Here is a 122,593-nt window from a genome sequence, read left to right as displayed (position 1 = left end):
AGTAAGCATTTGCCCAGGAAATTTTGCATGTACCTCACTAGACCTAGGTAATTGTTCTACCTGTAGATTATTCACTGAGAAATATACTTGTGGCCTAACATTGTATCTGAATAGAAGCTGCATTTATTACCCTAACCCTGTCTGATCTAGAAATATGGGGGAGGAAATTCATGAACTGATTATAATGGTCAACAGTCTGATAATTTGTATGCACTTTATTGTTGACATTATATCTTTCAGTTTTTACTGAGTGAAAATAATGCAGCTGATCATGGCTCTTGTGAACATCCTTTCCTATTGTCCCCTTAAGATCATTATACATAGTATAGTGAGATGAAACAAACTTTGAGTTAACTGAGCACAAGAAGGATATTCCACAAGAAATTCACTGTCTTCTCACACAAAAATAGAATGTTAAAATTTATGACATTCACCTGAATATTTTTAGCTGACTTCTTATGGAAATAAGATTTAGGCAGCCACACGATGTGTAGATTTTGTAGGAGTGTATCGTCAGCTTTTGCTTCTCTGCCACTTTCAACCAAATTTGTTCAGGGAGTAGAGGAGAGGTAGGGACATTCCTATCAGTTTCATTAAAGTAAGTAGCTAGACGAAGAAAGACCAATTCAGTTTCCCAACTGAAGGACAAGTTTCTGTCTGAGCTTACACTTTTTTAGACTGCAGGGAATGAATGTGAATGAGAGTTTCACCTACAAGAAAAGCTTCCACTGGAGCTTGTAATGATTACATAAATTTGAAGCAAACTAAGTGTCATTAGTTCCAATAATCATGAAACTATTTCTTTAGGTTGAAGCTGAATACTAGTTCATGCAGCACAGTTTAGAAAAAATGAGCACAAGGTGGAGATTTAATCCTGTCATGGAAAATGAGTTCTGCAAGCTGAGTGCATTCATGTGTTGGGGTTCAGGGCTGCCCTGCCCTATGGGTTTTTCTCTAGGCAAGCCTGTTTTCTTTCCTGCAGACTTTCTTGAATCTCCTCTGTGCATTCTCTAGGCTAAACAGTCACAGCTATCTCAGCTTTTCCACATAAGAGATATACTCCCATTCCTTAATCATCTTATTGCCCCTTTGTTGGACTCTCTCCAGTATGCCAGTGTGTCTCTGTTGTACTAGGGAGCTCAGAACTGGACACAATACTCCAGATCCATCCTCACCAGCGCTGAGTAGAGGCAAAGATCACTTCGGCCTGCTGGCAGCACTCCTCCTAATGCTTCCCCGGAGACCATTAGCCTTCTTTGTAGCAAGGCCACATTGCTGGTGCATGTTCAACTTGCTCTCCACCAGGAGACACAGGGCCTTATTTGGAAAACTACTTTCAGGCTGTCAACACCCAGCATGGAGTGCATTCCTCATCAGGTACAGGGCTTTGCATTCCCCTTGTGTTGAACTCAGTGAGATTCCTGTCAGCCCATTTCTCCAGCCTGTCAAGTTCCCTTTGAATGGCCGTGCAGTCCTCTGGTGTATCACCTACTCCTTCCAGTTTTGTGTCATGATCAGAGTTGCTGAGGGTACATTCTGCCCCATCATCCAGATCATTAATGAAGATGTTGAAGAGAACTGCACCCAGTATTGATCCCTGGGGTACAAGGCTATTTACTGGCCTCAAATTGGACTTTGTACCATTGCTCACCACTTTCTGGGCCCATCTATTCATCCAGTTTTCAATCCACCTTACAGTCTGCCCATCCAGTCAATGCATCAGCTGTGAGGATCTTATGGGATCCTTACTAAGTCTAAGCAGATGTTATCTACTGCTGTCCCTTCATCTGTGAAGCCAGTCTTTTCACCTCAGGCTTGTCAAACATGACTTCCTTCTGATGAATCCATGCTGACTACTCCTGATAACTTTCTCTTTGTTCACATGCCCAGAATTTGTTTCCAGGATTAGTTGCTCCATCATCTTCCCAGGCACAGAAGTAGTAAGTTTCCAGGATCTTCTTTCCTGCCCTTTTTGAAGATAAGTGATTTTGATTTCCTACAGTCCTTAGCCACCTATCCTATTTGTCATGACCATTCACAGATTATTGAGAGTGACCTTAAAATGTCATCAGTCAGCTCCCTCAGCACATGGGTACTGTGTGGGACCTGTGAGATTCTGTGTGGGCCCTGTGAGTCCTGTGAGAGTCCATGGACTTATGTATGGCCCGTTTGTTTGTGTTCTCTAATATGATACTCAACCACCAAAACTAAGTTTTCCATGCCTCTGCACTACCAGTTGCTCTGCCTCCACTGCTGTAACCATCCTCACAGGGCATTTGCCACCACCCATGAGTCAATACAGAGACAGAGAGCTTGCCGCTTTTCTTATTCAGCAGTATCTAAAGCCATCTGGATGGCCTTCACTTCTGCCATCACTACTGCCTTCCTCCTCCTATGCTTTTCCACAATACGACAGGACTCATAAGTGAACAGGGCATATTGCTTCTCATTCTCTGGTAATTTATTATACAGTGTGCCCTCTTGAGCATGCATCACCTCCTCCTCTGGCAATATTCTGAAATCCTTGTCTTCTGGCCAGTCCATGATCCAAGTTCCAAGAGTCCTGGGTAACTGGGGTTTCCTATTCAAGCCCATTGTGTGACACTGTCACCTATTAACCTTTCTCAAACTAAATGGTTGGGTTTCTACAGTTCAGTCTAATGTAAAATCTTGAATTTACTGCATAAATTACAGTTAATTGTCATAATATAGCCTGCAAAACAATAATTCAACCTCCTTTACTCTAAGAAAAGTGAAACTTAACTTACACCATAATTCATACTGAGATTATAAACTTAAAGAATTCTTACATTTTGTATATTTCATTGTTATGTTGTTATTTTTTTTTAGTAGCACATATGGGTTTAATATATTGACAACTTTGAGCCTGAAAATTCAAAAGTGTTTTGCTGTTGCTCACATTTAGGTATATTGTAAAACAGCAAAGTCCTAAAAATAATAGAAAATGTCAAAAAAAAAAAAAAAAGGTGTGTGTGTGGGGGTGGTGGTGTTGGTGGTGATGGTGGATTTTTACTGTTGTGTTGATACTTGTTCAAATAAAAAGAAAGTATGTTAACTCTGTGAAGTAGTGTACCATATGCAAGAGTGCCAATGTTTTCCAAATGTTACATCATACCTATTCAGCATGACAGTAGCTGAATAGCTGAATGAAATAAAACTTTGATTGCGATTATTTTAGACTTATGAGGAAGGATGTTTATGGTACTCCTGGCAATGCTGCATTGAATAGCACATATATTCCAGATTTATATTGGTCTAAGAGAAGTCTTTAGCAATTTGCATTTTGAGAGCAGTGTTGGTACAATATGATGTTCTGAGTCACCAAAAGTTTAGTGACATAACAAGTTACAGCCTGAGGGAAAAAATATAGTTTGCCGAGACTACTGCATCTGAATTAGTATATTATGAACAGAGACTTGAATTGACTTTTTATGTTTTGTTTTTCAACATATAAATTTAGTGTGGGTATAAAAAGGTACTGACTGAGACTTTTGAAATGATTCCTCTCTATCCTTGAACAGACACCAATAATAGGAAAGGCTGCTATAAATCACTGCTGCTGGATGACCTTGTCTTCTAAAACTAACAAAATTGAAGCCCAGCATGGATTTTATAGATACGGTGGTATTAACATCATTGAGTCCATATATTTGTTGATGCTTTTGTATTGTATAATCATGCTATACAATGGTACTGCTTATAGTTTTGTTACTTCACGTTTTACGCCAATAATTGACTAGTGTGATATTTTTCATAAGCATAAAAAGTTTCATAAGCATTTAATGGAGAGAGAATGTACATTCGGATACCTTTATTTAATTTTATTTATTTATTTCTTTATTTCTGGAAAGATCACATGGCTGGAGGACAGATAGAAACACCTAACATTCAGGTATAGAAATGAGAACTTACAGGATCAACTGATCTAGCTGCCAAAAGGAGACAAGAAGATAACTTTGTATACTGCTGGGAGGTCCCAACACCTGGTCAAGCCAGCCTTAACATGAACAGTTTGAAAGACAAACACACAAACAGAACAGCAAAAACAAAACCACTTACTAGAATTTATATTATTCTAACATCTCGTACAACCTTTTGATGTGCTGGTTTCATTTAATAATATTTTTAATTGGTTAAAACATCAAAAACAAACAAAATCATAAAACCCTCAGAAATGCAATCCTTACTAAATCAACCTCAATCAGTGTACATTGGGAAGGCCAGAGCTGTTTAAACACAAATTTAGACTGGATCTAAATTGGGCTCCAAATCTGTGTGAGTGCCTAATTGTAGTACAAAAATATGTCTTTGGAACTTGATTATTAAACTCACAGCACTTGGAAGCATAAACTGTGTCTGGCTATTTTGTAGTTAGTAGAATAACCTTATTCTTTTCTTGGAATTTTCTGGATTTCTCTCTGAGTGTGATGCAAAAACACTGGAAAAGTTTGCAGGGGAGGGCTATAGAATTACCATCACTGACAACCTTTAAGTCAGTCATGGCTATATACATAAATGTATCTTATTTTTGCTTGCTATTACATTATTGAAATAAGTTTCTAAACCCATGATTTTAAATTGTTTTCAACCGGAGACGTAGCTGTCTCTTTTCTGGATGAATGCATAGTTTTGGCAATTCATTAATAAATAATATGCTTAGTAATATTTCATGCCCAAATAATCAAAATAACAGTTGTTAGAACATGCACCCAGCTACCAAATTTAGTTTCTTGCATTATTTCATTATTCTGATCCGTTACGTCCTTCTTTGTTTAATTTAAGAATACGTACCATAGAGGTCCAAATCTGTCCCATAATAAACTTTCCTAAGCACCTTTCCTAATCAATAAAAGTGTAAGAATCAGCTAAAGGAGTAAACAATTCCAGACATGGTAAGAGTGACTTATATAGAGAGAAAACATAGTTTGATTGAAATGTTGGTTTATTTATTTATTTATTTGTTTGTTAAAAATGTAGTAGAAAACTTGTGGTTGAAGGAAGTATTTTAGAAAATCTTCAAACAGCGCATCATAAGAGAAAACCTGCCTTTGACAGATTTTTCTTCTAGAGTTATTGTGTGGAACTTTGTCAGCAACCTGGGTAATTCTTTTTCTTTATTGCTGCTGAGAGTTACCTAGCTTCTGCTGGATGATCTGTTCTGGCTGGAGGCAGGGCGACTGTCATGGGGACAAGTGGAGGGCAGGCTCTTCACTCATAGTACATTTGAGAAAGAATCCCATGAAAAAGCTAATTAAATAACAGAAAGCAGGTAAATGGTTTAAAAATCTGGGTTCACCTTTTAACCAGCTATTTTACTTTTAGACTTTAGGAAGTAGTCCACTTCCTGGGCAGTGAACAAGGGCAGCCAGCAAGATGGATTTCATGCTTTGAAATCCTTCAGCTAGTGGTATGTGTAGATGCCAAGATAGAGTTTTCCTCAGTGCAGCAAAATTTCTTAAGGTCACTAAAGTTTTACTGCACTTCTTATGCCATGAGCAGATGGAAAAAAGGTTGTCAGGAAAAGTGGACCTTAAGGTCAAGTGAGTGCTTTCAAAGACTTTCTAGTGCAAACTGATGTCTGAGTACAGTCCTTACAGCTAAGAGGTGGAAGGAAGTTGTAAGACCTTAAATCTGCCTTAATCTGGTAAAATATGTATCACGGCTGGCAGTGCCTTTGGCCTTGGTGATAATGAATGGATACCTGCAGACCCAGCAAAACTGGTCTTATTTGGGAAGCTTACGTAATATCATCTTTCCAAAACCTGGCATATACAGCACAGAGAAGAGATATTTGTCTTAGTTAGAGAGTACAGTTGTTGTCTGGCATTTAAGCCCAAAAGGTCTCTGACATCTTTACCTGGTGGCAGACATAGTGGATTGAGAGTTAAGTGAAACTGCCCCAGCAGTGAGTTCAGGAAGATCAAAAAATTGAATCTTTCTTTTCTTTTTTTCTTTCTTTCTTTTTCTTTCTTTCTTTCTTTCTTTCTTTCTTTCTTTCTTTCTTTCTTTCTTTCTTTCTTTCTTTTTCTCTTTCTTTCTCTTTCTTTCTTTCTTTCTTTTTCTCTTTCTCTTTCTTTCTTTCTTTCTTTCTTTCTTTCTTTCTTTCTTTCTTTCTTTCTTTCTTTTTCTCTTTCTCTTTCTTTCTTTCTTTCTTTCTTTCTTTCTTTCTTTCTTTCTTTCTTTCTTTCTTTCTTTCTTTCTTTTTCTTCCTTCCTCCCTTCCTCCCTTCCTCCCTTCCTCCCTTCCTCCCTTCCTCCCTTCCCTTCCCTTCCCTTCCCTTCCCTTCCCTTCCCTTCCCTTCCCTTCCCTTCCCTTCCCTTCCCTTCCCTTCCCTTCCCTTCCCTTCCCTTCCCTTCCCTTCCCTTCCCTTCCCTTCCCTTCCCTTCCCTTCCCTTCCCTTCCCTTCCCTTCCCTTCCCTTCCCTTCCCTTCCCTTCCCTTCCCTTCCCTTCCCTTCCCTTCCCTTCCCTTCCCTTCCCTTCCCTTCTTTCTTTCCTTCTTTCCTTCTCTTTCTTTCTTTATTTTTCTTCTCTTTCTCTCTTTCTTTCTCTTTCTCTTTCTCTTTCTCTCTTTCTCTCTCTCTCTCTCTTTCTTTTTCTCTTTCTCTCTTTCTCTCTCTCTTTCTCTTTCTCTCTCTTTCTCTCTTTCTCTTTCTCTCTTTCTCTCTCTCTTTCTCTCTCTTTCTCTCTTTCTCTTTTTCACTCTTTCTCTCTCTCTTTCTCTCTTTCTCTTTTTCACTCTTTCTCTCTTTCTCTCTCTCTCTCTCTCTCTCTTTCTTTTTCTCTTTCTCTCTTTCTCTCTCTTTCTCTCTCTTTCTCTCTTTCTCTTTCTCTCTCTCTCTCTTTCTCTTTCTCTCTCTTTCTCTCTTTCTCTTTTTCACTCTTTCTCTCTCTCTCTTTCTCTCTTTCTCTTTTTCACTCTTTCTCTCTTTCTCTTTCTTCTTTCTCTCTCTCTCTTCCTTCCTTCCTTCCTTTTTTTATTTTTATTTTTTATTTTTTTTTGATTTGGCACTCAAGTATTAACTAGAATTGCATTTTGGATTTTAATAAGATTTAAAGACTATCTGTTTTCAGGATGTCAGTAATCTCAAAACTGCTATTTTTGACAGTGTTGGAAAATTGTTGCTTTTCCCCTTTAACCTGCTTGATTCTGCTTAAAAAAATGTATACCCAGTGATTATATTGTTCAGTCGTGCTGCCTTTCCCATCCGTTTTGAGTAATATTAACTATGTTAAATATATGTTCAGAAATGAAAAATTTTAATTTAACTATGTTTGGAAACGTTTCATCATTCCAAGTTTATATGTTCTAGATTTCTTCAAAGAATTGTCACATGAAACAGCTGCATAAATTCCTGTCTGCATGCTTATTATCATTGTACAAAGGAGAAGAATTTTGAGAGACTCCATGAAGGAGTTTATTTCAGTATAACTTACCTCCTTCTTAAAAGTTGTGTTACTATCAGTGTTAGTATTTTTATATAGATTAAATTTGACTCTGAGATTCAGTCCTGAAATAGCTTATTTCTCCTAAGATGTGTCAACATTCTCTATTTCCTCCAAGATTAGTAGATACTTATTCAGTGCCATGTCAAATTAAGTTCTTAGTCAAGACCAGCAAACACTCATGTAAGAATGCCTTTTTTTTTTTTTTTTTTTTTTCACTCCTCCAGTGGAAAAGTGAATTCTTGACTAATAATTGATTGGTATTTGTTTGGTGTTGATACTTTCTATGCAGCAGGAAATATCAGTTTTCAATCAAATATACATTTTAAGTAAAACTGACGATCCTGTTAGAAGTGAGGAAGTTAGCTTTATTGAAAAGTAAGACCTGTAGCTGTCACTGGAAGTTTGTCTCAAGCAGCAGAAGTTGAGGAAATAAAATTACTTTAGTAAATTAACTTAAATTTAAGAAATATGTACTTGGATGTTTTCTGATTGCAATTCCTATTTCCTTCTAGCTAACTGAAAGCTTTATGTAATTTCCAATAACATGAGATTCAGCTCATATTGTTTGGCCCTTAGCTGGATTTATTCTAATTTCTTTTCAGTATTAGTCAGAAACCCTGTAGGCTTTTTAAGAGATTTGCAATCTGTACTAGTTGTATTATACAGAACAAGAGGAAGAGTCTGTGCTTGGTCTTCTGTTTAACAGGAAGACTGTCTTCAACAGAAGTGCTCCACTGCTATCGCTTCTGCAACATATCATTACAATCAGTATCATTTGTTCCATGCTTTTTCAGCATCTGTGAAGCAGCAGCTGGTTAATGCTTTCTTCACCATCAAAGTGCTTTCAAGGACATTGGACTAGAAACTTCCAGGAGAATTTTATTAATTTGCAAAACACAGAAATATGAGTATTTCAATGTTGTTTTCAAAATGTAGGTCAAGTAAGATATTAAAAATATTGGGGAAGGCTCATCCCCTATTGGAATGTGTGTGTTGATCAAATATGAAATATCTTGGAAGTAGTGAAAATTTCTTCTTATAATTTTGGTGATTCTTCATTATATTGGTAATTTTAATTTTATTTATAATTTCCTTTTATTTTGCTAGGTATACTAGAAATACAACTGGTGCCTTTAAATCTTTATGTCTTATATAAAACATCTTCATTTAATACACTTAAGTCCTGGGATGTACACAGTTTTAACATAAATAAGTCTTTGAACTGAAATCTGGTCACATTCTAGCTGTCTCTAATCGTTCTGCAATATTAAGCATGGACAAATCAGACTTAACTGATAGCCAGCAGCCTACATTTTACTTATCTGAAGCTTGGCAACAAAGTAGAAGAATTTGGATGTTTCAGTTTAGAAGGTGTGATGCTGTAGGAGTGTTCTTTGCTTATTGTTTCTTATGCAGTATATGGGATTCCACTTTTAGAGTAAATTATCAATAAATTTCAATATATCATGAAGAGGTAGCTGCTCTCTTAGCTGCTCATCAACTTCTTTTTGGTAACAATTCAACATAACTTTGGGGAATAGAAGAACCCAAATGGTCAACAATTAAATGCTTCCAAATAGGTCAGAAATGATGGTACAGGCTCTATGGTACATAACAGTGTTAGATCATCTGAGTGCTTTGTCCCATTCTTCATTTACTTTAGGCCATCCCATTGCAGATGATGTAAAGAATAATGACAGTCTGCTAAAATGAAGTATACAGCTAAATAGCTTTAATAGTATTTTAAGATGGCCTCTGTTTGCTGTTTGTTACACCTAGAAATGCATGTGAATTCTTCCTTTCAAAGTTCTTTTTGAATGAGTTTTCTGAATTTTGATGATTTTGGAAAGTGACATAGCATACGTTTTCTGTTTAGATTTTTCCGATTAAAAACATAATGCTAAAATATCTGTAATTTCATTGCCCTTCCTTTGGTAAATATAAATTTAGGGAATTAGTTTAATTGGCAGTTGTAGTTTTCCCCAGAGAACTTCTTTTATTTTATTCTGTTGTTACAGGACCATAGAATCACTGAGGTAAGAAGGGACCAACACCCCTGCACAATAGCACTTTGCTCAGGATCGTGTCCAGCTGGATTTGGTTATCTCGAAGGATGATTGATTATGTCCAAGAATGATTTTGATTATCTCAAAGGATTATCTTCACTACCTCTCTGGGCAGTTTATTCCAGTGTTTGGCTACCCTTGTAGTAGGATGATGTTTGTTACATTTGAGCAGAATTTCCTTCGTTTCACACGCCTATTGCCTCTTTCCCTTTCACTAGATACGATTGAAAAGAGACTGCCTCTGTCTTCTTTACTGCTTTGCAGTCTGGTACACTTTGATAAGATCCCCCTCAAACCTTTCTTCCGGAGGCTGAAGAGTCCCAGCTCACTCAGCCTCTCCTCATATGTCAGAAATTGGATATATATATATATATTTGATAAATAAGGAAAACATTTTTTATATTTGTTAATACAATTTTAAAGTTTATTCCAACTGCTTTATTGATGTATTTGTGTTATTCTTGATTTTTTTTTTTTATAGTTATGGAAGAGCTGAACTTAACAAGTTCACATTCTTCTACTATCCCCACATATTGAAATATCTCCTGTGTCCTCAGAATATCTCTTTAATGTCTAAAGTGAAAGGAAATGTCTGCCCATCAAATATTTCTCATTATAGTTTGAAAAAAATTAAAAATTTATAGTAAATGCCTGTAGCTGTACTACATTTAAGATGCAGTGGTTGGAACTAACATTGTGGAATATTTATTTTAAAACTCTACTCTGCTTTTGATTTTTTCACCACTAGGAGGTGAAAGTGGCCTTTCAAATAATCAGCACTAGTAAAACCTTGTTTTGTTCATTGTGTTTTCTATCCTTCCACCATCTTTTTTTTTTTTTTTAATAGTAATGAGATATGTTTGGTTTTCCTTTTATAATACTTCTTTAGTGTTTATGGCTCACCCTGTTCACACAATCGTTTCCTCTTGGTTGATAATCTTTTCTTCCCTCCCTCAAAATGGCCTAAAAACATTTCCTCTTTTTACCTTTTCCATCAATTCTGCCTTACTTAGAAACAATAAAAATATATTAAAAAAAAATCTTCAAGTTAGCCTTTCCACATTGGAAGCCTCATCTCTTTACAGCTGAATGCTTTAAGGTCAGGTGAATGCAGGGAATTGAAAGTGTTCAGTAAATGTCAAGAGCTGGGCCTATTCAGAATTGCCCTAGGGAACTGGGCTCCCATTTCTTATTAGAAGACTTTGTGAGGACTTCATCTCTAGTTCTTGGACCTTTAAATTTGTTGCTGTTTGTTAATTTATAATATGAAAATGCTTTTTTATTTAAGTGTTTTAAAATTCCAGCAAAACCACTGACAGAAGCTATCTATGTTTTTCCCTAATTTTGGTTTTCAGTAACACTGTATCATATTTCTAAGTAGCCTCCCTTCTTCAAAATTGTTGGCCCTTGAACTATTTGTAACTTCTCAGGATAAATGTTCGCCTACCATATTAAATGCTGTGAGTTTGCATTCTTAACTGCTGTCCTCTCTGCACTTTCAACAGATAAAGTTCTGTGAGTGACAAGAAATATAACCTCAAGTGAAAAGGACCAGGCAAAAGGCATTACATGGGGCTTGCATATAGTAGCAAGTGCTAAATCTTAAGATTTTTACTCTGTCTTTAATTCAGCTGCTTCCTTAGGAGATGTCTCATTCTGGTCAAGCATCTTAGAATCCTGCAGAAATAGATAAGAAAATAGGTTTTCAGACTATTTCTTGCAAATTTATACATACACAAATTAAAACATTAAAAAAAGATGGATTTTTTTTCCATTGGAGTATGCCTTAAAAGTTTTATTATATTATGCAAATTGCAGTATATAAAAATAAAAATAAATACATTATTATGAAATAAATCAAGGCTTTGTGGTTTTCTAAGTATTCAGAATTAGGGATACTGCATCCTCACTTTTTTTCTTGTTGATTTGAAAATGCAGATACGTGAATTCTATCTCATTTTATTGTTGGTACATTCCCCTGCATTCTAAAAGTAACTGAAATGAGGCCAGTTAACTATATCCCTTACATGCCTTGTCATGGGACACAGCAAGGATAAAATAATGTAAAAATAACTTTTTGTTTTCTCATTCTTGATTCAAATGTAAAATATTTACCAGTTCATTAGAATTTATCTTTTTTTTTCTTCTTTTTCTTTTTTTCAGCAATTGCTTTTATTTTCTGAAGAGTTGGAAGTAAATGTCTCGAGCACACAAGAACAACTCTTTTTTGCCCAGTCTCTTAAAGTCCATAGTGTCTCTCCACCCTTTGGTGGACTCTCTTGTTGTTACTTTTTTTTTTTTTTTTTTAATTTATAGTTTTATAAGAATGATTACCAGGTTTTAATTAAGCAAATTTAGGTATGGCTATAGTGGTGGTTTTTACCTAAATTCTTGGATTCTGCTATTTGATGTTCCTCATACGAAATTTGAAATAGCACTTTTATTTAACAAACATAGTCTTATTTTCAAAAACACTTAAGTAAATGGTTAAATTCCCATTTTTTTTCCCTTTTCCTCTTGCCTATGTGTTTATGAGCTTTGCTAATGTGGGGAATGTGATGACAGGATTATTCATATATTTTTTTTTGTCAGCTACACAGTTCCCTAGATCTGTCTTGCATCAATGACGCTGAGCCAAAATCTGTGATTTCTAATAAGTTCTTGACTGTACAAGAAGTTTTGCTCAATTTAAGACCTGAAGCATTTGGCCTGTATTTTTTCCTGTATTAAAGAACCTCATCATGTTTACATGAAGTAAACCTAGTATTCTTTTCTTTTCTACTGGTTTTCCTTTCCAGGATCCCATTTCCTCTAAGACACCTGGCATGTAAAATTGGCTGACAGGAGTGCTGCAGAGTGCATGAGCCTTGGAATGAAACTCCAAAGCTCAGTGCCATATCATGAATGTTTTTTTCATAATGTCAGGAAGGATGAATTTCCAGTTTATTCTTGTGTACAGACTCAAGATTTTTCTTTTAACAGTGCCTTGACCAGTTGTCATGTGTAGGATATAAATCTTTAATTGATAATGTAGACAGAGCAATCACTTGTTCAATAAATCAGTCTCAAAACAAGACCCCAAAACTGAAATGGTTGGTTTTCTCTCTGAACTGCATGACACGAATGCATTCAGAATTATTGCAGTGGATTTTTTCCACAGTTATGTTTATACTTACCTGTTCTAAGGTTGGTGGACTGTAAAAATGCTTGCTTTGCAGAATAATACTTTCTATCTTTTTTGTAAAACTAACAAAACCAAACTCCAGTCAACCTAAGGACATTCTTTACTTTCATTAGTATCAAAAGTTCCCATTGATCATATTAGATTTTGCATAGGGTTCTTAGGCAGGCTTATAGCTGGGCTATTTTTAGTTTCCTATTAGAAAAAATGTACATATGAAATATTCAGAGCTGCTGTCACCTAATGCGCATTGCACATCCGAGTGGTATTATTCTGTTAGTCAGACTTGCATCACATTTGAGCTGTCATAGATTCAGCTGTACTGAAGTCAGGGAGCTGCAGCTCCTATCAAAACTCTCTTGAGGTTCTGTGTCTGTCATTTTAGACATTCAGGTGAGTGCCAAATTCACTGAAGCTAGCAGAGCTGAATATATTGAGGCTACAATTGCTGCAACAAGTTAAGTGAAGTAAAGCTCAGAGCAAGTGGGGGTAGAGGGTGGAGGGGACCAAAATAAGAAGGTAGAGCTGTAAGCAAGCAAGCAAAGAAGAATTTGTTCAAATCAGTGAGGAGAGGAACCAAATGTGCAGTGCTTAAGCTTCCTCCAATGTAGTCTGGTCAGTCATCCCTGGTATATACTTTCCCCATGCATCAGTTTCTCCTTTCTCCCTGATATCACTGTTCCTCTTTCTTGCTCGCAGCAAACTGACATTTTCTAGTATTTAGTTTCCCACTCCACTGGTTTATTTCACTTTCCTTTCCTGTCTGGTTTTCCTTTATTCTACATTATGCAAAAATTAAAAAGCTTTTGGCTGCTTCACATGCATTGGATTCCAAGAGGAGAAACAAGATGATTTTTTTCCAATCGACAACAAATGTAACAGTGAAGTACCCTTCTAGCTGTGAATATCTTTACTCTGGCACTGTAATAAGTGTGTTTAAACTTTTAGGATTTCCATTGTTGCGAAGGTGAAGATCTTGCATTGATTTCTATGTTATTGAAAGGCAGCAAGTTATCAAAACTAAGCACTTAAAAACAATATTTTAGAGACCAGAACATTTTGCATGCTGAGCATAGTCTTGAGTGCTTTCTGAGAATTTGTGCTGGAGACTGAACCCAAATTAATATTTGCCATAGAAAAAATACTGACTGAAGCTGCAATCTGTGCCTCTTTCATATTTCAGCTACAGCTTCAGCACAAAGAAAATTGTTCCTTGTTTGTCAGATATAAATTAAAGCTTACTATGTTACATTTAACTACAGTTCAGAGGAATATTTTTTAAAGATTTGAAGGAAGTTGATCTACAGCTCCTGGTATGTTGTTTATAATTATCAGCATATAACGTATCTTCATCAGGAAACTGTATAAATAGTTGAATAAATCTTGTTTGCTAAAGATTAATATTTTTTCTTGTATCATTAAATGTATGTGTAAAGTATTAGAAGATTTTTTTTCTTCAGTGTGGTCTTTTTGTATTAGTATGTGAGAAATTCCTTGGTTTTTGTAATTTTGGATCCATAGCATCATGTTACACAAGTGATGAGGCTTTCTAAATTGCTATATCAGAAGGCTTGTCATGATTTCTCCATCCTAGATTTTGTGCTAATAGGAAGGTGAAACAATAATATTTAAAATAGATGTCGTGTTTTTCTCAAACTTTGAGTAGATACTTACAAAGTAATTTCTCATTTCATTCTTTCTCCTGAGTACCAGAGAACACGTTCTCACATATCAAGTGAGTTTTTCATAAATTTGGAATCAGTACAACTGTAAAAACTAATGAGATGGCAGGCCATGATCCTGTGAGATTCACAGAGGATATAAGAATTTTAACAGGATATAGCCTATGGCTGGCTTGATGTATAAAGGAATTAGAAAACGTTTACCATCAACAGCTAAAAACAATGACAATCATCTTCCATACATATGTTGTAGATTTTAAAAGATTTGTCTCATATAATTGTAGACATTTAGATGTTCGTGCTGTTTCTGTTGACAGTAAAAAGAAGAATCTCAGTGGGAAAGTTCATCCTATGTACAGCAGGACAAAATGATGATACTTTCAGAGACTTTTTAGGCATCTTCTCCTACTGCCTATAGAGAAGGCCTGGAAAGTGAAATTATCAATGGTGATATGTAGGTGAAAGGTATAAGTTCAAATTCACAGAGGAGAAAGATGGAAATTTCTTGTAAATTCCTCTCTCCATTTTCTCTCTAGTGAGTCAAGTAGATGCTAATGTAAAGCTAAAAGTTATTGTTAGCAGAAATGGATCCTAATATAGAAATCAGAAATGACTTCAGTCTCCCATGGTATCTCAAATTCTAGAGTTGGAGGTGTACATTTTCTAATATGGATGACCAAAATTACTACTTTTAACCCAGAACTCTAACTTGGCATTTAGAGATTTCCCTGGATCAGCAGCATTCCTCTTTGAGTTCCCACTGTGAATTAGCTCCTCTGCATGATCTAGAACATCAAAATGAGATTTTTAAAACTTTTTTTTTTCACCTGAAAATGCTGATTTGTCAATACATAAACTGCACACATAATACTTCATGTCAAAACATTTTTTTGAATGACGAGTTAAATTCTTGATATATTCCACACTATATTTTCCATATGTAAGATTGGGGCAGTAGTCTGTTTTTTTTTTTTGTTTGTTTGTTTTGTTTTTTTTTAAAGAAAGAAAATGTGCACTATAATTTTTTACTTACGAATCTGATCTTCTTCAGATTTTGAACTTAATGTGAGACAAAGTTTTCCTTCAGTCAATAATGAGACACTTATGTGCTTTCATTGCTTTCTCCCTAACACAATATGTAAACAGACAAGTCACTATCAGGGCTTTAAAATGATCAAAATCTTATTCCTTTTCTGAGGAAAGTGCATGAGAAATAATTGACACATGAATTCTGTGTATCATCTTTTTCATGTTCAAAAACTGTCCAAGTCTCATTTGATTAAGCATAAAAAACCTTTGTGAATGTCAGTAAGAGTATTGATGAATATTCAGTTTTTTGTTATCTGTGTTTGTTTTTTGATACATTATTAAATTGTATGTTAGTCCTCTTATATGAATATAGTTTTATTCTCCAGAGACTTAAGGAGTTGTTTTCACACTGAGATTTTTTTAAGCATTTCCTTTTTCAATTAAAGTTGGAAACTTTAGTCACCTAGTAATTTAGTGCATACTTTTTAGAGCCTGTTTGTCTGCTGCAACCTTCTCTTTTCTTCCTCATAATTACATTGCAAAATTTACCAACCACATTGTGATTAGAAGAGGGTTCTCAGCAGTGATTCACAAAGTATTTGTTTGTTATCTTCTTGAATTAGCCTGTTTTTCTGGTTTTGACTGTTTTAGAGCTTTTGCCCTTTTGCTGAATGGTAATATCTATAGTGCAGCCCTACTGAAAGAAAAAATGTTGAGAAATATGGGGTAGGTGCCGGTTCCTCCCAATTCAATGTCACTTGTCTGCTTACACGATGTAAATTCTTATTTTAATCCCATCTAGCCATTGATTTCTCAAGAGGTTACTGAAGAGAGATACAAAGCCCCTTTACCACCTCTTGTGGTAGCTGAATTTGTGTGTTTGCTTTACCAGGAGACCAATGAGGCTACGTTTTTGCAGAAGAGTAATAAAAGTTAACCTGTTCAGGAATATCTACATAACCTATATTTCAGTCCAAAGAGCTGCATAAAAGTGTTTACAGTGTTCAAAAAAAAACAATGACTCTTTTTGTTTGGAGGACTTTTTAAGAAATCTGTGATAAATGAAAATTAACTCTATATAGTGCTTTCAATATGACTTCCAAGATAATGTCAGAACACTGGTTTTGGAGTCTCCACCAATTGGAGACTTCCAGGCCTAACTTTTAAATTGGTATGCTGAAAGTGGCATAAATATATTCTGTATATATATAGACATGATGTGCTTACATAACACTATGTTCAAATGAATGTAATGGCTCAATTTTTCTTTGAAGTTACTCTGAAAAGTCTGGGTTAACTTATCTAAGTATTTTAGTACACAGGTTAAACTCTTTATTGACAAAGTTGAATCAGCGGCTACGAACTACTGAAACACAATATAAACTTAAAGAAACAGATAGAAAATTTATGTGTATGAAGTAGCATTGTCCCATAATATATAATAGATAATCTGTATGTAACTAGAAAAGGATGTCATAAACATTTCAAAGGCCTTGACATTACTTCCTATTGATTTTAGTAAGTTTATCATCAGAGCTATCTTACATATGAGGCTTTATTTCCCAAGTCTAGAATAATAGAATACCTGTAACAAGATACTTGTTTTTAACAGATTTGGAATTCTCAAATGCTGCACTTGGTTCTGTTATATTTTTGAACAAATTCACTAGAATTTTGTCTTTCACTTTCCTCTGATGCAAAATGAAGATAATTCTGCTTCATTTTCTTCTGAAAAACAATCTGAGATGTTCCTTAAGTAGAAAGAATTATTCATTCATGATCTCATAACATAATTATCTGTACTAGTTGCTGTCATTTTTTTATGTTATGTTCAAATTATATGGCATACCACCTTGATAATAAGTTCAGTCTTCAGTAATCTGAGGCACCACATGACACATTTCTAAACTGAGAGTTTTAGAGGGGCTTTCATCGTAGGGTATTATGTAATTATTGTTATGTTTCAGCTTTTACAATTTTGCATGTGGTCTTTCAGTTTCCTGAAACTTTTGAGGTTAAAGATTTTTATTTTTTTTTCTCTTCCCATGTACTATCTCTAGTTATATGTACACTCAAACTGGACAAGTAATAGCCATTCCTGTGTTAGGGGACAAGCTGGATAGGAAAGAATCCACCCTATTATTAGAAATTCTTGAAGAATGTTTTTATCCAAATTTTGAACAGAATATTTTAGAGTGGGATAGACATTCCAAATGCAAGTTACATTTGATTTCATTGTTGAACTGATAGATTTATGAACCTTTCAAAGTTTTATCTTATATTACATTTTTACCAGCTTTTTGTGCAGTGCAATATCCCTCATCTACATAAGCTTGTGCTTATGTAAGTCCATGTATTTCTAAAAAACTGATAAATTTTACAGTTGCTTGAATTAATCTCCTCAAAATTCAGAATCTGTTAATCAATCAGAAGACAGGATCAGGTTAATGGGATTATGTTTTCATGTAATGTTCTTTTAAAATAGAATGAACACAGCACTGGCAATTTTCTTCTCATTGCTTTTATTGCCAGGCCTTAGCTCTCTACAGTCATGGTCCATGAAAGTTTGAAATGTTTTCATAATATGAAAATATTGTTACTTTCAATTTGTTAACTAGATACTCTTGGGTACAAGAACTTTAAGAGCTTGCCTGAAGTAATGAGAAATTTGTGGTGGAAAAAGAGCAGAACCCTTTATAACTTCATAAAGTGTTCATATCCAAAAACTCCAGCAATTTTCAGGAATACTGTTCCAGATCTTATTATCTGATTGCCTTCAAAGAAAAGTTATGTGTGCTTGCTTTTGCCACATAATGTAGAGAGAATGGGAAAAATCCTGTGTAATTGAAGATAGTAGGACCTGCAGACCACTTTTACTATGCAGGAAGTAAAGAAAAAGTGGAGAATATATTTGTGAACAGGATGGAAGGAAAACACTGTGCCTTCTTGCTCTGGTAATTTTCCTTTGCCAGCAGGGAAGTTGAAGTTACAGGTATCTGGAAGTAGTTCTAAGTGATGATAATGCTAGGAGTATCTAAATCAAAGTAAATTCTTAGATGCTCTTGATTGTCACCATTTCAGATGCTTGAGAGAATTTAAGGAACAACAATACCAAATCAGAAAGAAATCACAAGATCCTGGAGAAGCACCATAGTGGCATGGGTTAAACACTGAGTTGCTAATCAGGGTACCAGGGACAATCTGATACTTGTAGGCTGAATAATACTGGGGAAGTTGTTCTGTCCAACCAAAATAAAATGAAAACATTGCCATTCATTTCCCACATTTGAGGATTCTTTGGAAATTTTCAGCTTAAGTGAATAAATTACTGTTTTTATCTGCTGCTGGGAAGCTTGAAGGAGTAGTGAGCACCGCAAAGGGGAGGACAAAGTTTCTTCCTCATGGCCTAGACTTACTGTCTCACGCAGAAGCCAGATAGCATGGAAAATACTCTCTTGAGAGATTCTCTGTATGTATAATTACTAGAGCATGAGGGATGGGGAAAGAATGTTTGGCACTAACAATTTTTTGTACAAAGAAACATGCGCAGTCATGAATCAACATTTGAAAAAGAGAGAAATAAGGTGCTTACAGTACCAATGAATGCTTGAGATGTGCCCAAAGGGATGGTTTTTGAAGAAGATACATAATAAATTACATTCTCTGAAGTAATAAATTGCCAATACATTGGAAAAGTGCTTTCAGATGAAACATTAACTACACACTTACAGAATATTCTTATCTCAGATATATTCTATTAGCTAAATGGGATTATAAGGTATCTTCTAGGAGGCTAAATTTAATAAATGGCATTGGCAGCTGCTTCATTAAGACAGTTACCTGAAAATCATGTTTTGTCAAAAAATCCAGCTGTGTAAAAAAATAAAGAGTATGCCTGTTTTGAGGAGGCAGTGCAAAAACCTTCCCCTGTAAAAATCCTCTTTCAAAAAACAGAGGAAATACATGGACTAGATGGTTTTTGTGTTAGATAAGAGAATAGAAAGAAGGAAGAAGTAAAGGAGCAGAGAAAAGAAGTAGGGCAGCATATATAAAATGATAACTAGGAAAACAAAATCAAATCAAGGAATTTTTACCCTGACAGGGCAAAGAATCGGAAGTTATGTGAAATATAGGATGCATGAAGTTTATACTTTGTTATTTATTTGAAAGGCGTACAGCAATTTAAAGTCCTCAAATAAAATGAGGTTTAAATATGCCTCTTATTAAATATAGTTGAAAAACCTTAGTGAAGGAAGTAAAAAGAGAAGCTAGAGAGAGCAAAATCATAAAGAATAAAATACAATTGCATAGGTTTCTGTTGAAGTAGAAAAAGGCATATCATGCATTAATGAATAAATATATATCTGTATTATAATAGATTATATTATAGATATCTATTATATTATAATAGATCAAATATATTAGTAGACTTACAATACATGACATGAACAAATACTCATGCAGGTATAGTTATAATTTTAATAATATAGGTTTTATTAAGGAGAAACATTGATTTAAATGACAAAATTGCTTGTTTCACTGGAGTCCTTGGGTAGTGATAGGGTTAGTATACTGCAAGTTCAGCTATTAAGTTATCTTGTTTTTCTGGTTACAGACAGTATGGACACTGAAATAGAAAGAGCATAAAGTGAAACTTTATGGAGGAGGAAATGTTCTAATATTAACTGAAGCTGTTGGTGTTTTGGCTGGCATATCAATAAACACTCAGTATTTGACCTAAGTTAGAAAACTGCATAAAAAATTCATGCTATTTGGACTGAAAAAGAACAGCAGGAAATGTGTTTAATAGTAAGTTATATTTGCAGAAAAAGCTAATTCAAGTGTTTTGTCTGAAGTCAATTGCTTATTTATTGATTACTAAAACAATAATGGGGTGTGCTTAATAAAACAGTACAGGACTGTGTTCAGCATGCTAAATTAGCAAAAAATTTACTGACTGATTTGGCTTTAAGAGCCAGGAATGAGTTATGTCTACTAAAAAATATTTGAAGCTGGGAAGTACCAGCAATGATAATGATATACAGATGAAGATCTGCAGGAAAGGCAAAAATAATATATTTTCAGAAAACCAAGGATTGGAAGAACATGAAATGAAGAAATGTATCTCTGTTGCACAGTGTGAATAAAGATTCTGCAGTCAAGAGTATGCAAATACAGGTAACAGACCAATGTAATGTGAACTAGAATACAAATGTTGGATGTGATAGAAACATAAACTATTTGAAAGAATTAAATAAAATAGATATCTGAATTGACAACACCTAGGCCAAAATTGGACAAAAATCAAGAACTTTCTTAAGGCCTGTTAATGGAGGAAAAAATAAATTTCCCTGCTCTATATGCTTTTAACATAAAAGACCTGTAAGTGATTAACAGTATTGTGATGTGTTGTATGCCCAGAGCAGTTCCCCCCCAAGAATAACATACCTCCCTCACCTGTAATCCACAGTGGGATCTGGAAACCATCTTGTATAGTGTTTAAGTCTTCAAAGGCCTTGATCTTATTGAGAGACTCAGGAAATGCTTAACGGTGTAGTATCGGGAACCCCCAAAATGCTGACATTGTTTTTTTTTCCAAAATTGCAAGATAATTGCTATATGTGTAGAAGGGAAATCTGATTTGATTCCATTTTCAGCCTGAAGGGATTGACACACTTCTTGACATAGTGCCCAATTCAGTAGACTTACCAGCATTTTTTTTTTTTTTTTTTTTTTTTGGAAGGGACCCTGAAGTGCACCTAGTTCCAATCCCCCTGCCATGGGTAGGGATGCCACCCACTAGATCAGGTTGCCCAGGGCCTCCTCCATCATGGTCTTGAACACCCCCAGGGATGAGGCATCCACAGCTTCCCTGGGCAGCCTGTGCCAGTGCCTTTTCCTGCTTCTCCTATTGAAGCAGGTCACTATGTAGCAAGAATATGATATATGGAAGAGAAGGAAAAAATAATAATAAAAATAAAACCAAAAAGACTGAATAGATCTTAGAGGATAGAGTACATGCTGAGAAGGAGAGTCTTGGAGGGCCTGGTGGCTGGGCCAAAGACAGTGCATTTTAATTGAAATGGTTGTTGTATTAAAGGTTAAGACCAAATACTCCCCAAACAAAAATTAAGCCCGTGGTAATCTGGAAATCCTGCTTTCATCTTTGTTTTATCTCAGTTTGACTAATGCTTCTCTTCCTGTTCTAATCAGTTGCTTCTCTACATATTGGTTGTCAAAATATAGAGATGACATTTGACTTCTTTTCAGAAAGCCTGCAGAAAATCTGTGTACCACTGATATGTAGCACACCATGTGCAAGCTGTTACAAATGTTAATAACTCTGTCACCCTCTCAGTTGGTAAAACATACTTCTCAGAGGTAGCTCCTTTTCACTGAGATGAAAGGTATAGAATCATTACTAATCAACTTAATCTAAATATTTAACAGAGATATAGTAAGTAAAAACATAAATTCTTAAGCCACAATTAATGTAATTTATGTATAAAGATATTTTTAACCAAACAACACTGTGAAAGTAAAGGAAAAAAACTCATGTAGCTGAATAAACTTTCCCAAGGAAAAAAAAAAAAAATCAGCTTAAATTTACATACACAATATCGACTTTATACTAGTAAAATATGAATTTCTTCCATGACATTTTAAACAGCTGCTATTGATAGTCCTAATTCTTACTAAGCTTCCGGAAGTACTCTGGCCTCTAAGTAGCAATTGATTTGTAGATTGATTTTTATCCTTAGCTGTGATCCAAAACCAGTTCCAATTTCGGGAGATAAATAAGATAATTTCCCAGTAAGCCAATAACCAAACTTGGTTAATCTGCAAGAACTCTTTAATCAAATGTTCTATAAATTAAATTACCTGTATCTGAGGAAATACACAATTGAAGAAAAGAGCTGGCCACTAAGGCTTTGATTTGTGTGAACTATTAGTCATTTCTTCGACATTTTCTTAACCCCTGTGGAGTGTTTTTATTTTGGTTGTGTTAGAATTGCCATACAGTCATATTTATTAACAAGTACATGCTGTTCATGCAGGATTGGAAACTTGTGGTAATGTATGCAATACATACAATTAAAAATTATTTAATTTGTGATTAAATTTACAGACAGATGGATTTTTAAATTGTTTCTTAGCCATGTTGCCAAATCTACAAGTTGCTGTGGCCTCTGTTAACTGTATCTCATTATCAGACAGTAAGAATGAAAATATGTTTATCATTGTTGGGTGAATATTTTTTAACTGAAATCTCCATAAGTTTCTCAAGTACTATGAACCACAATGTGGGTTTAAAAATTATTGGCTGTGAATATTTAAATATAAAATAGAGAATTTTGTGTGTAAGATATTACTGTAGGGGTTGTGGACTTAGAGAATGTGTACTTAGATAATAGGACAGCTACTGTGCCAGTAGGGTAAAAATTTAAGAATATAAGAAATCAGAGTGAAGATAAGATAGGGAAAGCAGTCCAGGAAACTGTTTCAGACTGTAGCCAAAATGAATGTCCAGGGAAAAACACTAGAAGAAGGCAATACGTAGTGAAACTTTCCTACCCTTGATTTATTTATAATTCAGGGACTTCCTGAGCCAGAGGCTTTTTTTGTGTCTTATTTGCATTCGTAGTGGTTAGACTGTCCACAAGCCTCCCACAACCATCAGTCTACTAGCAGAATATCTGTGGGTGAAACATTGCCCACAACAAAGGAAGGAAGACAGAATTACGCAGTACTTAAGCCAAATGGAGATACCTAAGCACTTGTGCCAGATGGGATACATACAAGGGTGCTAAGTGAGCTGTGTAGTATTGTTGTGAGGTTGCTCTCCATCATATTAGAAAGGTCATGGCACTTGTGGGAGACATTTGGTGACTGAAAAAAAAATGCAAATATTGCACCCATCTGAGACAACCAAGACCTGGGGAGCTCAGGTTGGCCTCAGTCCCAGGGAAAGTTATAGAAAAAACCTTGGAAGCTGTTTTCAAGCACATGAAGGATATGAAGATGACTGGGAACAGGTAGCATTTATCAAGGCAACCTGATTGCTTTAATATTGCCATAAACTTTGTGTTCTTACAGTTTACCCCTTTTCTGTCTAGGCAAATTTGAACAGCATGGGCCCTGGAAACAGATAGCAGCAGGATTACACATATGGCGCCCCTCCACCACTGACTGGCCAGTGTTCCTACTTTCTTTCTCTCTCTGTCTCTCCCCCTACCCCTCCCTTTTTAAGTTAGTAGTGTGCATGTATGAACTTCCCTCTCATTCCATGACAGCTTATTGTTTATAAAATCTTTTGAGGCAGGACCTCATTTACAAGTATTTTTCAAATCCAAGATCACCCTGCATGCTTGTTCTTTCTTCTACAGAACTCCCAGCAGATTTGAGGCATAACTTCACAACAATCATCTTCATTTTTCTGCAAGATGCCATATAATATTTATTCACATACCTCCAGATTACATTCTTGAGAACAACTGAACTGACAGAGATATAAGGCATACTTTAGAAATCCCTTGGAAATCTTTGAAAGATTCAGTATATGTTACCTAGTTCTCATATATCAAGGAGCTTTTGAGTAAGTGGCTATGCACCAGAGTTCAGATACCAGTTTGTTCCTGTTCATTCATGACCTTTCATTTTGCCTATAGATTCCATAATTCCTTCTGGTGACACTTCATTTTTTCAAGGCTCTTGAGCCACTGTTTAACTTTCTCTGTCAGTTCTATCTTGGTAGTGAAGCCTGCTCATTCTGTTAGGTATGTCCTGGTTTTGGTGTATTTTGAGAATTGAAATGTCAGAAATGGCAGAGAAGAGAAAAGAAAACTAAATTACTGCAAAATCTATGTGGTGGAGGAATTTTCAACACATTTTTTATTAACCATAATCCTTTATTAGACCTCACAGAGGTGTAAGCTATACATACAAATACATTAGAAAGATACCCTCTTAACAGTAATGCTTCACATTTTGGACCTGATACCAAGAGGGCTGCAAACATTTCAGTACATTCTACAAACCAAAGGGTGCATTAGCCTTTATGTATACAGAGTGACAAAGCCCTTTACTGAAATTGAAGTAGATAAAAGTGAAAATCAGTCAACTACCTCTTCCAACCTTTACCTACCATAAAAGCATATAAAAGCCTTTAAAAGCGTGAATACACTATTATTTATGGAGCAGAGTTTAGTGTTGTAGACAGCTTGTAGAGAGAGGGGAAGAGAGTGGTCAAGATGGCATTACATGAACTGCAAACTAGCAAAAATTCTTGATAATTTTTTTATATTTGTACATATTAGGAGCTCTGTTTTTTTTTGATTTATTGGTCATTACTAGAAAAGCTTTTAAGTGCTAAATGGGGAGGATAGCGCAACAAAGACATTGTTGAGGTATTTGGGGGATTCTGCAACACAATGATGTTACATACACAGTATGAAATATTATTTGTCATCAAGTAGTGACATTGTATTATGAGTAAGCACAAGAAAATAAAAAAGAAAGAATAAATCCAGTTAGAACTTTAATAGAGAGTTTAAATTGTTTTTAGTTAATGAACACTTAACACTTGTCACTGTTTGGTGATAATGACTTGAAATGTTAATAGTAGCATTATTCAGTAGTGAAATCAGAAATTCATGTATCCACATTCATGCTTGCATCATGGAAACCCCAGTTTTAGTCAGGATACCAGCTGAAGTCCAACAGTGAAGAAAGTGAGGATAGTTAATATTTCTATTTGGAAGGGTGACCTCCAGAAAAATAAGTGCTATCGATCTCTTCATTTAGCACTTTTGGGTGTCTTATGCAAATAATTTGGTAGGAGAGAAAGCCCATGTATGATATGATTATCAGCAGCAGGTGGTGCTGCTTCTTCTAGTTTAATTTTGTTTCCTAAAATCCTGAGGATTGATAAACATGTTTAATATTCAACCCAAAGATTCCAAGCATTAAGAAACTAAAATGGCACAATCACATTCTGATAAAAGCAACATGAAATATCAGACTACAGATAAAGCTGTTCAGAATATTATGAAGTATCAGTATGCTTTCAGTGGAGCACTTTATAACTATTGTTTGGTGAGACAGTTTAATCAGGCAACTATTATGATTATACAACTTTAACAATATATATTTTTTTCATCTTGCATTGGATTTCTATAGAATTCATTCAAACTAATTCTGTAGAAATGGCTATAAATCAAAAGGTAAGATTTATCTACTGTATCATGCAGTGTAGCTTGCATGTGCTTTATTATATTCAAACTTGTCTCTAAGTGGAAACAGTGAAGAGTATTATATTTCTTATATAGTATTTATTTCAAGCTGATTTGAAATTCTAATCTAAAATTAAAAAAAAAAAAAAAAAGGAAAAAAAAGTGGAATTCATCCTGTGCATGAAATAAGGCCATTGTGCCTTACATTGATAGCACTTTAGTCTACTGGTCTTGGCTTCTTTGCCTTTAATCATTACTGAAGTGGACTTTTTCATACCACAAAAATGGTTAATGACAGTAAACCAGGAAAAATTGAACATTCATTTGATTTTAAAATGTACAAAGTTACATATTTCACTACAAAACATGAATTTCATGAAATCAGTTGTAATTATAGTTATCTGGTTAAACCTTTCTTTAACACAACAGTACATGAAGCATGATCCTATTTACCAAGATAGAGGGCAGTTGTTTTTGTTCATCAGGTATTTTGTTGTTGCTTCTCAAGCAATGAGATGGTAGTAACGAATGTAAAATACAGTAAGGTAGAATGTTTTGATTTAGTTAAAAAATGGTTCATACCTTTAAAATGTGAAAAAAATATCTTCCAACCATATTTATGCTGTTTCTTAAGAACATCTATCAAGTGTGAATGTAAATATTGTAAATGGGTGCATATAATATTTGTTTGTGGGAAAGAATGTTTAGCAGCAGAAGTGTGTTCATGATTTTATGACTATTGTGAGCCAAGGTGGCAAAATAAAAAGTTATTGAAGAGATATCAAAACAGTTACAAAAAAATTGGATATAGGAATTTACAGTACTGAGTCTTTTCCACTTCTGAAATATTTAAGGGTAATACAGGGAGACATGTTCTACTTATAAAGAGTATCTAATTGACACGAAATACTTGAAGTTATATTATTAAATGTCAGAAATCTTCATTCTTCTCTGTTTGTATTACCCATTATTCTTACTTTGAAGGGATGCTTACACTTCAATAATCTCACTTAACAGAAGTCATCTTGAGAAGAATGAAATAAAATTCCTAAGTCAATATTTTCAAAATAAAGTACTCAGAGTTTGTATTTTACATCCATACTCAAACAGATGAATAGATTTGCATGATGACAGCAGAGAAGTGTCTTAAAATCAGGTGATTTCTTCAGGTGTGAAAAACAAATATAGGATCTAACTTGTGACACCCATATTACACAATGTTCTTCTAAAATTAGATTTCAATTGGATTATTGAATATAATCCATAAGAAGTAATGTGTAAAAAGCAATAAATTCAACTTCTGCATGAGAGGAAAAAGAAGAAAAGCATAATACACATGCACACACACATGCACATACACATACATGCATTATAACAATTTATATATATATATACATATATATAAATATACATATATATATATACACACATACACACACCCTTTATGCAACTAATGTAAGACTTCCTAACGTAATATAAGCATCAGAGAGGTCCTTCTTGTTTTGGTCTCTGCTAGACTGGTATCTCTTTACTGTACTATATGTAATCAAGTTTCAGATATTCTTATAACACCCTTCATGTAAAAAACCAAAGAAGATTTATATATCAGATACTGTGCGTTTGGACAGTTTAAGTCCAGTAGAATATTACAATGCTGTGACAAGCAAAATGTATAGTGTAAGTTTAGAATGAGTAAAAGCTTTGTGTTAATGACTTTTTTCCTCTTTTAAAACTGAATCTTAATCCAGTTACTTTTTGTAATGCTACTTCCACACATGAATTGTAATTACATATTAATTACATAATTAGTAATCTCATGAAGGCAAATTCTTTATTTTTTGTGGATTGTACCCAAGAGGAAAAATCTTAATCACTTGAAGGCCTCGTCTCCTCCTCCCTACCCCTGCTCCCCAAAATCAAAACAAAGTGAAGCAAAGCAAAACACCCCCCCTAAACAAACAGACAAACAATAAAACTTATGTTGCAATAGTGTTTTAACAAGATTTGCTGGGGGAGAGGGAGGGAGGAATTAATGTTGGTTTTGAATAGAAGTTTGGCATTTGGAAGACTTGTTTTTACTGAACAGTATCCTTAAAAGAGGGACCAGTATAGGTTGAGTCCCCAAATAAATTATTACTATTCCTTTTCAGACTAAAAATAAAACATTTTAAATATATTGATTATACCTTCATCAGAACATCAGTATTCTATCTAGCCTATAGGTTCCAAGAATCTCTATTTGGGCTTAACTTACTATCATTAAAACAAAACAAAACAAACAAAACAAAACAATGAAATGTGTAATTTTGCACATTAGGATGTTCATAGTGACCACATAAACTTTAAAAAAAAAAAAAATTCACAGACTGTTAGCCATATATTTCAACTTTTTCTCACAATTTGAAACTGGTGAGAATTAAAAATAATATCAGTTTCACGTTAGGAACATTTTGTTCTTCATTCCTTGTCAACATCTGATGCATTTCTTTGTCCTATTTTTTTTAAGAATATTTACTTTTGGGGGCATGCCATGAATGAGAAGGTAATCAAGTATAAAGAAAAACTTGTGCTCAATGAAAATCTTGACTGTATCATGCCACTGACGTTAAGCCAAACTCAACCCTTATTTCAGTCTATAGTGTGGCTTAAAAATCTTTGGTACGATACAGGATATCCAGTAACCTGAACAGGCTTTCATTCATATCCATTGTTCCCTGACTTTAAATGCTTTTCTTCATCTGTATTTCAGACTTGGAGTAAAGATTCAGAACTGCATTTCAAGTCTATGAATTTTTGTGGCATTTTGACCCTTATTCCTGCCCCATCTCCATTACTTTAAGATCTCTTTGCCATTTTCAAGTGATAAAAAGTTGAAAAGTTATGGCTAGTTGTATTTCTATTTTAATAACCATATCTATATAATTGTAATTTTCATACATTAAAAAAATATTTATGCTTTCTTTTATATTTTAGTCAAGTACTTTCTTAAACAAAACAATAGCACCACTTTGGCATTTTTGGCCAAATCAGTAAAAGGTAAAGCAAATATGCATATGCTTTTCTGAACTTGTCTTATCATGAACTTGCTTGTTAAAACAGAGCCGAGAAGACACGGTGCTTGCTTGGCCTAGAGTCTTCCTTAATCAACATCCTTGATGCTAACTCAAAAAGCAGTTTATGGGGCAACTGGAAACTACTTATGAATGGAATTCACTTCTGTAAAGAAAGCTTACCACTAATTTACTCATTTATCTTAGAAAAGGTATTGGGAATGTAATCTGTCTCTGAAAAATGTAGCTACTTTACCGTATCTACAGGGACCGAATGCAGTATCCCATTATTTGATTTTCTTTTCTTTCATTAAATGGTACAAATAAGACTCATACAAGTTTTTCACACAGATGTACATGTACATTTGTTAAGTACATTTACAGAAGAATATAGAATTTATTGACTTGCCATTCAAACACTTAATGATTAATTATGGTTACTATGGAGACAAGGCTCAAATTTTGCTACCTTGATGAAAAAGATATATTAACTTCAGTGGGTTTAGATGTGAAGTCCTTTTTGAACTAACTGAAAATAATGAAGCTTAATTCACTTTTTTTTTTTTTTTTAACTTCTGCACTTTAGCAACATTCTGTGTAATAATTGGAGTTTTATGTCAATTCTAGAATGCAAAAATCTGTGACTTCTGTCATGCGTTTTACATGACATGGAAGGATGGCCAGTGAGATTTTCTTTATCACTTAAGTGATTTATGAGAATAAATTGTATCCATTGGGAGCCCCATTCCTAAATAACTGGAGTGCTTTTGAAAATCCAGCTGAACCCATCAATTTCTCTAATTAAGACATTTTTCAAGTCAGACTACTTGTACATTTGGGAGGGAGATGTTTTAGCTCATGTTTCAACTTCTTTAAGTAGCGGGTTTATTGAGATTATTAAGCTAATGCAGCCCCTTTCTTTCACACTGATTGGTATATCATGTGCTCACTGCCATATGACTGGAGAATTCTCATGCAAGTATGCATTCTCCATCTATGCATTCTCACCTCTACAGTGGTAGATTTAGTCTCCATTTTGTGATTTTTTATTTTTATTCTTTATCTTCTAGCAATGCCAAGTGTTGCTTTTGAAGTTTCATTCGAAGCTATTCCTTATTTGTTGTTTCCTCCAATAATTGTAATTTGTTTAGATGGTTGTCAAATTCTGATGTCAGGTATTGCTATGAAAGATACATGAGATACATGATGACATGAATGTGATTGCATGAATCTCAGGATGAGAACAAAATTTGGATTAATTTACATGAATTAAATGACAAAATGACCTATAGCTATTCAGAAAATCTTCTTAGCATTGCATCAGCAAAATGTTACCTATGAAGAAATTTTCCATCACAGAGATCTGAAAATTGCTTTTTGTGCTTATAGCTTTCCTCCCTCCTCCTCATAGAACTTCAGAACAGGTAGGGACAGAAGGAGTCGAGGTACACAAAATGGAAGTATGTATTATGTTTGTGACTTCAAAATAATGTCTTATTCTTAGAATGTGTTTAAGAATTCTTAACAGCTATTGAAATTAAAGCCACTTCCCTCTCCATCCCTCCCACCAAAAAAAAAGTCTGTTAAGAGCTGTGATAGATATCAGAATTGCTACCTTTTTGTATTGAATTGGTGGTAAATAACTTAGGTTACCGTTCCCACCTACTTTTCTGTACCTTCTTCCTTTTTTCAACATACCTATCTCAGTCAGTGACAGCTGTGGCAGATTCTTTTTATTCATTTACTGTTCTGCTTTTACAATGTGATAGCAGCCTATTGTGCATATAAACATGCATTTCACAGAAAGTGGAGGGCTTAAAGAATTACACAGGAATACATTGCACTTTTCTTGGAAAAAATATGAAACCCAAATTTCCTAAGGGAATAAAATGGGAACAAGCAAATAATTTGTTAGACTTTTAAGACCTACATTTCCTATATGTTTCACAAGAAACTATTAAGGAGCTGTAAAACATACAATCTACAGAAATTCTTCTCATTTGTATTTTAATCAATTCAGTCGTCTACTCCCTTGCATGTAGTAGAAGGTTAGGTAAGTTTGAGTCTTTGAAGAGAAATATTGCCTTTACAGATCTGATCTAACATCTCCCTAATTGCTTCCTTTATACAGTATTCTCTATGCCTTCTTTACAGGTGACCAAGGGATTCTTCTTCCCTTGTCTGAGCTTGCTTGCGTGCAGGGTGGTGAGGTGGAAGAAGTCATGTGGAACCATGCAAAGGATGGAGCCATGCATTCTCCCCTGCCTCCTCTTCCTTTCTCACATAAAGATTTTTGTTGTTCACCCTGGGACACTGTTGGCTATCTATCCACCTTATTGCATGGCTAATCTAGCACTGACTTGATTTACAAAAGTGGGGCATAGGAAACAGTATTATTCAAGTTAGAATCAGTGCATTCCATATCAAGGTTTTATGACTCAGATTATCTGGAAATATGTATGGGTCTCCTGTAAGAATGCATGAAATGCTAGCTTAAGTAGCAGTCTGAAGGACGTTATGGTTCATATCTTCTTGAACACTTTCAACACTGTAATTTTGTGATTAGATTAGCTTTTTCTGATTTACAGAGAGATGCAGTGGCCTAATTAACAGTCAATTCAGTCACATCAGATTTTGGGAAGAACTGAAATGGTAAAGAACATGATGAACCTTCTGTTACCTTTGAAGAGAATTCTGGTATTTGAGAAAGATTTAGGCCCTGATGCACTACACTTTGAAGTCATTTGAGAACTGTTTTATCATCTTCTCTGACCCTAGTCATCTATAATTCTGTTCATATAACTGTAAGAGAAAACACTACCATTTAAACATCTAAAAGGAAAAAAGCAAAATATCTCTTTTTTTTTTTTTTTTTTTAAGACGGGAAAGTTATTTTCATATTGGAATCTAAAGCCATTTTAGTTCATTTAACTGAATATTCTTAAAACTATTTTGTTATTTATTCTTTGGCTTCATATTTCCATATTTGCTTTTACCTATTACCATTTTGGCCAGACCCTTTCATATAACAAACTATAAAATAGCACCTTTGTACTATAAAACAGAGATTTTTACATACTGTTTGATATATGTGTATTATTGATATGCTAAATTTTACATACTGCATTATATGGAGGAAGAAAGAAGTTACCTATACTGTTGCAAACAATTACCTGGAAGAATCATTAATGGTTTGAGAGCCTATGTATGCTTTAACTGCTTTTAAAATCTTTTGTCTCACAAATTGCAATTAACTGCATCTTTGCAAGAGAAAGAAAAATAAAACTGTATTAAAACAAATGTATCTATAACCCATATTCTGTCAAAATGCCACAGATGGAATTAATGGATGTTTAAAACTGTATATGTTACCTTACTGCTGCTGTTACTGGGAATGTCAAACTGTGCAAATATGAAGGGGTAGACAAACAATGTTATCAGACACTGTAAAACAAACAGCCTGTTGCTTGTATAGAAGTGCAAATAAAAAAAAAAAACACCACTTAGACAAGGCTGACGAATGACTCCAGCAGCCAGTGTTCATAGGTTAATTTAGTGCAATTGGATCCATCAAAGGCCCATAAATTTGTAGGCTTTTGAGGGGCACAGGACTTTAAGAGATTTTGTGCAGGACATTTAAAACAAGTTAACAAACAGTAATATATCAACCACAGAATATGTTGCTCTGGGCTGGTTAAAATGTTCTGTTCTCTAAAAGACTTAATATTGGAATGTTTAGTTGCATTGTTCACTGGGAGAATGCCCATTGGTTGAGATTGCATCAAGCTTTTTAAACCATAGTTTTTTTTAAGTCTTCCGATGTTTAACAAATAATTTATTTACAGCAAAGTATCCTGCAGATGGCACATTCATTCTTCATTCTTGTGGATGGCATGTTCTTACATTCTGTAGTTTCTGTTTCCCGTGTTCCCTCTACTTGTATTCTTCAAATGCACTTCCTGAAGATGTAAAAGAAAAAAACAAAACAACAACAAAAATTTATTCCAGATGGGTTTAAATATTCTGTATTCTGAATGACCACACAACATAGATTAGTGAGAAAACAGTTATCCTGGTTATCCTGAATGCAATGCTGGAGTTATTAGAACCCTTTGGCCAGTTCACAGAGAACTTGACTATACAAAATTTCTGTACTCTCATTTCCCCATTCTTCCAGGCATAAACATCTTGATTGCTGTCATTGTTGATCTGAGTAGTTACAACATTAACCATATTTTGCATAGTAAGGGTACACAGAGAAACCCTACCATACCAAAACTATTACTTTGGAGCATTTTGGAAGAGGAAATCTCTTCATACTGGAACCTGGATGGGCTTAGATGTGCAGTAGGTACCAAAAATTTTCTTTCTTTTAGAACAATGATATTTGAAAAAGTGGGATGCATAAGGGCCATGGAAGTTTAAAATTGCAGCTGCAGGATTTATGGATCCTCCTGGGCTTTGGTACCTAGTGAGTAGAGGTTTTCAAAATTGCTGAGTGGGACTCTGTTACCTACATGTAGCATAAGCTGCACATTAGATGTGTAAGGTTTCTGTTGGATAAGGCCTTTAGTGGGATAAAAAGTGTGGGTTCACTGCAGGAGCTGCAGCCAAATCATTTGTATTTTCATAACCAGAGTGATGTGCCAGGCAAATCAAGAGGGCTTTGGAATGAACAATGCCCTCATTTCACTCTTTCCATACACAGGCCAGGTTCCAGAAGCACTGAAAGTTGCAATATCCATCTTTTGGTTTGATTTTCTCATTTACCATGCTGGTAAATATTAGCTGGACTCAAATCTTTTCCCATTCTGTACCAGACTAGAGGCAGAATTAGCAAGTGACAATTTTTGGTTAACAGGAATTGTTAAAAGTCTGTTATCCTAAAAAAAAAAAAAAAAAAAAAAAAAGGACATACATAAAAAATCTCCCTGAGAAAGGTGAGGCTTGTTTATGTTGCTCTACCACTGTATTGTCTTCTATTTTATCCGCAGAAAAAGAAATGTAATCTCCTCTAAACTTTTAAAAGTATTGAAAATATTATCTGCTTTTCCAATAGACAGAAGGAAAATGAGAGCTGATTTGGTGCATTATGGTAGTTTGTTTTGTTGTTTTTTAATGATTTCCTAATTGATTTAATTGATTGATTTTTTAATGATTTCCTAATTGATTTAATGATTTCCTAATGATTTCCTTGTATTCTATATACAAGCTTTCCATTGGCTTCTGGTGTCTATTAAACTTAAAATAAATCATAAACTGACAAAGGATCACAAAACTTAAGCTCACATACAGCTTCCTGATTGTCACTGGCTCTAAATAGTGTTCTGATGGGTATGAGTTAAATTACTATTTTTAGAATATACAGCCAAACCAAACTAAACCAACAAAACCAACAAGTACTATATTAATCATACCACCATCAAGTAATAACATTGAGCCAAACTAAAAATTATCATCACTGACAAGCCAAATTTGTTAATAATATTCACAATGAAGAAATTTCTTTGTTGGAAATCTGTTATTGTAGATGTTCTTATCCCAAAATCCAACACTAAATGAGAAAGAGATGAATCATCTAGTTACTATTTCTGTGATCAGTTCAATAGGATATGGGCTTGGGCTTGTCTTCATCAAATTTTACTGCTAGCATTATAGAATAATTTTCTTAGGATGGGTTGAATACAGAAACAAAAACTTCAACAGAATCCTGCTTATCCAGAAATTATCATTATTATCCCCCCCCCCCCCCCCCCCCCCACACACACACACATTGCTGTTTGGTCGCTTGTTTCTCTTCCAGCTTTTCTAAAACTACCCTTCTGTCTTTAGTTTTCCCTAATTTGTACCTTAGTTTTCACCTTGAAGCACTCATTCTGGATGAACCCCTCAGTTTTCACTGATTTTCACTTAAAGCACCATTGCAGCACTTCCGATGAGTCTTACACTGTTAAGGATCCTGCCTTATGCTACAAATGTTTTGTTTAACATTTTTTTCAATGATCTAGATGAGAGGATCAAGTGCAACCGCGGTAAGTTTGCTGACAACACCAAGTTGGGTAGGAATGTTGATCTGTTTGAGGGTAGGAAGTCTCTGCAGAGGGATCTGGATAGGCTGGATAAATTGGCCAAGCCTATTGGCATGACATTCAACAAGAGTAAGTGCTGAGTGCTGCATGAGTGACTGGAAAGCTGCCCAACAGAAAAGGACCTGGGGGTGCTGGTCGATGGCCACCTGAACATGAGGCAGCAGTGTGCTGAGGTGGCCAGGAAGGCCAGTGGTGTCCTGGCCTGCAACAGCAATAGCGTGGCCAGCAAGACTAGGGAGGTGATTGTCCCCCTGAACTTGCCACTGGTGAGACTGCACTTCACATATTGTCTTCAGTTTTGGGCCCCTCGCCACAAGAAGTATATTGGGTTGCTCAAGCATGTGCAGAGAAGAGCAACAAAGCTGGTGAAGAGACTAGAAAACAGGAGTTGTGAGGAGTGCCTGAGGGAGCTGGGGCTGTTTAGAGAAGTGGAGGATGATGGGAGACCCCATCATCCTCTACAGCTACCCGAAAGGAGGCTGCAGCAAGGAGGTATCTGTCTCTTTTCTCAGGTGACAAGTGAGAGGATGTGAGGAAATGGCTTGAAATTGTGCAAGGGGAGGTTTAGATTAGATATTAGAAAGAACTTCTTTATGGAGAGAGTGATCAAGCACTGGAAAGGGCTGTCCAGGAAGGTAGTGGAGTCCCTGTCCCTGGAGGTATACAAGAGATGTATGGGTGTGGTACCAAAGAGATGTATGGGTGTGGTACCAAGGGACATGGCTTAGTGGTGGGACTCAGTAGGTCAGACTGATGGTTCAACTTGTTGATCTGGGAGGTCTTTTCCAAACTAGATGATTCTATGATTCTAAGTGTTTATCTCGTAACAATGCATTAAGAAGATGGTAATTCCTTGACTCATCTGCCTTGTTTTTTCCTCATAGTAACAAAGCAAAATAGCCTTATTACTGCTGCTGCTAGGTTCTCCTTTTTGAGGAGAGCTCACCAGGATACAGGAAAAGAATTATAAACTACATGCTATTTGCAAAAAGTCATATATTCTTGAAGGCTGCACATTCATGATCTAGAAGAAGAAAATTGAGAGCCTTATTATAAAACAACAGCTATTTTGCATTTAAGTGATCAATTCTCTCTGCTAATGTTTTCTGACCTCAAAATGGCTTAACCATTGCAATAAAGTAAATACCATGACGCAGCTCTGGCATGTAGATGGCAAAAGAGCTGTCATAACACACAGGCTAGCTTTGAAATTGAGGGGCCATTGCAATTTACTTTTAGAACAGTTTATCTCCTGGAATCAGTGTTTTGATCCATAAATACATAGAAGTGGCACTGTTGGTTGTAGCATTAACATGCATGCAGGAAAGTCCTTTGACACGTATAACATATTTTTTCAAAGTATACCATGTTGAGACTATTGAAAACAAGTGTGAATGCCTGAATCAGGATTTTAAATCTGCATTTACTCTGTTATAGAAAATTGTGCCTTATTTCTCTAGTCTTTGAAAAACGTAATTAAAAATAAATTTCCCATTTGTGATACTTGTTTAATGATCATGTCCTCTGGTCTGATATTTAGATCTGGACAAAGACAATAAGCATGTTAAGATGTCAGTTGCAGAACATCAACTTTGCATAAGTCAGTCTGTGAACAGAGAAGTGCAGACTTCAAACCTACCACCTTAACCATGGATCTTTGGAGACAGTGCAGCATTAACATTAGGATAACGACTGCCCCACTGACAATGAAAGTCATTTAACTAAGTTGAAGATTACTGGGAAGCATGCAGTATCAATCTTATACTATTAGGATGGACTTTCAAACCTCATATTGGCATTAAAAGATCTCTTGCTTTATTGATAATAGATGGGAAGTATAATGTTTGTAGTTTTATGTAAGATATGATATCTTAGCAGTGAGTGAAGGTCCATCTGAAAGCTTTTTAGTTTTGTGGGCAGTGTGGTCAATAACAAAATAAAAAGACTGTAAAGTAAGCAATGGGTGGAAATAATTTTCTGATGTGAAAGAGGCCAAGTTCTGCTTTCAATTTTTTTTTGAAATTACTAAAGTGAAGAAGCCACATTCTGCTATCTGTTACACCTAAAGCTTCCCTTGCTGTCTTTGATAATGTAGCATGGATGTACAACAAATTAGGATTTGCCATTGTGCATATTTTGGTCTGTAAATGTACCTGTGAGTTGATAGCCAATTACAAAAGATCCTGCCAATCTTAGAAAGAATAATGTGAAATAATGCAATATGCTTTCTATTTTCTTAATGACATTTTCAAAAAGTAAAAATATTAACATATTTACCCCTCTCTCTCAGTTCTGCTTACTGTTTATTTAAATTTGAAGATTAGATAAAATCTGAAAGGATTTTGGCTAGCATCTGATCTTTTGAGAGAATCCAGTTCCTATTGCTACTTTGTTGATAATACATTTATGTGTATTTTCCACAAATAAGGATTAAAGAAGGATAAGGAATAAAAATTTGAGGAAGACCAAAATTATATCATGAGGTACACCTCTTTGGTCTTTTTGCTTAGGGTGCAAGGAAATGGCATGAAATTACGTTTTTTTGTTTTTTTGCTTTTTTTTTTTTTTTTTTTTTTTTTGCTTTCCCTCTTCTTTATTTACTGGATTTTATAATCAGCCTTTCCAGTATTGACTTCATGTGTTAATTCTCAAGGTATCTTGTAGTCTTAAATTGGTAAGAACTTTTTGCCACTGGTTTTATGACACTGCTTAATTCCAATTCACAGTCTTCCTTTATATACACAATTATTGTGGAAATAGCTTGATTTCCTTTTCTTGAACAGAGAACAGTTGTTTTTCAAAATTCTGTTCAACAGTTTTCCAAACTGCTGTTAAAAATCATTTCACTTAAGGATAAATACACTAAATTTTTTATTTATTTATTTATATTTTTTTTTTAGCATTTCTTGGAAAATAGAATAATGAAAGAAAGAAAAGCTAGATGAAACCATGTACACTGAAGATAGAAATTAATTCTCCTTCTTGTTCCTCTTTCACACAGTTTAAAATACTAGACATAAACTTAGTGTAAAAATTGATGAAACCATTACTCTGCCTTCCAGTTCAAAACCTGAAAGTTTCTCCCTCTTCCTTACTCCTGCCTCACTAGCTGATGTATTTGCTCATTAAATGAGATTCTAATCTGAAAACAAGGTCATCAATTGTTCTCATAGTTTTAGGAGAAAGAAAAAATCTTGATCTATAATGTGCTTTGGTTTTACACCTATTCTCTTTGTTAAAAGTTCAGGAACATCTCTCTTAGTTTTAGAAATGTGCTGACATGATTAACGTGTGTCCTCTTTATGAATGTTTGTTTATATATATAACTAACTGCAATTGAGGTAGATTTTTATAATGTATTTGTAATATGCAGTTGATTTCCTATTTTTAACCATTCTGGTGAGATGAATAGTTAGTATATATCTAAGTATCTTATTTTTAACACTAACAATTCTAACAAAGCTTTTAGCAGAGTATTCAAGTAATGAGCAAGTGAACAAAGCAAGCTTTGGATAAACAGAATTGATGAGTAATCATTTAATGACTGGAAAAGAGATCCTGGAAATTGTTTGGATTATTCAATCAAATCTTCATATTTCCCTTATTCTTTTAAAGAATAAGGAATTACTTGCTGGATTCTGATCCTGCAAAATTTTACTATTTGTTTAAATATGCAAATATTTTCATAAATCTTATTTCTATGGAATTTTAACTGTTTGGTTTACTGGGGTCTTGTCTTTGAATACTATCATAATTAACGTAAAAAGGTCAACTACTAAATTTCAGTAGCTTTGGTTAGAAGCAAAAGGGATTTTAAAGTGATAATAAATTCTCTGAAATTCAAGGTTTTGAGGAGGCTGAAAATAGTTTAATGAAGGTCAATTAAGCAAAAAATAAAATAAAATAAAATAAAATAAAATAAAATAAAATAAAATAAAATAAAATAAAAATAGAGCTGCAGTAAACCAAAAAGCTTTATTTTGAGATTAAAATGTTTTCCTTTGGAAAAACAAAATATTCAATTCCAGCAGTTCCATTGTGAAAAATCTGACTTTTGCTTTTCAAAAGATCTTTTTTTTTTTTTAATTCAATGTAATAATGAGATATAGAAAAGCTAATGAATATTAGTAATATAAAGTATACAAATCAAATTAAATAAACAAAAGAAAGGAAAACAGTCTTTATGGCCTTGGCCTTAGCATTGCAATGGAATGTAAGATAATTCTATTTCCCTTACCTAAACAGTCCAGAACAGTTGGCCTGAACATTTTTAATTTATTATTATTTTTTTCACTCTGAACACTAAACTGAAAATCAAGTTAAATCACTTAGCTTTCCTTAAGAAACTTATTGGAGAAACCAATTTCATTACTTCTAGTTCTTACATATTTTATGCCATTTCTATATTTCTGGACAGCTGCTGTTGTACTGAGGAATCTGAATGATCAGGGCAACATACTCTAGAACACAGAGTATGTTGAATGGAGATTATAGGGATAAAGCCTATTCTGTTTTTACCATTGCAGTTCACATTCAGAAGAGAACCAACAGATGTAAACAGCTTACTAAGTCTTAGCCAGCTATGTTGGTTTTGCATAATTGCTGTTGCAGATATGATTGTTACATCTACATATGATGGCTACTGAAAAAAAACTATTTTTACATTTTCTCATTGACCACCCATTGTCCAGTTGCCACCAAAAATTAGAAGATAACATCTCTTCTGTTTCAGCTTCTGAGCATTTAAAAGCAGAGCTGCTACTTCAGTATGGACTGTCATGTTCCCCAGCTTGGATCAGTTGTTCTACACTGGGGAAAACAATTTGAAGGCTCAAAATGCATTTCAAATTGCAATTTATTTATTTATTTTTTTGTCATTACACACAGCTGCTGACCCAGACAGGTTTGGTGACCCCTGTAGGCTATGACTCAAAGAGCATAAAATATTTCTGGGAGTAGTGGAGATACTTCTTTTGAAGTAGGGCACACATGCTCTAGTGAGAGTTTGGTATCCTTTAGATAGATGTCTGAGAAGGATGTTTGACTGCTGGGCACTAACAAAAACTACATATTTCTGTAGTTCACAACTTCCTTAAGGCCCATAGTGCTGAAATCCAGCTGGAAAGATAATCTGAGTTATCCCATCTGTTCACTAGAGACTTTGGAGGGGTGAGCCTGTAGCTACAGCATTGTGCTCTGAAGCATGCTTCATTTCTCTGTGCAAGCAATTATGCATGTCTGGTGCATTCATTGGCTGCCCCAGTTTAAGGTAATTTTGGTGTAGGCTGACTGTGAAAGAGCAAATAAAGAGATGGTGAAAGCTGGGTATCTAAATTAGGATAGAGTTAAGGTTGGATATGTGATCCATTGTATACAGCAGCTGTGGCAATAACAAAGTGCTTCTAAATACCTTCTTTTTATTTTTATTTTTGGTGAATCAGTGAAGTATGTTTTGTGTAATATGTATATTAATGAAGTATTTGGTTTTTAGTTTTCAATATACCTTTATATTTATTTGTGAATAAAGGTCTTATAACAGGAGAAATAACAGTCCTGTAGAGGAAGAAATATTTTGTTTGTTAGCTACAAACAAACAAAACTCTACACACACAGTCTCTGTAATTGGATTAAATCTGGTTTTTGATGCTGGCCTTACATCAGCAAATAGGCATTTGGGGATTCCCAGGCCACATTAATCATTCAGTAACTACCCCTCATCATTCAGATTCGTGTGTGTAGTGTAGTACATTTGTTCGTAATGAAATGACTAAAGATCAGCATCAATATGACTTGTAAACAGAAGAACAACCCTCCTCTACTGAAAGAAGTTTACCAAAGTTCTACCAAATTGTGCATAGGAGGAATGATCTGTTCAAGGACTTTAGAAACTAGACCATCTATAAAAACACTTAAACCAAAGCCAAAATCCATGATTTTTCTATTAAAATGGGTTATGAGGAGATGTCAAATAAAAACTACATTGGAAGCATGAAAGGCATGAAAACCTAATTGTGTACAAAATCTGAGATGTTCTGCTTGACAGAACATATTATATGGTTCACTTAATCCTGCCTTAAACGCTATACTGAAATAAGAAAATGCAGAGATCACATATATTATCTTACATATATAATTCTGTATATATGTATAAGATATATGTCTTATATATATAAGATAATATTCACAGAGAAAATATTCTAAAGCAGAAAACAAAATTGTTCAGCTTGGAAAAATAATTCGTCTTTGGTATTGTTTTTTGTTGTTGGTGTTAAAATCAGTAAATATCAATGCTATGAATTAGCTAAATATATTCATACTGGGGGAGCCTATCCAAAGAAAAAGCATGGCATTGTCTTTCTTTAATGGAGGCCTGTACACTGCAAAAAGAAAAAAGAAAGAAACAACAATTATATGAGAATATGTATTAGAGCTTTTTCACATAGTTTTTTCTTAATGCGTTGTTTCATTTAACTATATAATCCTTATTTACCATAAATCTGAATTATACTTCCTCCTACCCCTTCTGTATTTTTTATTTCCTCAATCTAATTTTACCCATGAACAGAGGTTAAGGAAAATTTCAGGTTTTTTTTTTTTTTCCCCCATCAGATTTCTATTATTTTATTGCCAATTTCCCATCAAGAAGCACTTATAATTTTTCTGCTTCTGTTCACCTCTCTCCTTTTCCTGTACATATTCTTCAATAGTTTTCTTTAATGTGAATTTTTCTCTAGTATTGTTTTCTCTCCCCTTACGTCAAAATTCTGTGTTTTATGTGTGATGCAACATGGTTCATTCAGTCCTTCAATATTTCTCATTTTCTAAGCCTTTGATCTAATTCCTTTTCTTTTATTTTCCTCTGCTCTTCATTGTCTTTTTGTTGTCCTTTTCACCTCTTGCCTTCTCTCCTTTTCATTTCCTGGATGCTTTTTTTCCTGCATCTAGGTTGTCTCAATTACTACATACTCCCTCTAATTTTTTCCCACTTACAGTTCCCTTTTGAACACCCGCTTCTCTGCTGCTGCTCAAAGATGCAAGGCCTTTCTTCTGACCCTTCTAGTTCATAACGAAAATATTTCCCTGTCTGTCCTTTTACCAGAGAAAAAGACATCTGTCTAAAGAATGGCATCATTCTTGGCCCTCCAAGGAAAGTGGTATGTTAGTGGTATCTATCAGAGGGCTAACAGGTATCTTCTCTCATTTCACTTGGCATTATAGAATGTTTTACCCATCACCCAAGTAACAAGTATGGGAGGAAGCACAGAGATTACTGGCCAAGCTTGTTTTCTTTCTTTTCGTCTTTCTTTTTCCACAAGCCTTAGATATCTGTGTGCCCAGATAGGAATAAACCACAGGCTTTTCTTGTCCATTGTTGAGCTCTACCTGAAGTAGACTTCACTTGTCATGTGAGTCTTTTGAGATGTTAATGTCTAAGGTGATACTTCCCAAGAAGAAGCATACAGCCATTCCTTTAAAAGGTTGAACACTCTTGAGGAAGAGGTGAAATGGATTCCCTTTTATGGATTAGTTTATAGAAAAGAAATGGATGCTGGAACTATTACAACTGTGAACAAAAATAAAATATGTCACTGGAGGTTTACAGAAGATGACAGATAACATGTAAAATAGATACTCAGAACTCAAATGGAAGAGACAGTTGGAAGAGAGCTTAATGGTAGCCTAGTCTAAGATCTGTTACCTAAACTACAGGCTCTGTTGAGGATAAATTAGATTTAACTACATATATGTACAGTATCTAATACAGCAGGGTGAAATATCTGGATACACTGAACTCCAGAACTATACAAATTATACCAATGAATATTTGAAGTGCTTGGAGAACATACATTTTAAACATTAAATAGTTAAAATTAAGTATGTAATGAATGTAGTGACTATCAAATTCATTTAGTACAGGTAAATAAAAAAATAAAAACCCAAAATAATGATGAAAGAAAAAAAAAAGATTGTTCATTTACACAATAAAATGAATAACAGAAGCACTCATGATCACTCATTCTACCTCTTCCTTACAAAGAAGGATGAGTGAGTAGTTTGTGGATAGATGAGTATATAAACACTCGGTTTGGTTTCTTTTTGAAGGAACTTTTAGGTGCTATTTATGATTGGATGATGTGAGTACTTGTCAGTTAATACCCAGAAACAGGATAAAATCTCATAATTACTAGCTTAGCAAATCCATTTTTTTATTCTAAGAGGTGAGATAGAACACTTCATCTCCTCCTTATTTCCTGCCGTGGACGCTGTTTTCCAAAAACACACTAAATGTCACTGTCCCTAGCAGGTAGAACACATCAGTTGTTTGCTATGTTACCAGCCTTGACACTATTTCCCTTCCCTAAAATAGATAGAGCATTTTATTTTTTTGGCCTGGCCTACCTTCTGTGCTTTTGGCATATCAGTGTGGCGCTGAGCACGTACAGAGCGTGCAGACTTAGGTGGCTTTATTGGAGCACAGTACATCTCCAGCCTCCTCAGGTCACAACTCTGGAAGCAGCATTCATCCACTATTCCCTTGTGGTGTAAGCGTCTACTGCTGGATCCATACCCTGTAGGCTTACCTATTCAAAACACAAATGGAAAGTTTTTATGTTAGAAAGAAAATGCAAAGATCTCAGCAGCATTCACATTAAGTTGCATTATTTTAACTGAATCACCAATGGCAGTTGTAGAGGCTGCCTGTGTGTATCTGTTCTAAGACAATGTCCTTAGATACAGCTTCCAAAGATATTCCTGGAAATGGCCAGCTTGGATCTTTGTCTATGGATAGCTGCTATTTAAGCATTTGAGCAAACTTACATCTTAGAAGAGTATTATTAAAACATTTTCTTGAACTGTCTTGGCATTGAAAATGGAGAGGAAGGAAGCTATAATCTGGCAGTTAGAAGCCTTGCAAAGGGAATTCACTTTTTAGCTTTTGGATGAAATCTAATTATTGAGCTGATTGAAGTAGCTGGTGTTTAAAGATCATGCCTGTGTAGTAGGCAAGTATTTTCTATTGAAAAAGGCTTCATTGAGCCACTATATGAAGAGAGAGTATGCTCCAAAGGGGAAATAAATACTGTATACAACTACATACGGTCTAAGATCTGCAAGCTCAAAAACTAATGGGAAGCAGGAAATGAGGTAACTCAGTAACTAATGATATGCAGCAAAAATAGGGTGATGGTTGATGGAACAGATACGGACAGTGTTTAATATTGTATAGCTTTACACAAGATGGAAGATTGGACTGACATAACATGATTGTTCCTTGTTTTGTGTTTTTACAGGGCATCTGTAGGAAATACTTGATTATTTTTTTTTAATTGCATTTTTCACTCAGCTACATTAAAGGGTGACATTTTCATTTACAGAGCTGTCAAACTGTCCTCTCTCTCTCTCTTTTTTTTTTTTTTTCTTTTTCCCTGGCATTTCTGATTTCTTTAGTAACTAGAGATTTCACTGCCATACTATGCAAAGATTACACACCCATTATTTCCTGGGCTTGTTTGAATAAAACCCAGTTGGATGTGTGGTTGTTCTATTATGATATTAGAAATGAATGAACAGTAAATTCACACACATGCAAAAAAAGCAGTTGCTGACTTACTACATCTATTTTTAAATTCTGGTAGAATTTGGTTTCAGACAGTAAAATTCTGAAAAGATTAAATGTTTTGTTTTGACATTTTCAGCATTAAATGTTTCCATTTAGACATGATACACATTGGATAAAACTCCAAAATATGGAAAAAAATGAAAGAATATTGCACCAAAAGCCAAAAAAAGATGTAACTTGATTCAGTCAGCTCAACCATTTTCTTTCCTTTCTCTTTCTTTCTTTTTCTTTCTTTCTTTCTTTCTTTCTTTCTTTCTTTTTCTTTCTTTCTTTCTTTCTTTCTTTCTTTCTTTCTTTCTTTCTTTCCTTCTTTCCTTCTTTCCTTCTTTCCTTCTTTCCTTCTTTCCTTCTTTCCTTCTTTCCTTCATTCTTTTTCCTTCTCTTTTTTCTTCCTTTCTTTCTCTTTCTTTCTTTCTTTCTTTCTTTCTTTCTTTCTTTCTTTCTTTCTTTCTTTCTTTCTTTTCTTTTTCTTCCTTCCTTCCTTCCTTTCTTTTCTTTTTCTTCCTTCCTTCCTTCCTTCCTTCCTTCCTTCCTCCCTCCCTCCCTTCCTTCCTCCCTCCCTTCCTTCCTCCCTCCCACCCTCCCTCTGTTCCTTCCTTCCTTCCTTCCATCCTTCCTTCCTTCCTTCCTTCCTCCCTCCCTCCCTCCCTCCCTCCCTTCCTTCCCTCCCTCCCTCCCTCCTTCCCCTTTCATTTCTTTCTTTCTTTCTTCCCTTCATTTTTATCACTGAGACCAAAAACCTGTTATTTACAGATTTTGGCAAGGAATTCAGTTTTAAGAAATTACTCAAGCTAAATAAAGGAAAAAGGTATATCAACAAAGATGAAAATTCAGTTTCTCTTTGAGAAATTCTTGCCTCCTATGCTTATACAGCAAATTCTAGATTAATATCCATATACCTGGTCTGCAGTTGTCAATTTGAAGACAACAACTGCATTTTGCAATTCTCTGTGATTAAAACATATGTCCACTGACAAAGAACCCTTGAGGCCTCAGTACATCCGTAAATGAAAAGACCTCTAGTGGTAAAGTATGTCTAACATTTTAGCCAGCAGTACAGTCAGCTAAGAACTAACTATCCCCATGAGCTTTGTAAACCCAGACAATAGGTTTTTAAATGTCTTTTTCCAGGGACTATAAATTAAACAAAAAGAAAAACATGCTTACTTGGTATATTGCAATCCACTGAGGACCTCTATACTGTACATTGTCTGCTAAATAATTTGTTTCATAAGACTAAAGAGAATAGCAAGCCAGGAGTAGATTACGGTAATATTTTGATTTGTGTGTGTGCATTGTTTTCTGTGTATCACTGGAAAGATACATAGTTGGTGGTTTCTGTTTTTGTTTTTGTTGTTGTTGTTTGTTTGTTTATTTGTTTATTTGTTTGTTTGTTTTGGTGTCTTTTTTGTTTGTTTTGTTTTGTTTTCCAGACTATTTTCACTCACTGAGTTATAAGTTACAAGCTTTTCCCTGGAAATATTTCCAAAGCCTATTAATCAGATTCTCATAGCCTAACACTTTTGAAATTCAGCAGTCATGATAAAATCTGGAGTGTCATTACTGTGTTGGATACCCGGAGCTCTTCAACATTTTGTCTTACTCCCATTTAAAACATGGAAGGGCAAATTCTGTTCCTGTATATGAAGGTGTAACTTCTCTTAATAGATCCAGCTAAACTGGCACAAACTGTTGATTAGTTAAGCTCACCTTTCTTTTCTCAGTCTACCAATTTATCATAAACAAACACATTCTACAAGCAGATCAAGGGAGGTGATTGTTTGCCTCTATTCTGCCCTCATGAGGCCCCACCTGAGTACTGCATCCAGGTCTGGGGCCCCCAGAACAAGATGCAGACCTGTTAAAGTGAGTCCAGGGGAGTGCCTCAAAGATGATTAGAGGGCTGGAGCACCACCTCTCCTATGAACAAAGGCTGAGAGAGCTGGGGATGTTCAGCCTGGTGAATAGAAGGCTCTGGCCACCTCACTGTGGCCTTTCAGTACTTAAAGGGGTCTTACAGAAAGGATGGAGAGGGACTCTTCTCAGGTAAATGATAGGACAAGGGGAAATGGTCTTAAACCTTTAAAGGAGAATAGATTTGTATTAGACATTAGAAATTCTTCACTGTAGGGGTAGTGAGGCACTGGAACAGGTTGCCAAAAGAAGTTGTGGATGTCCCATCCCTGGAGGTGTTCAAGGCCAGGTTGGATGAGGCCTTGGTCAACATGATCAAGTGGGTAGCAGGCATCCCTGTCTGTGGCAGGAGGCTTGAAACTATTTGATCTTTGAGGTCCGTTCCAACCCAAGCCATTCTATGATTCTATGATTTTTTTCTTTTGAATGGTATTTCACAGAAGCTAACAGGCATTTAGGTTTGGTTGATTCTTTGACATGCTGTGATCATGTGTTTACTATTATCATCCCATGACTGATAATAGTAAAAATAAGGAGGGACAGTTTATTTATTAGTTTCAACTGGCTTTCCATGATCTTTCTACCTAGAAAACTGTCAAGCCAATAGAATATTTTAGGATTAGTATTATTTTGCACTTTTAAGAATCATACAGATGTCAGATCCTCATGACATTCATAATAGATACACAGTGTTATCTCTCAGTGACAAAATTTAAAATCCATAAGATTAAATATCTGTGCTAAGAACTTCCACAGGTTAACAACAGAACTTGATAGTAGAAGTCTTTCTTCCATGAGTAGCAAGACTCTAACTTGCAAAGTCATTTTGTAAAACAAGTGATCTTGTTCTTTACTGAAACCAATTATTTACTCTATAGAGCACTTACTAGGGTAATTTTTCTTAGTGACATATTTTGGTCAGCATGTTCCTCTAGGAAGAAACAGTGGCTGATAGCAGCATATTTATGGGATCCATTTGTATAAGAATGGTTTATAATGGGAATAATGAAAGGAAATGTAAAGTTTCAAAGGTCTCAAAAAATTGTTAGCTCTTTTGTTATTTAACATTGTTAACATTTAGCATTTAAATAAGCCAAAGATGAACTGGTTGGTAGATGTGATTTTTTTGGAAAGTCTTTCATCCTTTTTAGTAATCAGTAGTTCTTTCCAATTTGTCCATGCCAAGCCTATACTTACACAACTTTACCTGTGTTTTGCCATTTTAAATTTTGCTCAATTATGTAATCTGATGCATTCTTTCCGTATTTATTTTTTTTATTTTTTTATTTTTTTACTGAAGGCATATAAAAAAAAGCAGTGATATGCAATGGGATATATAGCATTTTGTGAGTGTATCAGTATTGTTCGTATTGTGAAATCTATGACCTTCTGGTAAATATGGTCATTTTCACAGCAATATATTTGATTTGACTATACATGAAGTAGAGGAACCATGCCATGTACTGTAGCTTTAATAATATATCTCATTCATTTGTGTATCATGTCTTCCCATCCACATTTATTTGTCTTCGCAAACTTTAAAAAGTCCTAAGTTTTATTCACGTCTAGCTACTGACTTGTGCGATCGTATGCAATTCATTTTACCCTTCAGCATCTGAATGCAACTGTTTATAAAGTTGTTAAAATACCTTGAATAGCTCATGAAGCATTACCTGCCTTATTTAGTAATCAGTAGCAACATTCCTCCTGTATAATTGTATGTTTAAATAGTTAATGCAAATCCTGAATTTTCAAATCTTTCAGGTAAAATTTCAGTGTACTTCAAAATTATTTTTACTTTAGCCAGACCAAAGACATGTACAAGTTGTTTTTCTTTATGACAGAATGTTAATTTTATCAAGCAGGATATAGTGTCCTACAGCAGTTTTAAAAACCTCTATGGAAAATGTAATGAGTTTGGAATTAAATCACTAACACATCAGTGATGTGGTCAGCAATGAAACAGCATTTATTTATAGACTGAAATATTCATGTATTGCATGGCATACTAGCTACTCATCCTTCATTAAAAGAATAACATAAGTATTGTGAAGTTAAATGATATTATTTAACTTTCCCTTTAAAAAAGTTTTCCTAAGGTTTTTGAAAGACCTACCTAATCAAGTATCCTTAAATTCTGTAGGAAATAGAAACTGATATTATCTGAAGTGCTGTATAGCAGGTAAAGAAAGCAAATAGAAATTAATAAGAAAAAATGATTATTTTTCAGTAATCAGTATTCTGGGCTGTACTTTTGAGAAGTGTCTAGTGCCTACATTAATTTAAGATCAATAAATTTGAAATTACTGCTGTCCTCTTACATGCTGCTGTGTATATCATTACTACAGGCAAAGATGAGATAAAGAATTACAAGGAATTACTATCACTTCTGCAAGTATTATTGGTACTCCACTCATCTTCTCGAAGGACTACAGGATCAAAATGGTCCCAGCTGATCATTACCAAAGTATGTATGCAGATCTAAGGAAATGTTCAAGCTCCTGCACAGTCATTTGGGCTAAAGCACATATTCAACATTAAGAACATGCCTGAGTGCTCTCCAACACAGGGACTAATTTAACTAAGAACTTAAGTTAATCTGTAGACCAAAATCCATATGAGTAAATAAATGGCTGTGTGTTCTGCACATTTTATATCAGTATTCTATTCCTTAATTTTTGATGATATTGCCTCAAAATACTGACTGATCCGTCTGTGTCAATATACTGGGCACCCATATAGCTCATTGTCATCCTTCTGACACAGTTTCATTGCTGCCTTCCAGCTGTTATCAGAAGTTTCCTTATATTTACTCAACCTTCAAAGTGCTGCCTGTGGACGTATAACAGTCCTAGGCATTCCTTTTTGCTGATGTACACTGATTTCCTTGGAGGTTTCTTTCCTTTTTTGTCAGTTGCAGGCTCAAAAGAGGTCTCATATCATGTAGGTCAAAGTTTACTTAATAGAATTTTTGGCTCTCATTTAATCTACTGTACCAAATATGTGAATGTTTCTTTCCATGTGCTACAAGCAGATACAAAGTTTAGTCACACTGTTCTGAAGTTCACTGAAAGCAGGCCAAGTTCCAGAATTCCAATAGTTAAACAGCTGGCTTCTGTACTAACAGCACTTCCCTTTAAATAATGCAAAGCCAGTGGAGTAATTCAGTAGGGCTGGTTTATGCTTGATTTCTTTGTTTCCTTCCCACCCCCCAACCCCAAATGTTTCATTGATGCTACCATTGCTTCTGCTAGACTGACGGCCTCAATGTTAGAAGCACTGGTGTAGGTGGACTATAAAAGTTTCAATTGTCAAACTACCTAGACATTCTTTAGAGAATTAAAATCTACTGTTGTAACACTAGCATGAGGAAATGACATGAGAAACAGCCCAGAATAAACACAAAACTAATCTATTTTTAGAGGACTCTAGAAAGAACTGTGGTATTGTGTCCTCGAGGTTTTATGTGACTCTTTATATGTGCTGTACATAGTGTCTTTTTCAGCCCAGGAGCAGAACTCAAGAATGCTGTTTAGACTGTAATTCAGAAAAATATAATAGATCTGAAAAACAGTGAACCATATTCCTAACTTACTAATAGAGTCAACCTTCGGTTATAACTGCAGCTTTTAAAGTAACGTGAAAGGCTATTGACCTACTAGTGTACGGTGGTCTTGTGAGGATTTTCTTTTTGACTAGAGAAACTTGACATGTTTCTTATAAAATATCAGGGTAATATAATTTGTACAATTTTGAAGCACTGACAGCAGTTTTGGGGTATTTCTGTGCGTGATCCTCCAAAGTGGTGTGATGACAAACTCTTTTTCTCATTTACCAGTATGTCCAATTTGTAGCCTACAGTATCTGTATGTATGTAGGCATACTGAGGGGCAGTAGGTCAGCCAGAGAGAATTTGTCCATGCCTGCACAAGGATGAGGCTCTCTACTGCTATATTGCAATGTGGAACTACAACATCTTGTACACTGGATCCAGGCTGGGAGCTGGTGGCTTGAAGTATTTTTGAGTTCCATGTAGTGTCGGCCTTTTGGTGGCAAATAAGACTAGGGGTGCTGAGTTTGCCATTCATTTTACCCAGTTTCACTATCTCAAAATTAGGGGTCTAGTTTAAGATAGTCAACAGGCAGGTGTGTCTGAGTGGCTTAGTCTGTTTTGGATGCATTACTCAAAATTAATTGTCCTCTGAAAGACCGTGTTCTTTCTTTGACTACAGATAAAGCTACCTGATCTTCTCTTAGAGTATACACACAACCTCTATTGACTGAAGTCAAACAAGATGATTTCCATTGCAAGTGATTTGTCCTAAATCACAAAATATGCTGCTGGTGGAGTACGAATCCATTTCCATTTCCATTTTAGCAATTAAATATGATGACCCATATTTGTTCTGAAAAGCATTCCATCCAGTCTGCCATTTAATCATGTATCTCCATGCCCCCTTTGACTATGTTTTGTACAGTAAGGCTAGTATCCTTCCGTATTTGTGCATTATAAATAAATGTGTATGCAAAATATGTGTGTTGATATCACTTTTAATCTCCTCACGATCTTAGACAAATGATTTAATATTATATCAGGAATACTTCTTGAGAGTACTCTGGAATTTTGAATCAGTATTTGGAAAATTATGAGTCAATGTTCAATCAGTGGGAAATGCCTTTATTTTGATACTTCTATGAAGTATTGAAACAAACATACAAACAAGCAAAAACCAAATGTTATGACCTGCTGTAAAGTTCCTTAACCTTATGATTTCAACTTTGCAAAGTAGGCAATCTGATTTTCATGTAAATAAGTTGCATGTATTTTGAAGCTACAATATTTAATATTTAGCTTCCATTTTCCTTCAATGTTTTGTCAGTGCCAAAAAAATAATTATGCTTAGACTGATTTTTGTTTGTATTCATCAAAATAAGCATATATTAGCATTTATAAATGCTCAGTGAATGGATGATCTAGCTCTGAAGTCTAATTTAATCTGCATGAAAATAGAGGATAAGCTTTATCAGTATGCACAAGTAAAATCTTTATGAAAGCATATGCACTTGTTAATAGTGAGATATTGCAAGAGAGCTACTGCTTTGCAGAATACTGGATTGCACTAATTACTGAGTCAAGAAGGCAAGAAGATCTTTGCTTGCTGTCCGTGTCCTTTAAAATACTAGGCAAGTAAGACAGGCAAAGCATAGGCACTCAATTAATACTCTTCTATAAGAGAAATCTATTAAGTCTTGACTTAATTACTTGAGGAGAATTTTCCCTGAGTAATTAACATTTATAAGCTGCACCTTATGAAAAAATGAAAACTCTTTAACATTCCAAGTGGTGAATAAAACAACTATGTCACTTTAGTAAAATTTGTTAGCCAACAAATGTAGATTTATCCCAAAAAGTGTCTTAATTTTAAATTTGTGTGTCTTTGTTTACCAGGTAGTCTGTTACACAGTAGAAGAAGGTTGACTTTTCCTTTAGAAATACTCTTTCAGAAGCATTTTTTTTCTTCATTGTATGTTAAATTGAAAAATAAAAATAAAAATCCTCTTTCCCTAAACTTATTTCCAAAGCACAGCACTTGTAACAATTTACTCTCACATGCAGCTGCACTGTACTTTCCCCTCTTTATGGAACTGCTGCTTTGGAGGCCATTAAGCATACTAAGCATGTGATAGAGCCATTATGCTTCCTTCACACAGTAGTTCCTAAGCCAGTTGCAACGTGTGAAGAGAAAGACCTATAGTTTTTTTGAGTATTGCACTGGGATATGAAAAGGAAATTTTAGAGTTTTGAATTCTTTTGAGGAAAAAAAAGAGCAGAAAGAGTGGGAAACAATATAATGTATTATTTTACACCAATTCAGTGCTCTAGAGGGTGAAAACCTTGCCAACCTAGCACAATTTACAAGCCTACGTCAGATTCCAGGGCTGGAAAGTGCCAGATGCTGCCAAAAAATATATACTTTGGCATGGCAAATGCTTTGCTGGACAGAAATTCACTACTGCAAGAATGGGCAGGTTTATCGAGGTTTAGGACAAGATAATTAGAAACCAGTAGGTCATTGCTACATTTGGATATTTCCCACTATAGTGCATCCAGGAGGACAACAGTAATACAGTCATCCATCCATAATGAGAACACATTCTTTCTTTTTCTTGTATATGCTCTCACAATAAATAATTACTGCTTACCCTTGTGTGTGGTAGAAGGATGATCAATCATGTTATGACCTTCCATGCCTTTCTTATCTCATAGCCAATGTAAAATTCTGATTTATTTGGATTGTCAAATGAATAAAAATGCAAAAAGTGTAATTGGGTGAAATCCTAGCATCAATGAAGTCATTGGGAAATCTTTTAGTGCAGCCAGGATTATGAATCAGGTGTCAGAAGCTACTTATATAGAACCTGATCCAAAATATATTAAAATCTTTAAAAATTTAAATATTAAAATTTTTAAAAATACAAAATTAAAAAGGACTTCCACTGCCCCTAGTGGGCTTGGCATCAAGCTGATAATGAACAATTGCTTGCATTGTCTTCCAGCCTTACAGTTCAGTTCATCTTAGCAGCATCTGGAGAGACTTGCATGGAGTGGATGTGATGTGATTCCTTGAAGGAGATAAGAACAAAAGAATCCTGATGTACAATGTGAAACTGAATGACTGTTTCCCGGAGTTAATCCTACTGACTGCATAACAAACAATACAATGTTTTGCAGCGTGTAATCAGGATTTTATCAAGGTACTTGTTCTCAGCTGTATTCTGGGAAATGAAAGCAAATAACAAATGACAAACATGGCGCTCTTATTCCTGCATCACCTAGTTAGAGGGAGAAGGTTTGAATGGCTGTTGCATAATACTGAAATTAAATATCTCCTCTCTATCTTTCACTATATCCATGGGTGCAGCTATTGTCACACATTACAATTTCTATTTCTGCTTATATGACAGTAGTCCTTCCAGGGTGTAAGCGATTAGGAGGAGGCCACTGTTATCTAATCTATTATGGAGACAAATGTTGACATTTTTCTTTCCCTCATTAGAAACAATATGACACCAGAAAGGAGGGAGAAAGAAGACACTAGGAAGGGCATGGCTCACTTCTCACTCACACTAGGTTTGTATTTGTCTAATACAGTTAACTTCAGCAGATTTACTCCAATATGTGCTAAGTTCTGGAGCTATAGGCTCTGTTTACTGAGATCTGATATCATTGTGAAGGGCTTTGTCAGCAAGAAGCATCCAACCTTGTACACTACTCTATGCAGCAATCGAGAATAAGAAATAATCAAGATTCAGCTTTGTACTTGTGCAGTGATTTGAAAAGTATTGTCTGAGTCTTGTTTAGACTTTCAGTAATTGAACCTTTCTCTAGAAGCCAGAAGCATTAATTACTTAAAAAAAAAATTAAGCAAAGGTAAGATGACTGTGTTTTTTATCAAAGTTAAGCATGTAGTTTTCTTATGGCCAACATTGCAAATGTGAAAACTTATATCTAATTGTCTGCTACTTTTGGGCTATTGGGATACTTTTACTCATGAAGGTTGAATTTCAAGATTCCTGATTACCAAGGACAAATTAACCACTGCATTCTGAAGGGGAATTAAGACAGAAAGATTAAGAGTCAGATTCTTTTATCTTCACTGATGTTAAACAGTACTTTATCCTAAATAAAGAGAGCTCTTTGCAGGTAAAGATACTACTTAGTTTCAGGAATATTTATGGAATCTAGCTATCAATTATTTGCACAGGAGAAGGCTGTTACAGTGCCAGGAACTGAACCTACATCAACTTAAGCACTAGGCCAATGTCTTAACCATATACCTGTCTTCCATTAACCTTACTTTTGACTTGTTCGGTCATGTAAAAATCTAATCTTGAAAGAAAGCATTCCTTTGAGGTCATGATGCTCCTGTTAAACTTGTCTAATGAGATAAAAGAAAAAGTGAAACTTTCCAGTGAAGTACATAGTCATTAGGGAGTGAGGATGAAGTCAATGCGGTGAGAGAGGGACAGTGAGTTGTATCTGGAAACAACAGATAGCTAAATCTAGCTGAAATATACTGCTATGCTTGATTCACCTTTCACTCACACTGGTTTCTACCAGTTGTAGCTCCATTCATTAGTGATTTAATACTGCAATAGGAGTTACGAGGATAAGTTCCAGTGACAGGGACATAAAGAAAAAGAAGCCAGTGCTGAATAATAAATGAAACTACTCTTATTCTCCTTGACAACCAAGCACACCTTCTTATTACTGAAGACATGCAGAGAGATCGTTATCAAAGTAATGCTGATATAGTGCAGGCAGAAATTGGTTCCAGGATAGCATCTTATATACCAAAACTACAGTTTCTGTAGGATCATTGAAGATAGCAGGGCTTATAGGCAGTAAAGTTTTATATGAAGCAAACAGGCAGTAATCCTGTTTTTACAGGGCTGACAATGACTTCTCCAGACACAATTTTTAAAAGGGAATGTGGTTTTCTAGGTAGATTTTTTAAAGATCTCACTTGCTAAGTTTCTATGGCTTTTTAAGAGAAGTTCAAAGATTTTAAAAGTTCATTTCCATTGAAAGAGATTTTTTTCTAAGTAATGAAAATTATTCCCTTCTACTGTTATCTTTCCAACTAGTTTAGACTTGATTAATGATTGAAACCTCAGCATCAGTTTAAGATGTTTCTCAATGGCTTCTCTTATTTGGTAGTTTTGCTGTCCTTTTGTTTCTCTGTTTGTTCTCTGGGTTAAATAGAGGAATCAAGTTCAGCAGAAAATAAGTGGGGTGAATAAGTATGCTTACAACGGTGTAGTCTTTTTAATTTACCTTATTATTACACTAATATGTAAGCTTAGTAGTGACTCTGTAAATGTTAACGTTTTTAGGTGTGCTTCAGTCTACAGAATCATTCTTCCCAGTGTGGCCAGTGACTTTGCATGTCGTTATGTCCACTTCATCATGTTGAGCATATTTCTGTTCAGGAGCTATGGTTTTCTTGGAAAAAAATAACATACAAAAACCCACAAAAAACTTGTCTTATGCTTACTTGGCCAGTGGAGGGCCTATATGGTATCACAGAAAATGAAAAAGTACAATCCAGTGAATGTCATGAAGTGTATTTCTAAAGAATCTTTTATTCCTGTATTGTTCATTAGAAATTACAGCCATTTTTAATTCTCAGACATTTAACAGCTATAGTTCTTTAAAATGCTACTAAATCTCAAAGCATGAAGGATTTTGAAAAAAGTTGTTGATTCTCTGAAAGCATAGATTTTGAGTTGTGCCTGAAGATATTTCTTGGACATAGACATCAGTATTAAGGCCTTTTCAAATATTTTTGTTGAGTCTTTAGATATTTAATTTTACATTTGCAAGTTATTAGCTGTATTTGAAATTAATAATCTGGTATTCAAACATGACATTAAGAGTTAAGCAGTACACAGCAAACTGGATTTCAGGCATACTCTGTTGGTACCCAAAACTTGACTTAATAAGATCATAAATATTTTCAAACAACTCTTCTTAAGTAGTTAATTGTAGTTAGTTCTACAATTAAATCTGATATTGATACATAGAAACCAAATCAAATAGCTAGAAACAATAATTCCACACCAAAAACTGAAATCCCTGTAATATCTTGTTTGCTTCTTCTAATTTCTTACAACTAAAGGAATGGGGTAGTGTCCAGAGGAGGTTAACTCATTTTCAACTGTAACAGACACACAGTTAGAAAGCTTTTTTTATTTTTTAATAACATATTCAAATTAATTTTATCATTAGGCACTCAAATTTCATAACAAAATGGAATAATCTCTAATATATGTTTCCTCTGACGGTGCCTCCTGAAATCGCTATTGCGTAATTGTGATAATACTTGCAATCTCCTGCACATTTAGCATTTATACACTCAGAGTGTGGATGCAGAGGCCGACAGCATGGTGTTTCTCTCTCTTAAGTCATTTAGTATCAAAACTGCTTAGAGTTCTTTCCATTCAGAGTAATTTTTGGATAAAATATGACTGTTGCTCTCACAGAAACTTTGGTCAAAATGTATACTAAATGAAAGTTTTCTGTGGTTTGGGAAAGTTGGATTAATTTTTTCCCCTTGTTTTTCATTTTACATTCCTCTGAACTCCTTTTTCCTAGCCAGAAAAGGAGGTTCCGAAATAACCTAAAGAGGCTGTGCAGCCTGGCTGGAAGAGAGAAGAGAAGTTCAGCAAGTTCAGTGAGAGCGGCTGTTCCTGTGAGGTTTCCAGCTGAAGGGCCTTAACCAGGATGACACTAATTCTGCAGATCTCATTCTCCTCATTTGTGAAACTCAGAGAAGTTTCAGGTTAGCATCCAGGATAAAATCATAATTGGAAGTAAAATGAAGTCAATTTCACAGTTACATTTGTCTAAAATGAGTCTGTTTTCTCTCCTCAGCTTCTAAATGATTGTCTAAACTGCATCTCTTGTGATTTTGCTTAATTATTTGCAATCTCTCCTCATCTGTCATTTGCTTATGCTTCTCATACATTCTGTCTCGTCTTCTTTGTAATATCACTTAATAACTTTTCTAATGAATTTCCTAAATTCATTCCAGCATTCTAGGTATCTTTGTTTATGCCTCTAGCAGTTAGACAGCAGGCCATTAAATAAGTTGTTATCAATTTAAACTTCATAATTGTTTTAACTTTCCATCCAGCATCATAAAACTGCTATGCAGTCAACTGTGATCACTAAAGATTAAAACTACAAAAATAAACTACTGCATAAAGTTTTCTCTATACAACTTAAAAGCAAAATTTTTTGTAGAACAGATAAATTTAACATATATCACATTTAGAATTAGTGACAATGAAATACAATGAACATAAGCGTCATCCTTGCTGTTTTGTTTTTTTTTTTCCTAATCTTAGTGACGCAAAGTATAAACCTAATGTCTGGTGCGGGAAATAGCTGCATAGTATTGACCTGGACAAGACTGAATCTCTCTCTCTCTCTACTTTTCTGTCTTTTGTTGTGTGCATGACTCTGATCTTTTGCCAGCAGCTGCTATGCAGCTTTTACATAGAATACCACTGGTACTACTGTGGTGTGTGTTGCCCAAATAATGGCTTTTTGTGTTTTCAGCTGTATATAAAATGAGAATATTGCATGAATTACATGCTGTGGTGACATATATATAGGAATTGTTTCTATGTCATATGACATAGAGAGATGGAGCTGTTGTAATGGAGTAGTATCGCTAGCCAATAGATCTGATCACTGGAATTTCCTGGGTATTAATTATATTCTAGAGCGCACTGGTTAGCCCTCCAGAAGATTTGTGTGATTGGCACAGAAGAGATAAAATTTACTCTGGTATTGAGGGTCTACAAAAAGTCTTCCTATCCTTCAAATGCATTGTGAAAATTGTTCTTGATGTGAAGGTTTAATGAAAAATTGAAGCAAAATATTGAACAGACAGGGACCGTTGTTTACTTCTGCATTGTTCTCAAGGTTTTGTATAATTTCACTTAGACTAGCTTTGGCCATGTAAACCTCTGGTCCCTAAACGTTAAGGGCCAGGAGATTTCACACTCGTTGCACCTGCAGGCCCTCGTGTGGGGCTGGAAGGCCGGAGGCTGGCAGCGGCCTTGCGGCCACTCCCGGGCGGCATGCCGGGCGGCCGGGCGGCGCTAGGGGGCTCCGGCGCCATTCGGTAGCCGCCACCCGCGGCTGCAAAGGGAAGGGGACAGAGAAGGGGAAGGAGAAGGAGAAAGGAAAAGGGACGGTGAAGGCCCAGTATAAGGCTGTGCCCGCACTGCACAGACACTGCGGCCTTATGGGTAGTGTGAGAGTGGCCTGTTGAAACTCCCCCCTTATCCTCCTCACCACAGGGGTGTTAAGAAGAGAAACGCTAGGGAGATGCTGCTGAGCAAAGTGGAGTGAGGATTCACTCCCTGTTCCGTTTATAGGTACAGATGGGAATGGTAAATGCCATATTCAAGCCAGCTGGCAAACTGGAAATCTTGTCTTGAATGTTTCCTAGAATCATGTTCACTAAGATTTCTGGAGGCTATTGAAAATCACATCAACTTATCTTTCTATTGTTCGAGTGGCAAAGTTACTTTAATTCGAGTAGTGGGACCAGTACTTTTACACACTGAAGTAAATGCTTGTGCTACCACTGCACCTTACAATAGTTTTCCTGTCAGTATTTGGATCTTGTACTGCAGTCGCTCAAGTAACAGACAAGAAGTAGAAAATGAGAAGAAAGCTGAACTGTTAGAGGAAGGCATCCCCCTGTGATAAGTCCTCCTTTTTAGATTGGATTATTCAGATCATTTTGATTTGTAAATATAGTTCTGGAATTTGAAAAATGAGTTGGTAGGGTATATTTGCAAATCAGGAAGTAAAACACTTCTCAAATATCTGTCCTGCATGCTGTCCTTTGGCCTCCTTTCTACATTATTAATAGCTTCTTAATTGTCTATGCAGAAATCCCTTATTATTAATCAGGCTAGGTTTTCTTAATTTCTAGTTTAAATTAAATATTATGGTGGAAAATCATCAAATGTACAGACAAAATATATCAATGTGGTATAGTTTGATAACCTTTTATGAGCTTTTGAAATAACTGAACCATAGTCTGTGCAACTGCTTGTGTGGTAAACACTGTTGTCCATTCAAGTAATGATACCAGAAATTGTTCCCCAAACACGGAGTTATGTTGATATTTTAAAATACTGCTACTGATCTCCACAGCTTAAGCACTTAAGCTCTACCCTGCTCTTTGTCAGCTTTGTGCTTTGGAAATGTCACTGGAGTGACAGCTGGTGGAGTGAAGGCAAAGAGCAGAGAGGAAGCACTGAAAAATGCTTGGAACAAGTCACTGTTATTGTTGAGAGAAAAGATACTAGAAATACAGAAAACAGTATATGGTTTAAAATCCACCCTATGGATGTGTAAAAGAAAGGACTAGATGTAATGAAACATATGCATGATGAGTGGTATATTTAACAGAACTCCTTGCCATTCTTCAATTACAGCAGCAACAAGGAAGATTATCCTTTTCTCTACTCCAGGATGACGTCATTGTACCAATAAGTAGGACTTAGGAAAGGTTTATGTTCTTAGCACTAGAATTAAAAAATATAATGCTCCTTTTAATATCATAATTTCTAGATCTACCAACTTTCAATGTTTTATCTTGCAAGATCATTAGGAAATTCAGAAATCATTTTTCTTTGGTTTGATAGAAGCAGAGAGGGGTGATCTAAGGATAAATACGCTCTCTGTTAGTGTGCTACCATACCTCTGTATCACACCTGGCAAGGATCCACAATGTTTCAAACTAATATGCTGTAAAATTGTTAAGAAGAGAAGTATTTAAAAATTCATACATATTAACATTTCAATGTTGAACCTGGTAGTAATTACTGAGTCCTATATTTGTTTCCTAATAGAACAGACGTTCTTAATTTATTATTTCACATTGTAATTTTTCACATTAGACACCGTACTGGCTGAATGAATGATAAAATGAATAATAAAATATCAGTGATAGGACACTTGTTCTTTCCTTTTATTCCAAAGAAACTAGACATTATTGTACCATGTCTCATATCTTGCTTAGATTCATTTTGATTCATTTCCTAAGAAAAATTGCTGAAACCTTTCCAGATTTCTTCATGGACCATTCGTTCATTATTGTCTCAGTGGTCTGAGACAATTATATAAAATCATACTTAGTGGATGTAGAAGAAAAAAAAATTAAGGGTTAGCTCTTCTGGGTATGGCATCTGGTATAGCTCAAGCTGGAATCAGTGAGGGGCAGCCCAATCCCTAAAGAACCATTCATACTGTCTTATTGCACACAAAGCATGTAAGTGTTTGAAAATCAAATACTTCTGCAAAAGAAAACGAAATATCCCACAACACTATCAACAACTGAGCAGCAGAGCGCTGCTAAGGATAAAGTCTGGTAATCATACATATAAATTATGACTGTTTGGCACCGTAACATTGCTAGTGACACTAATAGTTGGAGCAGGTAGCAACACCTAAGCCTCAGATTTCCCGAAACTTTCTAATACTAATCTCTACAACTTTGAAGTTGTTATAATTTAACCAAACCTAGCTGTCTGGGTTTCAAAGTTTTTACATTGTGCATTTTTGATAGGATTTTGGGATTTTTGTTTTTCTTCTTGTACAGGATGGGAGAAGGAAAGGCATGGCTAAAACCATTGAGTAATTTCTGACAATAAGATTAGAAGAATGCTGATATTAAAAATTAACTTCTTATTTGAAGTGTATGGCTGTTTTATTGAATAACCCTTGTACTTCCAGGATGTTAAGGTGGAATTTGGGGAGGAAGCAATAAGAAAATTACTGTTTCATATATGTGCACTTAGGTTCTGCGTGTTTAAATTCACCTAAAAATTGCAGATTTCCAAGGTTCTGAGTTACTTATCAGTAGAGTTAGTTATATAGATATGGGTATAGGTATTTATCAATTCAGTGTAAGTATCTATCAGTTCAATTCTCTGAAGAGTTGGGCTAACGCAAGAAGTTTTGTTTTTATACCTCCCTCATGATAATTTCAAGGCATTATCATCTGGCAACTCTTCTGTTAGAACGGCTGCCATCATTCATTACTGCTACCATAATTATAGCAGCAGTCTGATACAGACTTTTCTCCATCTGGATGTTGAGGTGAGGTTTCTCTTAAAAACATTCTTTCTTGGTCTCGGTTGAGATTAAAGTTAAAAAAGATGTAGCTACTTTGTGGTTAGGTGGACTGATGTGGGCACTTCTAGAAAGATCCTTCACAGTCTGCTTCACAGTCTGCACTAATCAGGACTGCAAGACTGGTACTTATATAGCTATTCACTGACGTGCAATTGCTAGTACACAGTGCAATCACTGCCCAACCCAGATCCCGTAAGAAAAATTGGATGCAGTTGCATGTGCTGTGCGTTTGTTAGAGGAGAACCGTCCTTGAAACCTGGTTCAAACATGATTCACTCTCAAAGGAATCAAAGTCCTAGTTCAGGTAAGGTAGCTGCCAAATACAGAACTTTAATAGTAACTTTTAAAGGCCCCTCTGTCTTAATTTACGTTTTCTTCTGATCCATCATTGTTACCTCTTTTCAGATAAAATTTTTCTATCTTGCTTGATATGCTTATCTCTTACTGCTAATTCTTGCCTTCATTTCTTCTGCACGCAATTCTTATGTACAATGACTGCTTTTAAAAGAAATATACTGCAGTATTGACTCCTTTAATTGAATAATGGAGATATCAAAGGTCAGACTAAGTTGTTTTTTTTCTGTTTTTTTTTTTTCCCCCCCATCATTCTTGCCTTCAGAAATACTGAAACCTTTTGAGCAGAGTTTCTATAAAATTCAAAAGAGTAAAACTCTCAAATGATTTTTCTAAATCAAAATTATTTTGCAATTCTGAAAAAATAATACCTTTAAAAGTTAATTAACACAATATTGACCGAGATCTAACAAATAGCCTACTTACAGGGAAGTCGCTGACTTCAGGGAAGTTAACCTGTTGGGAATATTGATAGAAACAGGGGTAGGAAAAGAGCATGCAAGGCAAGTGGGCTCTACTCTGAGGCAACTCCTGGCTTATTGCCTCATCTCTGTGTTAGTATTGGCAGAATGTTGTGGAGAATGAAAAGAAATTGCTTAGTAGGCTGTACCACTTTATTGAGAGGATGCGAAGAAAGTTGTGTGAAAGTGGAATGTGTGGGGAATTAGAGTGACAGCACACTGTTTTGTCACTGGCAGATGTCTGCTGGGCTTTACCATTTTACTGGGGTGGTACAGTTCAATTGTTATGACACATCCAGGAAGAAAAACAGAAAATGCGAGCTGGAAGCCTGGAGAAAATTGAATGATGATGACTCAGAACTTACACCCCAAAGTAAAATGAAGATTGAAACACCACACCAATTTGCTTAGGAGAGTAATCTGAAGCACACATGAAGTAATGAGCTTCTGATTTATTGAAGCTTTGCACTAATCTTCAAATGAAAAGGGTAATATTAGAAAGCTAGAGTTAAGGTGAAAGGCAGGGATGATTGCAGATAAATTGCAATCTGAGCTTATGTTTTTGCTGCCATTCTCTTTTCAGTATGCTCTTTTTGTTCTGTGTGTAGTCAGCCCCGCATCTGCTTCTGCTGAAATCCAAGGAAAAGTCTTTCAGTGCCTAAAAGTGTTATGGTTTGACTTGTTTGGGTAGGAGAATCGGTCTCCTGTAGCCTATGAACCCTGTGCCATATACTTGCAGTAGGCAGTGGGGCCTGCTGGGGTGATCTACTTAATTTGCCACGAAGTTTTATGTAACTGTCATAGTATTGTTTAAAAAAGGTTTCAGGGATTCTCTGCAGTAGTATGGCATACATTAACTTCTAACCTAAAAGCAGTAGCCAATTTTTATCCCTTATGTAAACAGATATATTCTTACTGTATTTACTGAACTGTCTTTCTACGTGTGATAAACTATTACCTGAAATTTATTACCTTCGCTGTAATGTGGCATTTTGCTTAACATTTTAACTCTTCTAGTGGTTGAGTTATGTAAGGGTGAGTGTCTAAAAAAATAGTGCTTATTTTAGATCTGAATATAGATCTGAATGGTTACTTTAATCAGTGGATTTTAAAACATTTGAAAGGTGAATAAACATCATTGCCTCATTTTCACACATGGTGAAAGTAAGACAAATACAGATAAAACACTTTGGTCAAGGTTTTTTAAGTTAGCTAGTGCTAGAGCTAGAAATAGCTATGGCCCTCCCAGCTGCTTTATTCTTTATCTGCTGCCTATCTAGAGGAGTGCTTGATCTGTCCTCTGAAATATAAAAGGTGAGAGAAAGCTTACACCAACTAGGCGTTTAGTATTCAGAATTCCTACTTCTGGATTCATGGATTGCACAGAAAGGGACTATGTTCACCATAATAGCATACTCCTGGACATTTCAACATCTCACTGCTTGTTATGGGTGCAAAATTGATAAATAATTTTTCTGTACTTATGAGAAATTGGTTAGCAACAAAAAGATCATCTTACGTAGCATATGAAGAAATCAAGTGAATGCAGGTTTTATACTGGAAGTAATCTGAGTCCAGAAATCTTTTGAGCTTTACATAGCAGTTATTGCCAAGTGTTGAAAGACCATATGGTTATTTATTTATTTATTGTCACTAGAGAAATTCAGGTCCTTTTGTTCATGCTAAAGAAACTTTAATTCAGTCTCTCCCAGGTGATGGTGTTGTAAGAGGCACGTTGTCCCTTATCTTGTGAAAGCATAGCCTCAAAACTCATTGAATATTGTGCGGCATTAGAGGTACAGTAAGCCTTTATTTCATATATTTATGTGTCTTAGAGAAAGACAATGTTAGTGGTCTCCTATGTGGATCATCAAGAGGGCAGGGGCTACATAACACCTCCACTGATGACTGTGGTCACACAGGGTCAATGAGTCCAACAGAGTGTCTCTGAAAAACAGTCCCAATATATCGATGTTTGAGAAGGACAGGCTACGGGTAACACCAGATACTGCCTACCACATGTCACTGGAAGCAAAGAACATGTCGCTTCCTTTACTAATACCTGGCAGCACTGAAGTCTGTTTATCAGCAGCCACTTGGCAATGAAAACTGTGCCTGGTCAGTGCTTTGCTGCTGCCCTGCACAGCTTCTGCCCTGGAATTTCTGCAGCCTATGGGAATTAGGTGATTTCTGTTGCTGCAATGGCAGCAGAAAGAGGCTCTTGATGCTTTGGAAAGGTGCTTAGGTTTGAAGAAAAGGAGAGGAGGATGACATTCTCAGTGTCTGTTCTCCACTGTTTGTGGTGGGGGGGCCTAACGTATACTAGGTTAAGTTGGACATTTACTCATACCATTTGCTCAGCACTTTGGGAGCCTGATGCTGTTTACTTCTGTGTGCATTTAGGTACACTTTGGCCTACTTGCAGTGTAAAAGCCCAAGCTTATTGTTGTCCATTAAAATGATCAGTTATACTGGTGATTCCTGTCTGTTTGACTCCAAGATCCCAGTGTTAATGTTGGCTTAACAAGCTTTACATTCTCTTTCTCTCTTCTAAAAAATATAAAGAGCCCGTGTTTCAAATAAATCTCCCAAATCGTATGCTATTTAACATCTGACTGTTGAGGTTTTAAGCTGCTGAATGCTCATATAATGCATTTTAGAAAGTGACTTTGAGTTATGAGGTTATGAGTTACACAACAACATGATGTCAGCCTTCTGACTGGAGTCGTGGTATTTAGCAATGCTGCTTGGACAGGAAAGTTCACACACAGAAGCCTGTCCAACAGTTCTAAGAATTTTATATCTTTTGAAGTATTCAATATATTTCTTTACGTGTTAAAACACTGGCCTTCCAAACCCTTGTTTTTGTTTTCCAGTAATCTCAGTGAACTTGGGGTCATTGGATTGCTTGCTTTCTCACTGGCTGCACTGAAATCAAACAGCCATCAGCTAAATTACTAGAGTTCAAGCATGTCCAAAATAAATTCAAAGCAGTGCTTTAAAATAGCATTATGACTCCTCTTTCTGCATGGCATGAGGATATAATGTAAACTGAAGAGGTAGAGGTGGTTCACAGAAAAGGTGTATTTTCTCTACTGACTCAAAATAACAGCAATGTGACTTTCAGATTTCAACTGCCTGACTCAAAATAAGGACAATGTGACTTTCAGATTTCAACTGCCTCTTTCAGCTATAATATTTCTGTGATTGTAGTTGTTTCACTAAACAAACAAACAAACAAAAATTCTACTGTTGATACAGAATTAGATCTTAGTTTTCCTAGCCATCTCTTTCCATCTGTTGAAACTGTATAGAACCAGCAAAACGAATACTTTAACAAAATCTTATAAATCTTTTAAATCTATACTGGCAATATAGCAGTAATATACTATCAGTTCCTTTGTCTGAAAAAAAAGTCAAGTCAAGGACAGTTAGGATGGACTTAACCAACAAAATCATATTTATCTGTTTAGATTGTTCAGTTTTCCCAATGTTTTTTGGAGTGCTCATCATACAGTGTGGGGAAAGCAGGAAGAAAGAGCAAATTGTCACACAAAATAGATTTTTTTTTTTAATCAGATTACCATCCATTACCAGCAAAGCTTGGTATATGAAAAACATTTTATACCTACAGCTGCTGTTGAGAAATGCACTGGTGGTCTCTGCTAATATCCACACCATAAAATTACTTGAATGAATTCACATCTGATTGGTAGTTTCAGTAGACTTTCCATGAATGGATAAGCCTAATTGATGTTGTCACTATTGAAGATAGAAAGTTACTTATTCCAGCTAAAGGCTTAGTGTGTAACTTTGAGAGGAGTTTACACAATGACAGCACAGTATGAATTTTTGTGAACAACCATGGGGCTTTTCTCTACCAAATTGCATCAGCTCCTACATTAGCTGAAAAGGAAAATTAAAGTTTTTTATATTATTTCTTGTATTGTTTATAATGCATTCATCTAAAATCAGATCTCTAGACCAAGAGATTTCAATCAGTTAAAATTTTAAATGATTTTGCACTGAATTGTTTTTATCACCAGCCACTTGGCAATGAAAACTGTTCCTGGTCAGTGCTTTGCTGATGCCCTACACAGTGACTGGCATTTCTGCAACTCAAAAATGAGGTAATTTCTGTTGCTACAATGGCAGCAGAAAGAGGCTCATGATGCTTTGGAAGGGTGTTTAGGTTTGAATAAAAATAGAGGAAGATTTGGTTGCTTTTGATTCCAGCTCTCTTGTCAAAAGTGCTTTGTTAGCTCAGGTAGGATAGAGCATATTTCCCCTATATAAAGGGACAGTACTATGTGACTGTATCTCTAGGTTAAATTCACTGACATTTGTATTCTGTTTTCAACATACAAAGCATGAGCAGAAATTTTGTAATTACTTTGCAAAGTGGATCCTTGCCATTTCCAATTGGATGTGCAATTAATAGACCCAAAACCTTATAAATGCTCAGAGTAACGTGTAATTTCCTGAGAAATTGTGGGATATAATATATTTATCTGAGTGCAACAATCAAATACTTCTGCGATGAGCACTCTAGAAGAGTTTATGAGGAAAATATTAATTGTTTTATCTGTACTATTTGGATCCTGGAAATCACTAGGGCACAAGACCACCCATTACCTAATGAAAACAGAATAAATATTTGAATGGTTTGTTCCTTCTCCCAAGAATCATGCATCCTCTGTAACTATGAACACTTTTTTTTTTAAAAAAAAGAAGACTGTAGTCATTTAATGACAGGCTATAACGTAATGTTAAACTGATTTGCCTGTGGACATGTAAAACGACAAAATTAAGGCTAACATCTCCTGATTTTAAGGGATTCATAAGACCAGTTCCAGTCATTAGCTTTTTCATTAAGCACTTGTGTTTGAGTTACAGCACATATTTAAAAATGCATTTAATTTATTCACTCCTGCATTATTTATGGTTACACAAGCAAATACCTTTTCTTAAAAAAAAATGTGGATTCTCCTAGTCCTTATGCTACACTGTATTTAGAATTACTGTAATAAATTTAGATGCTGTCAGATGCTGTCACTGCAGTGGAAACTAAGTCTAAGTCAGAAGTATGTGGAATTCCAAAATAAGACCTCTTGTGAATATAACTCCTAAAGAATTTTGAGATTTAATTATAGTTTTCAGTTTAGAAGACAAAGCAAACAATAAAATATGAATTATCTCCAAGTTCATGTAATGATCATTGTTTTTCTCATGTTCATTCTTTGTCCCATACTGTTTGTGATCCACATTCAGTCTTTGGCATCTTGGAAATGAGGTTAGTAGATAGGTAGCATTTATAGTCCCTTTAACCACTGTCAGTTCCAGAATGCCTCTTAGAATATTTATTCAGATTCAGCCTTCATTATTTTTAGCTCACTTGGGAAATTATTAGCCTTCATCTGATGCTTCACGTACTTATGCTAGAAATAAGAAGATTTCATACTAAGCGTATTAGTATGTTTCACGTCAGAGAGGAAGCTAAGTCATTATGCCAATTCTTATTTTAAAGGGCTTTTAATAGTGATAGCTTTTTCACAAGCATTCAATAAGGTCCATAAGCAAAATTTAAAGAAGTGGCTAAGGACTCTGACTCCTATTTCCAAAGACACTGAAGAGATCAAAAACACAGGTATTTGCCTAGGAGGAGTCTAAAAAAATTGTCTAGGACCATCTATCACGGATTTTTGTGAAAGTTAGACACAGTTTCTTTCGAAAATCTCTCGAGTGTCCATCTGCATCTTGAGTGCCTAAAAACCATTGAAAATCTGCTTCATATGCCTTTGGGAACCTCCAAGGTCTCACTGGCTTTTCATGAGACTCACGCTCATTTTTGAAAATAGATCAACACTTCTAAAAAGTTAGGCCTTAATCTTTTAGATGTATGCACCTAGCTGCCACAAAACCCAGACCAATTTAGGCATCTCAACAAGCACTAATACATGAAGAACTGGTATTTTTTGATAGTTTATGCCCTGCATGAATGGTAGACGAACTTTAAATTTACACTACAAACCTCTCAGGCTGATTTGAAAGAATGTTAAAAATAAGTTTTTTTGTGTGTGTATTTACCCTTTTCCCATCAGGCACAAGTAGTGTCTATTAATCGCATAAGAGAAACCCTATTTGTTATATTATATACAGAGGGAAAAATATCAAAAGTTCAGCTGGTAGTTCCTAGGAAAAACATATGACTGGTTTGAATACAGTCAAGGGAAAATATCTGTGGTGCAATGGTGCTTATGGCCAAAAGACCTAAGAAAATCAATGATCAGTGTTTTCTTTAGTGAACATGGATAATTCCTCAAATTAACTCACACTATCCTCAATGCATTGAGCCAAAGCCAATTAAGTCAGCAGATAACCTTGAGTTAGTATCCATTGATTCTTGACTGTGGATTGTGAAGTGAAGAAAACCCTGGACAAGGCCAGCCTAGATTATTAGCATCACATTCTAAATAAAATAAATAAATAAAAATAATAAGGTTTCTTAAGTTTTTTTTTTAATTTATTTTATTTTTGAAGATCAATTTCCTCAAACCAACATCTGGACTTGGACATCAGAATTTTGGAAACAATGCATGAGTAAGTTTTCACTATTTTCTCCCTCTTTGGTAATGTATTTCTTCCTTTATTATACTATATAACAGCTTTCCCTGGACAAATTCTTTTCTCTGTGATACAGATCTGCAGATACACACTTTTTAAATACTATATCTTTGGGGGGAAAAAAAAAAAAATGGGGCATGCCCACCTATTTCATAATTCAAAGACGGTTCAGGTAATTCATTTGGTTATTTGATTCTTTTTGGTTTATTTAATTTATTTGATTCTTTTTTTGTTATTTGATTCTATTTGTCCAAAGAAGGGCTACTAAGACCTAAGGCTTACTAAGGACCTAGAGGGTCCCTTATGAGGAGTGGCTGAGGTCACTAGGCCTGTTCAGCCTGGAGAAGGGGAGGCTGAGGGGAGACCTCATCGCGGTCTACAGCTTCCTCACGAGGGGGAGTGGAGGGGCAGGCGCCGATCTATTTTCTTTAGTGACCAGTGATAGGACCTGCGGGAATGGTGTCAAGCTGAGGCAGGGGAGGGTCAGGGTGGATATCAGGAAGAGGTTCTTCACTGAGAGGGTTGTCGCGCACTGGAACAGACTCCCCAGGGAAGTAGTCACTGCACCAAGCCTGTTGGAGTTTAAGAAGGGTTTGGACTGTGCTCTTAGTCATATGGTCTGAATTTTTGGGTAGATCTGTGTGGTGCCAGGAGTTGGACTTGATGATCCATATGGGTCCCTTCCAACTCAGGATATTCTGTGATTCCATGATTCTTGATTGGGGCTTAATGTCTAATTTATTCAAAAAATATCAGAGTATAAGTTTATATTTTAAAGGAGCAGCAGACAATAATAATATCACCACTTATAATTTCTGCTCATTTTATTAGGCTTCATCTTGATGATAATAGGAAATAGTTGTCTCTTACAGTATCAACTATGACTGCTTTCAAAAACTAAAATACAGTGACTATGTAACAAAATTATAGTAGGTCACTTAAAGCCATTGGAAATACAGTTGTAGAATTTTATTCCATTGTTTGTAAAAAGAAAAATAAGAGTCAAATTACATGAAAATGTCTTCCTACTGTTTTTTGAATGATTATACTATTTAGACCCCTCCACTTTCTGAAATAGTTGTATCTTGGGATAGCTATATTGTCTACTGTATCTAATTCCTTGAATAAAGGCAGAATTTTAGAAGTGTATGGAAATCATTCATATGAGTATCTCATTACAAGATCAACCCTCGTGATTTTTAGATGTGGAAGTCAATGCATACTTGTGTAGTGAGAGAACAATGTGGAAACACTACCCTCATTTCTACTCACTTTCCCTCAAGCCAGACTAACTGGTACAATGCATAATATTAAGGCTAACCTGAAAGAAATTAAATTGTATACCTATTTTTTCATACCAAATATAAATCATCCTCTCTGTTGTTTATTTGTTTTTGTCCTGTTCTCTGAATGTTTTAAAAGAATACAAGTTGATAGTTTCTCAAGATCTAAACAACCTGAAGTACAACTCCTACCCTCATAGCTAGTTTGGAAATTTTAACTTTACAGAAGGTCATGGAATGCAATTATCTTTGGAGTGATTCTATACTGTTTTTCTGTTGCCTTGGATGAAGAGAGTAACTCAAGCAAGAAAAGTAGAAGAACTTTTGTGCTCTTAATTCAACTCAGTGGATGTCTAACTACCTCAGGCAAGGTTCTGTCTTATTTATTTCAGTCATATATTTTCTTTTATAGCTGAGCTCAATATGTCATCAGTAGCTATTGTTTAAATTTTCTTTTTTTTTAAATTGCTTTATCACTGAGAATCTCAAAACAGTACTTGAACACCATTCTGTGTTCTTTCTCCATCATGATACTTTATGGCACAGCACTCTAATGGAGAAATTGCATCATTAAAGACCTACGATTTTCATGTTTAGATGTCACTCTAGGTTTTAAATATTACTATTGTCTGAATGTCTTAGAAAACTGCTAGGCCACGTATATTAACAGGACTAGGAAAGAATTAGTGTGAACAGCAGTGTAAAAAATTGCTTCATTATCTATGCATGGATAGGTGTACCTTCTCTCATGATGCAGGAATAAAATAAGAAAGTGTGTTACTTAGTATGATGTGTAAGAGTATATTCCATCTATTATATCAAGAAAGAAAAGATAGGCTTTTCCTTTTTACTGTATCAGAGTAGAGTACAGTCTCCAGCAGAATTCACACTTAGTCAAATTAATGACCTGGTAGTTCTTAAAGGAGGCCAAAGGTGCAAGCCTAACTGGTGTAACCTGCATGAAGTACATTCTGTGTCATTGCTGAATTGCATTATATCATGGTAGCTAAAATGAGCTTGGGATTTGCTTTGATCTGAAATCTGGTCCATATGAGTGCACCCTTATCTCCACTTCAGAGTTGCTGACGTATGGCTGTAAATAGATTAATACCAACAAATGTAGGCTCTTAATGGAGGGTCCTTATTCAATTAACTTAACTAATTTAAGGATGCAGTTACTATAGCTTATTTACTTAATTTAGCAGAGAAGAACAGGCATGTTCTATGGCATATCTATAACTTACAGAAAGCTCTGAAAGTTTCAAACTCCTTTCACAGACTAGAATAAGCTTGAGTGGGTTCCTAACTCCAATATCTCATTTAAAAGCCTAAAAGTAGATGGAGTGAATGTTAACCAGGATCTCCTCATGTGTATCGGACCAAGCTCTTCTTAATCTTGATCCCTCAAAAAGGTTCAGTCTGTATGTTGATAAATGAAAATTAAATGTTTGTCACCGACTGTCTAGAAAGAACTGAATTTAAAAGAAACTTTTGTCTGAAAAGTGAAAGAAACAATACGATCATCAATATACAATGCAAATGAGCGGTTTTCTAATTCCTCTATCCTTCTCCATATGAATCACAGAGGAATAACATCACCTATTCTTCCTACTTTTTTATCCTCCCTTAAAAAGAAAAAAAAGTCAGTAAGGAATAACTTCATTTTTTTGAATTTAAAAATGTAAATAGGGTCATAATGCAAATGATTTCAGCAATATCTCTGTTTTCATTCAGTGCCCATAGATTTAGAGTATAATGCCAGAAGCAATTAGAAAAAAACATAAGTGTTCTAAAATCAAGTATAGATGGTGTTTTTGTGTTTAATCTTAGCTATATATTTCAGGAATAAACATGTCTTTTATTCAGGGCATGTATTTGCCAATAATACATCTGATTAAACTAGGAAAATTAGACATACTATCAGTAGCTTGCTCCCAAATTACACAAGAAGAAATTAGATACATTTTCAGTAGCTTGCTCTCAAATCTCTTCAGTCTATGAGTCACCAGATTCTTCCTGCCAAACTAAATATGTCTGTGAAAGGCTGGAAACTTTAATGGAAAGAAACATAAAACTTGAAATACGTAGGAAAAACTAAGTTTTTTCATGGAAGACCTGTTGACTAGTAATTCAGGAATTCAGGGGATGTAGAAACAAATTATAACATCTTACTTGACTACAGAAGTTTCAAGGTATGAAGTGTATTCATTTTAAACTTGCAATGTTAACCTAAAATAGATGTCCTTATTAGCTTTCACGTAACCTAAAGTAATCAATGAAGAGTTACAAAAAGAAGCTATAAAAATTTCATTGTAATAGTAGAAGCTTTTATCCAGTCATTTCTACGTGTCTGAGCTAAAAGAAATCTTCACTTTAGTTAATGCAAGTCTGAAAAAAATCTCTTTAAAAATATTGTTTTAAATACTGACTTGTGAAATACAGAGTTTGTGTGTGTAATTTAAGATTTTGTCCATTGCCTTAGTAGGAGGTAGCTGTTAATGAAAATTCAGCTGAAGTCAAAACAATTTTCAGTAGTATTTACTTTCCTTAGAAGCTGCTGTTTATGTGTTTATGCTGCTGGGGTGTTACTTTGGAGATAGAAATAGTTACTAGGTATTGTTAGAATATTTACTTTCTAAAAGAAAACCGTTTTGTTCACAGAGCTGAGCTGAATCAGAATGGTCTGAGCCAACCCCTTCTTTTTTCTGCTTACTCAGCCTTGTACAAATTTATGTTCATCACACAAAGACACAAACATTATAAACAAATATTTGTATACCAAAAAAGTCATATAGTTTCAGATTCGGGTCTGGGCCATAGGTTTCTAAAGGTAGTGCTTTAACAGGACACTCATTGCCAACTTCTACACCTTTACGGGAACATACGGAAATGAAAGGGTCTGCTGTTTGCAGACAGCAAACTCCACATCATTCTCTTACTCCGCAACAGTTGTATTTCATAAATGGGAAATCTGAGATCACAGCTGAATTTCAAAAGTAAGATTGTAAATAGATAAATGTGCTGTAGACTCAGAAATAAGAAAGATGAGCCCTAACAGGTATAACTTTGTATTGCTTCTATGGTATAGGTAAGCTGATCAGTTTTAACTAGTAAAGGATTTGGTATGAGGTAAGCAAACAGCTTACATGCTGTCTTTTAAGAGCAAGAACATTGAAAACACATTAAAGCTGACCGTACATTGGATTCCGTCAGAAAATACAGCAAGTGTCTAAGACTTGTGTCTGCTTCAGATTTTGTAGGAATTTAAGTTTACTAAAGGAATTCAAAGCAGTTCTCTAAGGAATTCCAAAACAATTTTCCAGGAATTGGCATTGGAGAGGCAATCAGAAATTTAACCTACAAATCACTTGGATAAAATTGACAAGATAAGCTCACCTGTGTAATTTGCTTAATTCTTAAAGATGCTGAGACAAAGATAGCATTTCAATTTTCTTACTTTTTGCTTACAGTAAGAAAAGCAATTTCTCCTATCATTCTGAAAGTTGTGTGTTAAACAGTGTTTAAGGTGCCTTTTGATTGAAGTAGGCAACTTTTACTGACAGTGACAATGTAGAATTTTCTATAACTTGAAGTTACATAAGGGTCAGCATACATTGTGCCTCTCCAAAGGCTATGGATGTGTTAAAATTCTTGCTTTCAGAACGTCATTTACTAAAGCAAACATGAAATGTGTCTGTCACTTAAACAATTGACCTAGTACTTGGGCTGTATCTTGTGCAGTAACTTTACATGAAACATAACACCAAAAAAAAAAAAAAAGTATGAATTGAAGGCCTTTTCTTCTTCTTGACATGGAAGATCCTGCAGTTATTAACAGGGATAAACTTAGCATAAAATTTTCAACTAGCATACATTTGTGGTATTGCTTTCTTTCGTCTAAAGTTTTAGAACGAGAAGTGAATTAACCATTGGTTACTGCTTTCGTGTGTTGTCATATTTTTCATCAAGTTAAGCTTGTAACATAAGGAAATGTTGACATTTGGGTATGGTTTTATAAATAAGTTCAGGGGCATCTTTTTTCAGCAAAGCTCTGAAATGAAAATGGCTTTAAGTCTCTACTTGATTTTCAGTGATGTGAGAGAGTTTGGAACAGATGTATAAAAGCTGAAGTGCTGAATAAGCTTTAGAGAAATGGCTGTATGAACTTCCTTCTTTGAATGAGTACTCTGTATAGATTGCCCTAGATGCTGAAGTAGTTAATGCAAAAGGTTTTAATTAAGAGGCTGTGGTTCTGGTAAAGTGAATAATTTGCTTCGTGACAGTTCCTGCTGTTGATCAAATATTGAAAATGTGTTATTAATACCAGGACAAATGAAGAGGTCCATATGAAAAGGTTTTGGCCAATTACATAAAGTATATGCCAGAATTGGAGTCAGTGAAGGGTTTTTCTTGGTATTTAAGATTCAGTGGAACAGTAAGAGGGGCAGCTATGCCAAGAATTAATGCTGATCTTGCCAAGTGCTTCTTTGAGTGACTCTATCCAACATGAGACTAAACATTGTATTAAATATGCATATAGCTAACAGCAGTTAAGGAATGAAATGTCATATAACAGCTTTCTGCTATTTGAGACCAAATGTGAAACTTGGTCTACTGCATAGATAAAGGCAAACATCATAAAGTGCATTAGCATCTCCTATGTCTAACAGCTAACAAGGATACATACATTCAACGTCTGGAGGACCTGTACTTACTTGGTTTGGTAGTAGGGACTTCTTGCAGAGATGTTTCAGTATGAAATTTTGATCAATGGTTTGCTTCCACTCAGCTCATTTAAAATTATAATTATTACTGCAGTCCCTCCTAATAAAATCCTTGGAGACCAGAGAAGAACCAGCTGTAGAGGAAAACTGTATGTAAAGACTAACTTTCGTCTGTTTTGGAGGCTAAATATTCCCAAACTCCCTTTCTGATGTGTGGAAAGAGTAGGTGGAACCTCTCTGTTGTTACAGAGGTTGCTTAAGATTAACACTTCCTAGCCTTTCTTAATGCGGTAAAAAAGGACAAAATTCTTTTAAAGACTGGCATGTTTTCCAAGAATTTCCTCAATGATTACTACAGGGGGGAACAGAGCAAACGTGTCAGTTATTTGACTATACAGTGATTATTACTCTGGATGCCACAGCCACAGACTTGTGTCAATAACCGTGCCTGTATTTCTGGTTCCCTGAGCAGTTACCATCTGGACCTGGCTAAAGCCAGCCTTAGCTCCTTTCCAGACTAAAGCTTTCCTGTAAGACATAAGGAACCTGGGGATAAAAACTGAGGAATACATTGAAGTCTTCCATGTTTACAAGATTTGGACATGGATGGGGCACATAGCCAGACTAAGGAACTTAAAAACATTCTCAGATCTTCCTTCATGAACATGGCCAGGATGATTAGCATTTCTTTGCAGAGTTTTGTAAGACTGTCACTGCACCTGTAGACTATGTCTACTGCAACTTTTCAGCACTCCACTCCTGGGCTGGTAATATTAACGTTCCTTTCAATCAGGGACACACAGAGGAGCTAATGACTCATAATTCCTACAGGTATGGAGTAGTTAAAGAACTGAGTGCCATGCCATCTCTTGTAATTACAATGATAGGTTTGACAAGCCTAAAAACTTTAATAGCATCTTAAAAGCAGACTTCCCAATGTAAACAAGAAGTAGTTAGTTAAAGGGAAATGGAAGAAGCAACAAGATTGCCTGTTGCTAGGCCCCTTATTTCCTCCTCTGTAAGGCAGCAGTTCCTCCATAGATACGTTAGTTCTACAAAGCAGTAAGATTCCAGAACGACTCTAATTGCTCAAAGTTATGTTCACTGTCTTTTCCTGATTTCTGATGATTATAACTGAGTATTTTTATGCTGCTCGCAGTTGGGGATATTCCCAAGGACGCTGCACAATTATGATTGTCTTAATGTTACTAATAAGTAGAAAAAATATGTCCAGGTTCATCCTCAAAGCAGTTGACACTGTGAGCCTTATTCTTGAAACCAGAAAAGTCTGTGTCTTTTATGAGATTCGTACTTGTATGTATGGAAGCATGTGCCAGGTTATTCTCCACAATCTGAAGAATATCAGAGGAACTAGATGGTGTCAGGTGTCTAAATTCAGCTCTTCCTTTTCTATGGAAGTAGTGCTTCAGAGGATGCTCTTTAAGCCCGAAGTGTTTTTTCATTTTTTAACAGTTTTTTTTTTAATTCATGAAATTGATACTCTGTGCCATTGCTTCAAATAACTATTGCCATCTAAGCTGGCCTTTAGAAATTAAAATGACCAAAAATATCCAAAGAAATAAGAAATCTATTTCTTTATTGGCATTCACATGTACTGTTAGCTAAAGTAATATCCATTTAGTGGGAAAGGAAAATGCATATTTTCAAAGGAGAAATAACTGGATAAAAAAGAATATAGCATATGCTCCTTAGAGCAAACTACACTTGCTGTCTTTTCTCAGGAAAAAACATGAGCTAGAATGAATGACTGTCTATCAAATTCAACTTGTATGAAGAAAAAAAATGTTTTAATCTCTTGTTTGATTAACATATAAATTCTTGTGATAAGACTAGACTATTCAAACAAAATTTGTCCCCTTCCTGAGCTGTCTTTTCTGTATGTTTTCTGTAATCTGTACGTTCAGTTTCTCCTACATTCTTTGCCTTCAGCATTTTTTATTTTATTTTTTGTTATAGCAGTGGAGTAGTAGACCTTTCTAGGCATTAACATTCAAATGAACATGGCAGGCATCCCACTTTGTTTCATGACTGTTAAATCCAGTTTTTGATATTGAAGGAGCATTAACTGAGAAGAGTTGTGTCTAAGTGTAGCCACTTGTTTTCTTTTGGAGGTTCAGCTACAAGGAACAGCAAGCTGTGGCCAGGCTCCCTGTTGGTTGACTTCTCCTAACATAAGCTAGTGTGTGGGAACTTTAATGACAGAAGTTCTACTAGAGAGATGTTGCTAGATAGGTGGCAACAAAACTTCTCTTCACTGCTGAATCCTGCGAGGGGGAAGAAGCTGTCCAAGAAATAGCCAGTGCTGGCTGGAGTTAATTGTGACCAAGAAAAAAAGCAGATGTTCTGTTTCGGGATTTCTGCAGTGTCCTCCCCTAAATAACTTAAAAATACTCCTTGCTAGTCCACCTCATGAAAAACAGGAGTGATAGAAACAGCTTTTGACTTCCACTTGAAGTCAATAATTGTCTTTGTGTTTGGGAGGCAGCCGGGGCATCTCTTCAAAATCTGTGAAGAATTTCCTTTTATAGCTAGGAAGTTAGTTTTCATGGGCAGAGTAGACTATATAAAGAAAAAAAATTATTCTAGTCCTAGCACTAGATGTAGTCTTGTGGTTGTGGAGTAAAGAGCTTCAACATAAAGTAACACAATTAATTCTATCTTTGTTTCCACCCACAACTCCCAAAGAATAGTCAGAAGCTTTGACCTTGAATCTGAACCAGGAGTTCCACCTCAGCCAAAAGGTTTTCTTTATATTTGGAGTCTCTAGTGAAGAAAACCTTCTCTCACAGCTATTTCCTGAGTGAGTTAAAGACAAACATAACCATTGATTATACTTTATATAAAGGAACAAGAGAATGAGAATAGAAGGCTTAAAATGCAATTTAAATTGACATCCACTTCACTGTAAAAGAAAAAGGTTCACTGGATTTTTACTTTTGCAAATGATGTAGTCTTTTTTAAAGTACCATGAAACAGAGCAACATTTATAGCTTCCAGTAATACCTTGTGTTCTGGAGTATATTTGGTAAAAAAACTTGCTATGCTCACAACAGTGTTACTGGACTTACTTTTCTATAGTTCTGTGTTTTAGATTAAGATTTAACAAATAAGATAAAGGCTAATACAGATTAAATGACTACTTCATGAATCAGAAGTAGAGTCAGGTGTGAGGCACACATTACTTAGCACCCAACAACCTTGCATTAACTTCATAAAATTCCCATGGAATCTTGTGATTGCATTCTGTTAAATACAAGACTTTCCTAAAACACGGTGGTCATTCATTTGTAAAATCTTCCATTGGTCTCCGTACCAAATAAGGTAAAACTTCCTGGTGTCAACAATTGCATTAATTTCAAGTGAAAACTCAGAAGGTAGGCACACACCAAAGAAAACTAGAGTGCCTTTACTGATGCCAAACAAAACTCAGCATTGGAGGGGTTTTGAACTCCTTTAAAACTTCAGAAACCCATCTTCGTATTTTCAAGTAAGGGTCATCTAGCTCAGGGAATGTAGAGATGTGAAACAAGTTGTGTAAGTTTAGAACAACTGAGATTGAAAACAAAGAGAGTTTTTGCTGATAATTAGCATTTCACAATTTTTTATCTTGAGGAACATGAAGAGTACACAGAATTGTTGTCAGATTGTTTGGCAGTACCGGCCATATTTTCAGTAAGCAAGTGTGATAGTTCTCTGAACAAGTGGCAAACATTTTGCCAGGAGACAAATGACTGGAAAAATGTCTAAGATACATGCACAGTTAAAAAAAAAATGCTCTTCTGTTCTAACAATATATTGTTTCATTGTTTTCTGGTGTAAGAACAAGAAGGGGAGAAGAAAGTCTTCCATTACATTCCTTCTAACTACAAAAAGAAAGTATATGTAGGCTACTCAAATAGCCCATTAAGAGTAACTCAGCTGCTGATAAATGCAACAGATTGTGGTGTTCAGATGAACAAATAAAGAAAAATGTAAATTGCTTTATGAGAGATTCTAGTATTTTTGATATTGTGTACAGTATCAGCATGCTAAGTTAAGCAGCACTGTAGAGCAGATGCTGATTTCTGATAGCTAACACATTGAATACAGAAAAGAAGGGTTCTTTAATGAATTATTGTGCATATACAAAACTAAGGCTCCCAGTTTCAAAGGGTAAACTTTAATAGAAAGTCTGAAGAAGAAAGTGAAAAAGTTAGCAACTTGTTTGTAGAGACTATCTGGATTTTCTGTAAATTGAAGGTCCAAGAATCTGGATTTCCTCAATTCTATTTTTATTGCAAGCAAGGAGAAAAATCCTGAAAGCAATAACTCCATGAGTAGAAATGAATAGGAATGGTGTGGGGGGAAACTGATCAGAAAAACAAAAGCGATATCTTGGAAGGCAAGAATTAATAGGATGAAATGAGGATTGAAAAAGGTGGTGGTTTTTTGTTTGTTTGTTTGTTTGTTTTGAAGGGGAACTGAGGTCCTGAAAGACAGATAACTTTAGACAAGAATAACCAGTTACACCATATTGTTAGGAGTAAACACAGAGAAAACACAGTAAAATCAGAGGCTCTAAGAGCACAAATTCGTACATGTTTTGAATAAGTATATTCATGAATGAGTTAAATGAATGAGCTACAGTTTTCATTAATTGTATGATATATGAATAACAAATAGCAGATAATTAGAAATAGATTTTCATTATTTATGAATTGTGTACTTCTTGGTTTTGATAACACTTGTAAGAAGCTACTAAGAGCTTTGCACAATCTAAAATGCAGAGAAGGAAAAGTATTGTGATGTTTACTTTCCAAGTATAGGTCTTGCTCCAAAAAGTTATTCAAATACTAATGTATCCACACTATTACAGACTTTATCTATCATTTGTAGTGGAATTATTCTTTATTATCTCATCATGAGTGCATTTTACTTCACCTGTACTTAACTGATATAGAATGTGGATACTTGGATGCAGTATCATTCCGCTTACTGCCTTCCAGCTTTTCTTTTTTCAAACCAGATGTTGAAGCTTTGTGTGTTTTAATATGATACAATGTGTACTTAAACTGTTTACGAGTCATCTGACATAACAGGTACATGCAGTTCTGCCTCATGAATATCTTGGGTCTAGTGTGTCCTTTTATTCCCTTAATTTCAGTGGCAGGTCAGCAGAAAGCAGTAACATAGCAGGTGGGATAGCAGCAGCTGGGAAGCAGTTAAAAACAATGACGTCTGAAAAGTAAAATGCATCAAAATCTCATTGAGACTGATCATGGGTACACCTCTGTTCTTTACTGAGTCTTCATTGTCATTGAAGACTTGGGCATCTCTGAGATAGAGGATACTAGTGACACTTGGCAGCTTGATTTGATAATTCCTAAGTTTGCTTAGAGCAGTTACAAACTCTAACGGATTAAATGGAAAAGCTTAGGAGTTGAATGAAAAGGTTGACTTACTGAAGTAAAAGCCTCTGTCTCCACATACGAACTGAAGAGCATCAACCAGCTCAGCACCACACAGCGTTTCTGGGCCAGCAGCAACAGAACTGGTTAAGGTAAGCAAACACAGGCCAAGGTAGAAGAAATGAATGTAGGACACAGTATGCATCTTCACCTGCCAAGGAAGCAAAAGTACTGTGTCAGTTTCCCAACAAAGTCCTAAAGAAAATTACTCCAGCACCCTTGGGAGTTGAGAATGCATATGCACTATAATTTGTTAGACAATAAACACAGTATCAGGGTAGGCCTCACCATGAGGTTGCAACTCTACATATTCTAGAATATACATTTTGCAAACTGATGACTTACGTTACTGAGTGGTCTTGGTTCACATTCACAGGCAGTTAGAAAATGTTGTAGGAACTATGATTTATGCTCTTGCCAAGGGAGGATATGGAATAGTACAATAGACAGGCAAAGGGATCTGGGAAGCCTAGAACAATTAGGGTAAGGAAGACTAGACAACCTTGAATTGTTTTGTTTGGGTCCAGATAGTCTAAGAGGGAATATGACAGCTGTCTGCCAATATACTAGGGGATGTGGAGGTGGTATATGACAGACAAGTTATCTAAACTTAGAAAACAGCACTGGCATAAGACTAAATGGCTGTAAATCACATGGAAGGAAATTTGGCCCAAGAGGAAGAGGTTTTTTAATTATTAGAATTCTGTGGTTCTCCAGACACCTTGAAAATGAAAATACGAGCACAAAACAAAAGACATTTTAAGGAGCTTGCTAAAGTTACAGATGAGGTCATGTGGGACCTTACAGAGGAGGGGACCACACTGAATGATTCTTCCTGTCCTCTGTTACTAGCAAGTAAACATTTGGAAGCATTCAAGAAATTAAATAGAGGAGAACTAGTTAAGGACTTTTATTTGTATTTGATAGAAACAGGTATACTTTCACTGTCTGCTTAGGTCAAGTTTGGCTATGAGGTGTGAACACAGGTGATGATTTTTTTTCTCACATTTGGTTACAAACTGTTCTTTTCCTGGACTTATGATTGAAGAAGGGTCAATCCTTAGTGAGTGTAAATTTACACCATTCCATTTGTCTACTTCCTTTTGTATCAATGTATATCAACATGTCAAATAAGATAGCATTTTTTAAATAGTAGGAAAATCTATTTCTATTCAGTATCGAGACAGTGAAGAATGTGCTTAATGCATATTCTGAACTGATTTAGGTCATTTGCCAAAAATGTTAGTTTTAAAGGGTGTAAATCTGCATTTAATTTCATTCTATTGCAAGGTTGATGTTAGTGTTGCAGTCAGGTAAGAAGTTACAAATCATGATTGCTTGGCTTAAAACTGGCTTGTATTAGTAGACAAGTGCAAAGAACTGGGATAAAGTGATCAATCTCCTGAAGTTTCTTTCAGGGTTTCAGGGACTCTCTCCCCAAATTTTTTTCACTAAACTTTTGAAAAACTGATGAAACTATCTATTGTCTGTTCATATGAAAGCTGATTCAGTGGGGTATTGAGCTTTCTCTAGTTTAAGTCAATAATTTTCAAGAATTCTTTTTTTCTTGGCAAGGGATCTTAGCATCTTGCTGGATGAGTCCCCTATTTCAACTTAAGTCAAAGCTGAATAAGAGAAAAATTAGAAAGTCAGAATGTATCCCCCTTTTTTCCTGATAATATTTCCACTGTGAAAATAATGAGCAAATCTAATCTCAGGATATATCATAAAAAGAAAGAATAATTATTTTCCCATTCACAACAGTCTTTAGCCAACTTTGCCATGGAAAAAAAAAAAAAAGTTTTAATGCATGGACATGGCTTCAATGGCAGATGGAGGAAGGTCAGATGAATGAATAATGATAACACACAACATTATTTCCTGTAATGATTCCATATCTTAACAACATCAATTTCTTTTTTCCCTTGCCATATTTTTTAATTTTTAAGATTAATGTGATGCACCTGCAGTTTAAGATGGTTCCCAGTTCCTAGTTCTGAAGAGGTAAAGCAGAAAACTGTTTAGCACACAGGCTCAGAAGGCTGAAAGACATTATAAATACAAGAACATTATGTATTTAACAGTTTGTTCTTGTATAACTTGGTCCAGAAATAAACATAAATCTTAGACATTTAACAATTTTGTATTTTTTTTTTTTTTTAAGTCTTTTCAGCTGGGTTACATTTTAAGATAAATATCAGCACTGAACTACAACAAAACAGATTATCAACTGTTTTTCCTTTAGTGGAGGCCAAAAAGGCTGCACAGTATAAACCACAGAGAATTTCTACACTTTATCCTCAAATTTAAAAGCAGTCAAGAACTTGCAAACAAGTAAAAACTTTTTATTGGGGGGGGTGGGGTGGATGCACATGTTTCTACAGCTCAACCTTTCTTTAAAAAATAATCAAGTGCTATTTAATCAAAACTAATTCCAAAACATAGTTTAAGACTTTAACTTTACCTCATCATTTTAATTAAACATAACATTAGTTGATTCAATATGTTTGTGGTAAAATCACAGTTCCCATTATGTCTGAGGGGAATATTCTAAAGAAAATACAAAGTTGTAATACAATATTGCTTCAGGTCCTTTGCAAACAGGCAGAGTACTTGCAGTGTCCCAAGTCTAACTAGAAAGTTGAGAGTTTAAAAAGAAATGCATTGGCATGTGGGTGGGGTTTATTGAAGAATCTAATTACATTTGGAAATTGAATACAGGTTCAGGATGAGCCTGGTTAAGCACTTCTTTTAGTTGCATAGAATGACTGACCATATTTTCACAGCTGGAATTTCCTCTTTTTTTAGTAAAATAACCAGCTTTTGCTGCATTCCTCTTTTAATAGTCCAGAAGAGTGGCACCACAGAGGAATGTCATATATGAACACTCTACATCTCTTTTACATCTTAATTCTTATACACAGGTCCACTTCTTAGTACAAACTATCATTTGGCACAAGTTGTGCATAAGGATTCTTCACATCCCTGGTCATTTTAATAGCATATAAGGACACACAATAATTATAAATATCTAGAGGTGGGCAAAATTTTTATGGATAGTATATGCTATAGAAAAAATCAAGTTATATTCATTTTGATATGAAGTTGTTGGATCTAATTATTGAGTCATAGTAAGAGAAGTAACTAGTATGTAGTAATAGTATTCACTAGCAATTATTATATATTTATAAAGCATATGTACTTCAGAATGGATCAAGGTTTAAATACTGTTAACTTTGATTTTAAAAAAATCAGGGCTACATCTTAACCTAAATCAATATGATCCCCTGCTTCCAAGGAAGCTTGGCAGGATGCATCAGCTGAGCAACCAGCATATTACTTTTATATCTCTTAATGCTTTGCTCATAACCTTAAAAAAGTCATCTTCACCTTTCAAGTACAAACAGGCATCCTTTCCAATGTACATTAAAAGAATGGTTTCATCCATTGCAATTACAGACCTGCTTTTCTAAATCACATTAAGGAATGGGGTAAGTGTCTTTAAGTGTATGACATTCTAAAAAAATAATTAGGCCCTAAACAATTAAAAAAGAACTCTGTTAACTGCATAAGGGTGCTTGCAAACCACTAAAGAAAAAAAAAGTTCTTGAAGGATATAAATTTGCTGATAATGGAAAGTTGAACTAGGGCCAATTGACAGAAACAGAGGTCAATGCACCATCTGAAGCCAAATTTACCTAACGACAGCTTATATTAATGAGTAGAAATTCTAGGGTCATAACATGAAACTTCATATGCAAACTTTCCTGAAGCAGCCCTCCCTACAAGGGAAAACTTGGAGAAGAACATGTAGAAGAATTTCCATTTTCTTTATATACAGTTGCTTAAGCTATGCAAATATGCAAGGTCAGCAAGAGTTGCAGCTGGGTTCTAATGTAGAAAACAAACAGAACTTCAAATTTACTTTTAATTTATGAAAGAAAAAAAAAAAATCCAAGTAAATGCAACAATACTGCCAGAAAATTGCTGCAATGACAACATCTCTTAAAAGTTTCAGTGTGAAAGCATGAAGATTTTATTTATAATTGTGTATATTAAAACTGCAGAAACTTAACATGTGTACAATGCCTATTTTCCTATAAAAGCCTGCACCTGCAGAAAATTGCTAAAAGTTCTTGTCCAAAAGCATTAATTAACAATATAGACAATGATGTAATTGGACCCTTTAATAATGACATAACTGAAATATTGTGAAGTTCTCTGAATAGAAGTGACATTTAAGACATATATCTGCAATAGTTTACCCTTACAGTTATCTATGTAATTGTAACTATTACATACAGCCATTTTCCAGATCACATAAAATTGCATGTTCAGCAATTTATAAATAATTCTCAGTACTAAAATAATGTTATTGAAAAGTGCAGAATACTCTTCAAACCAGAAGCAGACAATACACAGTAAAATAAAACTAAAAAATTATTTGAAATAGTAATAAAGATTTACCTTCAAGAAATCACAAAAGCAGCACTTAACTAATTGTGTTGAAAGACTGTTGATTTTTTCCATTGCTTCTTAAAAGTGCAAAGTCTGGAAATGAATTTGTTAGCAGTAATGATGAGAAAAAAGAAATCCAGAGAGATGTGAGATGTTGAGAGCAATGTCACATTTCAATATTGAGGACTTTATTCCATTGCGCAGGCTCTATCTGCTCTGATTTTAGCAGTGACAGTGAGATTTAGCAAACAGAAGAGGGATTTAGAGAAAATCCTCACATTTATCTACATTACACAGACACTGTAGACAGGAAACAGCTGGGGGAGCATTTGCCTTCTCTCTCTCTCCCTCTTCTGGCAAAGTTACCGAGTAAGGACTTTTTTGGGCATGGTGACAAATAACATCATACCTTTGCATTTTAAAACTAGAGCACAGAAGCATATTTTTTTCCCTTTAAAAGAATGTGAATTAGTGACTGAGGGGTTAGCAGACAAAAAAGCTTATGCTGCCACGAAAAATAAGAAAATGTATTCTGGTTAACTTTCCGATGGCTATGTGTATATTTGTGTTTTTGTTTGCGTGTCTGCATTTCAAATACACAAAAACTTACATAGGTAAGGGCATTGTTTGTATACCTTTGCATTCCTCCCTCCATCTGTACACATTTTATTTATGCACAGAGACACAGATATTTTATTTATTTTATTTATTTTAACATAGAGAGACGGGGAGTCAATCTACTATTTTTTTAATGCGTATTTACATTATTAAACTTGGCACGCCTATATGCTGAGTAACAATTAAACCCTCCAACTCTCTGTGCTATTAACCCTAAAATAACAGCTTGCAATTTGCTAAAAGTAAAATAATTGTTGAGCATTACTTGTAAATAGGGCAAAATAGCTTTGTGATTTTTTAGCAACCACACAGAAGTCATATAATTTCCTAGAATTTACAGTACTATGAATGTAGTAACACAAGAAGCCCAGCTTCAGGGGCTTCTATGACTTTTATTTTAAATGTTCTGTTGTAATTATAAAGTGATTTCCCCTCTTTTCAGTAGTCATCTTCATAGTTACTCTTGATAATTTAAGTGACACTGGAAAAGAGAGAATTCAAACTAACTTACTTTGTTAGTTCTGTAATACCTAACTTTTGCCTTTTTATTTTTCCTCAATTATGAGTATATTATAAATAACACCAGCTGGCCAGCAACATGCTCTCACAGGTTATGATGTCATTCAAATCCCTCAACTGTGTTAGTGGCTTGCAATGTGCTCCAAGCCAGCTGTTTTTCTATTTATAATGTATGCTTGCATTTCAATGCTTAGCTATTGAGAATAAAGTTGTGATGCTGTTTTATGGATACAATTTGTACTTGTTAGCCTTTGATTTTGGAAGATGGCATTTTAAAAGTAGAGGATTAAATAAGACTGCAGCCAAATACATGTCACAGACAGTTGCATGTTGAGGTGCTAGCTGTACTCTATTATTGAAAATAACAATTGAGATCATATTGGCGTAGGTCCACTCTCAGTTTTCAGATCCACCTTGAACTATATGGTACTTGCCAGGCAGAAAGGACATGCTTAGTTATTAGTATCCTCTACAAATGGCTAATACTCAGCTCTGTGTAGTTTTAAGCTGTGTATGGTTAGCTAAGCTGATTGCTCTTTGGAAGGGGTTTACTCTAATGTAGTATAATGGTAGAATCACTGGGGGCTTTGAGGTAAGTTTGTTTAGTTGAGGTAATACCAACTACAATTTCAAGTATTCTAATACACATTTGTACTGCAGGCACTCTGTTTTAATATCTTGTTATATTTTATTTTTTCCTCTGCATTTCAGAGTTCATTGAACTCTACACATGTTCTACACTTACCTTGAGGATACCCAATGTAACTCACAGCACATGTATCATTTATTTCACCAGCCTATAGGAGAATGTGGGAAGTACATACTGCAGAGGGGTGCATGTAATTCTTCTTGCTTTTTCTTCTGAAATAACAGAAGGAATCCACACATTTATCAGTTCCCCACTGCCTAATCTTCAAACCCTCATTTCACTGCTTTTTTTTTTTCTCCCAGGTTTTACTATGCCTGTCTTGGTCATGACAGCAGCACTCAGTAGAAGATGGAATTTTGGCTTTCATGGTAGCCAAAGAATCGTGGTGTCTCTACATAACTGCTGATCCTCTTTCTTTCCATGGAGCCACTCTGAACTCTATACCGTCATTCTAGCCATCCAATCTCACTTTCCAAAGCACTTCACTTTTGTCGATTAGTTGTTGTTTTAAAGTGATACTGTGAAAAGATGGGAAAAGAGAATACATTCAAGAGAGGCTTTTGGTAGTAATTTTTTACATAGTCAGCGCAGTGCTTTTCTTCACAGACCATTCCATTTTTATTTATTTATTTATTTATTTATTTTCTAGAGAATAAAACATTCCTCAGGACGTATTTATCTGAGGATCACTACTTTCCTAAAATATAGCTTCTCTTCTGATTGTAGTATCATAGTCAGTATAGAAGTCTACTAACTACTGGAAATTTTTTAATTTCTTCTTTTTTAAATATAATAGCTTTTGAATTATAAACAATTTAGAATAAGTAAAGTATGATTTACTACTTAGTGACTGAGTGCAGTTGTACCTGTAAGCAACAGAATGTGCAGTAATCATAAAAATGCTCACAAAATATAATCAGCTCACCAAAAAAAAAAAAAAATGGAACAGGTATAGTTATTTGATATCAAAAGACACTAGCATGGATATCTTTGTTTGGCTTCTTAACTATAGCCCGGAGCAATGTAATATCCATAAAGATTTATGAAATATGTGAGATAATCAGATGTTTAGGAGTTTATGTGTTCTGATCTTTTATGTTCTCAACTTTTGCACTTTAATACTCCTATGATTTCATTAACATGCTGTAACTCTGTAATGCTCATTTGTTAGTCTTTCCAGGGAGAACTCTGTTTTATACAAGACAGCTAACAAAACTGTAATTAATCAATTACCTGAATTAATACATTATGCCTTTTAAAATTCTTCCTTAAAAGGTAGGAACATTGCCACAATGCCTGAACAATCCGAACTATAGTAAGGCAACCAGCATGACATCCTCTTGCACTTTCCTGTATTGGATCAATGTTACCTATATCCAGTTATTTGTTATCTGTAACAGTTTTTTCTTTTATTATATTGGGATTATAAGTCTTCTGGAACTAAGATAGAATAGACACCACCTTTATAGGGCTAAGAGCATGGTGGAAGACAAGATGAAAGAAGACAATTAGCACAGTGGTTGGTGAACAGATGTTCTTTATTATATGAAAATAGCAGTGACAATATCATCTTTTATTATGTTGTTTTAAAAGCATTCATCCTTCACAGAACAGACACAAATGCAATCAGATACAGTGAAGAGGTTTTTGATCCATATTGAATGCCATGGTAATGTGTCCCCTGTTCCTCCCAAAAGGCAGAAGACCCTTGTGAAGGAATGATGTCTTATCAGTCTTCCCTTAGCCTACTGACTGGCTACTGAACTCAGTTCACCACGCTAATGGGAACTGTGTATGTTATATATTTATATATATATATATGTTTAACTTTTTGAGGTCCCAATCATGATGCTAGGCATTAAAGGCAGTATTTGCCTAAATCTAGGCATTTAGTGTCATTTTTAGTGCTGTGGGATATCCTGCATGTCTTCCAGCTTCCACTACAGAGGGATATGTATTTCCCTGAGGTCTCTGTGTCATATCTGCTGATCCCATGTAGATTTCTTGGATACTTTGGGTCATCTCAGATGGCCTTCAGCACCTGTGTTTAGGTAAATGAACCCCACAAGGCGGCCTTATTTTGGCATGCTGATCTGGGATTCCTGTAAGCACAGTCTTTGGCCTGAGTATTACCTTTGGCTTCTTCATACAGATACTATGTCTTCTGTCATTTACTATTTTTGTGATCCATTTCTGAAGAGGTTTTAAAGTGGAGAATGTAACATTTCACTGAATTTCGGCATGATCTGAATGTAGTTTCCTTATTCTTTGCTTAGCCTCCAGCTTAAGGCCTTTTGGTTTGGAGCTGTCTCTTTTTATTTGCTTCATAAATCATCTTGCTTGCTTTTGGATAAGATAAAATGTTATTTACAATGTTAGTATTATTTCCTGAAACACACAAATGATTGTTTAGCTCTTACAGTCTCTAGTGAGTTATTTGTAAAATATTATGTGTTTGCTATTGGAGTTTAGCTTTCTTTTCTAGGAAACAACTCTGGAGAAAGGGGTGAAAGTGAGTATTTTATGAGTATGTTGCATTGAAGTTAGTGATAAGCCAGGTATACGTTGGAAAATTCCTTTCATCCAGTTAAAAGAAAATAGGAAATCAAGAAATGAATTATTCTAGTAATTCATTTGAGCTAAATAATTGTATTAAAAAAACAAACAAAAAAAAAAATAGCTTTTTCTCCTGGTAGCCTAAGTAGCATCACCACTACATGAAAAGCAAGGTACAAATTGGATGGGCAGAATGAAGGTGTGCAATGTGAGCCATCATTACATTGGCAGTATTGAAGGCAGACTAAGGAGAAGAGCAGTGCCTTGAACAGCATTTTCTCTTTAGGGCAAAACAGGGAACGTGGAAGTTTCATGATTAAATGAGGATCAAGTAAATTGAAACCTTTTATATTCATAGATCAAGAAAAACGTGTTTTAAGAGGAGGATGGATGTGTGAGTCCAGAATTTCTGTTTATGAGTTACTACTTGTGAGTAATAGCAGAAACATTGGTGTAATGAACAGCCAAAATTAACACGTGGGTCATCTGTGAACTGAAGTATGGAGTACTATGATAATTTTAATTTATCATATAAATTATAATCGCAACTATTTTGAATATCCTTGTATTAGTATTTTTTTTTCCCCTAGGATTTAGTAACAGTTGCTTCTAAAATTAGTTCAAAGCCAAATATTGATCTTATTTTCCTACCTAAAGGAAATATACATCAACTATTACGTATATTGTTTGCACAATTTGAATACTTAAATTTAAAAAATAGTATACATTATGGAAGTAACATTTATTATTACTAAGTGGCATGAGATGATGTGTAGCTATGACTGGCAAAACAAAAATACAAAATATGAAAATTAATGTAAAATAAACAAAACTAGAAAGCCCAAACAAAATGTGTTTCAACATTTTTGAAAGCATTTTTTTTTTTTAATTTCTGTTTTGTGGGAAATTTTGAAATAGTTTGTTCTGATTCAGAATAACCAGAATACCAGAATTTTCCATTAAACTGGAAATTCCCAGTTTCAGCCGTCTGTATTCTGGCTCTCCCTTTCCCAATGTTAAGCACTGAATAGATCATCTTTGCTCCAAATAGTTGCTTTTTTTTTTTCTTTTTATTTCTAAAAGAAGCAAAAAGTCAGATTTAACAAAGAAAGAAAATTGAGAAATGTGACTGCATAAGCACTATGCTTGCATAGAGAGAAAGAAGGCAAAACAAGTGAGAATTACTATAGCCTGGGATGTGTGTGTGTGGCTTCCTGGTAGATGAAGGATGATTTGCACTGCCACTTATATGTCTCTGACACCCAGAGAAAAATGCATGGCCGTAGATATTTCTTTCATTTCCTAAACTTTTACCTCCACATTTAGATGAATTGTGAAGACATACTTGTTTTTCCTGAGTCATCACAAGGGTTCATCTGTTGATCATACATTTTTATAAAATATAGCCTAGCAGATATATTTAATGGTGTTAAATATGCACGTGACTTCTAATGTCTGTGTGTGATGTTTTTTGATTTTTCTTTTCCTGCTTCAGAAAGGACTGTAAAAGAGAGCAAATTGAATGTTGTAAATTTTATCACAGGTAGGTTGCATATTTCCCTACATATCAGGTGGTATGAGAACATGGCAAAAATACCCATACGTTTTATCTTGACCTGAAGAGATATTTCGTAAATAACAATAAGGAATACTTTACGTCTGTACCTTTCTTGCAAGCAAACACCACTTAGAGATGAAATAAGATGTCTCTAAACAAAAAGAAACAGTCACTTAGTCCATTTTTAATTTATTTAATTTACATTTATTCTGGCTTTTAGTGCATTGCTTAGGACTCTTCTGTGTTCAGTTCTCTTCACTCCCATGATTTACTACACACAAGTGGCTTATCTCATAAAATTTATACAGTGTTTTGTGGACTGAAGCCAGTACGTTCTGCATCTTCAAAGACTAAGCCCCCTTATTGACATTTTTTTTTTTTTCTTCAAATAGAAAATAAAGATCCATCGGTCACCTCTAATTTGACCTATTAGCTACAATGATACTCAGGTTTATTTTTATCAAAACACTAAGAGCTAATGAAAAATTAACAGAAACCCATAAATAACTTCACCTAATTATAACTTTCAGATTTTGATCAACTGTGCTTTCATTAAGAAACTACTGAATAATTTATTTAACTATTGAGCTACTAAAATTGCTGAAATTCTAATGACTGTAAGAAAGAACCCACATAATGTTAAAATTGCCACAAATAAAAGCTATGTTGATTCTTATTGATGTGTGCTTCACTGTAATAAAGAGCAAACCAGTGCCATTTAAAGCTTTGACTTCAATTTATATGGTAGCCATAGCATATACTGACTATCTCTGCAACTGTTACTGCATTGTAAGCAGTATTTTCTCATCAAACGACCAAATCACAATTCCTTTCCCTCTTTCCAAATAATTTCTAAAATATAGAGTATGTTGGACTGTAGCAGAATTAGGCTTTGCATTTAGCAAAATAGAAGGAGTGCATCTACCTTAACTCATGCATGGATTTTATGGTTCTGAACAATAACCATTTAGTAAGTGTAATGTATTTTTCACCCCTTTATTTTCATCAGCTTTGATTCACTGTTTTTTCATTGATTATGCTTTTAGGTTTTCTGAATAGTGATGGTTGCTTAGGCCATTGAGACCATTTTTGTCTGTGGTTTCAGATTTCAGTGCATCCTGCACAAGAATGCATTAAAACAAATGAAAATGCTTCTTTGATATCTAATAGATCTTAAATATGACTGTGTTGAACTTGGCTCATATTATCATTTGTACCCCTGCGTTACTGTATTACCTTAAGCCACTTGAGCCATCACTCCAATCGGTTCTCTATTTTCCCATCTGTAAAATAGGATCAGCAGTTCTGAAATGCTTTGTGATGTGCTTTTAAGCTTGTAGATGGAAAACAGAGCAAGCCATGCTATGAATTTTTTGAAAAACATCATGGTGGCCAGAACAACACCTCTGTATATTTATAGGAAGTGAAAGTTACTGCATAGCCCTGCGCGTACTATGTCTCTGTCATCTTCCAAAAGTGTTAAGCACAGCTGGAAGAATTCCCAACAGATGCTTCCTTTTACTTATTTTCTTATTTTTCATTTTACACTCTTCACAAGTGTTCTTGTCAAAGACCTTATTTGACAACATTTTTCTGAAGTAATTTGTTGTTCATTATATGATACTAACACTACGTTATTCCTTGTCAGGTATAGGCAACAATTTAGTAAATAAACTTTAGTCCACTCGTCTGATTTATAGAATAGTGTCCTCATTGGTATGAAACTTTGTTTTCAGTTCCTGAACCTGATTATGGGTTGAGCCATGCCCCTGTACAGGAGAAGAAAAAAAAAAAAAAAAAAAAAAAAGCAGCTGGCAAAGAGGCTACTGCCTCTTAGATTGCTTTCTAGTGATAATGAACACCTGCAGCATTGGTTGGCTTCTTTTGATGCTAATAGGTGGTTACCATTTAAGACTGGCAAGACTTATTTGAATCTTACTTAACCTTTCCAAAACTATTTAACCTATTTTCCTTCAGTGTTATGTGGAATATCTGATAGATCTTTTTAAAAAATAAAAAAGTCACAAATCCAAAATGTTTTGTCATATCCAAAAACACGCAAAAAAGTAAGAAAACAAGCGTTATCATTGTTAAAGACAGGCAAGCTCTGTAAGAAATATCATGGGATAGAAGTTTAGATGTTGGAGATAAACAAGACTCATAAGCGAACTGACTTCATTGTTAGTATTTTAGTTGTGGGGTTTTTTTTTTTTTTTCAGAAAAGATTGAGGGAGGGGATACACTTATCTATTTACTTATCTATATCTGTTATCTATTTAAACAGGGCTTTTATTTTTCTCTACTTTCATTTTGCAGCTATCACATCTTCAATCCTTATTTTTCTTGCATGCCATTTTGTTACATAGGACTTTTTGTAGATCAAAGATTATTATTGTTTCTATAAAGAAGTGTTGCTGTTTAAAATCTTTCTTTTTATGGGCAACAGCATCATTATAATAAAGTACTTAATATTGAGAGGCTTCCAAATATCAGTGTTTGGAATTAACTCCTTTAAGAGTTGAAAAGTGTAGCAGCAGTCTGAGTAGCAGATTTTATCATTGGAACGAAAATCTTTACTTGATGTTTAAATCAATATGTTTTCTCTTTATGTTTGTATTTCTATTTCTATTATTTTGTTTCTTGAGAGAAAGGAAAATATACCTATAAGCATTCTGTCTACCTATACTTTGTACTGTTTGTGTTTTTTTTTGTAGTTCTCTGTCATTTGGCGAATGCTTCAGATTTTTACCAAGCCCAATAAAGCAAACTCTGACGGTATAAGTAGACATTGCAACAGCATCGAGTCCTATCTAGGGGTAGTGACAAACACTGCTGATGATCTGTCAGTTCTAAATTTATGAATTCTTTAATATTATCTGCTTTTCTTTACATGTGAAGTGGTTAGGCTATGTTTCTATAACACCAGATCTATATGCTAGTGGGTCATTTAGAAATACAAGTCTGAGCCACACCAGCTGTGGACCTAAGATCACATTTTAGCTGAACAAGGCAGAGCAGATTCAGTGTTGATTTGGTTTGTGCTGAGTACGGAAGGAGACATGGTATTTTATTCTTCATAGCATTAGAGGGGTGCCAGCAATTGTTACGTAAGCTGGCATAAAGACTGCAGGTACAAAATTAACCTGTCAAAACTTAAGCAAATTTTAACAGGCACAGTGAAGTTTGTTTGAAGTTTTGTGTCGTGTAAGCTTTGAATATTTTTGTATAGTATTACAGCACTAACACTGAATATACTAATCAATGAACCATGGGCATTATAGCAAGATTGAAACATACTGTCTCAGAACGCGTTGCTTTTTTGTAGTTTAAAATTTATCTTTCAATCCTTTTTGCAGAAGATTACAGTGCTCTCATAGGCTTGTTAAGTTTCTGTTTCTTATATTCTAATCTTCACTGATCATTTTTATTTTCTGCTGTTCTTATTCTATAAACATATATTGTTTATATGGCAACAAAAGTGTGCTAGATGCTTTTGCTTTTCTGTCTACTTTTTGTTGTGATTGGTACATTTGAATCTATTCGTATTGTAATACATGTAAAACACTATGTTCAATGTAAAACATCATGTTCAATTTTTTCTGATACATGTGGAACAAGATTTGTTTGTTTTGCCAGTATTTCTTCCATTGAAAAAATTAATAACATTGCTACTATATAAAAATTACATCCTTTACCCTCTAAGTTAAAAAGAGGGATTTTACTGTTGAAAAATCAAGCGCATCATATAAAAAAAAAAAAATCTACTGTTGCACCTGAGCCCTTTAATCAGCCCCCACTGTACATTCAGTTTCTTCCCTGGAGAAGAGAGGATTTCTCTGGGGGAAATACTATGTGGTCATGTAATTACAGGTAAATAAGAGGCTGGAATCAAGGCAATATGAACAGCCACATGTTTGGCATTGCCCAGACCACTCTCCAGTCTTGCAAAACATCCATCTGAACAGCAAAGATGTCATTTCTTGGGCTTTGAGAATGAAACTCACTCCTTTTGCTCATGCTTCGTTCTCCCTGCCACAAAATTACCATTTAGTACAATTATTATTGCTTCTCCATCACTGCACATGGCATGTAGTGCCCAAAGATATGAAAAATAGCCTGTGGAAAACTGGCCTGTGGCCAGTGCCATACTTATCAGTGATGCTGGTTCTGGAGGCTATGACTACACTTCACAGAGCAGGCAACCTGGGCACTGCCTTTCTTTGGAAACCACAAGGAAGAGTACATACTCAGTTCTTGACTAAAGACTCAGGATGTGTACAAGATGTGCATCTGAACTTGGGAGCTTAGATGTGCTTCTCAGTTTCACTGTCCATGTGTAGTCACAGGAACCGCACTGACTAAACATTGTCTGGGAAACAGCTTCATGTATTTTCATGTGGCTCAGCCTTCCAATTGACTGAGGCACGCGTTACACGACCTTGTATGTTAAAAGATTTGAAGTGATCCAGATGCACTGTGTACTAACTATTTGTACTTGCCAACTACTACTGGATTTTTGTGGCTGTCGGGTGGGTTGAGAAGTCATCACTCCAAACACATAAAATCCTTTCGGAGTTCAGCAGCCACATGGCGTTTGGCTATAATATCACTATATATGATGAACTAACTGAGGTGTTTTCATGATTTACCTGGGATGTTCTGCTAAGAATATCTGTTTGCTGAAAGAAATGGTTTAGCTGATACAGTTATTCTCCATAAAGGTGCGTAGGGATACACTGGTGACAAAAAAGCAGGTTTGTAACAGATGTTAATGATAGATCCTAGGTCCCTGATTTTAGCCCTGCAGTTACAGATGGCTATGTTTTTCTTTCCTTCCTGTATTGTAGTGATACACCATGCTGTGCATAGTAAAAACAGCTGTCACTTTCCACTGGGGCTTTAGACAAGGAGACATTTTTAACATCCTTATAGAACCTTCAAGACACATACTGATTATGATTATTTATTAATTTATTTTAAAATTAATGTAGTCTGTTTTTAATTTTAATCATGTATGATACCCTTTTAAAGGCAGTGTTTGAATAATAGGAACTACAGAATGATTTAATTAAAAAAAAAAAAAAAAGAAAAAGAAAAGCTTTTGTCTTCTTCCAAGCTGATTCATGCCTTAGTACCTACGGACCTTTAAATATGTTTACATATATGCTTAAATACTGTTTGGTGTGATAAGGGGAACTAAATCTATCCTCAAATTAACTGCAGGAATTGGTAAATCATCTTAAATTTAATGAAAATATTCTCAAGATCATGTTTTAAAATACAGTGTCTTAAATATACACGATGTGAACATTTCTGGTATGAGTTGATTCATGTGTTATAAGAACCAGCTGAAGTTCATGATGTAACCATGTTAACACTTTTTAATAGCTTTTTGAGAACACAACACAATTGTGTTAATGATAATCAGTTAAAGACTCTATTTGTTCCAGATGCTACTTTCCTAAGGGGAAGAAAAAAAAAAAAAGATTAAAAAAGAACAAGAAAAAGAAAAAGAATTTCTTCTGTGTCCCTGTTTAATATCAGCTACTCAAAAATTCCTAATGTAAACCTAATCTCTTTCTTTAGATAACATACTAGTAAGCCGTAGATTGAGTTGAATAAGTGAATAGAATTGTGAAAGAAACAGAGATGCCTAGAAAAGCATTTTCTTTTTTTCTGGCACGGGTCTTTAGTTCCCAGTGGCCTACAGTCCCACACCACAAAATCACTATAATTGGCATGGCTGGCAACTTATTCTCTCATTGTCAAACAGATCCTTTACAGTAAATTTGTAGGAACTCTGAAATTGAATTAATACCAAAAGTATAAAAAGGAAAAAAGAAAGCAAGCCACACACAGATTCAAGTGTACCATCACATACTGATTTTTGATAAAGCATAAAATTGTGACCTATATTAACAACAACAACAAAAAATATTTATTAGTTGCTTATTTTTAAGAGGTTTCTCCAAGAGAAACTTAATATTCAGTGCCTCACTGCCAACATGGGTATGTTTTACTAGACTTATGTTAGATAGACATGTCCCAACTTGTTCAAAATGTTAAATAAATACACATTGGTTATAACTTCAGGAAAGAAATCAAGATATTGCAAGGTGGTGAAACTTGATTTATATTTGTATATATATATATATATATGCATGTGTTATAGTAGTAGCTGGGAAATATTTTCAATCAATACAATAGGCCAGTGGAAATACCTTTTTCTTGGACTTTACCTCCCTTCATGGTCTAGGAAAAGTTTTGATGGCCCAGAAGCTCTCCTGCACTAAAGCAAGCTCAAAAAATGAAGAAAGTTATTAATGTATCCTAGATTTCTACAGTTATGTAGCTCCTTTAAAATGTTCCAGAGAATCTCGCCAGTAAGGATAGCTCAGGGAGGGGACATGTGCAAGGCTGCAGTGGCTATCACATGATTCTCAGTCATTCAAGTTCACAGGATGTTCTTGGGATACAGTCTCTTGTAACATCTCTTGTAAGGATAATTGCTCTCTTCTTTGCTCTATATCCCTCTCCATGGTCCGTCATGCTGCCTTTCATTAGGGAGCCTTCTCAGTGCTTCCCTTCAACATTGTCATTGATTTTTTCTGTGACTGCATGATAGGAAAGGAGCGAGGGAGGAAGCAGGATGCTCCAAGGAAGGAGGTGAACCTACTGCCCAGAGACAAAGAAACACCATTCTGCCTTCTGTATGGATGGTCACTGGATCTTGAGTACTGTGTCCCTATGGCCAGTGCTCATTCTAGTCTCAGCTTCTCTTTGCTGCACCAAGATCATATCTGGGTAACTGGGTAACAGCATTTACTCAGTTCTGCCCAACTGTGTCTTGGTCATTCTGGGCATTCATTGTGAGCATCCTTTGTAATATTATACAATGAGACTGCAAGGAATTTAGCTGCATGGAATGGCTGCCCTCATTCTGTTGAGTTTTCCTCTGGTTCACTTAAAGCACAGAGGCACTGCCTATGAAGCAGGTGGATTGGCCATGTGGAGAGAGCTATAAGGATCATTCAGAACTATGGCGTTCTTGAAAAAGCCTGTCAGGAGAGCATGGACTGCCACTCTTTATTCCAACCCAGTGAAGACCTTGGTCTTGGTAGACACTGCTCTTGCAAAGTAAGGGAAGTTTAGCGTCTTTATCAACATATATTGGTCATTAGAACGAAATAATAGATTGTCTTCATAAACAGCAAAAACAGGTTTTGTAGTTAAGTGTAAAAGTTATTTCTGCTTTCCAATTTAAGCAGATCGTATTAGACTTACATGAAGAGAGGGAGGCTTAAAAAGTAGTGAACCCTGCATGATAGATCTAATGACAGGTCTTTTTTTTCTCTGTTGTAAAACTACAACACTACCAATAACCAGAAGATGTTTATGGCCAATACAGTCAGAATCTACATGAAAAGGTTATCCATATTAATTTCATTCAGATTAGATACTGAACTTTTTATGAAAACAGTGCCCTTTAAGGGCTACTTTGTTTGGATGCTTTCACAGTGTTAATGAGTTTTTGCCAGTTGATCAGGGAAAAACAGAAAATTTGAATATGGGTCAGATAATGATAAGGTTTTTCAAAGCATGTAAGAAAAAAAAAAAAAAAAGTTGTCCCCTAAGAGCAACATGTGCTTCTGGAAGAACAATGGATAAAGAGTGAGTGACTTCTCAATTGTACAGATTGTTGACTTCTCCACTGTGTATTCATTAAAAAATGCCCAACATTATGGTTTCTATATCCTACTGCAAATAATGTCCTGCCTTACAACAACAACAACAAAACAACAAATGAACAAACAAACAAGCAAAAAACAACAACAAACTCAGGAGTCAAGAAAGAGCTCCTTCTCCACGTCTGTCAGTCACCCTTTGGGAAACCTGTACCTAGCAGTCACTTTACTGTTCAGTGTTGAGGATGTTCTGGATGCCTCCTCTGTATGCTTTTCTTGGTCAGGTAGGTAAAATCACTTGCCTGGACTCACCATTTTTTTATATATAGAACTACAACAAACAGGTCAGCTGACTGGATGGGTGCAGCTGTGTGCTTAATCATATTAACAATCTGTGCTGATTATTTACTTTTTCTGAATGGTGATCTTATCTGCCAAGACTGCCCTTGTGGCTTAGTGGGAAGGGGACTGTGGCCATATAGATAGGAGTGATGTTCCACTGTCATTATCTGCAAAGGGATCCTCAGGATAGGAGACCTTGGTATCTGCCTCATTACATTTCTCCTCCCAGGGAGTGATGAAGTCCACTTCCTAATACTTATCTCTGAGGACCTCATTATGCCCTTCTCCCTGTTGTGAATGTGTTGTATCCAAAGGATAAATGCCTGCCTTATGAGTTTGGTCTGTTCAGCAAGGTTTCTGAAGGGCTGTATCTTGTGTAGAGGCATGGGTGTTAGGCAGTTTGATACGAGATTGTAACAGGAGCCTTTGTGATTTGATGCTTTTGGAATAATGGGGTGTGTGGCTGGAGAGCAGAACATCTTAGCTGTGTAAGGAACTCAGAGTATGCTGGAGGACAGCTCTCTTAAGATTTATTTCTTCCCATTAAGAGTGCAATGCTCTCAGTTCGACATAAAGGAGATTCAAAGTGCCAGACAATGTGGGCAGTCAGAGAATTTGGTCTTGAGTGTGCTGATGAAACTCTAACAAGACAAACTGTAACTGCAACACAGCAGTTGACTCGACTCGTTCTGGCCGTAGCCCTGGCATGGCTTTTTTAACCTGTGCCAAGCTGATTATAGTCTGCAGGAGACTATGTGCCAATTGAGAATTGCTGGAAGGCAGGCCAACATCAAAACAGTTAGAGGGTAAACTGCTTGTTGACTTTGTGAGTGACTTCTGGGAAGACGGGCAGCCTCTGGCAGCCTGTGAAATTGTTGAGAATGGAAGGAAGTAGTGTCCTCTCAGAAATGCAGTTTGGGGTGGTTATGAGAAAAATAACCCTTGTTTCTCTTTGAGAAAAGAGTTGTGGGAAAGATAGAGTGAGTTCATAGACTTGCTATGGGGGAAGGGAATGAAGAAACTTGCTGGTTTAGTTAGGAAATGGGTTAGTTTTTCCTTGCTCACTCCAGTTCCATCCAGAGGATTGGGGGCCTTATATGAGCCAATGAAGTCAGGGTGGTTTGGAATAGGTTGTGCTTCCTTGGCTACAACTAGATAAGCCAAGAAGGGAAGGTTTTTATGTCCACACATTTAGTAAAAATGGGCACATATCATGCAGATACCCTTGGACTTAATTCTTTCTGCAGGTTGACCAGTGCACCTCATTTGTTCATTGCCATTCTTCTTAATAGGGTATGAAATTCATAGTCTCTAGCTGTATTTCTTGGCCTCGGTCTGTGCTTAAAAGTGTTACAGATGAAGCAGGAGGTGATAGGTAAACTTGTGGCACTTAAATCCAGGCACTTATTCAATATGAAATGTACTCTGTTCATTAAATCAATCTCTCTCTGAGTATTTTTCCTTCTGCCCTCAATTCTCGGTATCACTACAACCAAAAGTTGTAGTGTCTGCATGTTTTTAAAATAAACAGAAAAATCCTTGATGGTGCTGGACTAGATGTTCCTGATAACATGTTGCCAACAGAAAAGTTCTCATCCTTGAAGAAAGTTTTTCAAGTGGTCATGACACTCTCAATCATGTAAGCCTCTCTTCAGAACAGACATTTGGTGCCCTCAAATGACTCTTCAGACTTGGCTTAGAAACAGGCTGACACAAAAGGGGCTAATTAACACACACATATTCATGTGGAGGAATCTGTTTCCAAACAGATTTTTACCAGCAATATAGCTGACGAGCTGAATCTGCTAGGGCTGTTTCTTCCGTCCAATTTGAATGAAAATGGAAACAAGGGATAGGAGAGACATTTCATTCCAGAGATGATAACAGACATGATGAATTCCTTTGAGCTGAACTTATGTCATGTTAAATTTCTTCTTAAACGGTCCAAGGCATAAACTATCAGATGAAACAATTTAAAATATAGATGAACGTTGCATGTGCTATGTACATTGTCACAGGAAATGTCTTAGATATTCTTTCTAGAGAAGAGGCAGAAAGGTGGCCCTGCATTATAGCGCTGGCTTAGAATCATGAAGGCAACAAAAAGTTTTCATTTCTGCCATAGACTTCGTATCTGTAGACTTCATTCTGTATAGACTTCATATTCCTCTGTTTCACATCATAATAGTGATTGCAGTAGTACAGCCCTGCTCTGCACAGAGGTTTAAGGCAGCATGCACACCTGTCCTGGCAATCGTGAAAGAACAGTGAGACAAAAGTGGTGAATATGGTAGAATACAGAAATCAAATACCAGTGCCTCCACCCTCTCACATCCCCCACATGCTGTTTAGGAGCTGTCATCCCTAATTTGCAGGGCCTCAGGTTCTCCTACTTACTTTCAGATGTTCCCTGTCCTACTGGGATTGATTCTGAACCAATCACTATTTTACTGTCATCATTATGGGAAATTATATATGCCTCTCTTCCCACCATAGCAACAACTACCAAGTGTTAATAGCTAATTGCTCCAGACTAATCCACTGCAAGCACCCTTGTATCTGGCTGGGTATTGTAGTAGCTGTTAGTAAAGGGCTCTGAAGATGAAAACAGATTTTCACAGGTTTTAGTGCATCACAAGGAGTCCATTGTAACATTGTGCCCCTTGGATTAACATTAGAGAAATGTGGTGGGTTTTTTTTTTGTTGTTTTTTTTTGTGTTTTTTTTTTTCAGTTTATCAAAAGAAAATTAAAGTTCCGTAGACATCAGTTACATTACATCTGAGCCTTTAATCATACTGACAAGAAAAGATAGAGAATTTGAGCTGAAGAATGTTTTTATAGACTTAATGTTGGATTGCTGGTATTTAACTCTGGGTAAGCTACTGATTTTTAAAGGGGAGAGTTTTATCTCTCTAAAGATATATACTTCTGTATCATTTCAGTTTAAAATATTCTATCCCATCTATATCTATACATTCACCCCATATGGCAGACTGGATTTTTTTTTCTCTCATTCCAAAGACTAATAGTTTTTTAGAAATGGCTCATTCAGAAATCAGCTTGTTTTGCATCCATCAACACAAGAAACTCAAACACAGGTTTGGGGGAGAAAAAAAACTGCTGGTTCTCAGTTACACTGCCTGGGTAGTCTTATTCCATATGGAACTCTATTTGCAGCATTACCAAATATTAACATATTGAAAATTATTATGAACTGGTACTGGCCCAACTCCCAGAAAAACCCTTAAGAAATTCTTAATGAAAAAAATGCCAAATGTGAAGCTTCTCTATATGAAAATAAGAAAATGCTAGGTGAAAATAATATGCATACAAAAGGCAATCTCATTTGTAAGTAAATTACTGTACAGTTATTTGGGATTATAGGCTTTTCCACATCTGACCAATAGAAAAATGAACAAGCAAGTTAAAGGTCTAGAAAAAAGCATGCTGGACAAACAGCTGGTGGTAATTATAAGACTATGGCAAGCTATCAACAGTGTAGATGTTACTTTCAGTTTGGAGCCAAAGGGACAGGAGGCAGTTAAAAAAATGCTCTGCAGAGAAGGAGTAGGAAATAGCTGTAAATATACTAACATAAAGGGCCACCTTAAAAACAGAATTAGGAATAAGTAAAGAGTATACAAGGAATAGAAAATATATACAATCAAAAGAAAAGCACATTTTTAGATGCAGAAGTGTAGGAATAGATTGAGAGTTGTCCAAAGTCAAGCTTTATCTGATGTTACCAAAACAAACAAACAAAACAAAACAAAACAAAAACAAGCAACCACCACCACCACCAAAACAACAACAACAATAACACAACACTTACCAAATTCTTATCTAACTCTTCTCTTTTACTCTTCCTATAGTGGTCTTGTTGCAACTTTTTTTCTTTCTTGCCATGTCATTTTCTCTTTTCTCCTCTTCAATTTGCAGTGCAGCAAGTATTTTGGTAACTGTAGTTCTCCTGTGATATGTGCTCTTCTTTTTTTTTTTTTTTTTTTTTTTAACCACTGTGTAGTTTACTACTGTAGGCTTCCTTGCCTCCTTTAACATAAACTCTTCTTTTCATTGCTGTACTAACTGCAACAAGCTGGAATATTTGAGATGGTGAATTTCAGGTGTAAATTGGTATACAAAAGCTTTTTCTTGGAAATGCCTTGCTTCTAATTAAACAATACTTTGTCCAGTCACTGAAAGCCATAGGTGATATCTTGTGCCAGCAAAAGTATTCAGAATTAATATTAAGACTCTAAAGCCCAAAGCCCAATGGAAAATAGATCTGTATGTCGTGGCCACTGAAGAAGTGATAACTGAAATACTGAGATGTGGAATCAGTGGTATAATTAGCCTAGGAAGAAGGACAGCGAGGATTGTACTTTAATGCTGCTTTAAAATAGTACAGTACAATACTTCAAAAATAACATGAAAGAAAAACAACAAACATGACTGGTACTTCATATAACAGCATAGGTATTCAATGGAAGTCTAACATTTATGTTTTGAACAGGCTCATCCATTTGATATTTCTCATGGTCTTTACTCAACAGAATATTTTTATAGTCAGTAAACAGATATCATTAAATAGCTGTCAGGACTGGAATTACTCCTCTTTAAGTTTCCGTCCATCTTTTGGTCCAATGATGTAAGATGTAGTAAGTGTAGGAAGAGATTTAAGGAGTTTGCTCTTTCAGGAAGAATATTTTTTTTCTGTGTGAACTCTTAAAAAGGTAAGCAAGAGTGACCAGTCCTAGGCCCTGGAGGATCTATAAGATGACTGTTGTTCCCTCATTCAGAACCAAAGAAAATGATAGTGAGAGAAGGCCAATACTCATCTGTACAAGAAAAGGGGAAGGAGAACCAAAGAGGCTACAACCTGTCACTAAGTCTCATCTTAAACAGCTGATGCAAACAGACTTGTATCTCCCCAGTTTAGTTACAGCGTGAAAACTAAACTTGTATTTTAGTTGAATTTGGACTTGCAGAATTTCTGATATGTCCTCTACTGTCAAACTAGTTCTTTTTTTTTTTTTTTCTTTCCACTTTTATAAAATGATTACATGTTCAGTTTACACAGTAAAATTTTTGCCTTTTGGAACCACTGGTTGAAGCTCTGAAATTTCAGTTTATGATTTGAACAACACAATAAGGCATTGGCTATAAATTTGAATATTTTTAGCATAACATCATATGGAAAATCCTATACAAACACTACAAAAGCTTTTAACAATAAATCTTGCAGGCTGTTGAAAGAAAATGTTGAGATATGGGAAGAAAAAAAAAGGAAAAAAATGTGTTTAACTTTTTCTGTTGGTGTATACTGAGCATGTACTCCTCTGTTTGGGAGGTGTCAAGTTTAGCATGCTATCTAACCACAGACCTTTATAGTGGCTGAGGTCTAAATTTGACCCAAGTGCATGTTTAGCCAGATGTCATTTGCGATTACTGGAATTTCGACTGACTTTCAAATAAACCACAAACCTGGATGAATGAATGTTGTTCCAGATGCATTATCTCATAATCCTAAAGAAAATAAGATTTCAGATGAAAGGACTATAGAACTTTTCTTTGTATGAGCTTTAAAAGCTAAGGCTAATCCCGAGATCATTGAAAAGCTTTAACTTGCGACTGTGTGAAATTTTAGCCAAACAGAATTTAAGAGCCTTAATACCTTTAGAATCGCCTCAAATTAGTAAAACAATATTCAAAATTAATTGAATTGGTTCAATGAACTTGAAACCTAAAAAACTTTCTCACCTTAAAACACTTTAATAAACTATTATGAGGTTTTTAGCTTATGTTGTTCTAGCAACATCTTGATAATATGGAATATTCTTCATCGTGGGGAACACTACATATTGTGTTATCTAGAAAGATCACAGAGATACTACAGTTCAATAAAACCTCTACATAAAGACTTTTACTGAATGTCTGGAGGAAAAGGAACTGGAAGACAGAGAGTGAATGTTTTAGGAGTTTTATCTTATCTCCAGTCAATAAATAGCCACTGTACAGTTATGAGTATATGTGTATTGCATGAGTGTTGCTACCCCTTAGTCTTCTGTGCTGCAGAAGGCAGTCTAAGCTACCTGGTTAGTTACTAACTTGTAGCTCATTAGAGATCGTGGGTGACACGGAGTATCCCAGATGACACAAAAATAGAACAGCAGCGAAAGCCTTGTATCTTCTGTACGGCTGAAGATCCAATACCGTTAATACCTTCCTATTATCTTTGATTCCAGATCAGGTTACAGTGTGTTAACATGCTATCATCTGTCAGCTGAGCTGTGGCAAATGTGAGTGGGTCTTCTTGGGCTGTAGCATGAGCAAAAATGTGTCTCAGTTGAAGTTGTTTTCTTTGTGGACTAAGTGAACTCACTGTAACCTCCCTTTGTTTCTGACTAGGAGTGAACAGGCAGAGAAGACTGCATGTTGTATGATAATTTGTCAAGCAAGTTGATGGTTTGTCTGAGTCCTTATTTAGAGATACCTTAAGTGTTCTAAAATATTTTATGCCTGGTAGAGTTTAACAAGCAAGTTAACTGATTTCTGTGCGGATACAGTAATTCACAAAAACAGGTCCTTTTTCTTAATGGTGGGGCATTTTAATGGATTACTGGAATCAAAACAAGAAAAAAATATATATATCTGCCTAAAAGAGTGTGAAGAGTGTTGGTTTCCCTAGTTTCACCAGTGTGATTAATGTTTTTTTCAACTCCAGTTATGAAATCAGCCAGAGAATGAACAGTTTTAGAGGTATGGGAAACAGTGATATGGAATAAATATGCAAGAACTGAAAATCAGTTATGCTGAACACATTACTGCTAATATCTTAGAAAAATATTTGGCTCTGCTCATGGTACATGTGTCTTTGAGATGTCTGTATTAGCCAAATGATGAAGAATTAGCCAGCCTACTCTAGGTAGCTAATTTGTACAGGTTTGTTTCAAAAAATAATGATATTGTTTTCATTTGGGAATTTAACACAATGTTATAGATATTTTAGAGTGTATGAGAGAACTATCTTTTTGATGCCAAATGGCAATCTTCAGTAATGGCCAACATTGTTATAATGAGGATCACAGATCTGAGTATTTACTCCTTCCAACTATACTCTTTCTGGATGAGAAGTGAAAGTCTGCTAGCATGATAATTATTTGCTTAGCCTTCTTTACATTCAACCTGTGGCAGCCAAGTGTATAGATACCTGATGGGAGAAAGTAAAGAAGACAAAGTCATACTCTTCTCAGTGGTATCATGTAAAAAGATAACAAGCCATGGGCACAGACTGAAACATGGGATTTATGGCTGGAAGAAGTTGCCCAGAAAGATTGTAGGCTCTCCATCGTTGGAGATATTCATAACCTGACTGGACATATTACTGAACAACCTGCTCAGAGTATGGGAGTGGTGGAGGAAAGTAGAGCAGCTGATATTGTTAGATGATTGATAGATGATCTCTAGAGGTCCCTTCCAACCTCAGTGATTCTGTGAAATCACTTTTAAGAACTATGCATCCCATACAATATCCAAAGGCACTAACGTGTCTGTGTAAAATGTCATGACTCACATGACTGAAACAATCAGAGAAATGTGTCTGACAAGGCAAAATATTGTTTTCTGAAACACATTGTGCGAGAATTTAGCTTTTACCTTTACCTGGTGCCTGAGGTTGTGAGTAATCAGTTGGGTACACAGAGGAGAGAAGCGTGGTTAAGGTAGTTGTTTGGAAGAAGATTATTTTATTTCCTCTTCTAGCCTATGAGAAGTTTTTAACAGTCGTCTATTGTTTATAGGAAACAATATATGGGGCCTGTGAAGAAGAAGTCTGAAATTCTTGAGCATTCTTCATTTTCCCTGAGATAACAGTCCTACAGGCTAAATAGAGTACATACATTGATTAATTGATAAATGAGGTAGTTAATAGTTGCCTTTTGATGGATAAGACTTCTGCTAAAGTGACATCTCCATTTCCTATCAAACCTTACAAGGTATCTCAAAAATATAGAAGAGCTACATTTCTCATTCTCAGTATTGACTTGTTGGGGACAACATACTCATTTCTTGGATAGATACATATAACTGGGAAAAGCATACCGTTATTATTAACTTGGCTCAAGTCACAATCATGATGTTCAAAACTAGACAGTACATCTACAAATATCTTGCTTTTTTCACTATCTGAAGTTTTATGTTTTAACTTTGAGCAGTAAATGTGTCACTCATCCAGAAGCCTCATCCAGAAGTCTTAGTTGGCACACACTCCATTATACCAAATAATACTAAATAATGAAGAAGAATGGAGACTGATTATTAATGCAAAATGACTTGAAAAAGCAAATGAATAGAATGACAAAAATAGATTAAATAATTGTGAGTCTCAGAAAGGATGTTAAAATGTACATCTTACATAAATCAAAAATGAAGTGTATACGACACAGAATGAGTCATCCTGTGAATAATGGGAAGATGAATTCAAATGTTATTTGCCAGTAGTAATAGACGGTACCACTCTGGTTCTGTCAATCTGCTAAATAATAATGATGGACCTAATACAGGAAGTCCGTAGGAGTTTTGCTTGGCTAAGGAACGTAGCATAGAGCACTAGAAAAGTAATGAATTTAAATAAGAAGTATCTATTGTGTTGGCCCACATTCTAATTCTGCCTCTAGCGAATGAAATGGCAAAGTCTTTATTAGCATCACTGGGAGCAGGGAAGAACCCCCTCTCCTCTGATACGAATTCATTTTTATTAGCAGCAAAGTAAAATGAAAGGTGATCTGCAAATAGCCCATAACATTCTATTTTAGCTCAAAATATCAAAAGCTTTAATATACATTTTTAGTAGTGTCCATGAGTGAAGAGCTAAGTAAGCATGTCATTCATTTTAGAGTCAGAACATTTTTAATTTTTTATCATATGCCGTGGTATACATGAAAGTAGTAACAAGTTTATAGAATAAGAGACTTGCAAAAATTAGCATACAGATGATACCAAATTATCAAATCTGAATATTATAACTGTGTATAGTTACATCCATTGCTGAATTTGGATATTTCTTGAATATTTTATTATTATTGGATTAGAAATTGGAAGCTTAAAATCAAATATGCATTTCCATATGAATTTCTGGTTAAGGATAATTTACTGCTTACAAGTCTTGATATTTTCTATTGTTTTTAGTGGTGTCTGGATTGGGTCAGTTTTTAAAAACTTCCCTCTTTCCCTCTCATACTAGGGTGAAAAACTGTCACAATTGCTGCTGCTTTATTGTGCTTACGGATGTGAGTTCTCAAATTTTAGCTTGTCATTGCTCAAGAAAAAAAAAAAAAGAAGTAGTGGCATGCTTTTAGTGCACTGAGAGAAGAAAAAACATCAGAGAAGTAAAAAGAGACTAGAAAGACAAAGGGGAAATAAATTTGGCAAAAAAAAAAATTATCTTGAAGAGCAGGAAGGTCAGAACAGAAGGGAAAGCTTGGAGGAGACAGATGTGCTTGGGAACAAAAAGGGTAAACACAATTTCTGGAGTAGAGCGAAGGCTTGGACTCATTAAAGCAGAGCAAAACAATCAAGGAGACTTTGGGGAGAAAAGACAGCAATCACACCTCGGAAGGAAAAAAAAAAAAAAAAGGAGAAACTGGGAAGTGGGCCTGAAAGAGGAGAGCAAGGGAGAGTTGAGAAATGAGGTTTTGGGAGAAGAGATAGGGCTTTGCAAGGATGGAGTTAAGCAAAAATATTGCTAAAGGCTCCAACTCTGTGAAATGTCAGCCAAGGTGGCTGTCTGTAAATCTTTGGGTTTATTTATTTGTCTTGCCACAATATATAAAGGAATTTATTTAGTTAGTGAAACACATTTTTATTGCATTCTGCAGAGTCTATTCTCCCTTCCGTGTACATGCTAATGGGAAATTGTTGAATAAATTGATGGGAGAACAGATGTTTCTTAGTAGTTTTCCATTGAAAATTTTTTCTTGCTATTTAGAATTTTTAAGAATATGCAAACTTTTGGAAAAGACCACATAGAATGTGCCTAATACATGCAGCCTAGAAACACAGAAATTCATACCTAGTTGTGAAATATAGAGGACTGATAAATCACTAGATGATATAACTCTGAGTCATTTAATCTCTAACGTGGTCAGATTGGCTATCAGTGATGTTACTCCAAGAGAAAGTGCTCTCCTATGTGAAAAGCAATTGTACACTGCATTCCCAAAGAGTGTCTTGGACAGTGAATTAAGCAGGCAGAGCAGGCATGGATTCAGCTAATACTGGAATAGGTTAATCAGACTTTGATTGTGGTGGGTTCAGAGAAGTAAAGAACTTACAGAAAAAATAAAGGACTTCTGCTATCAGTATAGTTCTTCCATTGAAAGCTATAAAGTTTTGTAGAATTTTTCCAGCTACACATACATAACCAGATATATCCCATTTGGAAAAGAATTTGCTTCCTTTTCTCATAACAATTATTATCTCACTCTTCAGGTGGAATGGCTGAAAGCAGCAGAACCCCTTGAGAAGTAACATATTGTTCTTCATATCAAGATGAGGAAGAAATAATGCGTTAAAAAAACTTTCTTCCTTTTCCTTTTTTTTTTTTTTTTTCAGCACAGTGTATCAGCACAGTGCTTTGAAAAGTTCCCTCCGCTGTTTAATCTGATTGTTGGCTTCTGTCACCATACTTTAGCCTGAGCTAAGCCAAAGCAACCTAAATCCCAATGAATCTGCAGTATCTCATGTACTAACACCCACAGTTTTTGCAAGGGTTTCATAACTGGCTAACTGTGTAAGAACATTGTTTGTACCTGTTGGTGAATCTGTACATTCTGAAGACAAGAATCAGGAAAGCAAAATGTCTTCAGAACAACTACAAAAACATGATTTTTCTTCTAGTATGATGTGACAGTTTTTGTTATATTTTGGATAGGGATGTTAGGAATCAAAGATTAAAGTCCTCCTGTACTTAGAAAAAACACCTAGTCTGGCATCCTTCCTAACCATGTTGTCTCCTTCTGCTTTGTATATATAATTTTTATATATATGTATATATAAGTTCTTTGTCTCTTGTCCATGTTACATTCACAAACACACACAAATTAATATGAAAAGGGGGAGGATTGCACAACTTTTAGTTTGATGTGATGTAGGTAAAGAGTGCAAGCCATGCCCAAAAAGTAGAAGGAGAAGGGTTCACTGCCATGTTACTGAGTGGAAGGAGGGGCAGACTTACATGCACGAATTGTTAGGTTAAATGTGCTGAATGAGCTGTTATGAACAGAGTGATTTCTGACAACTTTTATGAAATCTGCTGCTGGCTGGTAAAATGAAGCCATAGGCTTTATATCAAAAAGAAGGAAACTGCCTGTTTGGAGTCCATTTAAATGCTGGCTATTGGAAAGGGTGTTTGTTTGTCTTTTGCAACCCAGGATGAGCAGTGTCCTGAACTATTAATTTAAAATTGGCTGCAGGAAAGATTTTTCATTATTTTGACTAGTTTCAGGTAGATACAATCCGTATTTTGAATTTTGGCACCTTGGGGTACCCATCTCAAAATACACTCCAGCAACTTACGTGTGGTGTGCATGAGAGTAAATGACTGATGCACAGAAGAGGCATGTATCATAAGATTTGCCTTGCAATTGACCTCTCTGAGACTTTATCCACAGCCTCCCATAGGGATCTGAGTGAATACTAGACCCCCCTACAGGTCAGAGAGTTCTGCCAACTTGCATCAAGTTTACATTAAAACAAGAAAGGAAAAATAAATTCTCAAACCTTTCAAATGGAGAAACATTTTTTGAATTAAGATTTATTACTTGGTTTCATAATCTGTTGCTTGACAGCGGCTGGCTATACAACGTGTGGAGTCTATTGGATTAGTTTATATAACAGATGGTTCTGTTTTCAAATTTACTCCAAATGTTCAGATGCTTTAGTAAATTAATATTTCCCATCTGATAATATGCCATGGGCTCAGCTTTAATCTTTGGTCTTTCAACAAAAGAAGAGTTAATAAAGACTACTGGGAATCATTGACACTTGATTTGAAAATGACAGCCTGGGGAGTGATAGGATTAGGGTAAAAAGTATAAGCAATGGCAATAAGAGTATTGTACAGAGGTTTTAGCTAAAATCACAGTATATTCAGTGCTGCAGTTTATTTCTTAAAACAGTTTTTTGGGAAGATTTCAAAACCTGTTTCATGTGTTAGACAGGAGTGTATGTTCCTCACACCATACAAAAGTTTCACTTGTTTAAAATACAGTCTTGAAAGTGCAGAAGGAAAGCAAGACCAGGCCAATAAATTCATTAGACCTCACAAGAGCTCTGTAAAATGTCTGAGATAATCAGTGTAACACAATACACTATGAGAAATATATAATTGTAATAAGTGGGTCATCTTTACATATTTTTGTATCATTGGAAGAAAAAAAAAATTGAAAGGGAAGCCAACTTCTAAAGACTTGCAGGCTGTAGACCGTGTTGTCTGTTTCTTAGTCAGTAGACATATAGAGTGGTTCTATAGCTGCATAGCCTTATATAAATTTTTCAACAATTTACTTTCTTTACCTAAACTAACAATAAAAATGATTACAAAAGGATATTAAGAAAATAGGTACTGTAAAAAGTGGAGTTACTGTTTCAACATAAATTTGCTTACTGTACCTCCATGTGGTATGATACAAGTTTCAATTACATAGCACTTTTAATTACATAGCCAAATCCTACTTTTTCCTACATAACTCCAGCTTCATTAACGGCTATGACACATGGTGCTCTCTGAAAATTGGTCTTTGTTCAGTAGTTCTTCACAGCTTCATTTTTCAGTGTAGGATCCTATGCATTATTTATCATGTGCCATCCAAACCTCTTCCTGAATATAAAACTTTCACTGTGGACAGAAATATTTCTACTGGGCTCTTGCATTAATACCATTGGATAAGTTCAAAATAAGTATCTGAACTTAGAGTGGATTCCAGATACCTGGAGTTATGTGATCAGACTCTGCACGTGATGTAAAGGGAGAGTAAAGATACTTGAGAAGGCAATGTAGATTAACTAGCAAGTTCAGTAGATTACTGTCCCAGGAGGACAGCCCATAGAGGATTATTGAAGACAAAATTCTTTCCATCCTGGAAACTCTAAGAATCTTATTGAAGGGTACATCTTTGCACTTTAGACATAAGCCCTATCTGTCACCCTTGGTGAGGTATCCTAAGTTCTTACTTTCAGTAAAGAGCTGGAAACATTATTCTTTCCAACTTTGACTAGAGGAGGCAGCAACAGAGTTGAGGGTACTGTTTTGGTGGTGGTAGTGATTCAATAGTTTGCTACTTTAGCATTCATTTGACATGTCAGAAATCCAGATTTAGTGAATTTCCAGCTCTGATGGAGGAATCAAATTTCTACTCAAGAGCCATTGCACTGTGCATTCAAGTTTCACCTCATCAGGCAAGAAAGAGGACAAGGTGAAACAAAATTTCTTATGTGCAGTTAGGGAGCATGCAGCTGAGAATGAGGGAGGAAATGAGTGAGCAGCTGCTGCCTAAGATAGGCAATATCTATTTAGCTTTTTTCCCTAATAAGTAAGCCTTTAGAAATATGAAGAATCTACAGTGGCATTCAGGACTTTCTAACCCAGCCTGAAGCCTACTTGTTCAGAAAGGTTATACTCATCATCCTTCCATGTTGTGGTACGTTTTTAAAAGGAAACAGTGCTTCTATCTTCCCTTCCTAGCATGACCTGAAAACCTACGATGTGGAAGTGGGAAATTTTGTCTGTACCTCCTACATTTCCGAGAAGTGCTGCATGACTAGACTATTAGGTAACAGGAGGCACAACCTTCTTGACCAGTTATGTTTCAGCAGAAGTCAATGGGAGTCAGCCTTTTAATAGACATAGATGGGAGTTTCTACATTCAAAGAAGGCTTAAGAATGGGTGTATATTGAATTAAATCCTATTAACAGTGACGTACCTCTCTGTGAAAATGCAGAAGCAGAATTATAGGTACTTGTTACACTTTGAGGTAATTGAGACTCATGTGGAGACTAGATGTGGATTGGGTGGATATTGAAACGGGTGTTACAGAATCTCAGAATTAGAAGTAGGCTCTGGCTTATATCTATGTGAAGAACTTCTGCAATTATTTTAGTCCTTTCAGCCTGTCTGTAGCACTTTAAAACTATTTATAATTTTATTTCAGCAATAATCTTGTTCAGAGGAGACTGTTATCGTCATATTTTATGCAATGAACACAGACTGTATTTTATCCAATGACACAGACTGTATCTGATATAGTCAAAGAACATATGTGGCCAGTCTGACATAGATTAGTTGGCATTGTAAGAACAGCCTAAGTGAACTGTAGAGTTGATCTTGGTCCCAGTGACCTCAGTTAGAGCAGAGAGTCCTCAGTTAGGACACTTGCTGTGTGGTGTCACACTGGGCAACAAACAAAAAGCAACCATCTAGTCGACTTCAGAAAATTTCAGATTACATGACTTTCCCAGAAGTACCTAAGAGCTGAAGCAGCATCTGAGACAGAAAACAGTTAGAGAAGCTTTAACTGCTCTAGCCTTGAGGACATCCTTTTGTCTCCTACATGTCCCAGTCTCCATATTATACTTTATAGCAAGACTCTGGTAGCTCTTCTCATTTACCAGAGAGCATTGAGCATGATGAACTAAAAAATGTCTGGCTTCACTTGGAAGAGCTGTGTCATTGCGGACATGGGTTGTATCCATATACATATGCCCAAGAAAGTCACATCATAACTGCATAAAGCAATTTGCATTTCAGTAAAAATACAGAAACAAAAATTAGACTGAAAAACCACTGAATTACCAATCCTGTGAAATTCTGTGGATCCTCACACGGGTCATCAGTGGGGCTGATTTTTTTTTTTTTAAATATGTAACATCTGTTTAGCACTTGAACTAACGAAGTAATTTGTAGTAGCAGAAGGCTTTTATCTTCCACTAGGGGGGAATGGATACACATACTTTGCTGGTGAGTTTAACAAACCTTTGCTAACTTATGAAGAAATTATGAGGCTTGGGGGTAGTAGGTTAACTGTTGTCCTAAGACAAAAAGTGGGGAAGTCATAATCTTAAAAAAAAAAAAAAAACAAAAAAAAAAACGCACCCCAAGAAAGCCTAGTTTCTTTTTATCTGACTCTGGATTTCTGAGGACTTTGGGATATGCTTGGGTAAAACTTTTTTTTTTTTTTAAATAAAGGAAAAGAAAAAGGAGGGCTTTAAGGAAAACACCAAGTATTATAAAATGCACAGTAAAAGTGTCTGAGTAGGTGAAATTTAGTAACATTTTTTTGGTGACTGAAAGCAGGGTCATCAGTTCAGAACTCCTGAGCAGCCTCAACTGTAGATAGACATCAGTTCCAGCACTACAGGTAATGCCTCAAAGCCTCCTCGTGTTACTCCTCACTCCACTCACTACAGTCAATAGCAGCTTACCTGCCAAACTGTCCCAGTGGTTTCTGCATTGAATTATTGTGAAGCAAAGGTGACAGGACCTGACATTTACTTAATAATTCCAAAACCAATAATGATATGAAGATCCCAGTTCTGGGACATTGGGTTGCCAAAGTTGGGAGGGTTTTTGTCAAAGTAAGAGCTCTAGAGTTTCGGTCTCAGCCAGGCCCTCATTCCTGTGATGTGCTGAGGGCCGTTGGCTCCCTAATGGTCTTGGCTATGCATGCCGTTCTGACTGTGTCACCTCAGGCCTCAATTACTGTTCTCAATTTTTATTTTCCCTACCCCTGTTCATTCTTCTATTAATTCCAGTTCTCCTCCCTCTCCCTCCCTCATGGTGATGAATTTTCATTCACTGTGGGCCTCTCCAATTCCCACTGAAGTCAATGAGAGTTTTGCCATTGACTTCCGTGGGAAAAAGGTCAGGCCCTTCCTATTCTTTCTCTCTCTTCACCCACCCACAGCTGTCGTCTATCTATTCTTATGCTGCTGCTCTAGGTTTTTTTTAATTCTCTGTCCAATATTATAATCTTCATATTTTTTTAATATTTCTCTGGCCTCTTTATGCACTGTAATCTGAACCTTTTGCTATTTAACCTCCCTAACTTTTCACACACCCATTCCCCTGTCCCTCTTTCATTTTGTTTCTTTTCCAGATTTGGCTTTCCTATTTTAACCTCTCTGACTGAAATAGGAAACAGAAAAATAAACGAAAATGCTGAGATCTTCATACAGTAGCTGGGTGAGGCATTGGTTTGGATTCATCAAAGGGTATTCGTTTTTCAAATTTTAATAGCCTAGATAGGAATCTTGTTCATTATTCATCTCTGTTAGAACTGTAATGAAAAGCTGCAGTGGGGGGAATTAAACTTCTAGACAGATGCTTCATAAATAAAGAAACATTTCATAAATATCAAATTATGCCACTGTCTTAGCATGTGCAGGTTCTCTGTCATTATAGAAATGTGATAATTATCTCTGATTATTCATTATAATTTAAGAATGGATAATGAGTAGAAAATGAAGGAGATATATTCCTGTAGCATTGAAATTTTACCTTTTCTTAACCTGAGTTTTAGGGGCTTTTGCAGTATTAACTCAGCACTCGTTTCAGCAGAGACAATTAGTATGTGGTGAAGTAACATCTCTCTTCAACAGTACATTTAACTGTATGTTTCACTAGCTGCTGAATAATACTTCTTCCTTGCAACAGGCTCTTTGTCTTTGAATATCACACTGTTCCCACTGGTGCTATGATAGGTATGGTCAATATTAAAACTTATTTTGCTGTTGTTTTCAAATGTTTGATAGACAGAATTAAATAATTAATTTTCACAGTTTTCTTTTGTATTCCAGACAGAAATAATCAATTCAATGCCTAAATATGTTTCTGACAGGCAGCAGCAATACAAAATTCTCACACTCTATCATGCCAAAGTGCCTCCTTTTTACCTGAGGGTCTGGTTGAGGAGCAAGAGCTGAGACAAATCTGCAGGATCCAGCCATTCAGTGAAACTTCCACTGGAAAGGCTGCCATCATGTTTTTGTTTGTTTGTTTGTTTTTGTTTTGTTTTGGTTTTGTTTTCTCTGTGAGACAACAAGTATTTGACAGATATCATCTACTAACTTGTTTGATAAAGGGAACTGAACTGCTCTTGGAATGCTCTGTGATGGAGAATATATTTCTGTCACCCCCTGCCTAAACTGGATTAGAACTAGGGTCAACTTTAAAAGATATATGAGCAGGTAATGAAACCGGTAGTGACGGAAGTTCATTTGAACAAAGGAGGAAGTTTCCAGAGTGGTGGATGACATTTTTTAGGATTCCAGGAAGTATGATGTAAGGCCTAAAGGGAAAGTAAAGGAATAAGAGAAGAGCTTGGTGTAGGGAAAATGTCTCTTTGCATTCACAAAGAGGTAACAGAATATGTTAACATATCTGCACTAGCTCAGCTGAGTTAGCACAAGTAGCACAGGTGACAAAGTACAAAGGGTAATGCCAATGTGCAGAAATTTGTACATCTGTCTTCTGTTTCCACAAGGCTAGAAGCTATCTTACTTATTTGTTTTTCCACATAGCGTACCTGTCAACTCTTCCTTCCTCTTCTCTTACCTTCATACATACAGACTGTTAGTCTCTACTTAATTTTTTCTCCAATCTAGGAAAATTATGTGTAACGTCAGAAATAGTAGTTATAAAGAAACTTGCATTTTCCTGACAGGATGCTACCCTAGCTTCAGGAACAACTAAGGAAAAGATGCTGAAAGCCAGCCTTTCTCCTCTTAGTGTGGAGATTGCAACAGACACTCAGAAGCTAGTCTGTTCATGAATCGCTTCCCAGATATTAACCTTATAAAGGAGTTCTCAGATTGGAGAACGTCTAACTTCTGTTGGGTACATTCACACCTATATACTCAGCATCCACACACTACTCTCCACTGCCATCCGTAAATCATGTGATCACATCAGCTGTCAGAAATATGCCCTGCATATTTTCTATTTGAAACAACCAGGCCTGAAATTGCTGTTAGTCACAGCTGTCATAAGTGATCAAACATAAAGAATCTGTTTAAAATCTGAAACTGAGGATTAGAGTAGTCTTAACCATGTTAAATTGCCAGAACTTGCGAGAAGGAGGCTCATGACTCCTGGACATGGATGTTCTAGAAAATCAGGTTGGAAGAGACCTTGAGATACTATATAGTCATACTCTTTGCAACCAGGTGCTGTGAATGGCAGATGAAACATGAAACAGCCTCATGATTACTCATTTCAGAGGCAGGTTGTCACAAGGCACAGAAGAGTTTTTAATGGACATGATACATGAACTAAAAAGGTTGAGAAAAACTGCATTTTAGTTCAGTATTCTTTTCCTCAGCAAATTTCATTATCCTCAAACCACTCTTGGCGGAATTTTTTTAAGCATTTTTCTCTTACACTTAATAGACTTTTATTTCATAGCAAAAATTCTTATTCCTTGTCTGTATGATATCTAAAACATAAATAGATCTTTACAATTCAGTTAAGATTGTTATAGAATAACAGGGCGCAAATCGTACCATACACTGTAAGATACCATACAAAATCTATGCATACAAAATTTCGATATCATGTGATCAGATAGGATAACATTATTCATCATGAAATTATTTGGGAAGTAAACAGAGATCAATATTTTTTTGTGTGTGTGCAAGGTGCTGTAACAGTTATCTGTTACCCAAGTATTACCTAAAGTTCTATTTTGTGAACTGAAGACAAGTTTCAATTATGCATCACCTGCATGTGATATTCCTTTATAATATTAGTCTATAACTGTATCACTAGACTCATCCTTGTATTGTAATAATGTTAAGATTTGGTGGGTACAGAGGTGTTCTTAGGTATTGTGTAATTCTAAACTATGTGGTAGGGTCTAGTCAACACTTTTGTAGATTTAAATGCAAATAGTCTGGCATTTAATTTTTATTAATCACATAGTACTTTGGACTTTCTCAGAGTTTGATCTTTTCATCCTGAGCTTATTTGATCTTCATCCAAGTAACCAGCATGATTCAGTATTCTCCCAGGATATAATATTAGAGTTTGCAAAGTGATTGTTAAATGCATTAATAATTTCAATGGGATCATTAATAACATCTCTTGTCAGTGACCTAGCTTGGATAATAACTTTCTTGTGACTTGCATGAAGTAAATTTTTTTTTCTGGGGGGAGGGGTATCTTTTTCCAGACATTTCTAGATGCCTTTCAGTTGTTTTCCAGTGACTGAAATAGCTTTTAAGTGTGGTATGTCTTGAGGTTTATGCATTCATTTCTAAGAAAATGTGATAATTGGTTAACCAACCATTCCCCTGTAGTTGGTCTGATTGCTTAACCTAACAACTCCACCAATATTTGCTGTAAATAACAATAATTATATGTATTTTTCATGATAATGTCCTGTTGTTATATACATTTAAGGCATCAAGTGTCTATTGCCATAAGTCATATAATAATATTAAAATAATATGTCAAAGAAATCTTTTTGGGGCAGTGAAAATTAATTTGGCAGAATTTCAGTTTATAAGAGTAATGTGTCATCATTGTTAGTATTTTCACATTGGGATAGTCACATGATTTCAAAGGGCAATTTTATGGCTGTTGGTGTAGTTAAGAACCTCAAAACACACTGTAACTTGGAGAAAGCCATCTCCAGAAATCACATTTATCTCCCTGTTTTCCCTTGTCAGTTTGATAGACTGCTGTCTTACAGTATTTCATTTTGCAGATTACTGTATCTTCCTGCAATGACACCAAGCTGTGTAGTGGCTAATGAATGCCACATTCTCTGTATTACTCTCTTGTTTTCCTTGTGGGGAATACAGAAAGTCTACCTACTTGTCTGCCCTGCAAAGAGATCACCACCGTTAACAAATGATCACTCTTCTTTCCACTTTACATACCTTGGTATGATGTGTAGCAATGGAGCCATGGACCAGGGTGACATCCGTTATCAAAGAAAGCGGGTTAAGAAGATTAGTTGTGAGAACAGCAACATAAACTGGTAGAACAATGAGTAAGAAATCCCTGCCAAACATTGACATAACTAGTTAGGAACTCACTCCATAGTAGTTGCCTGTGTGCATAGCCTGCTGTGAGAAAGACAGTTTTTACTCTGTCTGGAAAATGAGAAAGTCTTTAGGCAGAGCTGCTTGTAATGGTCCTCCACTGAAACATACTCAGGTTACTCTTCTCTGCTCTCTACCTTCACATGATACTTTGAGTGTTGTATAACTAGTAAGCAGGTTTTATTATGAATTATCTATAGCAGTCCCACCTCTGACTGTTTTTGTACTAACTGAAAGGGGAGAATGGGGTCCATAACAGTAGATTACAACATTTACTACTCTTGGACAGCAAATGAAGCAGCTAAGCTAACACGAAGCTAATTATGTGTGCAGTACCACTTATTTTACCGTGTCTTCTCTCTTTCTAGACTCAGAAATGTTAAAATTTTTCAGATGCATATTGTTATTACTCTCATGCATGCAGGGTAAAATCTGAAAGTACGCATGTTCCTTACCTAGAGATCTCAAGAAAGGCCCAGAAAAGAGAGGGCACTTAGATGTAGCAAGAGAATATGCTTAAAAATATTATTAGAGTAAGTTCTTTTCTTTGGTGAAAGAAAAGTGTTAGGAAAATGCTGAAGAGCAGAGTGTTATGAGCTGAAGAATGAAGCATCTCTGAATAAGAGAAGACATTATGAAAGGTGAGAGAGAGAGAAGACTGAGATGTCTAAGGGAGCATTGTTTCCAGAATGGAAAGAAACTGAGGATGTAATTGCAGGTATTCTAAGAGATGCGCTTGCACAGAGATGCTCTAGGCATTTACAGTGAGGAAAATAAATTGGAAAGGAGTCAGAGAAGGGGTTGGAAGAGGGAAATGGTACAGCTATTTCCATAAGCTTTCAAAAAATTACTGTGGAACAAACAAGTAGTCTACAGTTAATCCTTAAAGAACATTTAAATGGAAAAGAGAAATTCCAGTTGGGTAGTTCCAGAAACAACAAATTACAAGAGAAGACAAAGCAAAGAAAAAATACTCAGCATTTGTGTGTAATCAACTCTTTAGAATTGATTCTCTGTCAAGTTGCAACCTTGAGAAGCCACTTAAATGTCAGCAAAAACAGCTTGATTCTCCATTCTAGCTAATGGCATGCATACCTGGGGGAAAAAAAAAAAAAAAAAAAGAGAGATCTCAAAGTGGCTTGGACAGATTTGGGGTTATCCTTAACTTGGAGCTATTATTCTTCAGTCCATTCCCTAGGTCAAGTTAGAGTCACCCATAAGAGTATATCTTCAGTCAGCAACCGGTGGGTGTAACTGAGCTGGTTATAACAGCTGGGGAATGCAGGCATTCGTACAATGACTGTGTCATTGTATGCATTGGCATAAGTATCACTCTAGGAACTTTGCCCTATTGCGCTTAACATCTTCCCTTACCTTTTCCAGAAGAAAAAATCAATCATTGGCTGGTTTGGAGGTCGCTTTACTCTTCTGAAACATTCTGGAGAAGCATGGCCTAAACATAACAGAAGGGTTCCCAAATCACTGAAGGAAGATTTTCCAACAAACTCAAGCTAGGATAATGATCAGAAGAGGGGAAAGGAGGCTATGAAATCTGTCCTTGTGTTATGCAGCCCCTATAAGGTGTTGATTATGCATTATAATTACGCATTATAGCTTCACTCCTGTGAAGTCCTGTGTCCTATAACTTAAGAATTTCTTAGCATGCCAGCAAACTGGGTAAGTACTTCTCTCTCCTCTTCAGATGAGAGGCTGAAACTTAGGTTGTTAGTATTACAGAATCATAGAAATTAAAGATGGAAAAATTTTATTAGATCATCTACAGTAGTTCATCATCTTGCCAATACAAGCATTTTACTATAGAACAATGATTCCTTGCCCAAAGCCACAGAGAGAATCAGTGTCAGAGCCAGGATTAAAACTCAAGGAGTTTCTGGCTCGCTGTTCTCTACTCAGACTGCTTGAGCATACTGCAGAAAAGCTAGATTGTCCAAACATTAACAGAAAACAGCAGGGATGATTTGATTAATTCAGTTTAGTTGCTAAAAGGCCTGTAGTGGTTTTGATTAGCCCTAGGGTCCTCACAAGGCTTTGGGGGGTATGTGTGTTAAATTTCCTTTTACCAGTATATTATCTAGAAGATCTTGAAGTGATATGTGTTCTTGAGAAATGTGCAATCAAAACACTACTTCAAGCTAAACCCCATGAATATCTGGATCTCTGTCTTTATGATAAATAGGCCAGACTTAATCCTGTTAGCTCTTGAAGGCAGGGTCTGTGGTTTTTGATAATATCCATACAGTTCCTTACTGAACTCTTTAAACAGTACTGTCACATAAATTATTAATAATTGATACTTATCTATTGGACATGAGAGTTAAAGTTTGAAATTATTCAAACTATTTAAAGTTCAAAGTTTGAACTGCTTCACTTGTTCATAAGCAGTTGCACTGATGGTTTCTATATGCTTAGAGCACAGAGCTATTTGTGAGTATCAGTTGTTCTATACTTTTATATATGTTCTATAGTTGTTACTTTTTGCAAGGATGTGTATTATACAGGACGTGTTTATTATAACTGCTGTTATTACTATTATCAGCATTATTATTATTGCATAGTACTCAGTGTTAATATATGCTCATGTAGCATCTATAGAAAGAACACTTAAAACATTAGCATACCTGGACAATAATGTTTTCACTTCAACACCAGAATTTCTCATACACAGGTTTCTACAACACAAGTATTATTAGTGGGACTGGAAACACTGCCTAATATTGAAGTTTTTGGATGGGTCTCATTATAAAATCTTGTTTTAATTAGCTAAGCTTTAACTATTTAAGTGAACTTTTCAGTGGTATGTATCTATCTTAGACAGGATTTCTTGGAGCAAATTTTTTTATAAATAGTCCATGAGTTTCTAAGAAACCAAGGGGAAAAAAAAAATTTACTGAGAAGATTTGAACCACTATGTTTTGCTGCAGGGATAGAGAATTTTTCAAAAGGTGATCTTTATATTGGGTGTCTGTTTTCTTCCTGTTTTGTACAAAAATTTCAGAATGTTATGAGTTGTTCTGGCTGACACTTTTCTTCACTTAACTTCTTCCCATTTAAAATGAATCTTTCCACTGATCTGATTCTGTTTACTCTTGAACATGAATGTTTTTACCACTTTAGTGCTCATTGGGTACTTCCCATTTGTCAGGTGGCCTCTCAGTAACTAATAAATGAGTTTCACATCGCATTTTAGCAGAGATCTGAGAATGAGTGGTTACATGCTGTGGCAATGCAAAAGATAATGAGAAGTATCTCTCTGCATGTAGCTAAGGTTGTGCTTTCACAATCACTTGAAGATGATCTAAGTACATGCTTCTGCCAAAAGTGGTGACCTCACCTATCCTCAGACAATGGTGGGTGTAGTTGTGCTCTTTGACTTTTAGAGAACTAACCCAGAAGACTGCTAACTTTTTGTCTGAATTAGTTTGCTGACCGCGTGTCCATGTGAATGCTAGCACAGGAGTGAGAGGAAGAATGCTTGCCTACAGCAGGGACAGAGAAGGTAGCTCATACAGTCAGAAGCTGACATTATCTTAAACGAATAATAACCTAATAGCCATGTTCTTCTCACCTATCCTTCAACAATATATAATCTTTGAATTCAGTCAACAGCTCATTAATACAGAGATTAGTTGATAAGACTTGACTGGTGAACACCAAATACTTTCAAATTTACCACTGGTGGTTTTTATCTGGTGTTATTGGTAAAAATTATTAGAAATTATCATAAGTGTTTTGTTGTATGCCTGTACTTCCTTTGTCTTATTACAGACCACCTGAATTACAAATATTTCACAATGAAAGATGGGATTCATCTTACTTTAGATGTCTGTAATGTAAACATCAACAACATGGAGGCTGATCATGGTGGCTCCCTTTAATAATCCAAGTAATGTTACAGGGACATTTAGACTGAGTCCTGTTTTCAGGAATCTGTATTTGGAAGGATTAATCATGCTCTAGAAATTCTTATCTCACTCTGTTGAACAACAACAGAAAATAATCTGCAGATGAGTAGTCACATGACAACATATACATTACATGAGATAAAACCAACAAAAAGCATGACATCTAACCTGGTGAACTCAGGGACTGGCTAGGAAGGAGATTTGG

The 122,593-nt window shown here is 35.5% G+C and overlaps 1 protein-coding gene and 1 long non-coding RNA gene across 5 annotated transcripts; one reads left to right on the top strand and one right to left on the bottom strand.

The window, feature by feature from the left end:
• The first annotated feature begins 13,008 nt into the window (after positions 1-13,008).
• LOC121071865 lies at positions 13,009-87,157 on the top strand. 2 transcript variants are annotated; one of them, XR_005820831.1, is made up of 7 exons: positions 13,009-13,108; positions 48,682-48,800; positions 52,892-53,089; positions 53,392-53,465; positions 56,493-56,679; positions 68,420-68,479; positions 86,525-87,157. It is a non-coding gene; the product is annotated as an uncharacterized LOC121071865 (long non-coding RNA). The 2 variants fall into 2 exon arrangements; XR_005820830.1 differs by lacking the exon at positions 68,420-68,479.
• Positions 30,061-84,712, bottom strand: IGF1 (insulin like growth factor 1). Of its 3 annotated transcripts, none has more exons than XM_040560619.1 (4): positions 84,446-84,712; positions 79,973-80,129; positions 43,198-43,379; positions 30,061-32,667 (listed from the first exon to the last, which is right to left on the bottom strand). In XM_040560619.1, exons 1-4 carry the CDS (start codon positions 84,506-84,508, stop codon positions 32,608-32,610), a joined length of 462 nt encoding a protein of 153 aa, XP_040416553.1. In that variant the 5' UTR covers positions 84,509-84,712; the 3' UTR covers positions 30,061-32,607. The 3 variants fall into 3 exon arrangements, with proteins under 3 accessions (XP_040416553.1, XP_040416554.1, XP_040416555.1); XM_040560620.1 differs by lacking the exon at positions 84,446-84,712 and adding an exon at positions 81,943-82,028; XM_040560621.1 differs by lacking the exons at positions 30,061-32,667; positions 43,198-43,379 and adding an exon at positions 76,501-77,327.
• Positions 87,158-122,593: the final 35,436 nt, after the last annotated feature.

The sequence above is a fragment of the Cygnus olor genome, chromosome 1 (assembly GCF_009769625.2).
Source record: "Cygnus olor isolate bCygOlo1 chromosome 1, bCygOlo1.pri.v2, whole genome shotgun sequence".
Lineage (NCBI taxonomy): Eukaryota > Metazoa > Chordata > Aves > Anseriformes > Anatidae > Cygnus > Cygnus olor.
Note: the sequence above shows the minus strand (reverse complement) of the source record. Positions and strands in the feature narration are given on the sequence as shown.

Coding starts and splice junctions, on each gene's coding strand:
- IGF1 (XM_040560619.1), bottom strand. CDS start 84,508: ATGGAAAAAATCAACAGTCTTTCAACACAATTAGTTAAGTGCTGCTTT. Junction 43,380..79,972: donor AGACAGAGGCTTTTACTTCA/GTAAGTCAACCT, acceptor TGTTTTGAATAG/GTAAGCCTACAGGGTATGGA. Junction 32,668..43,197: donor ATATGCCAAAAGCACAGAAG/GTAGGCCAGGCC, acceptor TTACATCTTCAG/GAAGTGCATTTGAAGAATAC.